We start from the raw sequence: 129,112 nt of genomic DNA, 5'->3' as shown, positions 1-129,112 counted from the left end.
TTTTCCTGCTGTCCCCGGTCAGCATGTCCCAAGTTTGCTGTCATGGGTATGGAACTCAGATTATGGAGAGAGACGTTTCCAGAGGTAACCTATAGGGAGAACGTTAAACTGAAGAATTTCAGCGGGGGATGCTGGCCCTGTGTTCAGAGCCCCAGCCCTGGGCCGGTGGAGTGTGGATCTCAGGGGAGGGGGTCTGGTGCTCCTCGTGTGACTCAGTGCTGGGGCTGGCCTGGTCACATCACCTTCCCAGCAGAGGCTCCTGCTCAGGTGACGCAGCGGCCCGCGCGGTGCTGACAGTGCCGCAGGAAGTGCACACACCTCATCCCGTTTAGTTTTATTTTTCTCACCAGCGCGGAGAAGCACATGCCTCCTAACCACGTTTCCCAGCAGAGCCCTCCCCGGGGGCTGACCGCATCCCGCTTTCTGTTGGGCACGAGAGCGCTCGGGCTACAGCGCACGTGGGCGAGCCTCGCAGACACGGCGAGCGGCACCCGGAAGGTCCCGGGCTCGGAGCCCTCGTGGCCTCCCCGGGCGGCCGGAGCCGCACCTGCTCGGGAACTCACGCTGCGCGCCCACGGCCTTCCACGGCAAATGCTGTCGCCACAGGTAATGGCGTGAGCGGGGCGGATCCGGCCCCAGCCGGCCGTCCTCAGGAAGTCGCGTTCGCGGCGGATCCCGCACGTAGCCGGCGGGACACGCGTGTGGCTTTGTAACGAGGGGTCTGGCCGCAGGCTGAGGTCGCGAGTGGAGGCGGTGTCCGTGTGCTGGGTCATGGGGAGCCACAGCTCTGCTTTGAACGGAGGCTTTGGTTTTCTGGTACGTGCATTCCGTTAAAAGCCGTCGTTCCGTAAGCGGGAAGTGTCCGTGAGGTCAGGCTGTGTGGCGTTAGGCTCCATGTGGACGCGCCACCCAGAGGAACCTGGACCGACCTGCCGGCTGCCGCTCCTCCTGCAAGCTCGGGTCCCGCAGAACTTTCTAAAGCGGCCCGGCGCCCTGAGACCATGAGGGAGCCGGGGAGGAAGCCCACGAGGCCTTCAGTCCCTGTGGTCCCTGGGTCGGACCTCGTGGTCACCCGAGGTTGGAGGCCAGTTCCTGCCACTGGCCTGGACGCCCTGTCCCTGCCATGTGGTGGTTCAGCAGCCCCACGGGAAGGTGGCAAGCAGCAGCCGGGCTAACGCGGGGCTCCTGCCCGAGCTGAACCAGGAAATCGCCCCGGTGACGTGGAGTGGCCGCCGAGCGCAACAGCAGTGTTTCTGGAAGAGGACCCGTCACGCACACCACCGTCTACCTATTCCAGGTCTGTCTGTAGCTCACGACCTGTCCTGGCTTCCTGTTTCTGCCAGACAGACCCTTCTGTCCCACATAAGCACCTAACTTTTTAACACAGGTTCTGGATTCCGTCACAGAAGCTGGGGTATGGTCACATCTCAGTAGGCAACGTGGCAGCCACTGTCCTGGGGTCTCTCCAGTGGCCGCGGGCTCGGCTGGGAGTGAACACCATGTCCTGGGGCCTAAAGGGCGCCCTTGTCACAGCTTTCCTGAAAGAACAGTGCAGAACTGTGAGTTCCTGGCAGAACACGTGCCCTTCCCGCTCCCCCCACTGTCGTAGACAAGGGAGGAGGCCTCAAGTGTCGTGGCCCACGTGCACCTCCTTTGGGTCTAGGAGGGCCTTCAAGGAAGGGGGCCCATGCGGGCTAAGTTTGCAGGACTCAGAAACGCTCAGCCTGTGTCGGCAGCAAGGAGAGAGCTCACGTCTGAAGGCCTGTGTTCCAGCCACAGGGTGTCTCCTCCGGTAAATCTCTGGCCTTGCAGCTGCCCTCCCGGCTGCATTAGCGACTCGGGAACTGGGGACACCTGTCCTATCTCCTCACTGCTGGGACAGCAGTCCCCCCACCAAGAGGGGGTGCAGCCAGCGGGCCCTCCCCTGCATCTGTTCCCCCCCCCCCCCCCCCCCGCCATGCTGACCCTCCCCAGGGATCTGCCTGGAGCCCAGAGGCTGCAGGTTACAGAAAGCAGAGTGACTGTGGGCCAAGAGCACACATGTGGGGTCCCAGCAGGACCCACCCCACCAGCCCCTGCCCACCCTGGGCCTGGCCACATACCCACGCCTTCCTCCAGCTGTGCATCATGCGGTCGTGCTCCCCAGCCACAGCCTTCCAGGCGGCCAGCTCTCTGGTCCACTGCTCCTGGTGGGTCGCCTCTGCAAGACAAGTGGGGTGCCGGCTGTCAGCCTTGCAGGCCTTTGAGGCACGGTGGGTGCGTGCAGGCCGCCGAGGCCATTCTGAGAGCCGGGGCTCTGGTTCGGTAGCGGGTGAGGCGCTCACTCCTCTGGCCTTGCCTCCTGGCTGTGGGGACTTGCGCGGTCAGCAGCCCCCCTCCTGCCCTTCCCCAGGCCACCGGCCCCAGGGTCACGCCGGCCCCGTCCGCGTCCTGCGTGAGTCCTGTCCAGGCAGGAAAGGGGCTCTCCCTCCACATTTTGGGGTGATGCAGGGACCTCCCCCGGGAGGCCGCGGGAGCTTGATCTGTGGGGCTGTGAGGGTGGCACAGGCCAGACAGCTGTGGTTGTCTGGAAACAGAAGCGCACCATGTCCCTGCTCTGCCCATGGTCCCTGTTGCTCGTTTCAGAAGTGAGTGCCAGGGACCTGAGCCCATGAGACGTAAAGCGGAACTTCCTCCTTGAGCAGCACTGGGCCGGGGCCTGGGCTCCAGAGGCACCTTCAGGGGCCTTTCACCCCAAGGGACCCTGCAGGGACTCCCATCCCGAGAGAGTCCCTGCGTTCCTAACACCCCTGCCCTGGCACCCCCGTCAGTAGACACGACAGGCTGGGTGGGCAGGCAGGCACGTCCCGAGATGTCCCGACCGTGCTCATGTCCTAGCCCGCCACCCGAGATCAAGGTCGGACACCGTCTGTGAACCGAGGGCCAGAGCCTGACTCAGCTCTGCGGACAGTGCTGCCCCCACGACTTCTGCGTGAGGTCTCGCGTTTACGTGAAGATTCGGTTTACCTGGCGCAGGCAGGCAGGACCCTTTCCAGAAAGGGGAGGAACAGGGATTCCCGCCGGGAGAGCTTTGTAATGACTTTTTTCTCTCCCCAGTCCTGTACTGGACGGACAGGGACCTTTTCAGGCGGGCCCTAAATGTAAACTCTCGCAAGCGGACGGAAGAGGAAACCCCCAAAACCTGGAATCTGAAAAGCAGGGGCACCCGTGGAAACTGAGCAGACCTGAGAAAGTGGGACCCCAGGCCAGCAACGGGGAGGCCAGACGCTCGGGTGGGGGGCCGGGCCCTTGGCACATGCGCTGCCTCACAGGCGGCCAACGGCTCGGAAAACGGGTCCAGAAAAAGCACAGGAAGTAGAGTGGAGCAGAGGAAACAAGTGTCCACACCTCCCCGAGGAAGAGCAGGCTTCCAGTGGCCCCCGGGTCGGCCAGGCGGGAAACCCCCAGCGGGCCTGGGCAGCCGTGTGCAAAGCATGCGGACGTGACGCGAGGCAGGCCTCTACGTGGCAGGGGAGGGGACTTGGGGACAGAGAAGGGAGACGCGGGCTCTCAGGACCGGCGTCCCAGACATGCCAAGGAGTAAAAGGGTGGCGGGAGGTGGGTGCGGAAGCGCCACCAGTGCCGGGGAGGCTGGCCGCGCACGGGCCACACGCTCCTCCCTCCTGCTGGCCGCTGTTGGAGCTGGGAGCGCGGCAGGGGCGGGGGCCGCTCACCGTGTCTCACGACGGTCACCCGCACTTTGGAGGTCTCGTTGCCCGCGGAGGACAGGACGGAGCAGCGGTACTCGGCGCTTTCTCGGATGGCGTCTCGCAGCCAGCTGAGCACGTGGGCCCTGCCGTCGGGCAGCGCGTGGGTCTGCGTGGGGACGCACATCTCCAGTTCTCGGCCGTTCTTCTCCCAGACAAAGCGGACGTCTGCGGGCCCTGGGGACACACAGACCATCTCTACCCGGTGGCCCCCGGACTCCCACCGAGGACCCACGGGAACCAGGGTGGGGGCAGGCGGTGTGGAGCCACCCACACCAGGGGCCTCTGTTGTCCCAGCTGGACCCACGGTGAAGGGCTGGGCAGCTTTCACGCCAGTCCTCGTGTCCCCGGAGGAGGCGTGTGCCCCCGTGACCCCGGGAGAAGAGGCGGGCCCTCACTGCCCTCCCCCGGGCTCCTTGCTCCTTCACCTCAGATGTTCTTTCAAACCAAAACTCGGTGCCGTGCAGCACACGCTGAGGCCGTCAGGGGGCACCTCCCCCATGGAGTGCCCGGTGACCGTGCCCTGGGCCAGGCGTCCATTCTGCACGGAGGGTCTGTGCCTGGGAACTCCACCTCCCGGCCCTGCTCCCATCTGTGACCAGAACCTCTACTTCCGTGGGGGCCGCCCCTGCCTCCCCAGAACCTAAGTTGGGGACAGGGCACTGAGAAGGGCCGAAGACCCCTCCGTCCCCACTGCCCCCTCTCTGCCTGTGCCAGGCGGCACGGCACCAGGCGGTGGGCTGTGAGCCGACCTAGACCAAAGCCAGCCCCTCCTGACCATGATCTGCCTGAGAGCCCCGTTTCTAAAATCAAGATTCTGGGGCACCTGGTAGCTCAGTTCACCATCAACTCAGTTTCAGCTCAGGTCACGATCCCACAGTTTGTGGGATCGAGCCCCACCTTGGGCTCTGTGCTGACAGTGTGGAATCTGCTTGGGATTCTCTCTGCTCCTCCCCTGCTCATGCACACACACACACACTCTCTCAATCTCTGTCTCAAAAAAAAAAAAAAAAAAAAAAAATATATATATATATATATAGTATGTAGTTGCCAACCACCCAGGGATGACCTGAACTGCAGTGTCGTGGAGGACGGTCAGCAGAGGAAGGACTAGGTCTGTATGTGGAGCAAGGAGGAATCCATGGGGCCAAGGGCTAAAACCCAGTACACGAAGCAATAGCACTGGGTGTGCAGGAGCACGTGTGCACGGGAGTGCACGTGCAGGGGAGTGTCGGGGGGGTTGTGTGTGTGTGTGTGTGAGTCCTTGTATGTATGGGTGTGCACGCGGGAGCGTGTGTGCACAGGAGCCCGTGTGCAGGGGAGTGGGGGAGCCTGTGTGCGGGAGCCTGGGAGCCTACTTGCGTGTATGGCTGTGCCTGCAGGAGCACGTGCATGTTACCGCGGGAGCCCGCCAAGAAGGCCTACGTGGCCGTCGTGCTGGTGGTGCTGCCTTCAGAGAATTTGAGGTGCTTAAACCACTTCCTGGAGCTTCCGGATGCCGTAGGACGCATCCTTTTACAGCCGATGTAAAACACGCTGTTGGAAAGAATGTGCCGCGGGCTCTAAGACAAATTCCAGAAGGCGTTCAAAAGGGGCTCCCGCAGCAGTGCACTGGCCCCCCTGGCCTCGTGGACAGGCCCCCGTGGACTGTGTCCTGGGCAGGATTTCTGGGTTTTTCTTCCATCTGCACCATTTGTTTTTCCCCAAGTGTTCTCCCCTCTACCCGTGAATAGTTCCATGTGTGTATCACACATGTGCACACACACCTGAGGGCGCTTACAGGTGCGTGCACAGACTTGCATACACACACGTGTCTGCGTGCACCTGCCCGTCAGTTGGCGCACACAGCCTCCTTCACTGCTGGGCGTACCGCCCGCCACCACGTTCCTGGACAGCCCCTCGGTGGGGTCAAGTTTAAAAGAGGGATTCTCGTGAGGCACTGTGATCGCGAACGTGACGTTTGCTGTGAATAGACACCGAAGTCGGTTCCAGAGAGGCCTGGACTCCCCCCTCATCCCCATTGTCCAATGGTGACCTTCACGGAGACCCGCCCAGGACTGGAGCTGGAGCCACCAGCATGGGTCACAAGAGCTTCTGGAAGGTTCTCCTGCATCCTTAGGACAAAGAGCTGGGGTGGCTTGAGCCAGGGCCGAATTATCACCCCAAGCCATATGGCCAGGACCCTTCAGGAGCAAAATCCCCAGATGACCCGAGGTGCCTTGGAGAATGGGCCGTAGGGGAAACACCACGTGCCCTTGTATCCCAAAACCCTGAACTCAGCATTGGTAAATACCCTTTCAGCGTGTGTTCAGCACAGTAAAGCACTAAAAATGTTTAAGAGTACTTACGTTGCACTTACTGTTTTCTTAAGCTATCCAGCTCCTGAACGCAGACGAGGGCAAGGAGGGAAAGCGACAGTTACAACCAGGCGGCAGAGCCCCTGGGCAGGGTGATCCTTCTGCCCCCCGGGTCTGCAGCCACGAGGGACGAGGGACATGGGGCCGCTGGCTCCACCCTGCCCCCAGCCCGCCCCACGCCAGCCGAGGGTGCTGCCAGCGCAGAGCTGACCCTGCTCCGTGACAGAACCAGAGCCCCTCGGGGCTGGGAGAGCCCCAAGTTGAGGGGGTGTGTGGGATGGGTGGAGCCCCTGTCCTTGGGCCACATCCCCGGTAGGGGCCCCAGAGGTGATCCTTCCTCCAGCTGTCCCCACGCATGTGGTCACCCAGGGGCCTCCTGCCAGCTACTTCCCACTGGAGGGGACCCTCTGCGGGCGCTGTCTTGCGGGCCGGGTCCACACCTGCACAGAAATCAGGATCCAAACGTGGGAGTGGGGGGCGAGGGGGGGCTTCCTGGGCCTCTGGCACTGCGGTTCTATCAGAGTCCCACCTTCTTCCTCAGAGTGCCCCATGCTTCGCTGTCACAAGGCTATCCACACCCTGGGGCCAGCTGAAGAGTGACCCCCAGAACATCCAGGTCCTGACCTTTGGAACTGCATGTGGCGAAAGGCGCTTTACAGACAAACCTGTGGGGGGCAGGGGTCAGCAGCCCAGGCGCCCAGCCTCTTAGGTGCCAGCTACGGTGGCCGTCCCACGCACGTCGTCAGGACGGAAGACACACAGCTTCTAGCAAAACCACGCCCTCCATGCTGAGGACGGGGACCCCGGCAAGGTCACAGATCTGCCTCGCCCACCCACGGACGGGCTTCCGACCCTTCTGGAAGATGACCGGCTCACGTCAACTACCCCCGGGCCCCAGCCGCGCCCCAAAACACTAGCACCCACGGCCACCGTGGGAGATCAGGGATTTGGGCCGGGCACCCTCTGCTACCCCTGCAGCCCCCAGGGCCTGAAAGGGCGCTCGTTTCTACCACCGTAGTTAAAACAAAAAGCCACCAAAACCCCGAACAGCCACGCGGCCCCTAAAGTACAGGGGATCGTCCTCAGCTTTAAGAGAGACACGCGTCTGACTTAGAAGCTCGGTCACGTCAGGGATGCAGCAGGGCCCGCGGGGCAGACACGACAGATTCCGCTTGCGTAAGAATCACGGGCTCCGTCCTCAGACGCGATTCACACCCGTGTCTCCGAGTGCCGCTAAGCCTGCTCGCCTGCAGTGCGGGTGACTTCTGTGCTTATCTGAACTAATTCCGCCACGAGGAACACGCATTCGTGACTTCTGGAACGCGAAACACGACCACAAGCCTGCCCGAGTCTCTGCGGCTCGAGACCCCCTCCTCCCCTTGCCCGTGTTTTGCCACCTCCCGACGCGCACGCACGGCTCCCCCGAGGGAGCGGGCGGCTGGGAGACCCGCTCCGGACCCCGGGTTGCTCCTCCCCACGCTCAGGCCGGGGCCCTAAGAACAGAGGAACAGAGGCGTGGCCACAAAGCACAGCCTGCAGCCCGCCGCGGCACGCGCACACGCACACGCACACACGCGCTCTGCTGGGACAGCCCAGAGAGGACCGGGGACACGGTGAGCAGAGAAGCCCGCTGAGTCACGGCTCCGAGGCCGTGCCCATCCCAACAGCCCACCTGGCGTTGCTCGGGCCGCAGCCCCTGCCACTGTGACACCAGTGACCCCCAGGCGGGAGGGAGACCGCTTGCAGACCACTTGGGGACCGCCTGGACGGTACCCTTGAGAGGGAGGTGCCTTCAGCCAGAGCGGCCTGAAACTTGGTCCCGAGTTCCGGCACCTTCCTTGACCCGAGGAAAGAGAGGGCCAGAGACACCGTCATTTTGGACACCACGTGCTTGGACTGTCGCTCGCACAACCAGCTAACGCTGGCCTGTGGGCTGGGTTTAGGGCAACAGGCGTCTGGATGTGCACGAGTCACCGGGGGACCCAATGCCAGTGAGCTTGGCGGGCCGGGCCTGGGCCGGGGGGCTGCACGGGGTCTGCCTCGGGCACAGGGGACCGAGCCTGGCGGATCGCTCTTGGCAACAGTGGTTTCCCAGCCTGGACGCCAGGTGCTCAGTGTAGGGCGGGCCCCCCGGGCTTTGCTGCAAGCAGAAAGAAGCGAGCGCTCGGGAGGCTGGGGTGGCCACTGCAGGGTCTCTAGCACCTGCCTCTGTCACCGCTGCCTAGCAGGCCTCACGAGGACGCACGGCCCTCCCTCTGGGCGGGACAGGACACATCTGGACCCCTGGGAATAGCCAGTCCTTCCCAGGCTGCCTCACAGCCTCGGGGAGCCTCATGGAACGGGAGGTCCAGGTGGGAGAGAAAGCAAGGAGCACGGAGGCGTGGAGGGAGGGGGCAGGGGCTGCGGTCCCTCCGCTCAGTCCACCCCGTCACTGCCCTCTCACCCCACGCTGCCCTCCTCTCTCGTCCCCTCGGGCTGTGAGCCGCCAACTGTGGGCCCCATCTTCGGGAAGTTGGGAGGAAGAAACGCCCCTCCGGCTCTCAGACTTCGGCAGCAGAAGGGCAGGGAGGGCGGTGTGGCTCCAGGTGACCCCCCCCACGGCCAGCGGTGCCCCCTGCCCTGGCTGCCTGGGAACCGTGCCCTTCTGCTCCCCGGCTGCTGCCAGCCCTGTAACCACGGCCCTGCACGGGGTCCCCGTGGTCCCCGCTCTGGCCCAGACACCGCTCTCAGCCCCTGAGTCACAAGGACGGCTCAGGAGTGCACACGCGCCCCCTAACGGGCACCTCCTAGAGAAGCCACGTTTCAAAGCGTTTGGCTCTGGGCCCCTCACCCGGTCGTGCGACCCCTGCTGTCCCAGCGACGGGGAGGCCCCCGAGTGTGCCCGTGGAGGACGGCGGCCCCTGCACAGAGGGCCTGGGAGGCCCCACGGGAAATCGCCCGGCCCAACAGCCCTGTGGGGGACCCAGCACAGGCTGGGCCCCGGCCCGGGGCTGGCGACCCGGGGCCACATGGACCCGCCCTGAAGGTCTGTCTCCACAGCGCCCCACCCAATGGGCAACTTCCCCTGCGCTCCCCCCGGCACGCGGGAGTTCGTGGGACCGGCTCATACCCGGAGCGGCTTCTCGCCACCGAAAGTCTCAAAAAGAAACAAGTTTGCTCTCTTTCCCTCAGTGGCCCTACTCGTCCCCTCGGGGCACCCACACACCGCCCGTTTTCTCCCTGCAGCTACTGACCAGCGGCACGGCCGCCGCACAGCGGAGACATCTCCGGGTCCCTCCCAGCCCACCACGCACTTCAGCATCGCCACGCAAGCCATGGGGACGCCCCTTCTGGAGGCTCCGGAGCGACGTTTGCAACCTCCAGATGGCACACAGGCGGACCCCCGAGTTGTCGGCAGACGCTCGAGGAGCCCTGCACACGGGCGACTGGCAAACCGAGGTCTCGGGGCCAAGCCCGGCCCACCGTGGGGCCCTGGGGCTGCGGAGGCCGACATCTGCGACAGACCGACCGACCGTGGGCTGCCGGGCCTGCGACGGTGAACATCTGGCTCCTCGTGGGAGAAGCCGCAGGAAGGGTGTTCTGTCAGGGGCCCTGCCCCCCACCCGCCGCCCCGACAGGCGCCCTGCTCACCTGTGGCCTGGCAGAAGAGGTGGAAGGTCCCCAGGGCGTGCACGTGCTGGGCCTGGTCGCTCAGGAAGGGCGGCAGCAAGGCGACCCGCAGGCTGCGGTCAGGCCCCGAGGCCGAGGCCGGCCAGGGGCTTCGGGGAGAGGAAGATGAGCCGGGGCCCCGACAGGACAGGGAGGAGGACCCCGGAGGAGGGAAGGGCAGAGACGAGGCTGCGAGACAGAGGACAGAAAAGAGAGAGGCCGCTGAGGCAGACGTCACGAGGCTCGGGGCCTGCACGCCAGAGAAGGGAGGGAGAGACAGGAAAAAAGAAAGGGGACCGAGGCCGCCCCGAGACCCGCCCGCCGGTCAGCACACCGTCCCCGCCGCAGCGAACCACGTGCCCGCGCCGAGGATTTAAGCTGCTCGTTTATTCGGTTACTTTTCAAATGTATACAATTCAAAGTAGAAAAATAAAAACAAAGGAAATCTTATAAAACATAAATGTGTACACCACAACGGTCGAGTCCTGTCATGCTTAAGACAACACTGTCCACGCAGGCACACAGATCCAGAGGTCACTGCTCCTCGCCACGGGAAAGAGAGCCTTCTCGGCGCACGGGAAGCAACAGGTGGAGATTGAACCGTCTCGCCCACTCGCACCGTCGAAGATAGCGCCGGGCCACGCAGGGCCGTGGGGTCACAAGCCGCCAGGCCTCGTGGGGACACAGGCCAGTCCGGCCACCGCGGTCCTGCTTGCCGGAAGGTGTGGACCGCTCGGTTCGGCTGAGCGGGTCGTCCGGGTGGGCGGTGGACGGGAGACAGAAGCCAAACGTGACTGCGGATGCCCGGTGAACGTCCGTCCGTCCATCTGCACGGGAGGTTTCAAGCCGTGGCCGTGGGCATCCGACGGCAAAACGGACGCTCCCTCCGCTCGGGGCCAGCCGGCTCCGCCGACCCGTGCTCAAGGCCCCGCCTGGTTCACGGGCCAGCCTTCCACTGTCTTCTGTTCTTTGAAAGAGTTAAAACGAGAGGGGGGAAGAAAAAAACCACAGAAAGAAAATCTCTCTGAAAAGGATGCTTCCCTCAAGGAATAAAATTAAAAAAAAAAACAAAAAAACGTGTGCTGAAGAGATGGTTTCGTCTATGTGTCTAAAAGGTAGAGAACGCATTTACCCAAAGTAAGTTTATCCCTGAGAATCGTAAGCAACGTAAGCTGTATCTTTCCCCTAACGTACAACAAAACCTGGAAGATGGACATCTTCGCAATATTGGAACGTCTGCTTCGGTGATTTAAAACAGAAACGACCTAACACGAGAAAAGCAAAACCATAAAAAATAATTTCCTGGGAAGCAAAGGTTCGTGCCAATCTGGACAACAGGCGATAAGTTACCAATCTGATAAACAAAAACGTCATTTCCAATCTGGAATTCAAGGATCTTTCAGTGGCTGCTCTGAGGAGGGGACGCTCCAGGCGCGAGCGAGCGTCCGCGGGCCGGGGGCCTCTCACGCCGCGGCCCGGCGGGGGACCGGGGTGCAATGCTCGCCGTTTTCCGAAAGGACGAAGACCAAATCACAAGCTCGACGCAAGAGACAAGACACAGGACAGGCGTGCTGACGCGGGCTCCCGGCGGTGACTCAGTCCCCGTCCGCGTCCGAGTCGGCGTACTTCAGCTCGCACTTGACGTCGAAGGGCCCGTCCCTGGCCGGGAGGTCGTCCAGCCTCTGTGAGTCCTCCCTGTCGGTGGGCACCCTGCTGGCCATGGTGTCCTGCTCCGTCTCGTAGCCCGTGTCCAGGGCCGGCCGCGGCTGCCCCCCGTTCTGCTGGGAGAAGCTGCCCGGCTCCACCAGCGTCTCCTTGGCGCTCTGCTCGAACTCGGAGAAGTCCGCCACGGGCTGCTTCTTCCCCAGCAGCACGGCGGAGCGGAACTTCAGGCACTGCCCGGGCAGGTAGCCCTTGTAGCAGTTGTAGGACACGAGGCAGAGGCACAGCAGGAAGAAGAGGAGGAAGAGGAACATGAACAGACGGTTGTCGCCGGACTGCAGATACATCGTCTTCTCCGAGTGCACCCGGGGGACCGTGTTGATGACGATCTTCGCTTCGCAGGACGTGCCCGTGGGCGCGGGGCTGGGCGGCGGGGCGACGGCCCCGGGCACGGGGACCCGCGCGGCGGAGGTCTGCGGGGGGGGGCCGCGGGCGGGCTCCGTCACCGCTCGGGCGGTGGTCCTCCCGCCTTCCGTCCGGGCGCCCGGCGAGGCGGGGGCCTCTGTGGCCCTCGGGGCCGTCTTCACCTCCAGCACGTGCTTGGCCAGCACCCGCAGGACCGTCCCGTTGCGGACCCGCTCCTCCGACAGGCACTGGTACACGCCGCTGTCCCCCTCCGACAGGTTGAAGATGAGCAGGTGCTTCCTGCCCACCAGGCTGTACTTGGGGCCGTCGGCGTCGAGCACGCCGTCCCGGAACTTCCACACCACCCGGGCCAGGTTGGACTTTTGGGAGCATTTGAGTTCCGCTGTGCCGCCGTGCTTGAAAAAATGCTGCCGGAAACTTTCTTTACTTTTATCTGGAACATCAAAATAAACGTGCACAGCATCAACAACGCGGCTCGCTACTCAGCTCCTTCTAAAAATAGGTCAACACGCACAAGAGGACACGAGAGTTCCACCCACTGGAGCCACATGGAATCTTCCAGAACAACTAAGGAGATAAAGACATGCGTGACAGAAAAGCAAAGATGAGCCCCGGATGGCGGCCCAGCAGGACAAGGAAGTCGGAGACAAGACAGTCGGAGACAGCCGAGCGGCAGGGACCCCGTCTGGCGTCCCGGTTCCCCGGGGGCCGAGCGGCAACCCGGGAGCCACGCACCACGTGCTTCTGCTCGTGGCTCCCGGCTCGCGGCCTCTCTGGGCGCGAGGGGCCCACCCCGTAGTTGCCCCAGCTGGCGACAGCTGTCGGGTCAGGGATGGGAACGCGAGAGCCCAGGGCACGGCTGCCTGGGAGGGGACGAAGGGGTGAGGACGCCCCTCCCGCCACGCCGCCCGCCCACCGTGGGACCCTCAGGGTCTGTTTAACCAGCCCCGAGCTCAGCAAAGAGAGGAGCATCTCAAGACCGGGTGTCCCAGGGCGGACGCCGAGTGCTTTTTGTGGAACAAACACACACACCCCATGACCTCAGACGCCCTTTTCCGCGATAAAACGGGATCACGGGGGGTCGGCCTCTGTATCCTCACGGATACCTGACCTCTGTTCGGAGCAGAGAAAGAGAACCCGGATGGACGCAACGCCACGACACCGAAGCACCATGAGATGGGTACGAGGACCGGCCGCCCCCCAAGGGAGCTCGGCGAGGACGGCCGACTTACCCGGGCAGGCGGACGCGTCTCCACTCATCTTCTGAATCAGAGTCCTGCAAGATAACCGGGCCCGGGTCAGGCACGCGCCCCCTCCCCCTGACGGGTGTGCGTGGTGCGGGTCCCCCGCCCTCGGTACCTGCTGGGGCCGTCCGTCTGGTGCGGGGGCAGGGCCACGCAGGCCGCGGCCGCCCGGCTCCAGGCGCAGTAGGGGTCGCGGGCGAGCACGCAGTCCTCACAGGTGCCGTGCTTCCCGCAGAAGGCCACGGGGGCCTGCACCACACCCGAGCTGGAGCCCGCATACACAAGCCTTCCGCCCTGCAGGTGTGAAACAGAAGGCACATGTGCGTGGGGGGGGGTGCAGCCGGCGTGCGCCTCTCAGGCCTGCGTGCCCACGCCGCCTGATCCAGGAACCTCCAGAACCGGAGCCTGGCGGGGTAGGGTCCGAGACAAACCCTCGCGGCAGCGTCACGGCCGCCCACGCGCTGACCGAGCACTCGGGGCCTCCGTCCGAGACCTTGCCCTCTTTGGGGCCGGGGGTCAGCCGCTCCGTGTGGAGGGCCCCCCTCCCCCCCCCCCCACAGGCCAGAGGCCGAAAGGCACGGCTCAGAGCCCCATTTCATGCCCACCCGACGGGAGCCACACAGAAGCCCGAGTCAGGGTCCGAATCCAGGAAAGGAGGGGCCACCGAGCGTGGGCGGAGCGCAGATTCCAGCACGTGTCCAGCTGTGCGGGGAGGAACACGGGCACGGGGAGACCCACAGCCGTGCTCCGGGCACACGGCCAGGCGGGGTCCCTCGAGCTCCCAGCACGTGCGAGACCCCCCACCCGGGGCGGCTGCTTTCCCGGGCTCGGTTGGGACGGGGGATCCCCCATGGGACGCCGCCTGCCGTGTAGCCCTGGCCGCGGGGGGGGGAGGGGGCGGGCAATTCCGGAACTTGCGTGCACGTCATCCTCTGCCCACGACACCTCACCCCGACGTCTGCACACACCTTGGCCATTCCCAAGCTCCACAGAACTTGGTGGTTTCGACCCAGACGACACGCAGCCCTTCCCCTGGAGGACAGGCTGTGAATTAACTTTCGAGTCCGGCTCCACTCTGAGGCCCTGGGGCCACCCGCCCCGTGACCCACTGTGCGCGAGTGCAGCCGAGAGGAAGGAAGTCCCTTCTGTAACAGACTCTCACGTGACAAGTGGCAGAGAGAGACAGCGGCCAGCAGGGACCCAGGTACGTGACACCACGTGCCTGCCAGGCTGTCAGGACCAAGGACGCCAGCCCAGAGCACAGTCTGGTTCACAGAGGTCAAGGGACCCGGGAGAGGACGCCGACTCTGCCGGGGAAGCCCCGCCCGACACTGACCTGTGTGCATGGCGTGGCCGTGGGGAGGGCGGGCTCCATATCCCTGCCCTACCCCCACCCCAGGGCTGGGCTCCTGTGATACACGGCCACCAAGTAACAGATGTGGAGGGGAGCGGACAGGAAAACGCCCTGAAAAGGGGTGGCCGTGACCACTGGTGGGCGCACAAGTCAGCAGACAGGACGGACTGATGGGGGCAGCCTTGCGGTCTCTCCACAAACAAGCATTAGACCCTCAGGGTCTGAACACACGTCCACAACTCAGCACACGCGGCCTGGCCCCCACGTGGTGGGTTCCGTGCTCTCCACGGGCACATCCCCACACGCTCAGCCCCATCTGAGCACGAGGAAACCGGGATCATTCCACAAAACTCCGTACAACTAAGCAGGCCACCAAGATGAGGACAGATGGGGAACCGGCCCAGACCAGCGGCGGCTGCTGGCCAGCCTCTACAGCGAAGGCCAGCGTCCTGGCCCAGAGGAACCTGCCGGCGGGCGTCTTTTCCACCCCGAACAGCCGCTTCCTGCCACTGCGGGGGCACACACGCCATCCCAAGCCTACCCAGGCCCGCCAGCCCGAAGAGAGGGCGGGGGCCGCGGCCCGCACACCTTCCCACTAGGGCCAGCCAGCTGAGGCCGCCCCGGTGCAGGGCTCCTGGGAGGACGGGCCAGTGGCTCCCCGCAGGGCCAGTGGGCGGACGGGTGAGCACAGGGCTGACCCAGATCCTCCTCAACCTCACCCGTCCCGCAGGACCGGCGCCCACACGCCCAGAAGCCCGCGTCCCCAGATGACACTGGCGAGCGGGGCTGTGGTCTCACCGAGTGTCTGCACCGGGGGCCCAGCCTCTGTTCTGTCCACACGTGACAATCTGGGGGCCCCAAGGGCACGCGCCCCAGCCCGGCCGAGCACCCGAGCAGCGGGGCCACGATCGGGAGGACTTCCTTGTTCCCACAGCAAAGCCGGGGAGCAGGGGCGGGGGAGGGCGGCCTAATGGGCCCGCGAGGCTCCGATGCCGCATCTCTGCCGGCTCAGAGCCCGCCTGGGCTCTGTGGTTTCCTTCCCTTCTGGCAGCGGAGACGGCCCTGTTGGGTGACCCCGGAAGTTTGAAAACCAGATCCAAGTTCTGACACTCACGATGGCGGGACCCACGGGTGGCTCCGACCGACAAGTCGACTTCTGCCTTTCTCTCTCTCCTGGCTACGGGCGCCCCCTCCTGCTGCCCGCTGCCCCCATCAGGAACCAGGCCGGGAGGCCGCCCTGAGGGGCTGCGGGCCGACCCCCTCCAGGTGTGAGGGAGGCTGGGGACTGTGCTGGGTCAGACAGGAGACTCTCGGCATCGGGGAAACGCCCTGCGAGGCGGGGCAGCTGGGCCTGGTGTCCAGAGCGAGGCTTTACAGGCGGGGTGCAGGTGACGGCCAGACTGCAGCTCAGGGAAAAAGGCTCGCAGCCGGGCTTCCCATTTCTGGCCCTGACCCTGGCTCTGCCAAGTCCCCAGAGCCCGTCGGCTCAGGGCTCATGGCGTGGGGACACCCACGAGGCCCTGTGGGTGCTCTACAGGAAGTGAGGTCGTCAGCCACAGTCAAAGGACAGGGCCAGGCCACCCTGGGTCTGCTGACCCCTAGATGCAGAGGAGGAGACTAAGGCAGGACTGGCCTGCCAGGCTCACGCAGCCACGAATCATGGGGCCCCGGCCTGCTCCACCCTGGCTGTAAATCAGGAGGCACGTGTCCCAAGGCCACGTGGGTAGATGGCAGGGGACGGCATCCAGAGCGGATCCAGGGCCCTGGTTGTTTCTATGCTACCCACCAACTAATAACATGTCTTATATAAATGGTTGGAAAACAATCAAAAGGATAATATTACATGACATTCAAAAATTACATGACCTCCTGAGCTCTGTTTCCATAAAAAAGACTTTGCTGGAAGGCAGCCAGGCCCACCCGTGTGCGGACGTCCCACGGCTGCCTGTGCACAACGGCAGGGACCTACAGCCCCCGAGCCCCAAACACTCACTCCCGGCATTTATGGCAAAGGTGCCGCCATCCCGACCCTGATGAGGGAGAAGGTGCCTCGTTGGGGGAGCAGGCTCACAGACGTAACCGTCGTCCCTTGGGGCGGGCTCTTCTGCGCCCACAGATGCACCTACAGACGGGCGTCAACCCCAGCAGCTCGGGACACTCGGTCAACTTGAGGCGACTGTTCCATCTCCCCAGTTAGCCTTCCCTCCGTCCCAAAGCCCAGGGTTCACGGGGCCCTCTGTAAGAACCCGGAGGTCAGCTCATCTGGACCACACAGATGATCGGCCTGCCCGGCCGGTGACCAGGGATGTGTGAGGCCGCCCTCCTGCCTGGCTGGTGACCAGGGACGCGTGAGGCCACCTGTCTGCCTGGTGACCAGGGACGTGGGAGGCCGCCCGCCTGTCCTCTCTACCTTCTCAGAATTCAGCAGCAGCGTCTGGACCGGCTCGAAGTCCTGGAAAAGCTGGGTCTCCTCGATGATGTGGGCGTCATTCTCGAGGTTGACAGCTTTGTGGAGGGCGCCCCGGTCTGCAAGGGCAAGGCTACAGGTCAGGGACGCGCCTGGACGGTCACGGCGGCCGACAGCCCCCGTTCTTCCTCTCGGCTCCTCCCCTCAATGAGACGCTGAGGAGCCGAAGCCGTCCGCACTTTGGACGTGGGAAGGAGAAGCCACTAGCGACGCGGACTGACAGTGTGAGCGGCACCGGTCACTCCGCTGTTCCCTGGAAAAGAAACGGACCTCCCACTGCTGACTCCCATGGAAGTCAGGGCCACGACATGGTGCCACCACATCACAGGAGAGGTTGCTCTCGGGCTCCAGCGGCCCTCCAGGGCGCCGTGCGGTGAAGGCCCCGGGGAGGGGAGGGCTCAGGGCACGCTGGAGCCCCCAGGAACGACCCCGGCGCCCTCCGGCCACTGCTGCTCCGGCCCCAACCCCCAACCCCCCCAACCCCCGCCTTCCAGAAACGCTTGCGTGAGAGTCCCAGGTGGGGACCTGTCTGGAGCCAGCAGGGACGTGGGACTTCTCTGCCACCTGCTCTCAACCGGCCCGCACGGGCGCCACTCCTGGCGCAACAGCCCCAACCCACCGGGCCTGTATCCCCACACGGGGGCCGGGACTCGGCCATTCAGTCAGCGCCCCAGCGGTCTGACGGTCAGACGGCGGAGGCCAGCCAGGGGTGGCGGCTTCTCGGAAACCCTGCCGGAGACCCCTCTGGGTGCCCGGGGAGACGCTGGCCTCGCGGCAAGAAGGAGCTGCATTTGCTGGGCGTCCTCAGAGGGGGCCGGACCCACCTGTGCCGATGAACATGACGTCGTAGATGGTCCCGTCCAGGGCCCGGGTCCTGTCCACCACGATCTGCGTGTAGTTCACGTTGCCTGTGACCAGCCTGGGCCTGTTGTCTGTTGGGGTCACGGAGCCGTCCATCAGGGGGTGGTCCTTGACGAACTGCAGGGTCTTGTCCGGCAGACCCAGGGAGCTGGAGAAGTTGGCCGCCCGCGCTTCGCGGTTGATGCACTGTGGGGGGCAGACCGGCCGTCAGTGCGCGTGCTCACGGACGCACAGCCCGCATGAGCCCCGCACGCAGGCCCCCCGCGGGGCGCAGACTGTGACAACGCCATGCGGAGCGCTGTTGCCAACGGGGAAAGTCAGCGGCGACCTTTCCCCAGGAATCCGAAGACGTGGCCCGAAAGCCGGTCGGGAAGGGCAGCCGTGCGTGTGTCCGCGAGATCTAATCCCGCTTCACGACACACGGCGAACTTGCTGGTGTCTATTTGGCAATGAGAAAACTGTATCAAGCTTCTGAAATCGAAAAATAACGGCTTATCACTTGATAGCTCTTCCTCGACATCTCTGCTAAAATCACTAAAAACGGTCCGGTTCCAAACAGCACAAAGGCCAAGCGCGTGAGGGGTTCTTTTCCTGTCCTGGCTCCCGAGTGCGGAAACCGAAATTCGTAATCACGTGACCACGATTTACTTCGTGACGCCCGTGGAGGGAACTGACGGCGGCTGGCAGGCGTGGACCCCCAGGGAGGAGCCCCAGGCCAGTCGCCCGGGCCACGGCCCCACCGCGGCCACACCCACGGCCCCACACACCAGCCACATGACGGGCAGATGCCGGTTTCCACACAAGAGTCGCTACTTTCGGGAAGACACAAACGTGACTCACGTTAACGGGTGGGGGGTACGGCCCACTGCCGAGAAACCGTGCTTTTGGGGGGGAAGCGGCACGTGAGACAGACCTATTTTTATCACAACGTTGATTCCACAAAACACCCGTGCCGGCCGGAAGAGCCTCCTGGCGCGGGCCCGGTCAGGGACAGCCGCGCCACGGCACGCGGTGAGGGGAACACGGGACGGGGAGCGGGCCCACCCTTCCCGCCCCGCCCCCACTCACCGCCCCGGGCCGCGGCGTGGGCACGGCCCCGTTGTAGCGCACCCACTTGGTGTGGGACTGTTCCACTGTGGCGCTCTGCATGTACTTCCCGCGGGAGAAGACCGCCTCGGCCGTGGACAGGTTGTAGGCGCACACGGCTGACAGCCCCACGTTGTTCCTGGGGACGAGGGGCCAGGGTGACCGTCCTGGGTGCGGGGGAGCGCAGACACGCAGCCCGCCCGCCCGCCCGCCGGGGCACCTACAGCTGTGGGGTGAAGACCCCGTAGAACACGGGCTCCTTCAGGTCCGGCGCCCTGAGGACAAAGACGGCCTGCAGCACGTTGAAGACGAGGTTGCTCTCCGGCCTGGAACAGATGAGCCTGGCCTTCAGGAAGGACGTCCACTTCTTCTGTAGGGTCCGCAGACCGCCCTGGTCCCCCTGCAACCCCAAAGACGTGCGTAGTGGGGGGAGGGCTGACTCCCCGTAGGCAGCTGGGAGTCAGTCACGTACGCGGCCCCGAGCGTCCCCGTCTCGGTGGACGGAGGCCACGGTGGGAAAAGAAGGGCCGTGGATGGCCACGTGGCCATGGCAGCCGGTCTGCGCCGGCTGGGGTCTCAGATTAAAACACAGAACCAAGAAAGGCCTGTGGGCGAATCACCCGGAGGCGGCCGGAGGGGCCGGCGGGCCGCGCACGGCGTCACAGCGGCAGAACCTCCGCCAGCCTCGCACCCTTCCTCCGTGCTCCCCACCCCTGCGAGCCAGCCTTGGAGCCAGGGCCACGGAGCGGGGGCTCCCGTCTGCTTCAGGCCAACACGTCGGGGGTCCCCCCCAGACACGTTCCTCGTCCCAGAGGAGACAGTCATTTCAAAGGGCCTCGGCCAGGTCCCCCCCAAGACAGGTTTTGTGGGCTGCCCCCGCACCCCCGGGACAATCACAGACACGCCTGACATGACCTGCTCTGGAGGGAGCCCCGAAACGCAGAGATCTGGATGCCAAAGACTCTGGAATCAGAGCATCCTCACTTGGGGGCAGTGAACGCACACCCCCCTCGCCGCCTTGATGCAGGAACGCCGAAATCCCAAATCTAGCAGAATTTAGCTCACGCGGTGAACACAAGCCAACTTCCTATATGGCCCTGGAGGTCCGAGGACGGTGTGTCCAGAGCAGGCCTGCTGAGGCTGGGCCTCTGGCCACACTCGGCACCGATGCTCCGGGGCCCGCAGGGAGACTCCCGGACTGCCCGGGGGCAGGCCGCGCACACCCCTCCGTGGCTCGGGAGAACGATGAGGTAGGTGAACGGACATCTCGGAGGAGGAGGCCTGGAGCCCGGGCCACGAGACCGGTCCTCCAGATGCGCGAAGCGCCCAGCCAGAACCAGAGGGAAATCGGGGAGTGGGCTCACCTTGCACACCCTCGCCACCCGGGGGATCATCAGCTTGAAGACAAACTCGTACTCCACGGCCACCTCGGTGAAAAAGAAGTACACCCTGTCGTCCCCGCTGTCCGTGCTGTCCGGGCTCTCTCGGATCACGTCCGCAAAGACGAAGTTTGGCTCTGCAGGCAAGAGGCACCCGGTTATCCCCCCGCCACAGCGCGGGGCCCGGGCACCTCCCGGCCAAGGCGCCAGCTAGTGCCTGCACCACGCCCCAGACAAACCCCAGGGCCCGGGGCGGGCACGGTGCCCATCGTCCTCCTCAGCATAAGGAGGTGCTGGAGACCGCGGTTGTAACACACACTGTCTGGGCCGGCCCCGAGAACCCAGGCTGGGCCTCCCGATGGCAGGCAGCCCGGGGACCCTGGGGACCCAGATCCCAGAGACCTGCCAGAACACAAGCATCTGCTGGTGCAAACAGCACGTGCCTCAAGCGGACAACCCCCGACCAGCAGACCCGCCCCGCAGTGAGGGGAAGCCAGGGGTCCTTCCTCCCCCAGACCACCCGCCTCCAGGAGGTCACGGCCCGCCGGCCAGCGCCAACTAGAGCCCCGTGAGCAGCTGCGTGAATCCACCACGCACACGTTATCCGAAGGTGAGCGAGCCGGTCAGCCTGGGTGCAGGGACCACCACCAGGCTCTCGTGTCACAAAGGACCACCGCCTCTGTGTTCAGGGACAGGAAGGCCCCAGTCCGGAGCCCTGGCGGCTCCAGAAGCACCCCATGTGGGGCCGTCCCAGCCCGGAGGTGTCTGCGGCCCCTCGCTGGGACTCAGTGACACAGACAGACAGACAGACCCAGGGGCATCTGCCTCTTACCGTTAAGCCACGGTATCGCGTACTCCGTCCTCAGAGGACTGTGGGACGAGTTTCGGGAGATGATGGGCTCGCTTCCCAGAAAGTTATAGGACGTCCCGGAATACAGCTCCCCATCTTAAGCGGCCCCGGAAGAAAGAGGAGAGGAGAGGAGGGGTGGTCGGCAGCCAGACACGAGCCCCCGGCCCAGGGAAGCGGGGAGGCCACGGATGCTGCGTCGCGAGCCTTCCGTCTCGGTCTCTCACGTGGACGACTGTGCGCTCCACGCGAGAGCTGCTTCACGAGCAGGTGGGGCGGGAACCCCAGGGGACCCGCACCCGGGAAGTAACACGTTCGGGTGTAAGAGGGGCCACGGCTGGGGCGCCTGGGTGGCGCAGTCGGTTAAGCGTCCGACTTCAGCCAGGTCACGATCTCGCGGTCCGTGAGTTCGAGCCCCGTGTCGGGCTCTGTGCTGACAGCTCAGAGCCTGGAGCCTGTTTCCGATTCTGTGTCTCCCTCTCTCTCTGCCCCTCCCCCGTTCATGCTCTGTCTCTCTCTGTCCCAAAAATAAATGAAAAACGTTGAAAAAAATTTTTTAAAAATAAATAAATAAAATAATAAAGAGGGGCCACGGGACGCGCACAGAGGACGGACACAAAATGACCCCTTCCCACACATGTGACCTCTGGCCATGGGGGGTGGCCGGTCACCCTTCTGCAGTGAATCCGAGCGCTCGCACAGGGGTCTGCGGAGAGGCCGCGTCTCTGCCGGGACAGGGAGCAGGGAACTGGGGGAGGCAGCCGAGCCCATGCTGACCTGGGGCGGGACTCACCGACCATAACGGACGTGTAGCTCTGTGCAGGGTCAAAGGGGCACCTGCCCTTGCCATCCTCGCTTCTCCCCAGAAGCTGAAAGGACGTTAAGTTCTACGAGCGAACGAGAAGAAAGGGCATCACGCGGTGTCTGAATTCCTAGTCTCCCAGCACCCTTCTGCTGTAAGGTGCTGGCGGCTCTAGGGCCCCAGAGCAGCCAGGGCAGACCGGAGGCGGGAGGCACCCAGGGAGCCATCGGAAGGCCATGCGCCAACTACGTCCAACAAGGACGGCACCCAAGGCAGTGGCAGACCAGACCCATGGGCAGAAGCAGCGGCGTCCCCACCTCCTGCCACCCCCTCCTGTACTAACAGAAAGCACGGGGGACGGCCTCAGTGTTGGGGACCCTCCTGGCCTGACCCGAGAGCTCAAAACCAGCCGAGGAAGGAGTGAGCAGCCCCAAAACGTGAGGAACGAGCAAGCTCTGTGCAGAGACACGGGGCCCCGAGCCCGGGGACAGGTGAGCGGCTGGGAACGTGCCCGCACAGTGCAGGGAGGCTGGAGGGTCAGAGAAGAAACCCACCGCTGGAGGCATAGCGGGAAGTCACGCGCCTGCTGCCAGAAACACAGGACGCGCCTGCGTGAATGAAGGTGGGCACCACCTCCCGCCTTCCAGTGCGGAGAAGCTGAGGAACACGGACAGCGGTGGGGAGTGGGCGCGGGCCCGTCGCCCGTCGGAGGGAGGGCTCACGGGCCGGGGGATCTTGGGCCCACCTCTCCAGGCAGACCCCCCTCTCAGGTCTCAAAGCACAAATTGGGGCATGAACGGATGGCCCGTCCAGGGGAGGTTTGGAGGCCGCCTGAATGAGGGGGACAGAGCGGAAACGAGAGGGTGTTGGCAATGACTGTAAATCTTCATGGGTGACGACAGGCTTGGCGTTGGTCAGGTAGGCACTTAGGGGTCGCGGGTCAGGGTGCCGCACGCCCACGTATGTCTCTTCCCACGCAATCTAGGTGCCAGATGCACAGGCGGGATCCACTTTCCTGTCAGCGTGAACGTCCTTATTGAAAATACGGGGCCGAACAACAGGCCCGGATTTAAAGGAAACATCTGACCCCCTTACAACTACGGGATTGGAGTCTCCATCCGTTTTCAGCTTCGGAGGGGCTAGACTCCAGCCAGCAAACCCTGTGACGTGTGGGCGTTTCTCACACGACCTGGCACGCTCTTCCCTTATGCAGAACCAGGCGACGTCTGTCCTGAGGACCCAGACTCAGAGCTCAGAGCACCGCACCCCACAGAGCCAGCGTCTGCGGGCTCAGACCGCCAGCCGGCCACGTGGGGGGGGGGGGGGGGTGCGCCCGCCCCGGGGGTCCGTGCGCAAACTCCGTCTGCCCGTACTTTGGGCTGTCGTTTATCTCTGACTCAAGGTTGGAGAGTCTTCTTTAAATTCTAGTTAATTCAGGGTTCCAGCAAACGAGGCTCTTGGTTGAGGCACGCTCTGTGTCCCAAGTCGGGGACGGTCACAAGACCACGTGCCTCACTCTGAATCCCCATGTGCATTTAAAACGCGTCTTCTCTTCTCCTGGTGGTTGTTACAAATGGCTCATCAGGTGCCCGAGTAAAAGGAATTTCTCCCAGCAAGACGCTGCCGTCCAACGTGCCCCGGGAGCGAGGGCCTTGGGAGGACGCCGTGGGGGCCCCTCTGCAGAGGCCCCAGTGCAGCAGCAGGTGGACCCGGCTCGGCAGGACCCGTGCAGGTCGGCGAGGGAGGTGCTCGCACAGTCGTGCGGTGCTGTTGCCCCCGGGAGGGGGTGCGCTCCGGGGCCGAGGTCGGCGGCTCCGTGTCCACGGCAGACCCACGCGGTGAGGCCCCAGGAGCGGACAGCAGCCGGGCCGGGCCGTCCCAGCGGGCACAGACGGGCGGCTTCCGCACACACGCCCATTCCCTCCGGCTCCGGAGGCTGCAGGCTGAGGTCAGGGATCCGGATGGCCGGTGCCCGGCGAGGGCCCCCTCCTCTCTGTCCTCATGTGGTGGAGAGGGGGCTCTGGCGGCTTTTCCCAGAAGGCTGTCAACCCTGCGGGATCAGGGCCTCGCCTCTGTGACCGCATGTAACCGTGACAGTTCCTCAGAGGCCCCACCTCCAAATGCCAACACATGGCGGGATTCGGGCTACAACGTGTGGATGTGGGGGACACGTTCGGGCCGTAACACAGGTGAACCGAGAACACGTAGTCTGGGGGCAGAGTCCTGACTCCCCCCTTTGACCAGGACGCAGGCCGCGGCAGGGCTCCCCGCAGAGCACAAAACGTGGCAAAGAGGACACAGGAGGCCGGACCGTGGCACCCTAGGGCTTCTCTGTGTCGCCAGCACACTTCCCAGCGGGACCCCCACTGCCAGCTCCGCTGGCCCCATGGGTCCCGCCCTGGTGAGCGGCCACACCCTCACGCCCACTGTTGTGCAGAGCGGGGAGCCCCCGACGCCGCCTGGGCCCCACCAGCTGCAGTACCGACCCCGGACGAGGTGGCGGGGGGGGGGGGGGGGGGGGGGCAGGGGGCGGGGCACAGCCTCACCAGGTGGTCACAGGCTGGCTGGAAGGCGTTGGTCCCGCACACGTACAGGGCACCGGGGCCAAGCGGCTGCAGCACGCGGATGTAGTTGAGACATTCGGTCTGCGGGAGAGAAACGCGCCGTGAGCCGTCATCCGGCCCCCGGGGACGCCCGCCCTCCGCCACCCACCCGCACGGCAGGGGGCCAGCCAGCACGTGCCTGACGCGGGCTCCTCCCGGCCGCCCCTCACCTGCCACCTCGGACACCCCCGTCTCCTCGTGCTGGCTCGACCCTGCCTGGGCGGCGGGCACAGCCTCGGAGCCCCAGTCCCCCCGACAGACCTGCGTCTGCCCGCTGGACCCAGCACTCTGCTCTCTGCGGCGTCCCCCCCCGCCGGCCACCAGGGGCCACGGGGATTTCACCTCAGCCGCCGATCGACAGTCAGCAAAGACACACGGACTCAAGTCTTCCCGGACACCCGCCACCGAAAATCCGCATTTTCTCGCACCCAACACACAGCCCGTGCCTCACACGTGCGGCCAGAGCCGCAGAGGGGAAAGTAGGCGGGACCCGCCAGCCTTCCTCGCCCCCAGGAGACCCCACCCTGCCGGCCCCAGTGCAGGGGACAGGCGGGGAGGGAGGGGCCGAGCCGGCTCCGCGTGAGAAAGGGCCCGCAGGAAAACCAGACGTCACTGAGGAACACACTCTCCAGGGCTGGCGTGGACCGGGAGGCATGCGCTCTCGCCTGAAATGATCTCTGCTCGGCGAGGCTTCGTGCGTTTCTTTTCGCTAGGACGGTTTTCAACTGGCTGGCAAGAATTCGTCCTGCCCACAGGAGCCGGGAGGGGCCCGCGTCCCCGTGCGGCCTCTGCTCTGGGCCGGGTGAGCCCTTGTCTGACAGCTCTCAGACCCTCCCTGCAGCCCCAGTCATTACATCACAAAGCCTGCATTCTCCCCGTTTCCTAAGGCAACTTTGGATCTACTGACTTCAGTACAAGTGTCTGATGTTCTGCTAAAAAAAACTTGAGCAAAAACTTTCTCTTTTTTCATTTTTGCTTATTCTGCAATTAGCCAACTGTTGAAATTTACCTTAACTCAGCTATCCTGCCCCCACTGCCACGGAAGATGGGCTCTGATGCTCGGAGACTCTGACATGGGCCCAGTGCCGGTTGGGGGCGGGGGGGCCCAGAGCCCTGGGGGAGGCAGACGCTCGGCCTGGCATCTCCCGGGGGAAGGAGCAGATTCTCAAGGGGTGGCTGCTGCCCAAACTCCAGAAATCCCACGGCGCCCCTTCGGGCTTCTGGCATGCAGCGGGGGTCTGAACCCTGCCCTTTACACCGCCGGCCAGCAGGCACCAGAAGAAGGTACCAGAAGGTACCAAGTTTTAGGGCCACTTGAATGCATCCAACGAAGCCAAACTTTAAAAACATTTCTCAGATGCCCGCCACATTTGGCACCCGCTCAGAGCGACCCTGCCTCATCGCTTGGGCACAGGGCGCCTGGCGGGATGGGGTGCGACCACGTCACCAGGCTGCTGGGGTTCCGAGACCGGAAATTACCTGTCTCGATTTCCCCTTTTCTGCACATTTTGCCTTTTTATCTTCTGAGACCTTCCAATATGCCTGTGGGGAGAGAGGAGAATCCGTTTCAGCACACGCTCCCGTTCAAGGGAGAAGGGGATGCGGCGTAAAAATGCACAGTTTACAAAGACCGCACAAGTGAGGCTTTGTAAAGCGAGGCTGGGCCGGCAGACGCCGGGGTCCGGAGCCATCACAGCCCCCTGGCCACCCAGCATCCCGTCAGTCGCCGCAAAGCAGCAGGAAAGCTCCAAGGGCTGACAGTCGGGTTTTCAGTCCGTCACAGCGAGCTAAGCCACAGGTGTTTTCACACAGCAGCGCGGGCTCCTTCACCCCAAAGCAAACGGAGGGCGGGAAGAAAAGGACACGGGTTGCGTTTCCTTTGGCCGTCGGTGGACGGCAGGACCGGCTTCCCTCAGCTCCGCAACCGTGGCCGTGAGGGGGTGACCGCCCGCTCCCCCCCTCCCCCCTTCCCAGCACCTGAGCCAGGGGACGCGTCATGGGGGGCCGGCACGTGCCCCAGCCCCTTGCCCTCCAGAGGACGGCGGCTCCCCCACGCCTGCCTCACTGTCCCCAAGCTGTCCCACCTCCCCGTGTGACAGTCCCATGGCCGGTGCCCAGACGAAGCCAGTTGCCGGGTGCTCAGAGGTCAGGATGTGCCCGGAGCTGCCTGCTGGCAGAGTGGCGAGTCCCCTTGTACGCGGTCCCGCGCTAACTCGCCTCCCGCATCCACAGTGCGGGACGTCTTAGCAGAAGTCCTACCACGGGCGACTTCCTTCGGAGGCTGATGCGCAAACCGTTTCACTGCTGCCTACGTGAAGTGCACGAGGACCCGGGATGCGCACGCTGACGGGCCCGGTCACGTTCCTAGGGTTTCACCCAGGCTTCCCTTTGGAAGCTGGCCCTAGGCCCCCAGGGGACAAGGACACATCAGCAGAGCAGTGAGGCTCTGAGGGCACCCACGGGGTCGGCACTCCCCTCATCTTCAAAGGCTGATGACCACAAAACCCCGTCCGTGAGTCAGGCAGAAATAAGCATGCGGTCGGGGGGCCGAGACAAAACACAGAGGTCTGGGGCAGAATCAAGATTCTCGATTCCAGAGAGAAGCAGCCCACCCCAGCCACTGGGGTTGCGGCTAAGCAGCCAGCGGTGGGGGAGAGGCCGCCCGCCGGGGAAGGGACGGTCTGAGCATCCGGGGCAGCTCCGGCTGCCCGTGGATCCAGGCCCTCCAAACGCGGCCCCAAGGTCATTCTCCAAAACCAAATATCCCAACACCACTCTCTCCCTCTGGAGGGAAGAAACTCGTTAAAAACTGGCAAATAACGGCCAAGATTCTAAGGGCTGATCCAGCCACTTCCAAGGAGCTGGCCCCGCGGGACGTGAGGAGCAGATAGGTGTGCCTTCCCCCACCCCCCCACCCCCCCCCAAGACCGACAGCTTCCTGCTCCCAACACAGAAGGGAACGTTGAGCCGGAAAATCCCGCTCTGCGATCCTCGAGGCACCCGTGGCCCTGCCCTGCACAGGCCCAGAGCTGGGGCGAGGACCCCGCCTCGGAGGAGGGGCCGGCCTGTCACTGAGGGCGCAGAGCGGTGGCTTTCCCAGGAAGGGGCCAGCACAGCGGCCGGATGTCAAGATGTGACGGGCAGAGCGGACGGCCTCGCGGACGGCCCCGCGTCAACGGCATTCAAGCATCCTTAGGAGAGTCTCTGGTACCCGAACATCAGCCATTTGATGACACTTTTGGACGTGACCATGGTGGTTCGGTTACGTGGACAAAAAGAGTCCTTTCCTTTAGGAGACACCTGGGGAAGCCCTACGGATGAAGAGTGCGCCTGGGACCAGCCTCAAAGCCTCCAGAGGGAGCAGAGCACGAGGACAGGGGCGGAAGAGAGCGACCTGGCTGCAGGACCCGAGAGGGGACAGGCCTCACGGTCACCGCTTCCTCTGCCCTCCGGGTGGCCGAGATTTGCCGTCATGAGAAGTGCAAAACTCCAAGAGGAGAAGGGGGGCCCCGGGTGAGTGGCCGGCCCAGGGAGGGCAGAGGCCGCCCGGCTCACCTGGGACACGCGGCCCAGACACAGGCCGGAAGCAAGCTTCCGGGTGACCGGCCCGTGGGCGTGCGGGACCGGTGAGGGGCCGCAGCCCGGAAGGGGCCTGACGCCCCCGGAGAAGCGCAGTGAGCGGCCCCGGGGGGCAGAGCGGGGCGCCCTCGCCTCACCTCGTGCTGCTTCTCAGAGACGTTGAGTGCATTCAGGGCGAACACGGCCTCCCGGGCCCCCACGTACAGGGTGCTCTTGTCCTCGCTCAGCAGCAAGACGGAGTAGTTGAAGATACCCGGCTCGTGGAACTTCTCCAGCCGCACCTCTGGGGGGAAGGGAGGACATGAGCCCGGGTGCCTCCCGAGTCCCCGTCTTGCTTCCACGCACACTCACGTCGCCAGGGCCGTGGCAGATTCGCTGCCCCAGAGCTCAGGCGCCTGTGCCACAGCAGACCTGCTAGGACGGTCACCCAGAGCGCGGGACCCCACGAGGCCCCAGAGCCACTGCGCTCGACCGGCACTGTGGCCCGACGTCCCTTGAGCTCCCTCAAGCCCTGCACTCGGTGTGGTCTCCCGGCAGCATGGCCGCCTAGTGCATGACCTCCAAGCACGTGACCTCCCAGGAACGTGATCATCAAGCGTGTGACCGCCCAGGAGACCGCGGCCCATCCTCACGCCTCAGGCTGCCGACCGCCGTGTCTCCCAGACTCTCGTCTACGTGTGTTTAACCGTAACGCGCAACAGGCGTATAAAGAATAAAGCTAGTTAAGCTTTTCTTGTTCAGAAAAATCATGATTTACCTCAAAACCTTTAAAAAACACTCTGTTTCAGTAAATCTGTCCCTCAACCCAAGCATTTTTCAGGCATAACCACCACAAACCTGCCAAGGAGAGAAACAAGTGAGATTTCTCACTTATCAGCTAACCGCATCCGTAACCCCGAATACGAGAGACTCAACAGTCAGCTCCTCAGGAGGAGGATAAACGCACGGGCGTTATTTCTGAAGGAGCGCTTTCTCCGCTTTGTCCGTCCGGCATCAGCGTATCTTTTTACCTTTCGTTACGTAGATTTTTAAAAGTTTATTTATTTTGAGAGTGAGAGAGTGCGCACGTGCAGGGGAGGTGAGAAAGGAGAGAGACGGAATCCCAAGCAGGCTGCACGCCATCAGCGTGCAGCGCGACGTGGGGCTTGAACTCGCGAACCGTGAGCTGAGCCACAATCAAGAGTCCGGCGCTTAACCGACTGAGCCCCCCAGGCGCCCCTGGGTGCGCCTTGAACCTGGGTTTCCATGTGTCACTGGGGCTCACGCTCTCTGCTCTCCTGACCTCCCCGTGCTGGGCACGGATGCACGTGGACGAAGGCCCTCCCGGCACGCGCTGCCTGGGGTCGTGCGCGAGACCACTCAGCACCCCCTGCGAGCAGCCAGGGGTCTCAAGACACAGCCCCCCGGAGGGGAAATACATCAGAAACGAACCGTGGGCAAATGAAAGCAACCGGCCGGAAGCTCAGCCACACAGGTTAAATGTCCTAAAAACAGGCCATTCAGTGTGGTTGTGCTCGGCCGTCAGGCGCGAGGGAGAGACGCGTCCTCTCCAGGGGCCCGATTTAGAAGCCCGGCCAGCAGGCCCTGAGCAAGCCCCCACGTGCTCCCCGTGACCCAGGCACTTCCCCCCACACGGCCGTGCATCCACCTACTGAAGGGCGCCCACCTGTCAACCCCAAGAGCAGGGGGGCCCTTACCTCTGTGCTCCCAGGTGATCCTGGGGGCGGGAGCAAACGCCACCACCACCCCGAGCGCCGTGGCCAGGGTGGCCAGCAGCCCGACGGGGACACACATCCTCACGGGTGGGCGCAGCAGAGGGGGCTCTGGCAGCAAACGCTCGTGGGCGGGGGGGGGGGGCCACGGTGGGCGTCACGGCAGACGCTGCTCAGAGCCTAGGAGCTGTGACCCACAGCACAGCCCAGAGACGCTGGGCGGGACGCACCCCGAGGACCCGCATCTCCCGGGCGCCGGGCAAGGTCACCACCTCGAGCGTTGAAGGCCAGCCGGTTCTTACACGGTGTGCTTCTTTCCGGCCTCACGGAGAAACTCTGGAAGCAAGTGAGAAGAAAGGTTACGGCTCAGGAGGCGAGTGCTAACACCAGCTTTCCATTCCTCGACCTGCCCCCTGCTCTGTCTGCGCAGGAGCGGGGGTGGTGGGGATGCCACGGGGCTCCCGGGGGCAGCCCCGCGCTGACCACACTGACACCGCGTCCCCCAGTCACCTGGGGCGCGGCCGGGGCTCCAGGAGGTCAGAGCTTCCCGCCCCTCGGGCCTGCAGAGCGTGGGAGGGACAGACGCGGGGACCCAGACCAGGCCACTGCCCGCCTGGCCGCCCAGCTTCCTCCCTGCGCGCGGCCAGCTGGTAACATGACGGAAAGCTGTGGAACCAGGGAACGCTCTCCCTCTAAGACCCTGGCTTCCCAGCTCCCGTGAACCTCGTCGAGGTCAGCCAGGGCAAAAGACGAGAGAGCCGCAAGGAGGCTGAACCCTGGGCGTGTTTGCACACACACACCACACACACATGCACGCGCACATGTGACCTTGCCGTGCAGGACGGCTCACCTCCTTCTCCTCCTTCCGCCCGCAGGTCTCCCAGGCCAACGGAGCCCTGGGCCCCTCTCTGGAGCCCTCCCCTCAGCCCCCTGATGGCACCACCCCTCAGGGACATACAAGGGGCAGCCCACACCTCCGCACCCCCACGACAGTCCTCTCCTGCTCAGCCTCCCCGGGGCCCCTGCAACCTGCTGTACCGGCCCTTGCTGCTCCCTGACACTTCAGGCCGAACCAAACCTCCCAAGAAAGTCTTGGGAGAAGTTTTCACTTTCTCTTCTTCACCTAGGCAAGCCACTGCCTCCAGGAAGCCCTCCGGGGCTCCGCCCTCATCCTGCCCCTGGAATCCTTGTCTGAGCCTTAAAGCCCAGCACGGCTTGTCCTCAGCATCACTCTGGACTTAACGAGGGTCTTCTCAATTTTAACTTCGTCTGTTTCTCACTCACGTGCATGGGGTGCTGCGACAGCCCCACCCCACTTGGTAAGGGAAGGACTGACGGCGGGGAGGGGAGGGCTCCTGTCCTGAGCTCCTGCCCCCTGGGGGGACTCTGCGAGAGGGCTGACACGGGGGGGGGGGGGGGGGGGGGGGGGGGGGGGGGAACCGCTCCGTACCTCCTGTTCTCAGCCTGAGGCCACCATCAGCCCCTGAAGGCGAGGAGCCCGTTCTCTGCGGGGACGGGCGCCTCCTGGGCGGGGGCCGGGGGGGCATTACTTTGGGGGGTCTTGGGTCCTGCGGTCTCTGTCCCGGCTCACAGGTCCACGCGGTGGGGCAAAAGCAGCGCCAGCCGCTGCGTGAATGGGGGAGGGTGGCTGTGTGCCAGTAAAACGACTTACAGGGACGGGCGCCGGTCTGAAAGCCAAGCCCCGCGGCGCCGGGGATCCGCAGCACGGCGGGGCCGCCTCTGAGCGCAACCCAAGATGCGCCAGGAAGCCCACGCGGGGAGGGAAGGAGGCCGTGGCCCACGGAGCCGGCTCCCCGTGGCTCGGCACGCGCTCACTGGGGGCGGGGACCACGCCCTCCTGCCCTCGGGAGGGGAACGAGGCGGCTCCGGAAGCCCAGGCCAGGCGGGGGGGGGGACGCGACCGTGCCGTGTCCCCGACGTGACCCGCTCGTTACGCAATCTCGGTGTCCGGTGAGCGCGCAACACCCCTGCAGAAATCCCGCAAGGCCCGGGGGAGCAGCGGTCTGTGCGGATGATGCCGGCGGCTCAGGAGCTCCGGGCGCCCCCTGGCTCCCCGCCCCCAGGGCCACCCCTATCACCGATGCAATCTAAGCCACACCCACCCCCAGCCGGACCTCTGCGCGGCTGCCCAGGCCTTCGCCCGCTTCCGTCCTTGCCGCGTGCTGCAGACAACCACCTGCTTGTCCCAGCACCCGCGTCCCTTTGCTCTTACAAACAGAACCCTGACTGTACCCGGGATGACAATGTGGCCAGCCAGCCTCATCTCCCAGCTTCCCCTGGGGCATTCTGGCCAAAGACACGTGAACAGCTATTAGGTAGGAGTTCCAGGAAGGCTCTTGAAGAAGGCTGAGTCAGCTAGTGTTTGCGTTTTTGCCTTTCGTTTTTTCCTCTGTTTGGTGCCTGGAGCTCAGATGTGATGGCTGGAGCTCTGGCAGCCACCTTGTGAACATGAAGATAAGGGTCTCATTCTAAAACCGGCCGAGTGGAAATCCACTGGGGACCTCACAACATACTGGAGACCTCACACCTGCTTTCTTCTGCCTACCTCACTTGTTAGTAAGCAAATAATCTCTAAGTTACTGCTTTGCAGGTTTTTGTTACCAGCAGTCCGATTAATTCCAAACGTCCTTCTAGTACGTTTATGAAACAGCAGCGACGGCCACAGTAAGGTTTTTAATGTAAATCAGAGCATGTCACTTTCCCACACAAAACGTCTCTCTCTCTCTCTCTCTCTCGGATTCAACCTGAGTGGGGAGCTATGGTTCACCTCCCTTACAGCTTCTGCGTCTCACGTTCCCTCCACCTTTCTGTCCAGGCCACAGCTGGGCACACTGAACGGGCCCATCTGCAACCTGTCAGCACCATTCACAACATTCCCAAATGCGTCTGCTCCAGAGCTCATGCGTGTAAGGCCCACGGCACAGTCTCGTTTACCCGAGAAGACGTTCTCCCCGTGTGGCTGATCGGTCCCCGGCAGTGGCTCCCAGAGCCTCCGTAACTCTGAGCTCCTGCTCGGGTGAGGGTTTCCGGGAATGGTCCACACCAGGGTGGTGGGGAGACCGGGGGACACCAGGGTGGTGGTGAGACCGGGGGCTGCAGGGCAGGCAGGAGGGGAGGAGGGATAAGTGCTGGGGTTGGAGGATCCTTGCTGACCCAGGGAGGCTGTGTGTGTGTGAGGACGGGGTGTGAGGGAACTCTGCGTACTTTCTGCTCGGTTTCGTTGGGGCTCTAAAAGTGCTCAGAAAAACAGAGTTCATTAAAAGCCAAAACACACACCAGCAGGGGCGCTTCCTGATCACAAGAGGTGTGCGTGTGAGGTTTTGGGCAAACGTGTCCACAGCCCGCAACTCGAGGTCCGGGGGCACGTTTCATTACTCCCCTCCCTCCCTCTGTTGGCAGAAACGTTGGCAAGGGCCCAACGACACAGTGACTTCCCACTCAGGTCCCCGAGAGAAGTCACTGGCCTGGGACATCCCAGGACGCACACCGCTGCCAGGCTAAGAACCCAGACGCAGGGGAGGGCAGAATCCCTGTGCAACACGGCACCCACACTCAGAGCTTCATCTCAGTCTCCTCTCAAGCCCACTAAGGTGGCATCTAAGGGACAGAAACCGTAAGGGCAAACATGGGGACAGCATGTCAGCCCATGAAAATCCAACAGAGCTTGGGAACTGGAAAGAGGACACGGGGACATCGTCAGCGGTGTGCCGGCAGTTGGGGACAAGGGGCAGGGGTGCGGAGCCGGCTTCGCAGCACGTGCCCATCTCTGGGGCGTAAATGGCGCCTCTGTGCTCCCAGTACAAAGTCACCGCACACAGAGACAGGACGGATGCGCGGTGGCCACCAGCACACGGCCCTCCCGCCACACGGACACGGGAGGCTTGTGGCTTCAAGAACATGGCACTGATGGGTAATGGCACAGGCGACAGGAACGTGCACTGGGGAACGGCAAGTTCTTTATTTTCAATACCGTGCACCAAAGTCTGTGTGGTGCGGTTCTGATAAGGTCTGCGCCCACCGCCAGTGCTCGCATACCACGGCTGGTATTTAAGGGACTCTGTGGACAAAGGAGAGCCGTGGCCAGACCCCGTGACAGGAGACCACCAAGAATCTGAGCAAATGAAAGTGAACTTAGAACTTAAAATTTTGGTTAAAGACACAAAATGTCCAGTTGAACGTCAGGAAGATAAAATTCAGTTTTCCTAAAAGGTGCACAATGTGACCCAGATAAAAACTGGGGAAGAAAAGAGAAGGGAGCTGGATCCTGGAGTCCGGAGGCCCACGCCTAGCTCGCGGATGTTCCAGAGGGAAGCAGAGACACAGGGATTAGCCGACAAAGAAGAAGAGACTGTCCAGAACAGGGCACGCTGCTCACGCGGGCTGCTCACGCTGGTCAGTGTGAGGAGAGGAAGCATTTTTCTTAACTGCCCTGTAACTTGGACCCACCCAGATACTGCCACCCAGGGGCCCGGCGGCCGCTTGCTCCCGGCCACCCCCGGCCACCCCGCCGACGCGCTGGAGGGCGTGAGTGAGCGAGCTCCCGGTGCTGCAGCGCCAGCGAGCTTCCCGATGGCCTCAGCCGGACGCTGCCTCTCCTTCCAGAATGGGCTTAAAAAATCCACACCAACAGCTGAAGGTAAGAGGGCCCCCGCCACCCGGATGCCCTCCCTGGGGGCGCGGGGGCTGCACGGTCTGCTTTATGACATCGGAAGGGCGCGACGTTTTCCTTCTCAGCAAGCGCGCGTTGTTCGGCGGGACTCAAGCACCATTAAGCAGGGCGCGCACCACGCGCACCCGGACACAACGCCACCCGGAGGCGGTAAGAATCACAGCCTAGGCATCAGGACGGAAACACCTGGATGAAGTGCCATCGTGGTGGCCTTCCTGGGCGCTTCTGAGAAGCAGAGGCGTCTTGCTGGGAGCCGGGTATCAGGGCTGCGATTTCCCGTCCCCCGTGGGGATGAGTGACACTGAGGCAGGAGCCCATCAGCGGGACGGAGTTCCGCGACGTCGCTCCCATTACCTACACGTCACTGTGCTGGTTCACGAGGAGCGCACGACCCCTTCTAATGTCAGGAGAATGGAACTGAGAGCCTCACTCAGGCCGTCCGCACGCCTGTCCCACTCCCGACTGACCCTGAAACAAGTCAGGGGCCCACAGCAGAGAAAACCGCGGACCAGCAAGTGTGAGGGCTGGTTCCCGCAAGTGTGCACGCGTCTGCACGTGTGTGCACACACGTGCAATGTGGGTGTGTGCGTGCACGGATCTATGTGTATGACGCACGTTTGTGCGTGCACACGCATGTGTGAGCCACACACCTGTGTGCAGTGCACCCGCGCACACCCGCACGTGTATGTGCACCTGTGTGCGTTCACGTATACACATACCCACGTGTGTGCATATGTTCGTGTGCACGTGTACGTACATGTGTGTGTGTACACGCACACGAGGTGTGCGTGCACTCCACCACACCATAAAAATTCTGATCTGGGGTTCCCAGATGTGATCGGCGACCACGAGCTGGGGACCCGTGAGACAGACACCAGGGGACCAACCGTCTCTGGCAACAGGGGTGGGTCACAAAGGGGACACCGCTCCTCCCCCATGGAGGGCGGGGCTATCATCAGCAGCAGGGGTGAAGCAACTCTGAACGCGCACTGACTAGCCCGAACTCCCGGGGGTCTGTGAAGGGGCTTCCGGGTGACCGCTGTGGATAGTGTCTCAGGACCCTGTTTCGGGTCCGCCCAGGCAGGGCCGGCAAAGTCACTCTCCCTGAAAAACCCGCAGCTCAGACAGCACAGGACACGCACCTGCCCACACCTTCCCTTCCCAGCTGGGATCAGCCTTCTCACCTGCCCCCACGCTGACCCCCAACCCTGTGACCCCGGGCCCTTCTCCACCCCCTTGCCTACCCCCAGGCTGACCCCCTCCGTCCCAGTTCCCATCCCCACCCCCAGGCTGGCCCACAGCCCCCGTGTCTGCCCCCGGGCTGACCCCCCCCATCTCTACCCCCAGGCTGACCCCCGTATCTTCACCCCCAGGCTGACCCTCCCCACCCCATCCCTTCCCCCAGGCTGGCCCACACCCCCGTGTCTGCCCTTGCCCCCAGACTGACCTCCCACTCCACAGCTGCCCCCCCACACTCGCCGTGCTTTTCCCTGAATGATGTCCCAACCCCACCCCTCCTCACCTGCCCCCAGGCTGGCTCCTCCCCCGCCCCCCAGCAACCTTGCCCCACCCCGGGCTGTGGGGCCAATGTTACCACCTTGCAAAACTGGCCCTGTCCCTTCAAGACTCAGGGCGGGTCGCAGAAGCTCTTCAGTGCCGTGCAGAACAGTTCACCGTTTCCCCAGAACTTACAACAAGCCCTGTGACGATGACCCAGCCCCACCGCGAGGCGTGTGCTCAGCCCTGGAGCCGGGTCCCGCTGGCCCCACCTGGCGGGACGGCCGGACGCCTGCTCACCCTCTACCGCCTCGCAGAGACAAGCCACGGGCGTCCCGACACGCCTCGACCCTCGTTCCCTCGCCGGACCCGGCCACGCGTGCGCCAGGCACGGGCCTCCGGGAGCAGACGGACGGCAGTGGGGCCGTGGACTTACCAACCGGCCCACCCGTCGGAGGGCCAGCAGGTGCAGAGATGGGCGGGGGGCCTGCAGAGGGGCGGCGGGGACTGCCCTGGCAAAGAGGCCACGCCACCTGCACGACATCACCAGACCCTCCGCACGCGGCCGTAGACAACACGTCTCCTCCTGGGAGGTGTGTGGCGCCTGCAGACGTCCCCGGCCCCGGCTCAGCTCTGGGGACAATAAACCGCTCTCCTCCACTGGCCTGACTTTTCCCGGCGGCTCCTTCCGGGGCGGCCACTGGACATACCAGGCCGGACGCTGGCTCGTGGGGGACAGTGGGGCCGCCCTGGGAAATGGCTGGCCCGCCCCATGGAGTATGTGCCTCCCGGCCGTCTCAACGGGGCTGCCGGTGCCACGGGTCTCAGCTCCAGACGTCACCCCCAGACGGGCTTCCAGAGTGCCAGAGGACAGCACTGACACCGGCAGGTCATTTACAGTGCCACGGACACGGGTGGAGGCGTGAGAGGCAGTTAGGGAAAACACTGGAACAGCACTGCCTTAACTGGAACCTACTCGTGTCCTTCTTTCCCCAGCTTACAAAACCGTCCCACCTCCGAATGAGCCCCAGCATGCTTAACTCCCTAATATGGAAACGTAAATGAAAATAAAATACCCACAGGGGCGCGTGGGGGCTCAGTCGGTTAAGTGTCCGACTTCGGCTCAGGTCTGTGGGTTCGAGCCCCATGTCAGGCTCTGTGCTGACAGCTTGGAGCCTGGAGTCTGCTTTGGATTCTGTGTGTGTGTCTCTCTCTCTGCCTCTCTGTCCTTCCCATGCTCGTGCTCTGTCTCTGTCTCTCAAAATTAAAGTTAAAAAAATTAAAAATAAAATAAAATACCCACAGACTGCAACGAGGCGGAGAGAAATTTAAAAGATGGCTGGGGGCTAGCAGGTGCTGGTGAGGGCAGGGTGGGGGTTACCAAGGGCGAGCCTCAGTTTCCTGCCCACAGAGCGCACTCCTACCTCCCAGGGACTCGGGCAGCCCTGGGACGCAGCGAGGGCACAGGAGCCTAGCAGAGCAGCGCCCCAGCCCGACAGGGCAGGTGTAAGTAAAAACACCTATGTGGGGGCACCTGGGTGACTCGGTCGGTTGAGCATCCGACTTAGGCTCAGGTCATGATCTCACAGTTCATGAGTTCGAGCCCTGCGTCGGGCCCTATGCTGACAGCTTGGAGCCTGGAGCCTGCGTCAGATTCTGTCTCTCTCTCTCTCTCTCTCTCTCTCTCTCTGCTCCTCCTCTGCTCACGCTTGCTCTGCCTCTCTCAAAAATGAATGAACATTAAAAACAATAAAAAAAAAAACCACGTGTGTGTATGACCAGGCAATAAACACACAAAGTGCTGAGTACTCCTAGAGGTAAAGCTGTGTTCACCAAAACTGCCCCAGCAAACCGGTGAAGCGGGTCCTTGTGACAGTGCCGCGGGGCAGACCCAGGCCAGAGCGACACAGCCTTGCCAGGCTGGCCACCAAACAGAAGTCACGTAAAAGGAGGAAGGGAGATAGGGGCTTTCCTTCTGTTTTTATTTTTTTTTTAATTTTTTTTTCAACGTTTTTTATTTATTTTTGGGACAGAGAGAGACAGAGCATGAACGGGGGAGGGGCAGAGAGAGAGGGAGACACAGAATCGGAAACAGGCTCCAGGCTCCAAGCCTTCAGCCCAGAGCCTGACGCGGGGCTCGAACTCACGGACCGCGAGATCGTGACCTGGCTGAAGTCGGACGCTTAACCGACTGCGCCACCCAGGCGCCCCCCTTCTGTTTTTAAACCAAGCTGGTTTTTCTCTTTCCCCTAAAACTGGAAACACATGGTTGAAATGAAGATTAATCACAAAATAGTCGCCAGCGAGGGACGCGTGGCATACAGAACCTTCCTTTCTCCTTGGACCTCACCGACAACCCACCTGCACCCCCGGAAGAGAAAATGGAGCTTTTCAGTGCCTCCAGGGGCTGGTGGCCCGGAGAGAGCCAAAAAAGAAACACAGGGCAGGCGGGGGTCAGGGTGGGATGTGGCAAGACGGGCCGTACCCCGATCTTTGCCCCCGAGAGCGCACACGGAACTGGGACCCACCTTCTGCTGGATCCCACCGAAGCTTCTACGAGGTGTCAGCTTTGCTAGGCTGGGATACAGGTGTAGAAACCAAGCGATTTTACCTGTATCTTGTGCCTCTGGAAACGTCCCTCAATCCTTTCTAGGACGGAGTCTTCAGAAATCTTGGCTCAGAAAATGATGGGAAAGGAGAAAATTGAAACACTTCAATTCCCTGTGCACCTGAGCCCAGCATCACCTCTGGAGAGGAACTGGAAAGAAACTCTTGCAATTCTTTTTAACCTCTAGGCAGCTGGCTCTGACCCAGGATGGGCGTGGCATTCCTGCACTTGTGCAAACGGGAAGGGGGTAAGTGTGCGACCGCTCGCCCATAAAGGAAGTGCAAGCTGGCCGGTCCCCAACCACTGACCTGCAGAATAAGGCAACTGAGTATGACCCACAGTCATGGTTAACCATTAGCCAAAAAAGTATCAGCTATTAACTTCAGAAATGTATCTAGAACTCCCCCTCCCCGAAACCCAGCAGTCGGGGTGGAGCCCTCAGGATGGGGAGCCGGAGTCCAGGAACATGAGAAACTGTCAAAGAGAATCAGAAGGGCAGCCCAGCAAGTCACGGCACAGGATGCGCCAAGGTGTAGAGGAAATCCATGCAGGAACCCCTCTATGACTGCAAGACCCAGCACGGTTTGTAAACCTCACAGTCAGATGCTAACATCTTCTTGTGGTTGGAATAGCTTAGGTTTTCTTGTGCTTGAAGAGCTGGTACAGCCGTTTTTCTGGAGACAGCCTGTGAAGTGGGAGGCGTTCCCTGGAAGCGGCCAATGCCCCATCCCTCCCACGCGCCCCCCCCCCCCCCGAGTGGGACCAGTCCCGCCCACGGCACAGAGACATGCCTGTACCTGGCTCCCACGTGCCCACCTATAACGCATAACGTCCAGGGTCACCTGGGGCCCCTCGCTGCTGACACGTCTTGTGAACCCCGAGCAAATGACACCCCAGGGTGCTGACTTCTGTTTGCACAGGCAGGCGGGGCACAGTGGCCACCTGGACACGCCCCAAAACACTCACGGGGACAAAGAAAGCAGATCACACGTAAGCTGGAAGTTTAGATAAACAAGATGAATGCCAAGAATTTTAAAACTGAAAAACTTCTCCGTGCTAGAAATTCAATAAGCCTGTGTCCTTTCAATAAATACAAGCCCAGGGGGGGCATTCTGAAATTCACCCTAATTTCACGGCGTCGAACAACCACGGCAGGTTTGGGCACCTGTGTGTATGTCCGTGTTCTTAAATGTCCTCTCACACGCTCGAGGACACAGCATCACCACTTCTACCCTCCGCCAAGGAGCTTCGACGCTGCGGTTCCTGCGTAAAAATAGACGCTTCCGGCCCAGTCAACGGCCAGGCCTGGGCCCCAGTTCTCCTCACCACGCCTGTTCTTTATTTCTTGACAGAAGGACCCACAAGCTATAATTAGGCACCGCCACCCTGAGGAATGCAAGAGACGGTCCCCACGCAAGCACACATCGAATCGTATTCACTATGCATCTCCTTCGACTACGCATAACGTCTCGGGAGGCACATAAAAAGAATTCAACAGGGGCGCCTGGGTGGCGCAGTCGGTTAAGCGTCCGACTTCAGCCAGGTCACGATCTCGCGGTCCGTGAGTTCGAGCCCCACGTCGGGCTCTGGGCTGATGGCTCGGAGCCTGGAGCCTGTTTCCGATTCTGTGTCTCCCTCTCTCTCTGCCCCTCCCCCGTTCATGCTCTGTCTCTCTCTGTCCCAAAAATAAATAAAAAATGTTGAAAAAAAAAAATTAAAAAAAAAAAAAAAAGAATTCAACAGGCCTTTTTTTGCAAGATAAAGGAAGGAAATTAATCAGAAGTCGCAGAAGTGTTTCCCTCTCACTAGGGAGAAACTTGGCCTTTTCTGCCCCCCAACACCCCCTCCCAATGGTGCAGGTGGGTGTGGGAGCCCCATCGCCCAAGCCCTGGTGGCCGCTGTCCAACGAGCGCTCTGACCACAGTACGGAGCAGAGGCGAAGCGGGGTGTTGCATGCATGTGGCCTGTGTTCTGCAAATGTGACTTCGCCTTCCGAAAGTCCCTTATCCTTCCCCTTACTGTGGGTTTGCCCATTAAAGCCAGAGGCTACTCCCCGCTTCTGAGAAGGGCAGCTTGAGACAGGCTGGCTGTACGTGCCGCGTCCACACGCACTGGGCAACACATGCCAAGGACTCCTGAGCCAGCAGCCTTCCCCCCGGGCATTCAGGTGGCTACACCCCACGCATGTGAGAGGCCAAGGAGGAGACTACTGAATAGGAAAGCTCTGGAAACGGAGTATGCACACGTGTACTGTGTGTGCCTGAACTACTTGGGTATAAATCATCTCATCCGCAGGAGGCGATACTATGCGGCTGCTAAGAAGAATAGAGTGGCTAAGGGCACCCTGGTGCGTCGCCGTTGGAGACGTTTATGGAGCTGGAGAGTACGATGCTGAGTGAAGTAAGCCAGAGAGAGGCAGATGCTACATTTCACTTACAAGTGGTACCTGAGCACCAGACCAGAAACAAGAAACCAGACTCTTAACACAGAGGACAAATCGGTGGGCCTCAGAGAGAAGGTGGGTGGGTGGCACCGGTGATGGGGATGAAGAGGTCCAAACTTCCGGTTGTAACAGAAGTGGGTCTCGGGGCTGAAAAGCATGGCCTACGGAATATCTCCAGTAACACTGTAACAACGCTGTATGGTGAGCAGATGGGGACACTCGTCATGGTGAGCACGTGTTGAATCACGACGCCATACGCTATTAAAATGTGGTTCCCTTTTTGAAGTTTACTAAGTGGATTTCATCAAAACCCAAGTTTTCAAGAACGGCAGACCGACCTTACATTCCTTCTGGTGGATCTGACATTTGTTGGGACCTCCTGCTCCTAAGGGACTCTGACACGGAGGAAAGCGATGCCGTGTCCGTGGGTGCAGGTGAATCCCAGCTCAGGGCGCAGGGGTGGGAGAGGTGTTCCCTGCGGGCTGGCCGGAGGGGAGTGCAGGGCCTCGGAGTGAACTGGGCCTTGCTCTCTGGGGTTTCCTGTGTGGCAGCATCCTGTGGGCATCCAGAGCATCCTTTGATGGCTGTTCGATGTTCCATAATTAAACAGGATAATTGTTCGATATTCACATCTTTGCCAATTTCCCACTTAAAATTCATTTTTTTTAAGTTGGCTCTGAGCCCAACATGGGGCTCAAACTCACGACCCTGAGGTCAAGAGTTGCATGCTCTACTGACTGAGACACCCAGGCACCCCTTAAAACTCATTTTTAGGGGCACCTAGGTGGCTTAGTCGGTTAAGCGTCCAACTTCGGCTCAAGTCATGATCTCATGGTTCCTGGGTTCGAGCCCCGCGTCGGGCTATGTGCTGGCAGCTCAGAGCCTGGAGCCTGCTTTGGGTTCTGTGTCTCCCTCTCTCTGCCCCTCCCCAACTAGCACTCTGTCTGTCTCTGTCTCTCTGAAACTAAAATAAAAATGATAAAAAATAAACCCTCCTTTTAAAAGTGATTTTAACCACCAGCAAAACTCGACCCAGAAGCTCTTCCACCCGAAATGCAGAGCCTAACTCCAGAGGTCCAGGTGCCACAGGGGGGAAGCCGCAGGATGGTCCTAAGGCTGTGTCCCTTAATAGTGGGGGCAGCAAACAGGCTCAGAGCACACACCCATCTCCCTGACAGGCCTGCTTCCATCTATGGGAAACATCGCGCATAATCCCTAGAACTTACTTTCACTCCACTCTGCTAAGCTTTTCCCTGAGTTGAGCTGTTTTCGAAAAGGCATATGTTCTCTGCTATAAAATAGAGCTGACATCTATTTTATACTTCTTTCAAGCCAATCAGATGTCTCATCCCATTGGTGATTATTCTCCCCGAACAGGAGAGGCAGTGGGGGGAGATTCAGGCTTCTGGCCAGCCTGCCCGTCCAGGCTCAGGGATGCCACCTCCCAGCTGTGGGGACTAGAACAGGTCACTGACCCTCCAGTCCCCGAGCAACTCCCGTAGCTCCTCCACCACCCCAGCTACTCCCTCCATCAGCCCCTCCGCCACCCCCAGCTGCTCCCCCAGCCCCCCCACAGGCATTTATGGCTGTAAGACAGAAGGTTGCCTGCATTACCCGTATCCAACGCCCTGAAGTGCACACATGTCTGACCATAAACGCTGGACCTCTGAAGGAACCCTCAGTCTGGGCCCCAGTCAGCAACAGAAGGCCACAGCCCTGCCACACCACCGCAGGGGTACCAGCCGTGTGTCCCCTGCTGCCCCCAGTTCCTCAGAGCCCTGAGGGGACAGGTTTTAGGTCCCCTTGTCCAGGAGGAGAAACAGACTCACAAAGGCAGGTATGAGTCTCGAGCCTCCGACAGAGCTGGGACTGCCTCCCTCCCTCCCACATCCTGCAATCGTCCGCAGGCTTGGTCAGCAGGTCCCCAGGCTCTGGAACTGCCCGTCGCCCCGGGGACAGGGTGGACCAGGCTCAGCAGGCAGGGATGGAAGCCACACTCGACGGAAGCACATTCTGGCTCCACGTCTCCAGGAGCTCAGGGCGGAGATGACGGGTCTCCCAACCCCATAGCGGGTCCTCCAGAAATGGTGGCTCCTTCTCTTTGCCACTTGCCAGGGAGGGAAGGTGTCGCAGAATCTGCCCGAAACCGTCCGTGATCCGGGGCTGGCTCAGGACTGCACCCTGGGCCACCCGGGGCAGCGTCCGGTCCGCGAGGTGCTCAAGCCCCCACGGGGTGTCCACACGGGGAGTGCGCACAGTTTCTCCGGGGGACCAGGCTGCTCCTGCCCCTCGTGTGGGCCTCAGTCCAGCTGCAGAACCACCAAGACGTCTCTCTTCCCAACCACAGCGGGAGGGATGGGCCCTGGAGCCCAGACGAGCCCAGGTCCGGCCAGGGATTTCTTTTTTAGGTCTAGAAAACCACAAAGTGCCACTCTCTTCGCCTTCATGTTTAACGACCTCTCAAAAATACACGGCTGGGCTATGGAGCCAGGCCAGCTGGACCGCAGGCCGCCATCCGGCTCACGTCGACAGAGGCTGAGCCCGGACGAGGCCCTGTCCGTGCACCCGGCCGCCCTCCGGGACGCGGACTCCGCTCTCCGCTTGGGAAAACCCGTCAGGGACCGCACACGCGCCGGCAAACGCACCAGGAAGGCCCCGGGGCCGCCCTCCAGGCAGGACACGAGGAACATCACCACGCCATCGCGTGGGGCCGCCACGCCGAACTCCCCGCGCTATTTTGGGCACACGCTCCACACACAAACATTTTGCTCCGACCCACCATCTTATGCACCCCTCAAAGGGACCCCCGGAAATGCCAGCCGGGTCCCTGGACGCAGCTGACCGAGCGCCCTGCAGCAAAGCTCGTGACCGCCTCTTCCGACCCATATTCAAACCACACCCACCCACACCCCCAGCGACGGCGGGTCACGCGGCCACTGTGGGCAGGTGGACTGGCACACGGAACGAGACGAGGCAACTGCCACTCCCCCAGCCTGAGGAGAAGGACGCAAATACTGTGGGCGCCTGGGATGGTCCCGGCCTCTCCACGGCCGCTCAGACGCCCACCATCCAGCCACCCGCGTACGGTCTACACCCAGAATCTCCATCATACTTCTATTTTCCGAGCAACCAGCAGACGCACACCCCAGCGTAAGCATGACCACGGAGTGACCTTTGAGGGGAGCGCTAGGAGCCCCCATGCTGGGCCTGCTTCACTCCTCCCATCGACCCTCCCTTGTGGTTCTTCTCAGCTTCCGGATGTTTCCAGGCCCAGCTTCAGTGTCAGTGATAGGAGAGGACCACATCAAATGATGCAGGGGGGGCCGGAAAACCCTGCTCTCGGGCAGTTGAGAAATACTGGAAACATCGAGTGCCCGTGTCCCTCCAGATGGCAGGAAGGTGCCTGCGAGGGACCTCTGCTGAAGGTCAAGTGAAGCCCAGACCCCAGATTCCAGGAATCCACTCTGCGGCCTCCACACAGGAAGGAGGTCTGTCTACCCCTCATATCCCGGGTCAGGCTCGCTGGACCCCGGTCCCATCCCCCATCACGTGCCCTGGAGCCTGGCCCCACAGTCCTTCCCACGGCATGGACCCCCACGGCAGGCGGGGTGTCCCCTTTCTGAGCCCCGTGTCACCTCCCAGGTGCTTCAGAACGCACGAGACAGGGAAATGTAGCCACAGCTGTGTCACCGTCATGCATCAGCTCCAGGTGGGACAACCCCAGCTGAGGGGTGACCTGGCCCTCATGGTCTCTCATCGACCCACCGACCCATGGAGGCGCCTTCCCCTCCCCCCCCCCCCCCCCCCGGGACCAGTGCGAGGGAGCAGGCAGGAGCCAGCAGCACGGAGGCATGATCCACGGGAACCAAAATCAACGGAAAAATCTAGAAGAGCCTCTAGAACATTCTCACACCAGGATAAATGGGGCTGCCCCCCCCACCCACTACGGCCCCGCCGGGGCATCCCTGGAGGACAGTCTTGGCCCCGACAGGTGGCCTCCTGCTTGTGGTGGCCCCTTAGCAGGGCCACGCAGGCTGGGCACCCTCATCCAGGGATAGGGACTCGGGGACACAACAGAGGAGACCCCAAACGTGGGTCCAGAACAGCACCAGCCCGAGGAGAGGCCTCTGTTTCCCATCTTTTGGGCCCCTTGTTGGTGAGACACGTGGGCTGGTGAGGGCTGAGGAAATGTGACCTCCCATGCTGCTCTCCTGCTTTCTGCCAGGGACTCAGGAAGTGGTGGGTGTGTGTGTGTGCGCGTGCACATCTACGGGCCTGGCGACTGGGGGGGGGGCCTCGGCCTGAGGCCCCATTTCCTGCAGAACTGGACCTGGAGCCTAGCTAGCTGGCCGTGCCGCCCACGGGGCCCCCGACTCCCGGCCCTGGGCACCCTCTCTGAGAGCGTGGTACATATTTCCCAGCACACATGCGGACCGGCCAGGGGCTGGCCCCGGGGACACGCGGGGCCGTGAGCGCTGCGGCTCGGGCCTCACGGGTCCCTGATGGCCACCGCCCGGGAAGAGCTCTGCCGGGGAGCCTGCGTCCAGCCCGCCGTCCTCACACCAGGTACAGCGTGGAGGGCATGGGGGCCTGGCCCGTGGGACCAGGTCAGCCTGTGCAGGGCCCCTTGGGGGAGGGCTGCGGCCCTGTGGACTTGGGGACGCCTGGGGGCTGACCACAGACTAACGCGGCCGTGTCCCCCTTGGTGAATGGCCCCTCCCTGGCTGTAGCACCCGCTGCCAGGCCTCACCCGGGCACTTCTCCCTTCCCGCGACCACATACACACGGACGCGGTCAAGACACAAAGGCGCCACCACTGCTCCCCGGGAGTCCCTCTGGGCTCACGCTCAGTGCCTCCCAGTCACGTCCCTGCGAGGACACCTGCGCAGCCGCGTGCCGGACACAGCAAGGGACGTGGCCCAGGCCTGCAACTGCCCACCGAAGGCCGAGTGCAGGCAGGGCCGCCCCAGGGGAGCCGCTGGGCAGCAGACAGGGAGGCGGACCTCGGCCGGGCACCAGGCACGGCTCCCAACAGGGCTCAAACGCGAGCAGGTGCAGGAGAACCCCGAGCCTCGCTCCAGATTGGGGGGGGGGGGGCGGAAACTGAGACACAGCCCCCGGCCCCCCACCCAGCCCTCCACCTGTACAGGGACCCCGCAGCGCGTCCAGCCCTACCTCCAGGCACGGGGTGCTGGGCACCCCTGGAGAGAGAACCAGACCCCAGCCGGGCTGGCCCTGGGGCGACGGGGAAAAGCAGACGGCTCTTCTGGTCTTTGGGCCTGGTCAGCAGCCTGCGGCTTCCCCAGGGGCTGTCGTGGCCCCGCCCCACCTGCCTCCGGGTCCCTCAAGGACCCTCTAGTCCCGGAAGCTCTGGGCCCGGAAGCTGATGCGCTGTGTGTGGGGGAGGGGCGGGGAGAGGCTTGCAGAGCACACAGCACATCCACCCACCAGGCCCCTGACCACCAGGTCCCTGACCACCAGGCCCCTGACCACCAGGCCCCTGACCACCAGGCCCCTGACCACCAGGCCCCTGACCACCAGGCCCCTGACCACCAGGCCCCGGCGGGGAGGCAGCCCCTGTCCTCGCCTCCCCACACCCCTGCTCCCCGAGCTTCCGCAGGCGGCAGCCGCCCCCCACCCTCCCGGTGCCTTTACCCTCAGCCTGTGAGATGCCAAGGAGACACAGCTGGGGGCCGGACCTCCCCATCTTCCCAGCACGAGCCTCCTCGGGTGGGAAAAAGAGCTGGTCAGGTCACCGAACCACATCAGGGACGTGCTGGCTGCTTCTGGGGGCTCTTCCATCCACGCGATGAACCAGGGACCACTGTCCTCATCACCATCCCTGTTTCATAAGAAAACCAAGCCCTGGACACTTCCGGAGGTCATGCCAGCAGCCAGCAGTGGATTCAGAGCCTGAAACCTGGTGTTTTTCCCCAGACTGTCCCCAGCACCACCTTAGGACTCCCCAGGACCGGAGAGCAAACGCCCCTCCTATGCAGGAGAACTTGACCTGAGTTAGGAAACACACCTGTGGCCTAAATGGGCACTTTTAAATCTGGTTTCTCACCAACATCTTAAATGTGCTTCAAATTAGGGGCACAGCAGGTGCGTCATAAAAGACTGTCTGAGGGGGCGCCTGGGTGGCTCAGTCAGTTAAGTGCCTGACTTCAGCTCAGGTCATGATCTCAGGGTTCTTGAGTTCGAGCCCCGCGTCGGGCTCTGGGCTGACGGCTCAGAACCTGGAGCCTGCTTCGGATGCTGTGTCTCCCTCTCTCTCTGCCCCTCCCCCGCTCATGCTGTTTCTCAAAAATAAAGATTAAAAAAATGACAAATAAATAAATAAAGGACCGCCTGAGCGCAGCCGGCGCACCGGCCCCCCCCCCCTCCCCGGGAGTCTGGGAAGCGTGCCTTTCCAAATAAACACCAGGCACCGCACGACCAAATAACTGACCCCAACAGATGACCGCACAGGGAATGAAGGGCAACAAGTCTCGTGCTCAGAACGAGGTCCCCAGGTGTGTGTTCAATGTCAAGCTCTCTCAAGATAGGGACGTACGCTCAGATGACAATAAACCCTCATTAAAACAAACGCTGTATCAGCACCTCCAAGGCTGCCGCTTCTCCCTGATGGCCTGGTGGTGGTGGCCGGGGGGGTGGGGGGGGGCAGGGGGCGGCTGAGAGGGTGGCCCTGAGGGAGGTGGGCATGCCTTGCTGCCCAGGAAAGGCCCCAGGCTTGGGATGGCAATCCCAGCCACAGAGAGGGCACTCATCACAAAATTTCAGAGCCGGACGGATTTTTCCACAATAATCTGTCACCTTACAGACAAATGTGAAGCACGTGCCCGAGCTTGCCCGACCCCCCTGTCCACCCCTCCCCCAATCCAGTCCCTGGGGCCACATCTCCTCTACCCTGAAAAGCCAGAGAGGAGAGGCACGCTGGGCGGCCCCTCACATACACACCTGCATGGACCCTGTGTCAGTGAACTGGGGCCCCTCAATCTTTTTTTTTTTTTTTAATATTTATGTTTGAGAGAGAGACAGAGACAGAGCGTGAGCAAGGGAGGGGCAGAGAGGGGGGGGGGGAGAGAGAGAGACAGACAGGATCTGAAGCAGGTTCCAGGCTCCGAGCCGTCAGCACAGAGCCCGAAGCGGGGCTCGAACCCACAAACCTGGAGTTTGTGACCTGAGCCGAAGTCAGACGCTTAACCGACTGAGCCACCCAGGTGCCCCAAGGGCCCCTCAATCTTGAGTGGGAAACAAGTTACTGCCTGTCCGGGGGTGCCTGCCGCCAGGCTGCAAAACCCACCCGGTGAGGGCAGAGCAGCGGCCAGGCTCTCCTGAGGACTCTGACAAGCGCCGGAGGCCTGTGTCCTCGGCCTCAGCAGTTCAGAAGGACGCCAGCCGGGAACGCTGACGTCCACGCGGCCTCATCAGCGAAGACTTATCGTCTAAATGCGCAGCCGTCAGGACCCGGCTAAGTAACATCACAGCACGCTATGCAGGCGACACAAACCATCCGGTCAACGCTTACGGACGAGGACGGATGGACACAATGTATTATTAAATGCACGGAGGACAGGATACAACGGCACCGAACGTCCGCTTACTCACGTCAAAAGCAGTCGGGGAGGCTCACGCCCTGCGCGGCCCGGGCTGGCCCCCGCCCCAAGCACCCAGCACCCACGCACGCAGACTCCGCGATCCCGCCGGGGTGGCGCTACCTGCTTTTCAGGTGAGCCCGCCGCGGCCAGGTGCACCTGATGTCCGGGCCCGGCGCCAGGCCGTGACCACCTGTCACGGGGATGGGTGGGGGATGGGTGCCAGCTGCAAGCAGCACCTAGTTCTGGGCCAGCAACCTCAGGGGCATTTCTAAATACCTTCTTCGGACTCTGTCTCCTGATTTCTCTTATATTCGAAAATGCACTTTTCAGTGTTTCTCCTCCAGAACAACCATGCTGTTTGCAAACATCTGCATCGTCCCCAGATTCTGTCTCTCAGCCTCTCAGGCTACCCTGCAGTGAATGGGGAGGTGGCCTGAGCTCCCAGGAGCGCATTCCCGCCACATTCAGGGACACCTGTGTCCCCGTGGCCCCCTCTGCCAGGAGGGGCCATTCACGGCTTCATCTCTCCGTGGTCAAAGCCTCCTCCTCCTCCACGTCCGTGTGCCCTGCCCCGCCCGCCGAGGGCTGGCCACCCATTTACCCGCCAAGAGGGATGAACAGGAGCCAGGGCATCAGGGCCTGGCCGCCCAGGTTCGAGCCGTGTGACCCGGGCCACCTACGTGCTCTGGCCCTCAGGTTCTGAGCTGTAAGACAGAGCTGGCCTCACGCGTGCGCGGGCTTTTATAAGACCCCTCACTCGGCACAGAGGACAGAACTGCTGCTGTCCGTGATGATGTGATTCAGACCTAGCACAAAACGGGGTCTGCTGAGCCTCTGGGGAGAGGGTCCCATCGCAGCAGAGTCGCAAAATGACCACCTGCCAGGTTTCAGGTTGAGCTCTTTGTACACCTCCCTGCCCCCCCCGCCCCCTCCCCAGGAAAGAGCTCAGAACGGGAGAGCTTGCCCTCAGTGCCAAGGAAAGCCACCTCGTCATCACGCTTCTGTGTGCTCCTGTCTCCGCCTCTGACCCTCAGGTCCAGTCCTAAGGGATGTCACCGGGCAGAGCAGCACCTGCTCACTCAGGGGCCCTGACAACCGGAGCTGCTGGCATGAATACTGACCCGGGCAGGGACCTGACATTCACACTCTAAGGCAGAAAGAGGAAGAAGACCCGGGGGTGGGGTGGGGCGGGTGGTTGGGGTCACACAGGAAGCCAAGTGGAGGCCGAGGCCAGGAGGGAGGTCCCCGTGGGTGCACCCTGCACAGGCCCCGGGGCCTGGAAAGTGAGGCCTGCGGGAGCAGAGCCGGCTGCTTCGGACACTGCACTCCCCAGAAGGCACATTCCTGAGACGTCTAGTAACGGGCATGAGCCGGCCGGCTCCCCGGGACGTGGCAGTCTCTTGGGGGATATAAAGCAAAGGGCCCTCCCCACTCTCAGGCGTGGCTGCCACGGGATCTCGGAATTGGTCAGTGGTTGGACCGTGAGCCTCGGAAGAGAGAAAGTGTCACCAGCACCCACACAGCCAGCGGGCTGGCACAGAGCCATCCCCAACAGCCAGGCACAGGGCTGCCCCAGGCTGGCCAGGCACAGCTCCTGCCCTGCCTTGGTTTCTCCATCCCTCCACCCACATCTGCCGAGGCCCACGCCGGCCTACCCACCTGAGGCAGGCCTGACCCCCCCCCCCAACACTTGCAGTCGGGGGAGGGAGCCCTGAATGGCCGTCACGGGAGGACCCGGGTACACACCGCACACTGGCCTTTGCAAACAAGACAGAATCAGGGGTCAGGCCGGCAGACTGTGGTCAGAGCAGACCGGGTGGCTTCTCCGTGATGCTCTGGGCCGCTGCTTCGCACACCCGGAGGAGAGCCAGGAGGGGACCCTAAGGGGGACCTGGGGGCCCAGATCTGAGGGGGTGCTGTTAACAGGGGGCACAATCACAGCCGCCTCAGTGAGAGCCCAAAACACTAAGGCACACGCGGTGGGGGCCTTTCCTAATGACAGCACCGCGAGCAAACAAAACGCCAGCCGGGCTGACCGCGTACCCTGTGACAGGTGAGCCCGGCCGTGTAGACAGAAATACACGCCCGGACCACAGCAGGTGCAGCCCCGAGACCGCGGCCGTCAGTGCTTCCTCCCCGCAGCTCCTGCCCCCATTCGGGGTTCGGCGCCCCAAGTCGAGACAGATGGGAGAGCCCGCCAGAAGAAGCGGACGGACACAGGGGCTCAGACGGGTGCTGGCACTCCCACGTTCCGGGAGGCAGAAACACAAGGTGAGGGCGTCCGCATACGTTGAATTCAAGGGGCTTGAGAAACCGCCCTCGCGAGAAAGACACCCTGGCCCCTTGTCCTCTGAAGCGGGAAATGCACTCCCCGTGTGAAGGACCCCCCCCTCCAGGAGGGGGAAGGCACCCGCGTCGCCAGAGACCGGGAACGGGGCCAAGAAGGGTGCAGAGCGGGACGGCGCTCCCGGAGCCCAAACCCCCCGTTTCTTTGTCCAGGCGGCCCGAAAACTGCCTGCTTCGGTCACTTCTTAGCGTCTCAGATCTTTGGGGCTCCCCTGTTCACGAAATTCCACTTGCTTTTCTCCTGTTGACACGTCTTCTGCCGATTCTAGATCGCTGGAGCATCATGCTCCCTCCCGCAGGGAACGGGCACCCCGTCAGCCGCGTCAGAGGTGCCTCCCGTGCCCTCCAAGGTGACCGGGCTCCACAGCCTGCACCAGGCACCCAGGGCCCAGCACTCAGCCCTTGACCTCTCCGTGACTTGTCTCAAGGGGACACAGGAGTGGCAGGAAGGTCACACGGCTCCCTGCACGTGGAGTGAGGGGAAGGGTCCAGCAGGGTCTGCTCCCTTCTAGAACCTTCTGCCCCCGGTGACTCTGCCCTTCCGCCAGGGCCAACTCCGTGAGTGGAGAACGCACACAGCACTGCCCTCAGGGGTCAGGGCTGACACCTGTCGCCAGCCGTTTGAGTTTCCGGGCTGGCAGACCCTGGCCGGGAGACACAGTAAGACTTCTGAAAAATCGCTCGGGCTGCCCGCCTGGTCAGTCACAGTCAGCCTCGTCCACCTGGTTCCTGCCCCGTGGCTGCCCCCTCCCACCACCCCACCACCCCCAGGGACGCCCAGTGGAAGGCGGGTCAGGGTCTCCGCCCCCGTGTAGGCCGGACTCCAGGAAGTGAGGCCGTCAGGAGGGTGCTGGCTGCTTTCTGGAACAAGAACCCCTCTTCCCACCAAGATTCCCGGCCACACACTCCAGGCTGAGGTCCAGAAGAGCCCTGAGGTGAGGTCGGCCACTATATGTGTGCTTGGTGTGCATGTGCGTGGTGGCCGTGTGGGAGGTGTGTGGGGTGTGTGTGTGGCATGGCTCTGTGCCTCTGTGTGTGCGTGTTCTGGAACCGGGCGGGAGCTGACAAGCAAGGGGAGTCCAGGGTCAGAGCTGGGGGACAGCTGAGCCGTGGTTCTCCACGGGTCTGGGAGAGGCAGCTGACCTGGGCTTCCCCTGAAGGCCCCCCTGGGGACATCAACAGTGACTGGCGGGGAGTGTCACGTTTCTCGCTCCTATATGATGCCACCTCCCCCAAACTCGAGGTTCAGATCGTACCCTACGCGTGGCACTTCCCCCCAGACCCGAGTTCGGGGACAGTGGGGGTCCCGCGTCCTGCGATCGGGCCCGCGGGAGGGGGTCGGGGGCCAGGTGCTGGAGAAAGGCTCCAACCATCGGGCTTTCAGGACGTTCCAGAAGAAGCCAGAAGCAGCCGTAAAGGAAATAAATCCGCCGGCCTTGCTGACACAGAGCTAGTCCTCAGCCGCAAGGTTGGCAGCCGCACGTGTCCCCCGCAAACACGGAGCTGGAAAACAGGCACCCCAAGTTGTGAACCGTGGCCGAGGAAGGAGGGGGTCCGACATCTGGGGTCCGACGGGGGCTGTGTGTGGAACTGAAAGTTCAGGATGAGCTGACGGACGTACAAGCCAGCCGGCCTCACGGGCGAGGACACACGGGGACCCGTGACGGGGCACAATCCGACCAGGGCAGTGTGGCAGCAGCGGGGCACCCAGGGTCGGCCGCGGGCTCTTGCATCTGGAACCCGCAGCCGCCCTCACGCGCACCGGGGGCTGCTGGCTGCGTCTGCCCGGATCGGCCGCTGCCCGTGTGGCCCCGGGGAAGCGCTCTCCCAGGCCCCGCTCACACCTCCTCTGCGTGTGCACCCGGGGCCTGCCCGTCCAACAGACCCTGACGGCACGACACCCCGTGCACAGCGCTGGCCGGGTCCCTGGGGCAGGAAGGGGTCTGGCCGGCCTGGCCCAGCGACGGCCCGCCCTCCCGCCCCATCCCTCTCAGAGAAGCTGAGCCCCACACACGTCCCAAGACACACGCCGTCCCCTCCCGGGGTACAGTCCTCCACCGGCGGGACGTCGGCTCCTCCCGAGCTGCTGCCGCTGCTCTACGCACCAGCTGCGCCCACGCCTACAGGGAGTGGCTCAGAGCTCCGTCCCAGACCAGCAGCAGGAGCGAGCGGGGTCCTGGGGGCACACGCACGTGGTCGCCCCCCACGGCCCCCGTCTGCACAAGCCCTCCAGGTGATCCTGAGACACGCTATGGTCCGAGCACCACCACGTCTTCTCCACTGCGTGGCCATGTTCGTGGCTGTGTCCCTGTAAATGGACGCAAAGCTTCTCTGAGCGCAAGACCGCACCCCGAGGGGCCTCGTTGGTTTCCTACGGCTGAAAATCACCACCAACTCAGTGGCTTCACACGACATAAATCTGTTACACAGCAGTTCCGAGCTAACAAGCCTGACGTGGGGCTTGCTGGGCCAGCACCCACGAATCGGCTGGGTCCTTCTGGAGGCTCCGGGGGGGAATCCATTCCCTTGCCTTTCCAGCTTCCTGAGGCCACCACCTTCCTGGGCTCATCTCGTCCCTTCCTCTGTCTTCAGGAGCCAGTGAAGAGGGTCAGAACAGGCCACGCCCAGGCAGGCCACTTTGGCAGAAGGATTATTTTCAGCTGAAGGCAACTGAGAAAATAGTGTCCTGCATAAAAGCCGGACACAGATTTCCCTTCGGAAAAGTGTCCCTGAGAAGGCACCAAGATGACTCTGCAGACCGGACCTTACGAAACATCCCTTACTTACCCGTTTCCTAGTCACCTGCCCACAATTTACGGCCCCTAGGAGCCCAAACCGCCTTCCCTTTATCTCGTCCCTTACCAATTTATTGCCCTTGGTTACAATGCTACACAAACCCCAAGTCTAACTGCTTCCTTGGGTTTTTACTTCTTTTCTGAAAAGCTCCTGTGCATGTGACGGTATTGAAACGTAGGTGCCTTTTTTCCTGTTAATCTGTCATTTGTCAGTTTAATTCACAGGCCCCACTGATCGGATCTAAGAGAGTAGAGGAAAAGCTTTTCTCTCCCTTCACCAGCAGCACCCCCTCTCCTCTATGCCCTCCTGACTCTCTCTCATTTAGGAACCTTGTGATTACATTTAAGCCCCGCCCAGAGAATCCAGGATAATCTCCCCATCTCAAGAGCCTGAACTTAATCACACCTGTGAAGTCCCTCCACTGGTAACATACAGTTGACCCTTCAACAACACGGGTTTGAATCGCACCGTCCACCTACACGTGCATTTTTTTTTCAATAGATACAGTCTCCTCCTGTAAATGTCTTTTCTCTTCCTTACCATTTCCTTAATGACGGTTTCTTTTCTCCAGCTTCCTTTACTCTAGGAACACAGCACAGGATACAATACAAGCAACATGCAAAATAAGTGTTAATTGGCTGTTGATGGTATCAGTCAGGTTTCTGGTCAACACTCAGTATATTAGTAGTTAAGCCTTTGCAGAGACGAAAGTTATACACAGATTTCTAACCGTGCAGGGGTCGGTGCCCCCAACCCCCACGTCGTTCAAGGGTGAACTGTAGTCACAGGTTCCAGGGATTTGGACATGGATGTCCACAGGAGCCAGTCTTCTGCCTCCTGCAGGCCCCTACAGACCCCTCCTGCTCTTTGGTAATGTGGCCCCGTATGGGCACACCTCCTGGGTTCTGTTTCTAGAAAACAAATTACTTTTTTTGGTGGGCTTCTGATTTCTTGATGCTGAGAAGTAATCAACACGTGATTTTTCATTCTGGGAAGTCCAAACATAACCGGTCTGCCTTCTGAGAGCTCTGAGCCCCCGGGGGCTCCCTGCAGGACGGTGGGGAGGGGTTCCCGCACTGCGCAGGAGGTGCCAACACAGATGGGCACGCTGGGAAATCAGGAGAAGGGCAACCTTCAGGTAGGGTTTGTTAGCTTTAAGAACTGCTGGTAGAATAAAGATGTAAGAGACTCTTCACACGAAATGCAAAACAACCAGGAAACCGACACATTCCGAGGCGATCTTGGCCAGAGCGGTCATTCAAATGCAAATTTTACCCCAATTCTAGAAGGCTAACAAGCACCCTGTGGAGAGCCCCTCCAGCCTGAATTCCAAGCTCAGAACAAGCCCCAGCAGCTCCCAGACCCCGGGCTCTCCCCGCACAGCATCTTTCCAGGAGGCCCCTAAACACCAGCGGCCTCTTCAAGCAGGCGCAGTGGGTTTCCTGGTGCTTCTGGCCCTGTCCCACAGCCCCGCCCCCCCCGGACTGCACCTGCTCCAGGTCTCCAGGCCAGACTGGACAGGGCGCCTGGCGTGCACGTGGCTGTGCCCACCACGACCCAGCCCAGACCCTGCACGGCAGCCTCACCGCTCCCCTGCACAGAGCTGCCAGGGTCGGCAGCCTGGCCTACACATCCCACCCACACCGGCCCTCCCCAGCGCCGTCCCCGGACAGCCAGGCCTGGTGTCCCCTGCCCCCGGCCATTCCCTCGGCGCCCACGGCCTTCACCAGCTTCCTTGAAGAGTATGCACGAGATGCGTCCAAGGGGACCTGAATCAGCCCCCCAGGCGGGGACCCAGGACAACGCCCAGGCCAGCAGAGCGCCCGCCCAGAATCACGCCTGCTGGCCAGCGGGACAGACAGACGGACTTCTCACGGACAGGCTCCTCCGGTCCTTGGGAAGGGTGGCTGGCCATTCGAGGCCTCGAAGGATGCCGGCCTCCTTACTCAGCTGTCTCCTCCTCCTCCCCTGAGCCAAGACATCCGGGAAAACGACAGCCCGTCGTCCGTCCGTACGCAGGTCTGATGACACACACAGGTGCACCAGGGACCAAGCTGCCCTGTGCACAGTCCCCAGCCAGCCAGGCGGGGCTGGCCGCTAGCACCCCTGTTCCTCGGGGGGTCAAACACCACCACACGCGGCAAACACTCAGCAAGATCGAGCTTGGATTTTCACACATTCTCGTACCCAGGGCTTTGAGCAACCTCTGGGTTTTCTAGTGGAACGTGACAAGTCATGTCCTCTGTAAAACAGGAAAGAAGGAAACACACTGGACGTCTGGCCGCCCGCCAAACCCCTGCCGCCCGCCCGGCCAGCCTCACCTCTCCCGGGGCTGCGCTCCTGCACTGGCCATGGGAGGATGGGGCTCAGGACCCTGCCGGCCCAGCCCTCGCTGCCTCCGGGGACCTCTGCTGCAGGGGCGTGGGTCCTGACGCAGGGGAGGGGGAGTCTCGGGGACAAGCCTGGGCGGGGCCGCTGGGACCAGCCTCCGGGACCACAAGGCGCTCTTCAGCAGCGGGACAAGGCGGTGCGGTGAGCCTCCCTCGTGGAACAGGGAGCCGTGGAACACGCTTGCCCCATTCTCGTCCCTATCAATGGCGGGCTGTGCACGATGTGGGCTCGATTGTTCTTGTGTGTGGGCCCATTCAGGGCCCAGGCTGAGGAAGGAGAAGGGGTGTGCTCCCCCAGGAGAAAGGCCACTTAGAGCCACGTGAGGACACTCAGTAAGTGCCCGAGGGTCCTGCAGGCCAGGCCACCGCGGTTACCGAGGGCTTGGGGCTCCGGGACTAGGACAGGCGAGCTTGCAGGCCCTGAGGGGCCCTGAGGGGCCCTGAGGGAGCCCCTCGGCCCCTCCGAGCATCCGGCCTTGGAAACGGGGCGGGTCGGGGCGCCTGGGCTTGCAGTCAGGGCAGATGAGGCAGGGACGTAGGCAGAGCACCTGCGCATCGCAGGCCACGGCACAGCTGGGCAGAGCGCGACTCACCCGGGGAACCAAACTAAGTGCTGGCGAGGGACCGGCGCCGCCTCCTGGCCCCTGAGGGTGCACCTCACCCACAGCACTGGCGTCCGTGTGACCCTGCAGGCCTGGAGACAGACACCCGGAGGGGACGGTGGCACCCACCCTGGTCTCGAACAAGCCCAAGGACACGGGCAGTGGGCGGGCAGGCTCCCACAGAAGCCGCGGGCGACCCCACCCTCCACAAGAGGAGGACGCGGGCCTGGGACACAGCGGTGCTCGGTGACATTGGACACTGACCTACGTGTGCCCCCTACAGCCTGTGCTGACTCCCGTCACAGCGGTCACCAGGACGGAGGTCTGGCTGACGCATCCAGCGCTGAAGGAAGCAGAAATGTGACCTGGACGGGCACAGGTGACCGTCACAACACGCCGCGTGCTCGAGCCTTGGTTATGAGCAAGAAAGGGATTGGCCACGTCTGCGCGATGGACAGACGCTGTGCTACAGGTGCAGGGTGCAGCCTGGCAGGACAGACACTTGCTGGGTCCCCACCTCCGGGTCTAAGATCCCCGCACCCAGCACACGAAGATGAGGTCCCTCCCTGCCGGGAAGCGGATGGCCCTTGCCCCTTCTAACTGGGCGCCTAGGAACCCACGAGGCAGCCGGGGCAGGAGACGCAGTAAGATGGTGATGAGAAGGAGGCAGGCCCTGCACAGAACAGGCCACCTGATTCCAGGCCCCTGTCCCCGGGGCCTCTCCCTCCTCCACCGCCCTCCCAGAGCCTCGGTGACCACACCTGCAGCACCAGGAAAAGAAGGAGGAGGAGGAGGAGGAGGGGGAGGGAGACGGGGAGGGGGAGGAGAAGAAGGAAAGGCAGGTGGCCACAGCAGGTGCAGCTCACACGGGCTCCCGTGGGTTTGGGGCAACTTTCAGGGCCTCCCCGGTCTCATGACGGCACGCGTGGGAAGTCCAAGAAGGCGCACGCCACGGCGGGGCCCGGGGAGCCGGGGGCGCTGAGCAGGTCTGGAAACCAGACGCAAGGAAACCAGACGCAAACCCCCGCATCGCAGGCTGACAGTGGCCCCAGGGACACCTGCGTTAAGAACATGCTTTATCCTGTCATTTGTGACAGACCAAGAATGTTTCTGGCCTCAAAGCTATTTTGAGACAACGAACTCCAGAATTATGTTCTTTGACTGCAATTGCATACAATTTACCTATCTTGAGACGTTTATGAAGTCTGCAGTATGCGTTGCAATTTGAGGATGTTTTCACAGACTTACAGTCCTGCGCTGGCTAATTACAGAACAGGATGTTTTGAACTGGATCCCATTTCCATCGAAAAAGTGCACTCGACTCCAGGCTAGCTCAGCAGGCACATCTCAGGACGACTGCAGGCCCCGGAGTTCACCCGGAATCAGTAAGAAGCAAGAGAACTGTCTACTATTAATTTTTTTTAATGTTTATTTATTTTTTGAGAGACAGAGCACGAATGGAGGAGGGGCAGGGAGAGAGGGAGACGCAGAATCCAAAGCAGGCTCCAGGCTCCGAGCTGTCAGCACACAGCCCGACGCGGAGCTCGAACCCACCACCCGCGAGATCATGACCTGAGCCAAAGTTGGACGCTCAACCGACTGAGCCACCTGGGCGCCCCATGAGTGTCTACTGTTTAAAAGCCTATTTACAGGCCAGGTACTGTACTGACTTTCCTTTACAAAAAAAGTAGCAAAGAACTCACTGCACAAATTTTCGCCAAATGAAAACAGACTTGTGTTCAGGCTCACCACCTCTCAGTACCAATTTTAAACATTAATTCAACCTACTTGGCCCATCAACACACCATATATAATTCTGCCGATGTTACCTGGTCTTAGTCACGGCCCCAAAGCACATCCTGCCTCAGCGTCCCCAAGAACAGTTCAGACAGACAATGGACCATCACCCTCTCTCTGAACCTGACCTTCGCTGGCCCACCCAGGACACAGGCTTCTCTCCCGGAGACCCCTCCCCTGCACAAAGCCCATGCAGCGCCACTGCTGTTCTCGGCCACGTGGACCCCCCTCCCCCTCGTCCCTGCCCTCTGCCGGGCACCCTCCACACATCAGCCACGCAAGCCATGCTCCACACCCTTCAAACACAGCCCAGGCCCTTCCGAGTAACATGCCCCTGACCCCCCAGGAAATCCAAGGCCTCGATGGAGAGGCCATCGCGGGGGATGTTCCAGGGGGTCTGTGTGGTGGGTGGGCCATCGTCCAGTCACGTGCCAGAACGTGAGTTCCCAGGCACAGAACCCAGAGGCCCTGAGGTGAGAGAGCCCAGCACAGCAGGGCCGGGGACCACGTGGCCGGGGTACTGATCTCAAGGGGGACCCTGGGCTCTGGGCACAGCCTGGACAGGTCTCTGGCTGGAGAAGGGGGTAAGGGGAACCCAGAGGAGAGAGGAAACGGTACCAACCCCTCAGGCCTGGGGGCTCCTCCTCAGGGCCGTAGGGTCCCGAATGCCGGCTCCCGAGGCACCCCCTGTGTTCACGGCTGCTTCCTGATCACTGATCGCAGCCCTTCTCATCTCAGACTCCAGTCTCACGATTCCTGCTCCTGGCTTTCCCTCCTGGGCCTGCACAAAACCCTCCTTGGCTCCTCGTCCTCCCCTCTTCCTCACAGAACGTCCTCCCCATCGTCTCCTCCTCCCAGAGAGCCTACTCCTCGTCCTCCCCTCCTCCCCAGAGTTCCTCCTCTCCGTCCTCCCCCCCAGAGAACGTCCTCCCCATCCTCTCCTCCTCCCAGAGAGCCTACTCCTCGTCCTCCCCTCCTCCTTAGAGGGCCTCCTCCCTGTCCTCTCGTCCTCCCCTTCTGCCCAGAGGGTCTGCTCTCCACCCTCCCTTCCTGACTACGGGGTCCTGCTCTCCGTCCTCCCCAGAGGGCCTGCTCCCTGTGCTCTCCTCCCTGGGAGGCCTGCTCCCCATCCTCCCCTCCTGCCCATGGGGTCCGCCCCCCATCCTCCTCTCCTGCCCACGGGGCCTGCTCCCCATCTTTCTCCCTAGGGAGGCTCCCAGTTCACCTTCCACTGACCACAATCTGCTCCTGTGGAGACTCTATATCACACGGGTATTTGGGAAAGAAATAAGCCTGCCTGGCATGTGTACCCTGGTCCCCACCCACCCGTGCCTGCCACCTGTGGAGCAGGCTGGGCCACCAGCAGCCACCAAAGGAGGGCCTGCGGGGGCGGAGCAGGACTGGACAGCCCTGGCCTGCGGCAGCCGTACCCACCCACCCCACGCCTGCTCAGGCCGGTGTCTTCCTGTGGACCTGCCAGCCTTCAGCCCTGTGGGTGCAGGGCATGATGCTCAAGGCACCCCTGCCCCTGTGCTGTGGGTGGGGCCGGGGTCACGGGCGGGTAAGTGCCGGCCTTGACCTCACCGGGCTCCCAGCAGGGGTGGGGCCATCCCGGCTCGGGCAGTACAGCAGGGCACAGAGGGCATCTGGGGAAGCAAGGAACCGTTGTTCACAGGGTCTGAGTCAGTGGCTGGGTATGAGTTTGCGAGGGGAGCCAAAGTCACACACGTGGTACCTGTGTACAACACGGTACATCTGCACACACAACGTGCACGCACACGCCCCACCGTGCACATCAGCCCTCCACTATGCACACACACCCCCATGGTGCACACGCAGTCCCCCCCCACCCCCCCCCGCACACGCACCCCCATGCACATGCGCACTCCTCCACCGTGCACGCACGCACCCCCACCATGCATGCACGCTCCCGCACACGCACCCCCACCGTGCACGCACGCTCCCGCACACGCACCCCCACCGTGCACGCACGCTCCCGCACACGCACCCTCATGCGCATGCGCACTCCTCCACCGTGCACGTGCACTCCCCCGCCTCACACCATGCACGCACGCTCCCTCACACGCACCCCCACCATGCACGCACGCACCCCCACCGTGCACGCACGCTCCCGCACACGCACCCTCATGGTGCACACGCACTCCCCCCCACACCCCCCACCATGCACCCGCACACGCACCCTCACGTGCATGCGCACTCCTCAACCGTGCATGCGCACTACCCCCCTCACACCATGCACGCACGCTCCGGCACACGCACCCCCACCGTGCACGCACGCTCCCGCACACGCACCCCCACCGTGCACGCGCACTCCCCCCCCCACACCCGCACCATCCACACGCACACCTCACCGTGCACAAAGTAAGAACACCCACACCCAGAGGCAACCCACAGCACGGCGCATCCTGACACAGTGGCGGAGCCAGTGGGAGTCTCTCCCCCAGGATAACCCTGCTGCCTGTCTGATGCCTCGTCCCTCCATCACCTGTGCGCACAGAGGGGTAATCGCACACGACGCGACAGTTTCCGTGTCCCTTTCGGCCTGGCTCTCCCTCCCATCGCCACCACACCGTCCCCCCTTGCCGCCCCTGGCCGCACTATCGCACGTCTACCCGGACCGCCCTCCGCCCAGAGGCCACGAGAAACGCGTCAACGTGCACGCGCACTCATGCGACGCCCCCTCGTGTCACGGAGCGCAGGGAAGGGGGTTCCTTCACCAGCACGGAAACACACGGTACGGCTGCTACCCGTCAGGTGCTGGCGCACGGGGCGGGGGCGGGGGGGGGGGGGGATGGACAGTCCCCAGAGGGGCCCCGCTGACGGGGGGAGTGACGCAGAGCAGAGCGGAAGCTCGATGGAGGAAGCACAATTATCAATTCGTGCCGGGACACTGGAAGCTCATAAACGTGGACTCCCCTCCCTCGAAAACCTCATTCCACGTCGTACAGAAGCACCCTAGATGCGCTCGAGGGCTGGACCCAAGTACACAAGACGATACGGTGCGAGCCAGGCAATCAAGGGACAGCCGTGTGATCTGCCTCCCAGACGCGGGGGCCAGAAGTCGTAGAAGACACACAGACACAGTCAAGCGTAAAAGGACTTGATCCTGATGATAAAGGACACACCGACAACAGCGAGCAGCGAACAGCAGGGCAGGGAACAAGCGTGTTCGAGGCGGCAAGGGATCACCAGTCCCTGTAACAAACAGCCCTACAAATGGGCGACACAGACACAGCCCGGGAGGAACAAGAACGCAGAGACCCTACCTCACCAGGACGCAGGGACACACGCGTCACGTAGCAAAGCCGCGGCCGCGTCCCCTGCACACTGACAGTCGGACAGACCCCGCACGCCCACTGCTGAGAACGCAGGCCGGGCTCAGGGCAGGCGCACGTCCTCACGGGGAAAAGACCAGACGTTAGATACGCTGGCAAACCTCTCTGGCAAGATCTACAAAACAAAGAGACACACGCCCTGACCCAGCGGTCCCGCTGCCTGAAATCCACGCACTGAATAACAGCCTGTGCGTGTGGCCAGGGTATTTAGGGGAGCACTGTTTACACTGGCTGTGTATGCTGGCTGCTTTTCCTGTGGCAGCTCGAACAGAGGACCGCAAACTGGGTGGCTCAGAACAACAGAAATCTATTCTCTTGTTGTTCTGGAGGCCACGAGCCTGAAATCGGTTTCACCGGGCTGAGATGATGGTGTCAGCAGGGCCGCGGCCCCTCCACAGGCTCCGGGACGGGACCCTCCCTTGCCCCTGCCAGCTTCTGGTGGCTGCCCGCATCCCTTAATCTGTGGCCACTGGGTTAGTCGGGGTCCCCAGAGGAAAAGCATCGGCAGGACGTGTACACGTAAAGAGATTTAGTATAATAAATCAGATCACGCAGTCACGCAGGCTGATCGGCCCTGAGATGTGCAGTCGGCAAGCTGGAGACCAGGAGGATAGATGGTGTGAGTCTCAGCTCCAGTCCAGCCCTGAACGCGGGACAGAACCACGACCCAGCCCAAAGCAGCCTAGCAGAGAGGGCGTTCTCCCTTACTCTGCCTCTCTGCTCCATCCAGGCCCTCACCTGATTGGACAAGGCCCACCCCCACTGAGGAGGAGTCTGCTTTCCTGGGCCCTCTGATTCGACCGCTAATCTCATCCAGAAACACCCTCACAGTCATGCCCAGAAGGCTGCCAGACCAAGTACGTGGGCACCGGCGGCCCGTCAAGCTGCCACCTAAAACCAGCCTTTGTGCCCAAACCACTCTAATCTCAGCTCCTGTGTTCACGTCACCTTCTCTCGTGTTTCAGCCTCCTTGCCCGCCCCTGCCACCTCCTCCCAGAAGGCCACCGTGATGGCATTTCAGGCCCACCCGGCAACCGAGGGTCACCTCCCCACAACATCCATAACTGAATCACGTCGGCATAGAGCCTGTTTCTAGACAAGGTGGCACTCAAGTTCCAGGGCCTGGGACGTGACTTCTTTGGGGGCCACTCTTCACCGTGCTACAAGGGACCACAACACCGGTCCCGGAGCCTGGGCGGGTGGCTCCAAGTGGGACCCGGTCCAAGTTCACGAGGGAGCCCGGGCCGGTCAGTAATCATCCCCTCCCCCAAATACGGCCGAGACCACAAGACACACGAACTCTCCTCTGTGATGAACACAACCTGGCCCCTCCTGGTTTACAGTGAGGCAGCAGGCAGATGTGCCTGCAGAAACGAGGGCCCCGCTTGACCCAGAGGTGGGGCCGTCCATGCCCCTGGGTGGTGACTTGCCCTTCCCCGGGGGGGGGGGGGGGGACAGGCATGAGGAGGGGTAGGGTAGGAGGTCTGCACTGGAGGAGGGAGGTGCCTCCTTCCTAAAGCCACTCCTGTCCCCAACCACACAGGCTGCACAGACTCCGAAAACCAGGCCAGGGCTCCCCATGGGTGGCCTCTGCCTCTCCCACACTCCCAGCCCTGCTTCCAGATGCCTTGGCGGCCAGCACCCCGCAGAGCTCAGTGGGTGCCCTTTGGGACCTCTGCCGCTCCCCCCGCCCCCACCCGGCGCACAGCCACCTGCTGAGACCCCTGGGAACCCTGCCACGCCCCACCTTCGTACCTTCGTGCACCTGACCCGTCTCTCCAGTTGTGGTGGGGGCTCCCCGGGGGCTGGCCCGTCCCGCGTCCCGCGTCCCGCGTCCCGCGTCCCGCGTCCCGCACAGCCAACCTCAGCTGATGGACGAACGAATGAGGCCTTTCCCCAGGCAGGCTGCCCACCCTCCGGGAGACTGGCCCTCTGCCCCGGCTGGTCCGCCGACACCTCCTGGGGGAGTGGGGGGCTGGCCTCCACTCTCTAGTCGGCCGGCCAGACCTAAGGGCATCCGTGACCCCCACCCACCCCAGGCTCCACCTTTCAGCCAGAGGCAATCGGGCCATCGTCCCAGCCCGGCTGCTGCACCCTCGCCTGTGTCTCCATCCTCTTTCCAGACCACCTCACGGCCTCCTACGCATGCACCCTGCACCCCAGGTGCTCCATTCTCCCTGGAAGCCTGCGGGTCTTTCCAAACTCTTGGCTCCACGCCTCCCATCTCAGGGACCCCAGCACCAAGAAGCCCCCAGGCTCCCCACGTCCTCTGAACACAGGAGGCGCACTGCTGCCTCAGGGCCTTTGCAGCTGCTGTCCCCTCTGCCTGGAGCGCTCCTCCCCAACCCAAGCATGGTGCTGTCTTCCCTTCCTCAGCCGCCCTTCTCAATGAGGCTCTTCCTCTCCGCACCCCTCCCCACTGGATTTCCCTCCCTCCCGTGCACCCCGGACCATCTCGCTGCACTGCACGGGACTGCAGTGCAGACAGGGGGTCTGCAGGGGTCTGTCCTCCCCCCGGGGGGGGGGGGCGTGGGCATGCCATCGGGACACAGGACACTGGGAGTGGGGCCCCCCTGGGGGCCGCACTCTGCCCACGCCCAGTACACGTGCCGGCAGCACACAGCAGGGCAGATGTGACGCCCCGAGGCCGGGGCACGTGGATGAGAACGTGTTGGACGCACCAGCTAGTCATTTAATGAAAGGCTCGTTTCACTGGTTCTGCCCGTGTGCATGACAGCATTGCCACATGCCCACGCTTTCAGAGGAAAACGGGCCTTTGTGGGATATAAATAGCCCAGCCAGATGTGGGAACGCCCACGGGCCTCTTCCCGGGACTCCCGCGGGCCCACAGCGGCCCCCACGGTGGCCCCCGTCAGCAGGACCCCGGGAAGCCCATGCAGCCGCACATCTGGGGGCAGGACAGGGTTAAACGGCGGTCCCTCTGTCACCGCCCCGTGGGCTCGGCTCACCAACAGCTGCGTGCAGGATACAGCTGGCGGGTGGCGTCGGGCCACCGCTCCGCACGTTTCTGCGTCCACGAAAAACAGGGATACGGAGGCTTGGAGAACAGGGAGCCTGGGGGGCCTTTCGGGGCCCAAGCGCGCTCGCCAAGCAGAGTGCTGGGTCCCCCGCGCCGGAGAAACACAAACGAGCGCCGAACCCACTTGTCTGATAAGGGCCGGCCATCTGTCTGTAAATGTCCACGGAAATGGGGAAACGGTGGCACTTAACGCGGGTCTAGCGGTTTTCTCAAAGCCTGAGTGTCTGTTTCTAGTCAGGGCCTCCCAGCCCCCCGGGCCGGGCCTGGCGGATGCAGGAACCGAAAGAAACAGGGTCCCCCCTGCTGGATCCGTGCTGCCGACCGAGACGTCCGGTGAGCCACATTCAAGCCAAGTGTGCGGTTTCAGATGTTTCCAGAAATCACGTTGAAAGAGTAAAAACAAACAGCTGAAGTTAGTTCTTACAGTATCTTTCACTCGGCCCAAAGCAAATCCGAAGACAATCACAAGCAACTCACAGCCACGAACAGGGTACAGAACAGCCCCTCCTGAGCCCAGGTCTTCTCAGCCTGCGGCACATGTCCACACCCGCGGCTCTGACCAGCCACACGTGGACCGCCCGTGCCCGGGGGGTGTCGAGGGCACGGGTCTGAAGCACGAGTGAGTGACCCCGACCATCCGAGCCTCGAAGCCAGCCTCGCGGACGGCCCGGTCCCTGCTGTCACGGGGAGGACACCCCAGCCAGCGGTCAGCGACTCACAGAGGCCTCCTGGGTTCAGGCCACGTCCCCCGGACCCTCACCACGGATGGGCCGCAGCGGGAACGGAAGAGCACATCCGCTCTGCGTCCGCGCAAGGAACTCACGAACCGCTCCAAACTGGAAAAGCTGATCCCTTAAATGAGCTGATTTTCCACCTCGACACACATTCTAGAATATGCTTTTAAATCTTCGTAAGCATTTCCTTTTAATTTGCCTTTTGCAAGCAGACTACGTACAGTGTGAAAGGTAACAACGGTGGGGGTTTCCTGACACGGAAGGGGAGCTCCCTGGGCCCCCGGAGGCAGGGAAGGCCTGGCCAGGATCCCTGGGACCGCAGAACGCTCTCTCCCCGAACGTGGTGCAGTCCACATGACAGGCTTTCTGAGGAGGACGTGGTGGGTGACTTAAATATCCCACAGATGGAAAACTTCTGGGGCTCCCGCTCAGGGCAGACACATGTGCACGAGCCTCTAACCCAGGGCTCCCCGCTGTCAGTGGGAAGCATTTTCTAGAAGGAACATGGCCAACGACCGTCCGGGACCTTCCAGAGGCCTGTGTTAGCTATGGATGAGGATGGGACACGGTCAGGTGTTCACAGTGAAACTCCCTTCCCAGCAGACCCTCGACAGCTTAAACTAACAACGTCCCCAAAGAATTAAATATATAAGGGGACATAAAGACCACAGTGCCACCAAATTGTGGGTGTGTGTCCTTCGGGCCGCCGTACCTCGTCCACTAGCCAAGGGGACAACGGGGACGCCCGCCAGCCTCCACGAGATGTGCCCACACAAGAAAGCTGTCAAAACAAACCTGGGAAAGCTGCCCCGCCCCCATCTGCCTCCTCCCGTGGGGAGCGGCCTGTGCACAGAAACCATTTGTCCTCAGCCTCTCTGACCCGGGAGTCCCGCTGCCCCTGGGGCTGACGTGTGTTTCTGCAGCAGCCGTGGGTTAGCGGGTTGGATTTAAGAGAGGGTGGGGTGAGTTTCAGCAACCCGCCTCTCCCAGCAGCTGGCCGGACTCGGTTTGGTCTAGACAAGCCTAGAAACGGCTCGGCCACGCTGAGTTGCAAATCCCGGAAACTCAGCTTCTCGCCGGTGTAGACGCCGGGACGCGTGGGGAACTCTGCTCCATGACTCCGACAGGGTGCCTTCCTAACTCCCAGAGGGAGGGTCACGAGCCCTGTGGTACTTGTGTCTCCCACAAAGCTGGGAAGCGGACACCCACGGTCTCCCCTTAAGCTAGCATGAGCAGTCACGCGGCCTGGAGATGCCTTTCTCTGGGGCACACCTGCATAACGTCAGCCCTGTTTTCCCTACAAAACAGGTTTTTACAAGATGACAGAATGTGTGAAAAGTGAAGGAATGGGGCGCCTGGGTGGCTCAGCTGGTTGAGCGTCCGACACTTGCTTTCGGCTTAGGTTATGATCTCATAGTTCGTGGGTTCGAGCCCTGCATCGGGCTCTGAACTGACAGCACGGAGCCTGCTTGGGATTCTCGCTCCCTCTCTCTCTTGGCTCCTCCCCCGCTCATTCTCTCTCTCTCTCTCTCTCTCTCTCTCTCAAAATAAATAAACTTTTTTTCTTTAAAACCTGAAGAAACCAACATGTCCTAAGATCCCGGGCTTTGGCTAACGGCGACGCGGGTCATTCAGGGCCGCAGACTAACACCGCCCTCCACGGCCGCCTACGATGCAGCCACAGCCCGCGCTGAGCGGAGGATGTACCTGAAGCTCACGCCAGCCGTCTGTCCTCTGAACAAGCCGGCCCGACTCACAGACAGGCTCCGTCTCCCGGAACGCTGAATCTACTCCGTGGGGTTCCCCGGGGGCTTTCTCTTCCTGCTCCAAGTCGGCACCCCCCGCCCAGAGCTGCCGGTTTTGCAGAGCTGGGACAGGCCCGTCCCCACGTCCCCACACGGCTGCAGGAGCGGGAAAAGCCAGGGTCGCGGATGACAGAGTTCAAAACCTGCCGGTCCTGCTAGGGCGAGGGCCCACGAGTCAGAGTCAGACTAATCGTGACTCGGGCCATTTACAGGTTCAGCCCTCACCAACTGGAGGCTTTAAATAAAATCACGCTTCATGTTGAGTCTGCCGGGAGCAGGGGGTGCAGGCGGCCCGCAGCCTTCTGGGGACAGGCCAGGCCACGTCCCGGCCACCACCACGGGGGCCAAGACCGTTCTGCGGCGAGGTTCTGCCCTGCTCGGCGGCCGCGTGTGGCTACAGCGCACGCCCGTGGGCTCCGAACGCTATGGGATTTCTTTCTTTTTTTCAGATATATTTCTGTTCTTGGCACTGAGCCCTCTCCACAGCTGTGAACCTCTCACACACTGTACGCCACTGGTCACAGGAAGATGAACCAGTGTGCACTCGCCTGGGGGGGCAGAGCCCCAGCCAGGACGGTGACTCAGTTTCGCCCAGGCGACAAGATGGGGAAAGCCCACGTGGGAAGCTCACCAACCCCCTCCCCCCCACCATGACCAGATTCTCAGCCATGAGAAATCTGGAGGGCACTGAGGCTCAGCCAAGGGCAGGACGGTTGTTAAAAGGTCGTTGTAAAAAAAATGACATGTGAAGAATGTTATTTGACTCATTATTCATGAGGAACCAACGAGGTGTTACTTCTCTTCGAAGGAGAAGTGGAGAACTGGGTGGGGGAGGGCAGGGGGGGGTGACTGCCTAATGGGGTCGGGGCTCCCCTGGGGTGACAAGTGTCCCGGAACCAGACCCAGGTGGAGGTCGCCCCACGCTGGGAATGTCCTGGATGCCCCTGGGTTGTTCACGGCAGCGTGGTCCATTTTATGTTATGTGAATCTCAGCTCCATAAAACATTACGTGGAGTAAAGGAATATACTGGAATGATCTCCGACAGGCCCAGAATGGCTTTTCCCACGGGACGGAGTCAACTGTGTGGCCAGAGGACAGAATTCATCTGCATCCTGCCAAGGAGGGCTGTCCTTGTGGCTATTGATTTCTTGCATCGCACCAAACTGTGCAAACACTCACCCCAGAGGCTCCCCCAGAAAGCTGCTCATTCCCGAGTCTCAGGTCGGGGGGTGGGGAGGGGCGGGGCTTTGAGACCTGGGAGGAAAGGGGTCTCCAGCCAGGCGATGGTGCAGGGGGAGATGGGGAGGGGTGGGGTCGAGAAGGACTCCTGTGTTTCTGCAGGGGAGTCGGGGTGGGGAGCCGGGAACCAGTCCCTCCCCCCGCCTTGAGCTGCCTGGGACCGGACACATAAAAGGCTAAATGGCATGAACAAAAGACAAGATCCCTCTTTCTCACACAAACACGGTGACAGCTCAATGCCTTCTCTTCCCGCCAATCTGTGACTCTCCGCCGGTTACATCTCTAAGAGCCCTGGACAGCAGAGGGAGGGCTTCCCCTTCTGTGAGACCACTGCCAGGGAAGCCACATGCGTTCGCCCGGGTCCCCACACCCCTAAGACCTCGCCAGCGTGCGTGCATCTGCCCAGACACGCTGACGGCTACGGACCGCATGACAACGGTGAGCACGCTCCAGCGGGGCACACGCTCACCCCGGAGGCCGTCTGGGGAAGAGAGAGGTCACTCCTGTCCAGAACACACACAGGGTCTGGCCGGGACGGCGGGGGCTTCCTCTGTGTGGGGCCACGCTCAGGAACGTCCGTGTCGGGGCCCGAGCTGGTCGGTGCGTGCGGGCACCCCTCCAGGACACAGCCAGACGGCACCCCTCACCGTGCTGTGTGTGCTCATCCATACCCGGAACGGGGCCCCCACGGCGGGTGCGTGCCCGACGGCCGATGCGTTCCCACGAGTTCCGTCCTCCTGGGATACTGAGGGGGGCGGCTGCCTTCTGGGGTGTGTCGGAGGGCGCTGACAAATGTGAATCCGACGTCAACGACTGGAACTTTCCTCAAGATGGGGCTCTGTCTCCACGGCCCCCAGCCCTCTCGTTACTATGGAACCACGAGGTTCTAAAGGCACAAGCTCCAGAAAGCTCGGCTTTACGGTGGGCTCCCTTCCTCTTTAACAAGCAATCACAACACAAGACTAAAATGTCGCCGACCTGCTGGAAAGAAGGTGAATTATTAATCCCCAGAGTTAACCGCACGTGGCGTGGGCCCTCCTCTCCTGGAGGGACCGCCACCCACGGCCCTTGCCTGCTTCCCTCCTGGTGGCCACGCATGGACGCGGACACGGAGCCCCTTCCTGGGAGCGTGTGCCCCTCACGCACTTCCACACCCTCTCGGTCCTCCTGCCCGTCTCCTGAGACCTCAGACCCCCATGGACACCCCTCGAGGCAGCACGCCGGCGTCCAGTGCCTACAATTCAGCCCCGAAGACATGGGGGCTGTGGGCACCAAAGGAATGCCCCCTCTCCCCGACGCTCTCGGCCAAGGAGCCGATGTTAATTTCCCTCCTTTCTGCACTTCGTACGGGAAACGTGCTACCTTAGAATAAGGCCGGAAATCACACCCAGAAGGGTGGTAAGTCGTATCAGCTGCTGCAGGGACAAGGTCGCAGGGGGCGCCCCGCACCCCGCACGGCCCTCCTGGCGCCCCGCCTGGAACGTCCCCGCCCCAGACGCCACGCACGCAGCCTACAGCAGACGGGCGGCGGGAGGATGCTCCTGCCACGGGACAGTGAGGCCAACGGCGGCCCAAACCCAGCAACCAGGGTGGTCGCCCGGCCGCGAAATCACGTAGGAAACCGCACACGCACGCAGGACAGCGCTTCGGCGTGCCCGGAGCAGTCTTGCCGCACGCGCAAAACACGTTCCCTCGACTGCTTATAAATCCCTCTCCTACTCTAAAGCCCCGAGACACAGACTGTTTAATTAAATGAAGCAAAATTAATCTTGCCCTGTGAATCGCTCCCCAGCTCTGACCTTTTCCCTCATATAGGAAGATGCTGCAAAGGTCTGTGTCCTCCAGAACTCACGTGTCAGATCCTGCCCCCCAATGTGATGGCGTCAGGAGGCGGGCCTTTGGGAGGTGACTGGGTCGTGAGGGTGGAGCCCCAGCAGAGGGACCAGTACCCTCTAGAAGAGACCCTGGGAGCCCCAGGTCCCCGCCCCCATGTGACGATGCAGCGTGAATGAAGCTTGTGACCTGACACCTGGAAGCAGGCCCTGGCCCAGCCGGGCCAGCACCCTGGTCTCGGGCCTCCAGCCTCCAGAACCATGAGAAACAAGTCTGTGTTGTTCAGAGGCCGCCGGCCTGCAGGGCTTGGTTACAGCAGCGCGAGCGGACTGAGACAGCAGCCCCAACCCACAGCCCGTCAGCCTAGAAACGTCTACTCTAGGGTTCACGAGGCATCCCATAAGGGAGGACATGCTGTGGACACCCTGGTTCCTGGCCCTGCCGGGTGAGCCAGCACCACCAGCAAGCTCTGCGTGAACCCGGAGAGAAAGCCCCATGTGGACTCGCTTTGCCAGGGTTTCAAGAGCAACCCAGCTTGTGAGCCTTGATTGGAAACGGACGAAACAGGAACTGATGAGCACTGTAGCCGCCGCGCCCGGAAGGGTCCCCTTGAGCATCATGAACCAGGCGCAGAGCGTCCCCCGTCCTTTGGGGAGACTCTCCCCGGGAGCAGCCTGATGCTTCTGGAAACACACGAGGACGTGCAGGTCACTGGGGGGCGCGTATGCACTTTCTGCCCCTGGGCACCAAATGCTGCCCCAGCAGCTTAACAGCCTTCCTGTTCCTCCTGCCGCCCCTCACTTGCTACTCCCGGGGGACATCTCGAGGGCCCAGGGAACCGCGCTGAGGGAGACGGGGCAATGCCCCCGGCTGCGATGACGCCTCGTTCCAGAGGCTGCATTTCAAACACAAGATCGAATACGCTCCCATTCCCAGTATCTGGAGAAAGAGGTGTTATCACTGCGGACTCCAGAGACACACGAACAGTTGAGGAAATGCAGGCAGCTCTGTGCACACACGGCCCACACCGTGGAGGGGATACCCCGATTTCTCAGTAACCGCAGACCGCCAGAACTCACCCGCGAGGAAACAGACAGCCTGCCCGGTACCGTAAGCGCCAAAGCATCTGAATTCACGGTGAGGAACCTTCTGGAAAAGCCATCCCCAGACCCGGATGGCTTTACCGGCAAATTCCACCAAACATTTAAGGAGTAACAGCCATTTCACACAATCTCTTCCAGAAAACAGAAGAGGAAGAAAAGGTTTCCAACCTACATGAGGCCAGGATTACTCTGATAACAAAACCAGACGAACACTGCGCGGAAAGACTGCCGACCTGTATCCCTCACACACAGATGCAAAAATCCTCAAGAAAATATCCATAAACAGAATCCGACGTGTATGTAAAGGTACGCCACAACCAAATAGAGTTTATCCCTGGACGCGAGGCTGGTTCCATATGCAAAATCAGTAAATGTAATACAGCTTGCTGGGAGTCCACGTACGAAAAACCACCTGAGTGTATCGACTGATGTAGAAAAAGCCCCAGAAATAATTCGGTGTTCACTCACGATAAAATCAGCGAGCGAGGCACAGAAAGGCGGGGACCCCACACCCTGATAAAGGGCGTCTACGAAGAAACCCACAGCCAACAAGGACCGCAGTGGGGAGACTGAACGCTCTCCCCTGAGACAGGGACAACCGGATGTCCCCTCTCCCTGCTCCTGTCTGACTCTGCAGCAGAGGCCTGGCCAGGGAAGGGGGCAAGAAAAATATATAAAATACATACAAGTTAGCAAAGATGAAATAAAGAGACAGAAGGATTGCCTCTTTTATTTTTTTCCTCTTTTGTTTTCTGGAAAAGATTGTATGAAATGGCTGTTACTCCTTAAATGTTTGGTACAATTTGCCGGTAAACCCATCCGGGTCTGGGGATGGCTTTTTCAGAAGGTTCCTCACCGTGAATTCAGATGCTTTGGCGCTTCTGGTACCGGGCAGGCTGTCTGCTTCCTCGCGGGTGAGTTCTGGCCGTCTGCGGTTACTGAGAAATCGGGGTATCCCCTCCACGGTGTGGGCTGTGTGTGCACAGAGCTGTCTGTGGCATCTCCTTATTATCTCATGTTGGAAGCCTAAGGAATCTCTAAAAAGGAGCTCTCTGAATTAACAAGAAAGTTTAGCAAAGTCACAGGACACAAGGTCCCCAACGTGAAATGAGCCCTTAAACTGCTAAACTGAACTTAACCTCAATTAGAACGCTATGCTCTGTAAAAGATCCGGTTACAAAAATTAAAAGACAAACTACAGAGAAAGTACCTGCAAGTCATGTATCTGATAAAGAACTTGTATTCGGAACACGTGACAAACTCTCAGAACTCGACAGGAAGAAAACAAACGATCCAGTTAAAACATGAGCGAAAGACCCCAGACAGACACTGGGTCGGCGTGGATGTACAAATGGCAAATGAGCACGTGGGAAGATGGCCAACGTCATCAGCCATGGGGACATGCCAATGAAAGCCACAATGAGACACACCGTCCACACGTGGGGATGGCCGAAAAGGCAGTAAGTAGCCACACCAAGTGCAGGTGAGGATGTGGCGCTACTGAATGGTTGCTGGGTCTGCAGACTGAACAACTATGCCGTCGTGCCGTAAGACGCTGCAACCACTCCAGGAGACATTCTGGTGCTTTCTGATAGAGTAACACACGCGCTTACCCTATGATCTAGCAATGCTACTCCTGGGCATTCATCCCAAGGAAACGAAGCTGTGCCTTCAGAGAACCCACAAGTGTTCAAGCACGCGATGGAATGCTATAGTGAAACAGATGCGCTGTCCCTCACGCAGCACGATGCTGAGTGGAAGGGGCCAGCGCGGAAGGCAACCCACCACGCGGCTCCACGTATTAGCTGTTCCTGAAAGGTTAACTCAGGGACCGAGAAGATCAGGTATAGTGGGTAGTTATGGGTGAACACAAAGGGAGAGAATAGGATAGGTTGGGGAGGGGGGTATGGAACTGTTCTGTGTCCAACCATGGTGGTGGTCACACAGATCTATACAAGCTCTAACGCTCATAATAGAACTGTACCCCTCGGGGTGCCTGGGGGGCTCAGCTGGTTAAGCCTCCGACTTCGGCTCAGGTCACGATCTCGCGGTCGGTGGGTTCGAGCCCCGCGTCGGGCTCTGTGCTGACAGCTCGGAGCCTGGGGCCTGTTTCAGATTCTGTCTCCCCCTCTCTGTCCCTCCCCTGCTTGCTCTCTAGCTCTCTCAAAATAAATACAAATTTAAAATAAGAATTAAAAAAAACACCCAACAGGGGCACCTGGGTGGCTCAGTCGGTTAAGCGGCCGACTTCGGCTCAGGTCATGATCTCGCCGTCCGTGAGTTCGAGCCCCGCGTCGGGCTCTGTGCTGCCAGCTCAGAGCCTGGAGCCTGTTTCAGATTCTGTGTCTCCCTCTCTCTCTGACCCTCCCCTGTTCATGCTCTGTCTCTCTCTGTCTCAAAAATAAATAAATGTTAAAAAAAATTTTTTTTTTTTAAATTTAAAAACAACACACATGTCTTAGTTACAAACGCGTTACTGCTGAAAACTGTTAACCGTCATCCGAGCTTTTGGCGAGTCGCAGGCACGGACCACAGATCACCGTGACACATATCGTGATACGGAAAGGGCGGGAGATACCGTGGGACGCAGGCTTGCCACAGACCTTCAGTCTGTAAAAAACACGGTATCGGCAAAGCACACGAAAATAAAGTGCAGTAAAAGGAGGTGTGCCTGTGTGCACGTGGGATTGTGATGTTTCCAGAAACGCTTTCGTTTCTTAGCCTGACACAGAAGGACGAATACTTTGTAATTCCATCTGTTCGAGGTCCCCTGAGGGTCAAGCTCACAGAGACAGAGACACAGTGGGCGCCAGGGGCTGGGGAAGGGCTGGGGACTTATTATGTAATGTGGACAGAGTTTCAGGAAGATGAGAAAGTTCTGGGGACAGATGGTGGCGGTGGTTTCACAACAATGTGAACATCCTTAATGTCACCAAACTGTACCCTTGAAAATGGCTAGAGGGGCGCCTGGGTGACTCAGTCCGCTAAGTGTCCGACTTTGGCTCTGGCCATGATCTCACGGTTCTTGAGTTTGAGCCTCGTAGTGGGCTTTCTGCCTTCAGCCCAGAGCTTCAGAAACTCTCTCCCCGTCTCTCGTTCCCCGCCATCTCTCTCTCTCTCCCTCTCAATAAATAACTAAAACTAAAAATAATGGCTACAATGGCAGGTTTACAAAACTGTAGTTGCATAAAAATAAAACAATACAGCGAGTCGTAAAAGCAAGCAGGAAAAGACTCGAACGGCAGCTCTCGCTGGAGACGCATCGCTGTTCTGTCCAGCTGGCAGGCTCCCTTACGCATGGGACGGGGTCTGTTCACACGGTCACCAGGACCAAAGCAGAGACCGGTGGTCACTCTGTCCAGTCCTCTGGATTTTCAAAGACTCACTCTTTGCTCCCTACAGGAGGCAACCAAAACCTAAGTAAAACACATCCGAGGTCTGACGAACCGGCCTGCACTTTCAGCCACGACTGGGCCGACCAGAACACGGAAACTCATGGAGACAGACACACACGGCCACAGAGACTCCGGGCAAATCAGTCCGTGACAGATGGTCGGACCCTCTGCGTCCTCTCCTCCTGGGGCTCTCCCCAGGGGAGGGGGCAGAGAAAGCAGGCGGGTGGTGCCCCCACCGCAGCAGGTCTGGACCCCCAGCAGCCACACCATGTGGTGTGGCCCACACTCCAGATTTGGAAAACCTGCAGCCACTTTGTAGACCCACGGGCGCCAGCCTCTGGGCGTGAGCCCTCCTGTCGCCCCACTGGCTGCCGAGCAACTTAGCCCCAAAGATGGGCAAATGCAAACTGCAGCATACGGACCCCTGGTACCAAGAACCAGCGACAGATAAACACAGTATGACTCATTCATCCAGCCTTCTGCAGGAATCAACCTCCCCTTAAACTCTGCGTTGGTGCCCGAGTCAAGAAATCGCGTCCTTTTAATCCAAATAAGAACATCACAAACATTGTGCTGGACACACAAATATAAACCGATCCGAACGTCTCCAAGTTCTTCATTTCCAGGAATACCCGTACACAGAGAGGGCCCAGCAAATAATCTCTGTAAACTGCATCTGGTTCCCTCCTTTCCGGGGGCGAGGCCGCTCTCCCCGAAGCCTCCCCGCAGAACCCCAGCTTCGGAGCACGTGGACCAGCTCACCCACCGTCAGCCCCTCCAGGTTTTACCTTGCCCAGAACATCCTGGCCGAGGCTGGGCAGAAAGCATGGGAACCAGCAGGCACGTGTCCGCACAGACGTGTGTCCCTCAAAGAGGAGCAAGACTCAGGAAGCATTTTCACTTAATTTGCCCCGTTCCTCCTGCTGAACCTTTCCCGGTGAAATGTGGGGGCTGATGTCAGGTCTCAGGTCTGTCCCGGGTGTGCCCCCAGGGGTGCCGGCTGTGGAGCCCCGGATGCCCCACCAGACCACCCTGGAAAACTCCAGAAGGCACTCCTGAGAGGAGTAGCCAGGGCGTTAGACCCTGGGGGCAGGCCTGGAGCTGCCGTCTCGCTCAGGCACCTGCTGTCACCATCGGCCCCTGTCCCCCGGAGCCGGCACATTCTAATCAGCCCCCCGCAGCGGGCAGGGGCAGGTTCAGGTGCCCATGGGGCGGCCTACCAGCCCTGCAGAAGGACCAGGGTCCGTGCCCGTGGACCCCAGAGCAGCCACAAACATGTACACCCAGGCCGCCGGGAAACAGGGAGAGCAGAGGCTTCATGGGACGCATCTGAGGCCGGGGCACGTGGCGCCCACATGGTGACCTCGCAGACCCAGGAGTGAGGGGGGCCTGTGGACCTGGGTGTCGGGGGATCCTCCTCTCTGAGCCTCAGCCCATGGGGGAGCCGAGACACACGCCGAGCGCTGGGCCCAGAGAACTGATGCTCGTTCCTGCCACCCGACCCCGGGGTCGCGGCCCCGACACCTGTGCCCGCCGCATTGCCTGCCCCACTGAGCCCCTCCAGGCTCCGGGACCGGCCTCCTCCCTCTGCCATCCACTCTCTCACTTGCTCCCCTCCAACACCACACCTGATGGAAGAGAGAGAGAAATCACCTCCCTTATCGTTTTGGGGGGACCCGGAGCACCGCTCCCTGCTTTCCTCCACTTCTCCGCCAGGCGGGGTCAGTTCCAAACCCACAAAAATGGCCAGCCGTGCCCGCCCCAGGACACCACACTGTTTGTCTTCTGTTTGACCCTGATTATTTATCGTCAAATTAGCAGGCTGGTCAAGAGGCTGATAAGAGGGGGCCAGGAGGACAGGAGGACAGGAGGACAGGAGGCCAGCCTCCGAAGCTCACGAGGGGAGGGGACAGAAGGGCAAGACCTCAACCCAAACAAAGGTTTTTCACAGAAAAAGAAAATACCAGAAGGCACAGCACCAAGGCCTCCAGCTAGTACACACCCCGCCCGTGCCCAAGCAGAGAGCGAGGCGTGTTCTCGAGGATTGCCCGTGTCCACATGGGGAGTGAGGCCTTCGGTTAGTACACACCTCCCCGTGTCCATGTGGGGAGTGCGGCGCATTCTGGAGGGAGGCGGACAGGAATCATCCCCAGAGGCTCACGGGGAGGCCCTCAGCGCCAGCCCGAATAAGCTCAGGCCCAGGGAGGCCCCGGGTCAGTGAGCGCAGGCTCGGCCTGCTCCCAACACCCACAGACAAGAAATGTCACCTTCTTCCACGCCGGGGCTGGCTGCTCCCCTGGCATCTGGGGATGAGCCCCGGGTTGCACCCACTCAGGTAGGTCATCCCCGGTGAGCACCCCAAGCAAGCTCACTCACCGTACCTGTGGCCTGCCACGGGGTTGAGTCACCTGGGGATACTGATTGGCACAGTGGCTAATTTTATGTGTCAGTCTGGCTGGACCATGGTGCCCGATACTTGGTCAAGCAATTCCAAGGGCTTCTGGGAAGGGATGTTTTGATTGGAGTTAACATTTAAATCAGGAGGCTTTGAGTAAAGCAGATCACCCTCAAGAATGTGAGTGGGTCTTATCCAATCAGTTGAAGGTCTTAGCAGAAAAAAGAGTCCCTCCCCCCTCCCCCTACACACACACACACACACACACACACACACACACACACACACACACGAGGAGAGGGATTCTGCCTCCAGGCATCCAGGGTCTCCACCTGCTGGCCTGCCCGGCAGATTTCAGACTTGCCAGCCTCCCCGATCATGTAAGCCGCTCCCTAAAAACACATTTCTCTCTGCTTCTTTCTTTCTACACACACACACACACACACACACAAACACACACACACACACACACACACACACACACACACACACAGAGTCAGTTCCTTTTCTCTAAAGAATGCTGACTGACTGATATAATGGGACACAGCCTTCCAGATGCCACCCAGCCTGAGCCACCCCACTCCCAAGCAGAACCTCACCCCTGTGAGCACCCGGCGCCCCATGAACGGTTCCAGGAACAGCCGCGTGTGTGAACCACAGGGGACTCACAACCCAGCGTGTGGGCGCACGGCTGTCCCCCAGAAAGACATGCTGCATCCCGTACAATGTCGAGATCAAGTCTCTACCACTCCGGACAAGCGAGAGGCACTAGGCAAGTGGGCAATGAGTTTTATCATGGGGCTAAAATATAATTGAGATGGATGAAAACAAGTTCCACGAGCCTCCTAACAGGCAGACACCCCTCAACCTGTGAAGGCCTCTTCCAAGGCAGTCAAGATGTGCTGTGCACTAATTTCCAGGAGCACACACGTGCCCGCACACACATATGCCCACACGTATGCACACACACACGCACATAGCCAATGACAAACACCAACTCCTTTCTCTGGGCCCCACCATCCACGGGGCCCAGCCCGCACAGCCAAGGCTGACCGAAGCCTGCCGGAGAGCACTGGACATGAAGGGCTCTGTACCCTCGGGACACCCCACCCCGATGGGCCACAGGGAGCAGGCAATGGCCCTGCTGGTCTCCAATCTGGACTCGTCTGCGTCTGTTAAACAACTTCCAGGTGAACTGCCTTCAAACAGGCTTTGCTTCTGGGGTGCCTGGGTGGTTCAGTCGGTCAAGCGTCTGACTTCCGCTCAGGTCATGATCTCCCAGTCTGTGGGTTCGAACCCCATATCAGGCTCTGTGCTGACAGCTCAGAGCCTGGAGCCTCCTTCAGATTCGGTGTCTCCCTCTCTCTCTGCCCCTCCCCCCCCACTTGAGTTTTTCCCCTCTCTCCCTCTCTCAAAAATAAATAAACATTAAAAAAAAAAAACAGGCTTTGCTTGCTTTCCCAGAAGACTCTTTCCTATAAGAACACTCACCAAGGTACACGAAGAAAAGTGGTCAAGGATGTGGCAGACTGGGAAACTCCCAAATCTCCACCACGGGGGAGGGACGCCAAGCACAGGGCCCTCACGGCGCCACACACGGCTTCCCGGCAGGTCTCCGAGCACGCTTGTCTACACCACAGCGCCGCGCCCTCCAGGGTGTGACCACACCTTCAGGAAACTGCCATGTTGTATGAACGCACGTGTACACACACACACATGTGTGTGACAGGGAAGACACACGTGTGTGACAGGCCAGAACTCTGAAACGCAGCTGTCAACGGCACATACCCTGGGCCCGAGGAGGCGTGTTCTTGCTTCGTTTTCCAGATAAGAAAAATGTCATTAAAATAAAGGAAAAGTTAGTCAGCATATCTGACTTCCTGTTCACACCAAAAATTCAACAAGTGTTTCTGCAGAAACGCCACTTAACAGAAAAGGCCCCACCGGCAGAGATAAAAACTCGCATCAGAAGACAAGAGGCCCTTTCCTGTTTCCCCTCTGAGTCAATGAAAAAACGACTGACACGGCAGCGACTTTCCACGGCGCTCTCGCTCATAGAGCCCCCCCGCCCCCCGCCGGGTGCAGAAGGCAGCCGCGGTTTCCATTTTCCTGCTGATAAAGCCCCGCAGAAATACATCCTGGAGAAAGTGAAGGGCGGCCAGCCCGGGGCCACCAGCCCCACGACCGTCTCCCTGGCCTTCTGGTGGGCGACGGAAGGTCGCCAAGAACACCCATCCAGAGCCCGTGGACGCGGGTCTTTGCACGGGAAATTAGGTCAAGATCAGGGAGTTACGATGAGAGCATCCTGGGTCATCGGGGTGGTCACCGAATGTACTGACAAGTGTCCTGATGGGAGACACACAGGGGACAGACACAGGGGAGGTGGCCGGCTGAGGACGGAGACACAGGCTGTGGGCCACGCAAAGGGACGTCTGGAGCCTCTGGAAGCTGGAAGAGGCAGGGAGGACCCTCCCCTAGGTCCCCAGAGGCAGCGTGGCCCTGCCCCCACCTTGATTTGGATTTCTGGCCTCAGAACTGGGGGGGGGGGTATCCATTTCTGTCCTCTAAGTGGCCACGTTGGTCACGCCTTGCTACAGCGGCCCAGGGACCACGCGTGTGCGCACGTGATTCCGAGAGGCGTGGGCACAGTTCCCTCTCTGCCGGTTCACCAGAGCCGGGGAGCGTGCGGGATGAACCCACAGCATCGCGTTCCCGGCACCTGTCAGGGCCACGCTCCACTCCTCCCGGGGCACCCGCACCACCCGGCCGCCGCCCTCTCCCAGGAGCCCGTGCCTCCGCCACTCCGCGGCACGACCGAGGACCCCCGACCCTGAAACCCGCGTGGGCTCACGGCTCCGTGGGCCACAGCAGGGACATCCGTCCGGGCTCCCACGTCTGAGGCCCCGGCTGGGAGATCCGCCCGCCGAGGGCTGCGGTCCGTGCCGGCTGGTCCCCTCGTGCGCCAGGCAGGCCCCGGCAGGGAGGGCACGGAGGCCAGGACCGCCTGCCACGCTGTCCCCCACGGCGTGGCCTTCACGGCACGGCAGCCACAGGGCCGCGGGCCCCTCGTGTGGCATCTCAGTGCTCCAGGCTCTGAGCGCGCACGAGGCCACAGACCCGCAGGGAGGACAGAGACCGCGGGCCCGCACCGGCAGCGACGGCGGAGGTACAACCGCAGCTCTCGTCCCCATGCAGCGCCCTGCGGCTTCTGCGCGAGTCCCCACTCACACCCGCCGGCCACACTGTAACGGCCACCCTGCGGGCGCGGAAACGGGGACGCCCACAAGCAACGGGACAGAGCCAGGGGGCAGGGCGACACGCGGGGGTGTGCGTTGCAGAGGCCACACGGAGCAAAGCCCAGGGGCGTTCTGGGCACCGCACCGCAGGGCTCGGTTTGGAGCCAAGCCAGGCTGTGTGCATGTTACCGTAAAGCGTGCAAACCTCTCCCCACGGAGGGAGGTGGAGAGAGAGGGAAGCAGGGCAGTCGGATGGTTCTGCGGCTGCCCCTCTCTGTTGGTGTGACCTTCCCTTGCATTTCAAGTCAAGCCAGGAAGCGGGGACAGGCCGCCACCAAGCTGGGCAGGGGATGCGCCACAAGGCGGCGTGGGTGGCCGTGGGCAGGGGTGGCTGGAGGGCGGGGGCCCCTGCTGGGGGAACGAGCTGTCCTGCTGTCCGTGGGCTGCTGCTGCTTCTTGCTGCCCCAGGGCAGGATGGCCAGGAGGAGGTCACTCTGAGGGCGAAGACGACGACCCAGGCCGCGGCCACGTTTCCCTCCCAAGACCCATCCCCCTTCGTCTCCGAGCACACAGGCGTCTGCACCTTCCAGGGGCCAAGACCATTTACCAGCGTCGCCCCAGCTCCTGTCTCCGGGGAGCCCCCGCCACGCAAAGTCCGTCAGCTTCCGGCAAAGCCCCTTCCAGAGGCAGCTCTGGACGAACGAGCCAGGCCGCTGCCCCTCGTGCTGGCCCGGGGTCCGGGGAGCCCGACAGCTGCTGTGTTTGGAAAACAGCTTCCTGTCTGGTTTAGCATCTGCAACCTATAGTAAGTGCTAGCAAAGGCCTGCAAACAGCCGTGGCCCGAACATCTCCGCAGGAGCCTCCCGCTCACCCGGGACAAGGCGCACGGGGTGCCGGCGGCTTCCTCTCTGGCCGAGAGGAGGGACAGCATTAGCTCTGGGGACGAGGGGACGAGGGGACGAGGGCGGAGCTGGCTACTCCTTCCGCACAAAGAGGTGTGCTCGTCGGACATGGAGCTCTTTTCTGCTCCCGGCAGGCCCGCGCCTGGCTCGGGGCTTATCACGGGGCCCGTGCAGGGGACGGGGACCTGCCTCTCCCCAGAGGCCACTCTCCAGGACCTCAGCACTCAGAAGCTGTTTTAAAAATCACATTCCCACCACCTCCTGGGGTTGCTGTGGAGACCAAGCCCGTCCCCGTGTGGTCTTGTCCACAGAGCCAGGGGACCGTGGGCCCCACACAGGAGGCCCGAGGGAACCGGAAGCAGTCGCGGGACCCCACATTTGAAACCCAAGCCTCTCCCTTGGGTCTCAGCTCTGCCTGCTCAGCTCCGGGACCCGGCCGGGACCCGGTTCCCCAGCCCTGTGGCTCCCGAGCGTGCAGCTCCACGGTGGCCGGTGGTCCCAACCCACGCCTGGCCACGGACACAGGCAGACCAACGATAACGAGAAACACGTAGATTACATCATGCCCGCGTGTTAACCGTCCACACGGCCGCACCCCGAGTCGGACACCAGGGGGGCGTCTTCAATCCGGGGGGTGGGCAGAAGCAGCTTCTAAAGAAGATGCGACCGAGCAAACATCAGAGGTATTGTCTGCAGTGAAGGGTGAGTGCTCTGCCGAGGAAAACTTTGGTTCTGGTGGTGGATGTACACACGTGTGTGTTGTGTGCATCCGTGTTGTGTGCGCACGCGTGTGCGTGTCAGGTGTGCACATGTGCACATGTACTGTGTGCATGGGTGTGTTGTGCGTGCACACCTGTGCACTGGTCACAGTGTAAAATGCACGTCTTACCCGTGAGTCACCGTCAGGGTCTCAATGCAGCCAGGCTTCCTGACTGCCGTGAAGTTTCAATGCTCTTTTTTTTTTTTTTAACTTTTTTTTTTTTGCATGTTTAGTTTTGAGAGAGAGACAGAGACAGAGTGTGAGTGGGGGAGGGGCAGACAGAGAGGGAGACACAGACTCCGAAGCAGGCTCCAGGCTCCGAGCCGTCAGCACAGAGCCCGACGCGGGGCTCAAACTCACGGACCGCGAGATCGTGACCTGAGCCGAAGCTGGACACTCAACCGACTGAGCCATCCAGGTGCCCCTTAATGTTCTAACAGAAAATGTTTTTGAAAATACTACAGATACTGCAACGTCTCCAAAGCTCGTTTTCAAACATGACACCGAGTGCCACATGCCTCCCACTTCCAAGTTTGCCAAGAAGAGATCTTTCACGGTCACCGCACGCTCCCGCTCGGGAGCCGGCCCTCACCCACAGGCCGATGTGGCCGCTCGGCTTCCCACAGTATGTTCGCCACTTAAGAGTTTGACAAACAGTAAAACACCCACCTGCTCTTTCAGCGAGGCAGGTATGACGAGCCTATGAGAATCGTGCTGGGCTCTCGGGACTGACACGTGTGTGTGTGTGTGTGTGTGTGTGTGTGTGTGTGTGTAACACGCTCAAGAGAAATGGGAGACAGGTGACACACACCAAGGGCAACACAGGAGGACGTCGAGACCCATCTTGCGGCCACGGCTCCACGGAATGACAACGGTGCAAGGCCCCTTCTTGGCAAACTTGGAAACGGGAGGCGCGTGGAACTCAGTGTCATGTTGAAAACCAGGCTTTAGAGAGGTTGAGGCGCATTTATGATATTTTCAAAAGCACAGGCCATTACTTCCAGGGTGAACCACAGACCCTCATGCATCTACGGCCCTGGGAACGGGCGGTCGTACCGTGTGACGTGTTTGCTGATCTCCCATCCGTGGCCACGTTCTACACTGTGATTTCTGGAGACTCGCTGGTTTCACTGTAACTGCTCATCTCTGACCCTCCCTCGGTGGCTTCTGCTTTTACAAACACTGGCAAATGCCCTCTCCAATAAATGCCTGTCTATACCCTCTCCAATAAATGCCTCAGACGCTGTGTCCAGAAAGCACACGTCCCTGCAGGCTTCAAGTCCCAGTCCCTGGGCCCGCATCGGGGGTTCGCCACCTCCTGGCTGAGTGACCCCGTGAAAACTTTCTCCTTCTCTCTGTTCTCCAGGGCCTCACCTATAAAAAACGGGAGTCCTGTGGCCAGGATTCCACGAGATGGGGACAGAATGCATCCGGCACATCACTCACGATGTGGTTCTCACGGAAACAGCCATAACGCCTCCCGTAACGGCCTCCCGTGCCCATCCCCGCCTTTCCAATGCATCAGTCGGGGCGCGAGATGCACCCCTCCACTTGGGTCTGATGGCACCAATCCCTGCTCTGACGCCTGCAACCTAACTGTATGAGTCCACCTACGTGATGTTCCGGAAAAGTCTACGGGGACAGGAAATGGATCTGCAGGGGGTCAGGGGCGGGGGGAGAAAGATCTGACTCCAGAGGGCACGAGGAAGTCTGCGGAAGGAGATTTTCCACATCCTGATTCGGTGGTGGTTACATGACTGTGCATCAGAACTCACACGACAGGATGCGGCAAGGGGTGAATTCTGCTCCAGGCAAATTACACGTCAGGAAATCTGACTTAAAAACACAAACCAGCACCCAGCAGCACAGGCCTCAGCACCCACTCCTGTGCCCTCCAGGGTCTGGCACGTCCTGAACACACTCCTCACCCGAGGCCCCAGCCCAACACCCCCCTCCCCCGCCCCCCAAGGCCACTTCTGCTGGCGCTCTCCAGACAGAACCTGTGTGCAGAGAGAGGGCCCCGTGTCCTGCTCGGCTCTCTCAGCTCTGCCTTCTCCCGCTCTGGGACACCTGCTGGACCACCGGGAACTATAGACGAATCCCTCCTCCTTGCACCTCGAAGGTCCTCAACTCCGGCCGCGTGTCAGAATGACCCGAGCAGCTGGGCAAAACCACTGGCCCGTGCCCTCCCTCCCATCGGGACTCGGATGTGACCGGGTGGGTGCGGGGCCCGGCACCGGAAGTCTCCAGGCTCAAACCGGACAGGGAGCCTCATGCAGATTCTACAGACATTCGAAGTATAATAAAGGAATATTGTGGGCAACTCGACTCCAACAAGTTTGACAGCTTGCAGGAAATGGACAGACTCCTTGAAACACACGAATCACCAGGACTCACCTACAGAAAATGTCATCAGCCCTAGGTCAGGAAACCAAATTCATACCTGAAAAGAGAACCCCAGGTGGCTTCGCTAGTAAATTCTATCAAACATTGAAGGAAGACACAACACTGCCCCATGCAAGCTCTTTGTTAAAAAAATAAATAGGGGCATCTGGGTGGCTCAGTCAGTTAAGCGTCCGACTTCGGCTCAGGTCATGATCTCGTGGTCCGTGAGTTCGAGCCTCGCATCAGGCTCTGTGCTGACAGATCGAGCCTGGAGCCTGCTTCCGATTCTGTGTCTCCCTCTCTCTCTCTCTCCGCTCCTCCCCTGCTCATGCTCTCTCTTTCTCTCTCAAAAATGGATAAACATTAAAATAAATAAATAAATAATAAAGGGGCACCTGCGTGGCTCAGTCGGTTAAGCATCCGACTTCGGCTCAGGTTGCAATCTCGCAGTTCGTGAGTTCGAGTGCCGTGTCAGGCTCTGTGCTGACAGCTTGGAGCCTGGAACCTGCTTCGGATTCTGTCTTCCTCTCTGTCCCTCCCCCGCTCTCTGTCCCTCTCTCTCAGAATAAATAAATAAACTTAAATGAATAAATGAAGAAGGAATTCTTCCTAAATCATTGTGTAGGTTCAACATTACCCTAATACTGAAACCAGACAGGTATTACAAAAAAAGAACACGATACTGATACCTCATGAGTATAGTTAAAAACGTTCTTAATAAAATTGTAGCAAACTGAATCCAGCAATATATAAAAAAGATAATACATCATGACCATCTGGAGTTTGTAACAGGAAGGCATGGTTGTTTAACATGCAAAAATTAATCAACATAATTCACCATAATTATGGAAAAAAAAAAGAAAACCCACACAGTCATCTCCAAGATACAGAAAAAGCATATGACAAAATTCAACATCCATTTACGATAGAAACTCAGCAAATGAGAAACCTTCTTCACCCTCATAAAAGGCGTCTACATAAAATCTTCACCTAACATCATATTTCACGAAAAAGGCGTTAAGTTCTTTCTTCCCATGATTGGGAACTGGGAACAACATCCACTTCCGTCACTGCTGCGAAACACTGTACTGAAAACCCCAAACAACAGAATAAAAAGAGAAAAACAAAAAGCATTCCAACTGGAAAGAAAGAGGCAAAACGGTGCCTCTTCGTAACCGTCAGGATTATCTACGTGCATAATCTTAAGGGGCTCCGTGAAAAGCTACTCAAGTAAACTTAGAAAGGTCACAGGACAAACAATATAAAAATATCAACTATATTTCCATACACTCGCAAGAAACTGGAAAATAAAACCTTAAGAAATCCATTTGTAATAGCATTGAACATGGACTACTTACGAACAAATCTGATAAAACACGTATAAAACCCACACCCGGGCCACGGCAGGTCACTAGAGACACAAGGGGAGGTGCGTGCAGACAGAAGGGTGGCCACGCCTGCCGGCTGGGAGACTCGGTCCTGTTAAGATGTCAATCTCCTCCAACTCGCTCTAAGGAGTTCAGGCAATCACCTAAAAATCCAAGCACGCGTTTTTACAGAAGTTGACAAGCTGATTTTAAATTCACATGGAAATGCAAAGGGTCTAGAAGAAGACAAAACCATCCTGGAAACAAAGCCCAGTTGGGAGACTACCCAACTTCAGGACTTTTTATAAGGCAGCAATCATAAAGACACAGCGGCTGGGGGCTGATGAGGAATAACCCATAATGGGCCAGAATCAAGGCCAGAAACAAAACGACTCGGATAAACTCAGTCACCTCCCAACATGCCAAGAGAGCACCACGAGAAGGGCCGTTTCTTCCAAAAAGCTGGAGCAGCCGGTTATCCAACGTGGAAAGCAGCGAACCCCAATCCTCAGCACTTTCCAATTAAACACTAACTCACAATGGATGAGACCCAACGCAGGAGATAAAACCATAATGTTTTCAGAAGAAAACCCAGGAGAAAATCTTCCTGACCACGCCTTTGGCAAAGATTTCGTAAACAGGACACAAATTACTACAAACAATAGATAAAATTGGATTTAATCAGAACTGAAAACATCTGCCCTTCGAAAGAGTTCATGAATAAAAAAAAAAAAGTGAGGTGCCTGGGGGGCTCAGTCGGTTAAGCATCCGACTTCGGCTCAGGTCACAATCTCACGGTCCGTGGGTTCAAGCCACACATCGGGCTCTATGCTGACAGCTCAGAGCCTGGAGCTTTGCTTCGGATTCTGTGTCTCCCTCTCTCATTGCCCCTCTCCTGCTCATGCTCTGTTTCTCTCAAAAATAAATAAACATTTTAAAAAACTTAAAAAAAAAAGGCAAGCTAAAGACAGGGAAAATATCTGCAATACAAATAAAGGACCGAAATCCAGAGTATGTAAACAACTCTCAGAATATAAGAACACAACCCCACTCAAAAGTGGGCAGGAGTTTTGCGCATGTACTTAAAAGAATATTCACGGCTAGCTAGTAAACGAGGAAAAGCTGTTCCACCAAAATCTCAAGCATACAGCACACAACACACCAGAAGAGCGAAGAATAAGATGGTGACAGCCAGTGTCGGCAGGGCTGGGAAACCGTCCCTTGGCACGTCAGCACGGGGATGTGAAATGACACGTCTGCCTGTTCCTCAGACGGTTAAACAGACGCTGCACCCGTTCGGAGCTGCCCAGGAGGAAGAAAGCACACGTCAGCACCAAGACGTGCACACGCACACACGCATTGCCTATCGGTTTTTGCTGCAGAGTACACGCAGTGTTAACATTTACCACTTTATGTTTTTAATTATTTGTTTTAATGTGTATTTATTTTTGAGAGAAAGAGAGACGGAGCGTGAGCGGGGGAGGGGCAGAGAGAGAGGGAGACACGGAATCCGAAGCAGGCTCCAGGCTCCGAGCCGTCAGCACAGAGCCCGACGCGAGGCTCGAACTCACGAACGGTGAGATCACGACCTGAGCCGAAGTCAGACGCTCAACCGACGGAGCCCCCCAGGCGCCCCGACATTCACCATTTCAAAGTGTACAATTCAGTGACACTGAGTACCTTCACAGCGCCCTGCAAGCATCACCACTGTCTTCACCCCAGAAGGAACCGCACACGCCTTATACAGTTTCCCCGTCCCGCCCCCCCGAGCCACAGGCAACTGCTGCTGTTCTGTCTCCGGGGACCTGCCCGCTCCAGACATCCCAGGGTCATCCTACATTTCACTCCTCGAGGAATCGCCACACTGCTTTCCAAAGTAGCTGCGCCATTTCCCGTTCCCACCAGCAAGCCCCGGGGGTTGTAAGGTCTCCACACGCTCCCCAACCCTCGTTATTTTCCTCTCTGGATAAAAGCCCTTCTGGTGGGTGGGGGGTGGGATCTCATCGCGGTTTTGCTTTGCACTTCCCTAGTGGTGGATGACGGTGAACACCCTTCCACGCGCTTCCCGTCATTTCTGGATCTTCTCTGGAGACACGTGTGCTCCTGTTTCACGGGCTGCTTCTCCTTGTGCGTCGGCTGCAGCCCAGGGCACTTTTACTCACCATAACCCCAGACAGGAAGCCATCCAAACATCCAGCAACAGTTGGACAAATCAACAAACCCCGGGACACCCTACAATCCCACAGAACCCGGCAACAAACTGACGTGAAGGTCTCCCGTGCACAACACGTACGAATCTCCCAGACACCGTGCTGAGCGAAGGCAGCTACACACAGAACGTGTAACACGTGCCCCCGTCTTGAGACTCTTAAAGAAACAAATCTCATGGGTCACCATCTAAACTCTGCGGACGAGTGACTGCCTGGGTTGAGTGCAAAGGGAAAGAGGGAACGTGGGGAGTGCTCACGGGCCGAACGGTCTCGGTCGCCCCCACGCGACCCTGTGGCTGGGCACTCATGTGAGTGGCTGCGTGGGCGTGGCAGGTCTGATGGCGGGGGGGGGGGGGGGGAAGCGAGGACAGCGACCCAGGGCCTGTGTCACCATCGTGGCACAGGTGCTTAGCTGTGCCCAGCTCTCACTCTCTCACCCGCGCACTGAAAACGAGCACCGGTTCCCATATGGAAACCACGCCTCACTAAAGCTGGGAAGGAGACGCTGGCCTGGGGGGCGTGCACCTGTCTCGGCCGCCCGTCCGCCCCAGCACTCGCCCGGGGACAGGCCCTGCCTCAGCGCGGCGGCTTTTCCACCACGAGACCAGTCCGAGCCCCTGGGCCGCCTGGGAAACACAGAGTTGCGGACTGGCGGTCCGGGGTGCACCTGATGTGCTCCGGGGACACGCCCTCAGACACCTGTTCTCACCCAGCTCAGGTGACCTGGGATTAAGTCGCCGGCGGCTGGGCCCACCCGTACGAATGCCAGGTTACACCCGGAAGGATGTTCACAGTCTGCCTGCGGCCACACAGCCACCCTGAGACCTGAACCCTCTCCCTTGTCCTGACCCGCACAGCTGGAGGGCAGCCCACGCTGCCCGAGAGCCTGGGAGGCGGCCTTCCAGGGAACCCGTGCGCACCTGCCCTGCTCACAGATGAGGCGTCACCAGCCCCCACGGCAGCCTCTGGCACCCCGGGCCCAAACAGAGGCACGCTGCACACCTCGGGCCACACCACGGACTTGCAGGGGCCCAGCTGCCCTGGCAGGGAGACTCCCGGGGCCCCGGCCACCTCCTTGGCCCCCCGGAGGGCCCCATCCACACTGCCTTCATGGCCATCCCTCCCTCCGGGACAGAGGCCTGAATGTCACCCTGGCCACCCCCCTCTCGCCCCCCATTATCAGGCCCCACAAGACCAGCTGGCAGACAGGGCCAGGTCCCCTCCTGCCTCGTGAACCCCCCACCCCCAGACAGCCATCCGTCAGGTCACCCGTGACCCCCAGGTTGCTACCGTCCGTCCTGAGTCCCCGCGCCCGGGGCCGCTCGAGCTAGACAGCCTCCCTCCCGCCTCGCCCTCCACCCCATGAGGTCCATGAGTCTCCTGCCCACGTATCTCTGCCCCCGCGCTCACTCACGGTCCATGCCTGTGCCCTGGCCGCCCGCCCAGCAGGCTCGTCACCTCCACCTGCAGGGCACGCACTCACAGCGCCACCCGTGGGGCCTGCTGCCCCCACCCCCGAGCCCCACAACTGCTCCCCTCCGGTCGCCTGAACCTAGAATCTCGGGGTCACCCGGACCTGGACCCCGACCCCTCCATTGTTCCAAGCGCCCTTCAGCACCGATCCCTTCCTTCCCTTGTTGGCTTCCCCCACCCCCCACCTGACCACAAGCTCCAAGTGGCAGGAGCCCTGTGTCTCGCTCTCTCCCTGCAATTAATTGGTGCTCAATAAACATCTGCTGGGGGACACGCTCCATAAGTGGACGGATGTGCGAGCGGACCGTCCGATCCAAAGGACAGAAGGGGTCAGGCCTCGTCCAGAGCGACAGGGGCAGCTCCCAGCCCCACAGACACCACCTTGGGCGCAGAGCGGCACCCCCCACCCCCGCTGCCGTGCACCCCCTCGGCCCCAGAGAACACTGGCAAATAAACAGCACTCTGGAACACGCGGTGGGAACATGGCGGGGGGGTGGGGGCAGCACCGGCCTTACAGATGGCAGGCCCCGGGACCAGCGGCCTTCTGTGCACAATCAAAACACACACCCGTCAGAGCCAAACGCCGCCCCAATTGCCAGATCAAAGCAAACTCTGTTCTGGCTGTTAAAGCCACTGGAATTTCTCTACTAGGAAAATAGGGAAAAGAAAACAACTTTAGAATGCCAGGCAATTTGTACGTTTTACTTTGCAGGCTTTCCATTCTTTATGCTTTTTTGTTAGCATAGACGGAAGTTATTTAACATGCCCCCTACTAAATGAAAAGAAAAAAAAACAAGCCACCACCAAAAACGAGTGGAACTGTCCACAGTGGCCGGGCATCCACCAGCCGTGGACACCTGCTGGTAAAGGCTCTTGACTCTCTTTGATTTTGTTTCTGGGCCACGGAGGAGAACAATCTTCTCCACCTGAACCAGGACTGGGACTGGCCTGAGCCGAGGTCCTCCTTCCCCCGGGCCCAGGGCCCGGCACCCGGCACCCAGGACCCAGGCCCTAGTACTCAGTACCCAGAACCCACGACCCAGGACCCAGCCAGCACTCAGCACCCAGGACCGCACAGACTAACCTCTGCTGAGCTCTGGCATTGCCGGGTGGTCTGCTGGTGTTTAAGATTCAGGGTTTGGGTCTTGTCTCCCCTATTGCCGAGGGCAAGGCATTGATGTCTGTCTTTTCATGGCCCACCCAGCACACATTCAGGGGCTGCTGACCACTGAGGAGTGTCTCACGTAAGCCACACCACCTATTACGTTGTGTAGGAACGTGGATTGCAACAAATCACATCCCATTTTTAAAAAATTTAGATTTAGAAATTGAGAACATTTACAAGAGGCTATATTATACTACCTAATGGAGACGCCCTTCTTAAAAATTAACTCCTAAACTGCAAAAATAATTCCTTTATAGGAGAAATGAACCGCACAGAAGCATATAGAAGGGAAGAGTGCAGGCCCCCCTTCCTTCTCCGGCCCTTCCCTCGTCCTTCCCCCAAAACACACACACACTTCCTCCTCCGACACACACATGTGCACATGCACACGCAAGCACACACATATGCACGATGTACTCATGCACCCACACATGCGCACACGACACGCACAAGTCCACACACTCACACACACCCTGCCCCCACCCCTGGCCCCAGGGCCTGGAGCACTGCTGTCCGTAGCACTCACTCCGTAATTATCTGTTCCACAAACGCTGTGTCCTCTTCCAGATAATTCTCGGCAGGTATGCACTCGAAACCCGGCTCCTTCTATACGTTCTATGCTAAGAAGCAGTGTTTTTACTTCACATGTGGGCACTTCTTTTGAAGTAAACCCCTGAGCTATTTCACGAAGGGAAGGACCCTTTGGCGTCTCTCTGGGAGGGGACTTGTAGTTCTTAGATTACCATTAACTTTTTATCACTGAGAATTCTGAAAATAAACGGAAGTGGACACAACAGAACGGCAAACCGTAAGGCACCCTCCCCAGACCCAACAACCATCCACCCACAGACAAGGGGGCCCCTCGACGCCCACTCACTCCCCCCGCCATGCTAATGGAAGCCAACCCCAAGCACCCTCTCTTCCCCCCCCCCCCCACCCCCCGCCCCACGCACACTCCTGAGCCCAGTGCTAACAGGTGAAGGTCATCTCAGCATAAAACCACAGCACTGTTATTAAGGAACATGATCATTCTTTAAAGCTCATTCACTCAAAAAACACCAACTGTCTCATAAACACCGTAACTCTTGAAAGGAACGATTCTTGAGTCAAATGCTGGTCTGACCGCCCGCAATCCCAGGGAGCTGCTTAGAAGTAACCGGGCAGAGGCAGTCTGTGCCTTCGTGGGCAGCATCTGAGACTTTTCCACCAGATCCGGGACCCCAGCCCGGTGGAGGCGTACCCAGGCACCCAGGACAGCCCCGGGCCGCTGCAATGCCCAGGGGCTGTGACAGGGCAGCGGGGAGCCGGCCCGGTCACAGCACCGCCAGCAAAATCATCCGTGCGCTCAGGGAGGGCTGGGCAAGCTGGAAAGTGAGCCATCAAAGACCTGGGATGGACCAATTTGCTCAGCCCCAAATCACCTTAATCGTGGGGCCGACAAACACCACCCCAGCTCCAGGCAGGGTCCGCTCACACACCCTTTCGAATCAGCAGGTATTTCCTCCTAGTAAATCCTGGCTTCCCCGAGTCAGCCCCTGAAAGCCAGCGGCCTGGAAATGGCCGTGAGCTGTGCCCAGTCTCAGGTGCCAAGGAGCCTGCCTGACCGGCCCTGCTCTCGGGCGACGCCCCGAGATGTCCCCAGACGGCCACGGCCCGGTGGTGCCGGAGAACTGTGGCAGCTGTACCCGCCCAGCCCAGGGCAGACCCAAGACGGGACCTCCCTCAGGGGCCCCATCATTTCTGCTCGGTCATTTTCCTTCTTACCTTCCATTCTCCCTTCCGCCACAGTGACAGGTCCAGAGAGAAATCACTGCCCCACCCCGCCACCCTCAGGACTGCAAAGCCTGCCTTTCTCCCAGCGCCGGCCCTTGACCATCAGCCGACAGCAAATTAACCTGCACGTTTTGCGTGGCCAGCCTCCCCGCGCAGCCACCCTGCACGCCTGGCCAGTGAACGGCCCACCGCGGCTGCTCCCCGAGGAGCCTGGGGGCGCAGGGGCGCTAGGAGCCGCCGCCTCCTACCTGACCTCCGGGAGTTCTTTCAACCAGGCAAAGTCTTAGCATGAAGAGGAAAGTCACTGTAAATTATGAACCATCAGGAAGTGAATTCACTGCCACGACAGCAGGGGCCTACCCCAGCTGGCAGTGGGGATGCCTGGGGACGGGGTCCCAGCTGCCAACCCGGGAGCTCTGCCCCAGACTCACCACACAGGACACAGCGTCTAGGGAAGGCCCTGCAGCCACCCCGCAGCCCTGCCCGTCCCTCCCCCATGACCAGAAACGGGGCCCAGCGGGAGGGGCCGGAGGCCTGGGCCCGTCCACACTGGGTGTGGGAGAGGTGGACTCTCTCCAGAAGCACAGAGGGCTCTCGATCTTTGCAATGCATTATTGATTTTGCTGTGTGCTCCGGCACCAGAGACGGCCATTAGCGTGCACTCCCAAGACCGGCCTAGACAGCCCTGCCTGGTGTGGGGAGGGCCGTCGAGATGCAATCTGCCTCAGATAACCCTCACGGTGGGGATCACAAGAGAACGATGTCATTAAGGTCATCTCCCCGCCCCCCAGGAGCCACTGGACAGCTGTGCGGTGTGGTGCTGCACCCCACACCCCAGCCCGAGCGAGCACGCCGCCTGCCAGGGCCCTGAGCAGGGAACTGGGCTCCATGGTGCTGTCTCAAAGGCAGACGAATAGATGACAAAGGCCATAAGGGGGGCTAGGCACCCCCACCGGCGCCCAGCTCATGGTCCTTCCACACCGTGCAAGGGAGGGACCCAGCAGAGCTACCTCTCAGCGTCGCTGATTAGTTTCATCCCCTCATTCGATTCATCTGCAGGTGCAGACAAACTTCAGTCTGAAGTGAAGGTCAGGGTCCCAGGCGGCCAGCCCCTGCCCACAGAAACAGCCCCGTGTGTCCCCCCACCGACCCCTCATTCCTGGGGTTTTATCCCTGGGAACACATGGTGCCGAAGACACTCGGAGCGGGCCGGCTTTATTCTTCTTTATTTTTGCAGACGATGTGCATAGACACCAACCGTTCAAGTGACAATCGGGGCATTATCTCCACCAGAATCCTGGCCCCGGCGCTGGCTGAGGCAGCCTGTTTCTGGGACACAGTCAACGTTCCCAAATAACGGTGCCCAGGCAGCCAGCAGGCTGGCCCCAGGCCTGGGGCAGATAGGAGGTGACAGGCCACGATGTCACTTCACCCCCTGCAAAGGAAACTTCCTCTCGGTGACGCCTGGTGGATCTGAATAGACTCAGAACAGGAGGGCCAGCTGCTTGGCCACACGCCCCAGGTCCGGCCTGGCCTGCAGGGGCCTGGCCACCCACTGGCCTGGACATGCTCAAGGTAAGGGGAGGTTTTTAAAACAAAAGCAGAGCAGCTCTGGATGGCACAGGGCTGGAAAGCAGGGCCTGGCCCTTGACAACAGGCCTTGTTTCCAGGGCACTGCCCACCTACAGACTCACATGCACCTCCCCCCCCAACACACACACACACACACACACACACACACACACACACTAAATCCAGCAGATGAACAGAACGACCACCACCCAAGTCTCCTGTCCATGCGTGCATTGGCAAAACCCCAGTGGATTCAGCTCCCTGCAGCTCACCAGGCGGCTGCAACAGGTGCAGCCCCAGCTAAGGCTGGGGAGTCTCCTTGGCTGTTCTAGAATCACACTGCCAAAACCCTGAAGGAAGGCAAGGCCTGCAGCACTCACACCGCCAGGGCCCTGACCTGCCCCACCTGTCTGAGTGCGCGCCTCCGGTCGGCTCACGGGGGGACGCGGCCCCCGGACCGAAATAGAAGCCCGCGGAGGCCGGGCCAGGCCGAAGTGGCCGGAGCCGGCGGGGGCCCGGCGGCCAGGGGAGCGGCGGGCCTGGTCCGCGCGCCGCCCCCGCTGCCAGCCCGGGTCGGCTGCGCGCCCTGCGCCCCCCGGGGCCACCTGCGCGCCAGGCCCGGAGGGTGCCGGGGAGGTGAGGGGCCCTGAAGGTCCTGGGAGGGGTCCGGGGGTCCCGGGGTCCCGGGCTGGGACTCTGGGAAGGTCCGAGGAGGGAGACTCCGGGAGGGTCCGGGGGTCCGGGAAGGAGTCAGGGGGCTCCGGAGCGGGGACTCCGGGAGGGTCTGGCGAGGTGGGGGGGGGGGGGGGGCTCCGTGGGGGCCACCGGGGACCCGCAGTCTCCGGGAGGGCCCGTCGCCCCCGCGCACCTGCCGGGCCCGCGCGCTCCCGCCGCCCGCCGGCCCTTACCTGGCGTGGCGCGTCCCGGCGGAGCCCGGCCCGGCGAGCGCGGACGCAGGAATGGCGGCGGCGGCGGCGGCGGCGGTGGCGGCGGCGGGGCGGGGGCTGCCGGCGGCTCGGGCCGGGCTCGGAGGGGCAGCGAGGCCGGCGACTCCGGGATGCTGCGGCGCGCGAGGGCGCGGAGGCCGGCGCGGGAGGGAGGGCGCGGGGCCGCGCGCAGGCCCCTCCCCCGCTCCCCGCCCCCCCTTCCCGCCGCCGCCTCCTCCCCGCCCGACTCCCGTCCGACTCCTCCTCCCCCACGTCTCGTTCCCTCCCCTCTGCCCTCCCCTTTCTTCACCTTCCTCCACTCCTCCTCTCCCTCCTCCCACCTCTCCTCTTCCCTCCCTCCTCCTCCTTCCCCCGCGGGGCCCCGGAGGCCGGCCCGGCCCCGGCCCCGGCCCGGGCCGGGCCTCTGCAGGGTGCAGCACCGGTTCTGACCCAGTGCCCGGTTACCCTCCACCTCCCCGCCTGTTAATGGACCAGTTTGCCCCTTCTGGGAGCCTGGCCCGACCCCACCCTTTCCAGGCCCCCCAGACCCCCGAGGTTTCCTGCACCCCCGGGGGCCCTCTTGTGGCTCTGCTGGGAACCTGGCGTGCACAGATGTGTGGACAAGCCGTGTGGGCCCCCAGGCGGGTGTGGTTGTTCCTTTGCTTCTTAGTAAATCTACGGGCAAGAAAGTTCCAAACAGGTCCCCCCGCATTTCCCCAGGGTGAAGTGGGCAGTCACCTTCTCCAATCTAGGTTTTCCCACAGCCCTTCTGTGCCCCGTGCCCCGTTTGCCAAGCGTCCACTGTCCTGTGCACCGATTGGCAAAGAGTTCCCCAGTGTGGCCCCTGGTGACACGTTTGTACTAATGCAGGGGTGTGGTTCCCTGGGCACCCTCAGAAGGCTGCTCCCTTCTGCCCTGGAGGGAGACGTGACCTTGGGAAGGTGGCTGGCGGGGTCAGCAGGACTGCCGAGGGACGCTTTCCAGAGAGAGGAACGCCGTTCCCCGTGAAACAGCGGGGATTTCGCCACCCGTAGGAGTCGGGCTCCCTCCCCGGGCTTGGCCGGAGCTGCCTGGGCTGCAGCACCCTCCGAGGGAACCAGAGCCGGCTCTCCAGGGAACCACCTGCTGCAGAGAGCCAGAGTGACAGTTACAAAATGAACCCTTTCCTGAACCATTAGCAACAGCCCAAGAGCCTCAGTCCCCTTCATGGGCCTCTTGCCTTTCCCTGCGGGGGCCCCAGGAGCCTGGCCTTAGGACCAGTGGACCCATGAGGGCCAGCAAAGGCTAAGACGGTGAGGCCAGTGCTGAGGGTGCAGGCGGGGGTGGGTGGGACCTCGCCCCCCTCCCTCTGGAGTGGTGGCGGGGGTCATGTCCTGGAATCTGATAGGCTCCAGCTCTTTCCTTCCATGTTTCTAAGGTGACCTTGGGAGCCCTGTCCCGCCTTCCCCAAGGTGAGGATAGGGTGGCCATCCCCGAGGTTGGCCGGGCATTGCCGAGAGAACGGCCCTGCGTGATCCACGTTCTGTGCTGGTGACAGTACGGGGAAGTGGGGAGACGTCCTTTCCAAGCTCCTTCTGGCTGGAGGGGGCGTGAATCTAGGTCCCCTTCCCATCGGGGTTAAAGCTCGGCAGGAAGGGATTCGGGTGGGCCTGTCTTGACAGCATCCCAGGGGCTGAGCAGGGCCCACTCAGAGGTGGGGGCGATGCTCCCCTGTATCCCTGACTCATTGGACACGTCTGGAACATGATGCCCTTGCTTGGTGCCCAAGGACAGCCACCAGCAGGCCGCGGGAGGGGAGTCGCCACATCAGGAGCCTTCAGCCTGAAAAATGGATGTGTGAGCACGAGAGGGCGGAATCCAAATATTTGCGAAACTGTCCGGGAAGAAGGATTACCCTGTGGGGTTATGAAGGGCAGGAGGAGGACGAGGAGGACAGATGGATGGAAATTAGATTAGAGCGTAGATTTCCGCTCACTGTGAGGGCTTGCTGGCCGATCCGCCCGCCAGAGGGGCGGCCGTCTAGACGGGACCTGGGGCCACCACCGCCTGAGCCTGCCGGATGGGCCTGCATTGGGGTGACCTCCGGAGCCTGTCCCAGCCGCTGGACCCGTGCCACGCTCTCGTTAGCGCCCTGACCTGGAGCGGGTGCGTCCGGGTCAGCACCGCATGTGGTGACCCTCCGCGGCCTGTGTCCTCATTTGTGTGAGGGGACAGGGGAGGATTCAGCGTGAGCACCGTCACTCCCCACCACCCGGCCCCCAGAGGGCCTCCGGTCCCAGCGGCCCCGCCTGGGGCACGTGGAGTGATGCACTTTGGCTTTTTGTTCTTGCCACCAGGTTACACTTTTTTTTTTAATTTCAGAGAGAGAGCATGAGTGGTGGAGAGGGGCAGAGAGAGAGAGAGAGAGAAAGAGAGAGAGAGAGAGAATCCCAAGCAGGCTCCATGCTCGGTGAGAAGCCCAATGCGGGGCTCGATACCACGAACCGTGAGATCATGACCTGAGCCGGAATCAAGAATCAGACGCTGAACCCACTGAGCCCCCCAGGCGCCCCCCGTTATGGGACATCTTAAACCTGTGCGTGAGAGTAGCCAAATGAGCCCTGTGCACAGGGTGGTGACCCTGTGTCCCCTCTGACCCACCTCTGCCCCCCCCCAGTGCTAATCGGAAGCGAATCACTGACAGCTTCTCCATTCCCCACCAATGTGTTTGGAGCTTCTCCAGAATGTAGGGCTTGGACGTGTAGGTCTCGGGAGTGTGGAGCATCTGTGCATTTCTCCGGCACCGTCTCCATGGAGGGGGGGGGCGGGCACCATCTCTGAGGGGGGAGCACCATTCCATGGGGGGGCATCATCTCCATGGGGGGAGGGAGCACCGTCTCCGAGGGGGGAAGCACCGTCTACGTGGGGGGAGCACCGTCTACGTGGGGGAAGCACCGTCTATGTGGAGGGGGAGCACCGTCTACGTGGGGGGAACACCGTCTACGTGGGGGGGAGCACTGTCTACGTGGGGGGGAGCGCCTTCTCCACGGGGGGGGGGGCATCACCTCCATGGGGGGAAGGAGCACTGTCTCCGAGGAGGGAAGCACCGTTTACGTGGGGGGAAGCACCGTCTACATGGGGGAGCACTATCTACGTGGGGGGGCACCGTCTCTGTGGGGGGACCATGTCGACAGCATAGATGATGTGACATCCTCTATGAAGGGAGGTCCCGCGCGGCTGCTCAAGTATCACGGGCTCTGCTGGGCTTCCACCCTGGCCGGTGTGGACATGAGGGGATCCACCCTCCCCTCCACCTCCGTGCCTCCAGGCACAGCAGAACGCGGATGCAGTCGTCTCCGAGCAGGTTGAAGCCGGCCACGCGCGGAATGTTTGAGGGAGGGAGGAGGGGTTCTGGAAGGGCTGGTGCGCTGCGGCCCACCTGTGCCTGCAGGTGTATCCCCCGCCCGGGGCCGTGAGCCAGGGCTTACGCGTGGGCCCTGCGGAGACGGACCCTCGGTGCAGGTAAGTGCTGACTGCAGACGCCATGATGGCCACCCCACCCCTCCCTGCCCATCCCCCCCGCCCATCAGGCCCACCTCCCCGGTGCCCCCACATCAGGCAAAGGTTCCTCCGGGGTCTCCACCGGTCACCTCACTGTCAGAGCACCGTCTACGCTCTGCGTCTGCGGAAGAGGACCACACCGGGTTCTTTTCTAGAAGGCTGCGTTCAGGCAGCCGCATAAAATGAAAGCCTTGCTGAGCCCTCGCCGTTGTTTCGGGCGCCCCCGGTGTTTTAGCTGTCAGACCACCGAGCGCCAGCTTCCTCTGGTGAAGGAGTATAATCCAGCCTTCGCGCAAGCACACTTTTCACTCCGTTGTCATGCGCACACGGCGTAAGCCTTCCAGGGAGCAGGGCTCGCAGAATTGCCCAGCACTTCTCCAGCTGGATCCGAGAGAGTGGGAATCGGGGACAGTTGAACAGGCCACTGGCGTGCTGCCCTAGCTGACCGGTCGCCTCACCAGAGCCGCTGTCCTCGGTTGACCTGCACCAGCCGTGCCTTCCTGAACCCCCAGAGCCGCCTGCTGAGCCAGCAACAGGGCTGTGACGCTTCCCTGTGTCCCTCCCTCCTGCCAAGGCCCGCCCGCTGTTACTTAGCGCCAAGACTCAGCCCCAGCATCGTGTCCCCAGCCCGATCCCACCGCGGCCCGGGCGGGGCAGCGCACCCCTCACAGCCACGTCATCACCCCTCTCCATCACGGCCTGCGCCAGGGGCCGCAACCACCGAGTCCTGGTGTGTTCTTTGTCGTCTGGTCTTTTTTTAAGCTTCTAGAGCCTAGTGACCTCTGTGGACCTCTTTTCAGAATAATGGTCTTAAATGTATAAGATAAAACGCAGGATTGGAAAGCAAACCTATTATACTGAAATCCGGTTATCAGCATGTGTTAAACGGTGACAGACTTGCTCCTTTGTTTACAGGTTGAGTAACACACTCTAGCAGCGATCGGGTGTGATAACCTGTAATTTTGCAGTGGGGATGAGCTCCTCGGTGTTTTGAGATGTGACGTGAAGATACCTGTGACTCCTGCCAGGGGCAGGCCACACGTCCTGCTGACGTGGCTGGGTTCTGTCACTGCATCGACACTTGAAGGAAATGCTTAATTTTAGTTAGGGTTAGTAGGGGGTAAAAATGTAGCTCTCTTCCTCCATCTATTACATCTGTGTAGACCTTCCAAAGTCTCTCCAGGTTAAGAACTGCTATTTTAGGGGTGCCTGGGTGGCTCAGTCGGTTGAGCATCAGACTCTTGATTTCAGTTCAGGTCATGACCCCAGAGTCTTGAGCTCGAGCCCCGAGTCGGGCTCCGTGCTGAGTGTGGAGCCTGCTTGGGATTCTCTCTCTCTCTCTCTCTGCCTTCTCCCTGGCTCATGCTCTGGCTCTCTCAAAATAGATAAATAAACATTTAAAAAAAAAAAAAGTGGGGCGCCTGGGTGGCTCAGTCGATTAAGCGTCCGACTTCGGCTCAGGTCACGATCTCGCGGTCCGTGAGTTCGAGCCCCGCGTCGGGCTCTGTGCTGACAGCTCAGAGCCCGGAGCCTGTTTCCGATTCTGTGTCTCCCTCTCTCTGACCCTCCCCTGTTCATGCTCTGTCTCTCTCTGTCTCAAAAGTAAATAAATGTTAAAAAAAAAAAAAAGAAAAGGAATGACCATTTCAAAGGGTATCTTTATATACCCACCTAGCACAGTGCTTACACAAAATCACTCCCAAACGTGTTTATGTTATTATTAGTGAAGGAGATGTGACTCCAGGTCGCAAGAGACAGAAGTTCAGCTCACAGTCATGGATCACTTACGTCTAAAGGTGCTGCAGGTACAGCTACATCGGGGGGCTGAGACTCCCCCCTCTGTGAGGCTTCCTCCTCCCCTCTCTCTGATCGCCTCTGGTTCTGCTGGGGTGTTGGTTTCCCTCTCCCGCCGCAATCCACAATAATGACAAAGACTCTCATCACCATACCGAGAGTCTCATGGGAGGGCTAGGGTTGGGTCTCAGGCCGAACTTATAACCCTGAACAGGATGGGGAGCCACGACCGGTCAGACCTGGGCCACCTGCCGGTGCCCGGGCAGGGTGTGTCCATCATCTCACAGAACCTCGGGGCTGGGTGGGAGCGGCACCCTGGTGAACGGATGGTGCTGAGCAGACAGAAAGAGCACGGGTCCCGCAGTGTTAGAGCCAGAGGCCTAACGTGCAAGCACAGTGCACCCTCTGGGGGCACGGTTTACTGCCGTAATAGACCTGAAGAGTATACAGGGGCTTAACGAAGGTGGACGTCTCTCTACTTCTTTATATGTGTATATATATACATTTTTCTAAACACTTATTCATTTTTGAAAGGCAGAGAGAGAGAGAGACAGAGTGCGAATGGGGAAGGGGCAGAGAGAGAGGGAGACACAGAAACAGAAGCAGGCTCCAGGCTCTGAGCCGTCAGCACAGAGCCCGATGTGGGGCTGGAACCCACCAACCGTGAGATCATGACCTGAGCTGAAGTCGGACGTTTAACCGACTGAGCGACCCAGGCGCCCCCGCCCCTCTTTACTTCTAACATAACATTGCCAGGGTGGACAGGCCGACCGTGGGCAGCGTGGGCACCTGTGGGGGGACGGGCAGGCTCACCGATTCAGTGGGACAGGAAGTGGCACGCATCAGCTCTGTCACATACCAGCGACCAGAACTTAGTCATGGGGCTGCTTGCAGCTGAAAGGGAAGCTGGGACGTGCAGTCGCGAGCTGAGTGACCGCGAGCCCGGCTACAAGGACACTGCCTTAAGGAAGGGGAAATAGATCCGAGGGCACAATTAGGAACTGTCCCCCGCACATTAGCGTAATTAGTGCTGTAACAAACATACGTTGAAACTGCTCGCCCACGAGAATTCTAGAGCTGACAATACCGCGTGCTGGCGAGGCTGTGAAGCAGCTGGTGGGGGCGCGAAACGGCCGCCCGCTTTGGAAATCGCTTCGGCAGCGCCCTTCGAGGCAGACGGGCACGTGCTCTCTAACCCGGCAGTCCCTCTTCTGGGTGTTTCCCCCGCAAAACTGAGGGCACACGTTCACCACGGGGCGTGTGCGAGAATGCTCGTAGCGGCTTTATCGTAGCCTCAGATTAAGAACCATCCAAGTGGACGACAGCAGAAAGGCGTCCACACGGTGGAGCACCGCTCAGCAGCGGAAAAGGAAGCGTCCACGCCAGGAAACGGAGGAACCTCTGAGACGCGGTTCTGCGTGTGAGGAGTCCCACCCAAAAGTTCAGTCTGCACGCCCATCACGTCTAGTTAGAGGCCCGACCCCGACTGGAGCGCTCCCGGTGGGCAGCCGGCGCTGTGCCTGACATTCCGGGGCTGGGTTTCCCCGCGACCCCGCACACAGGCAGGCGTGCTGGCCTCGTTGTCGGGTGATTGTCCAGATGGGGGGCGGGTGGCCTGCATTTATTCTGTGTCGTTTGTGCCCTTTTGAGGCAGGATCTGGACCCCGGTGTTCAGACCTCCTGCTGGTGCCTCTCTGCACACAGACACGTCGGAGGGTTTGTGCAAACGTGGACGATGATGGGACCACGTGCTAGTAAAGTCCCCTGCCCAGGGACTGCAGGCCGCCTCGCAACCTCGCACCCGCCTCGGCCACCAGTGGGTCAGCGGACCCCGGGGACAGGAAACTCAGTGACCCAGACTCCCCTCTGGTTCAGCAGGGCTTGGACAGCACGAGGAACCGGGTTCTCCCAAGAGAAAACCGAAGGCCTCTGCACCACTGCTATGACCTCGCACTGAGACACAGCCTTTGCCTCGCACCGCCGAGCTCACTTCGTACCCGTCCCAGGGGTCTCTGCACCTGCCGTTTTCCTTCCCTTCAAGATGCTCAGTCATATTGGTGGAGGCGCCGACTGTCCGCTGAGAACGCTGTGTGGCTCGTTTCCCCGGCACAGAGGAGAAGGAGAGGAAGAAGCAGCCTCGAATGGAAACGCCACATGCCCGCAAACGACCCCAGCCTACCTGTTACGATCCTGTTCCGAAGGAGGGTTTTACGAAGAAGCCTGGCTGATGGAGCGTGCTGTACGGACTCTGGGATTGCCTGCAGAAGTAAGCGACTTGCGAGTCAGGCCACTGTCGTAGGGGGGTGGACAATGGCCCAGCCCCCTCCGTGGCCCCGGGCCTGGCTCCCTTGGGGATAGGACACCTCTGCAGGGGTCAGCTCTCTGTGCTTCCTTGCAAACGCTTGACTGGCATTTTACTCAAACAGAGCCAGAGTCATTTTTTTTTTTTAAGTTCATTCATTTTGAGAGAGAGAGAGAGAGAGAGAGCATGCATGAGCAGGGGAGGGGCAGAGAGAGAGGGAGAGGGAGAAGCCCAAGCAGGCTCTGCGCTGTCAGTGTGGAGCCCGATGCGGGGCTCAAACCCATGACCCTGGGATCGTGACCTGAGCCAAAATCACGAGTCAGACACTCAACCGACTGAGCCACCCGGGGGCCCCGGCCAAAGTCATTTTGAAAGAGTATGTTCGCGAAGATTGAGTTTAAAGCAGAATTAAGGTGCGGTTCTCTACTGTGGAGGCAAAACACAAGCGAGAGTAAAGGAGACATCTGCAAGGAGATGCTGGGGAAAGCCTCGGTTTCGACAGGAATCGCCCTGTGTCCCGCGTGGAACCCATCTGCGCACGCGTCACCGTTCTCACCCACGCGTCAGACGTGAGCAGACCCAGAGAGGCCAGCCCTCCTCCCCGCGCTTCCCGGGATGAGCAATCTGAGACGCCTGGTGCGTTTCCTCCAGCCCACGCTGCCCCGCAGACGAGGTGTCAGTGTGCCCCTGCCCTCCACTGGGCTGGCCTCAATTTCTCTCCCTCCGTCTATTGTTCGTTTGAACAGCGAGACGGTCTGATTTGAACTTCGCCCTGCAATTCACCCATTAGTGAGCCACACGGCTCTGCTCCATGCCTTCTGGATTCAGGGCAAACCACGCGCACGGGGGAAAGAACGGTTCAACCCGACACCCTGAGGTACCGTGAGAAGCGCCTCTCACCCTGCCTGCCAGCCCATGCTCCGGGGGAGCCCCTTTTCCATGCCGGGGACTGCCCGACAGAAGGTGCCGTCTGTGTTCCCTGGGGCGTCAGCCTCAGACAGGAGCTGACCGCATCCTGGGACGAGACGCGACCTCACACCCAGCGGCTCACGTCTCTGGTCCCCCCTACATTTTAGAACATATGTGTGTGTCATTGTCCAACCCTGGGCCCAACGGGTGCTTTCTCCCCCCACGGCAGCTTCGCCGGATGAGGTGACAGACCAGAGCTGCCCTCTGATATGCTCACCTTCCCTTGACCCCATCCACCTGCCACAGGGTCGCTTTTGGATCTTGAAGTGTCTGCAAAACAGAACGTGTCTTGAAGTGTCTATAAAAACACAACGTGGAAAAAAACACGTGTGGGATCACTCGTTCGCAGCCACCACACCTGCAGAAAGGGGGAGGGCCAGAACCACCCAGGGAAGGGGGGAAGGAAGTGGCGACCCTGGGCCACCGACCTGGGCTGCGAAGGGGTGTCCCCCTGCCAGGGCGGCAGGGCTCCTGACCCTCCCCCACACCCCCTGGGGTCGCCCCGTAGCTGTTCTGTGCTTGCTTCTTTGTTCTCCTGGACTTGAGCGCACGCCTCCACCCAGTGGAGATTTTCTGTCCCGTCAATTTGAGACCGCACCTGACCTGTGACCCCGAGTCGTCCTGGAGACCTGCTGCCCCCCGTCATGCTCCTGGCAGGGCCACCCTGGACAGACTGCCCCTGTCCGGGGTTGTTTCCCCTGTTGGCTGGAGCCCATCTTGCCCCTTCCTAGCTGGCTCCTAGCTTGCTCCTTCCTAGCTGGTTTGGACGGAGCGCCCCACCCCCAGGGTGTGCCCAGGGCAGAATCCTCGGTGGACACACTCAAGGGGTGACCACCTGCTCTGACAGTGCAGTTACGGTCATCTGGTTCCTGCTGGAACTGCTTGGGGTCCTCTATCTGTCCCCAGTTCCGTGAGGTCCTGTCCCGTGACACGTCAGGGGTGGGTGGCTCCCGCCATGCGTTTCTCTCTAGGCAGACCTTCTGGATCGCTCCTTTCCTGATTTCCTCCCCCCGGGCCCATCGTTCTGTGGCTGCTGTTGCTCAGATGCTGGTCCCCGGGAGACAATGCTCTGCTTTTGCGGCCGCCTCTCCATCTGCTGCCCGACCTTTCGTGCACTCCTGTTTCCTCCAGCTCTCTGCCACCTTGTCATTCTGAGATCCGAGTCTCAATTTCCAAGAGTCCCTTCTTGCTTTCGAAGTTGCCCTTTTCTTGTGTCTGGTTTTAATGTCACAGACACACTCCATCTCTTTCCTCCGAGGGTTTTCATTTTCCTCGTTGGGGAGGTTTTTAAATTCCACGTGACTTTCTTTATCTCCTCCAAGTTCCTTCCCTAGCGGGCTGATTTGTTTCTCTCTTTCAGCCCTAAGCAGCCCCTCACGGCGACCCTGCGCTCACCCGAGGCATCAGGCGTGAGCCCTGACATCCTGACTGGTCACGGACCAGGACCCACAGTGCTGCACTCAGGCAGAAGCCAGCCACTCCTCGGGCCCAACTCTGTGTCTTTCCTCCGCGGCTGTGATTTGTCCAGGGACGGCAGTGGGGTCAGCCCGCCGCCCGCAGCCTGGGCAGGAAGCCCCGCCCCCCACAGCGGACTGTCACCTCCACGCCCCGTTTTCCGTGTCTCTGAGTGCACGTGGGCAGTCCCACCGCTTCCTACATTTGACCCAGCCCCCAGCCACGGGCCTCCCCCGTCTCCGTGCTCAGGGACCTGCCATCCCCAACACTTTCCTCGACTCTGTGGCCAAACCACGTGACTCTGGCCCTCCGCTCGCCCGGCCTGCACGTTGGTGACTCGTATCCAGCTGTTTCCAGCTCCCAAAATGCCGTTGATGTTTCAACTGCCGTCAGCTCTTCTCTCACACCCTGACTGCCCCTTTCTTCCGCGGGAGAACCTCCAAACCGACAGAGAAGCCGCAGGAGCTGGACAACGATCTCAGGAACAGCCATCGGGAATTCCTCGTCCGCACTCGCCACCAGGCCTGCTGGGTCGCGCCTCCCTGCAGCCGCGTCTCCGGCCGCCAGCCCGTCCGGTTTTCAAACACGTGTTTCGAACTAAGGATGCTGCGCTGCTCCCCAGCACCTGACGCTTCCAGTTCAGCTTGTGTCCCGTCGTGGTCTCGTTACGTCTCCCGCGTCTGAGGAAGCCGGTCGGGACGCACGTTCTCCTCCGTCTCTCCAGTTCTCAGGGTTCCTCCAGGCTCCAGCAGCTCCTCTCTGGGGGCGGGGGGTTGGGGGTCTTCCCTGCTGCCCAGTGAGCCTTGGTCGTCTGTCGTCTGTCAGCAGAAGACGAGGGTAACACGTGTCGGCGGCTGGCGTGGCCTCCTTTGTCCTCCGGCATGTGGGTCAGCCTTCCCAGTGGGGAGGTTCCTGGGGCCCCGTGCAGGCGGGCTGGGGGTGTGCAAGCGGGGCGGCGGGGAGGGAGGCGGCTGGACTCCACCAGACCGCGGGGTGGGCGGCAAAATGCAGTCCCCACGGCCAGGCCCCCCACACTGCGCGGGTGAGCGTGGACCACACCGCTCGGGGGGCAGAGTGAGGCACGGAGAGCGCGAGGCTCCGAGGGGAGGAGGACGCCCCTCGCCACAGCTCATCTGTCCTCCCTGGTCTCGCTTCCCCGGCCGGATGCTCCCTCGGCTTATCCGTCCCCGGGTGGGGAGGGCAGGTCGTGGGCCAGCCCACCCCGGGCTTGCAGCTTGCCGCACACCCCCTTCACATGCACCTGCCGGGCTCCAAGACCGTGACTGTCCTCGCGCTCTCCCAGAAGAGGCAAAACCACAGTGCCCGCCTGCCGCCCCCGGGGTCCTGTGCTCCTGACGCAGCCCCGCCGCCCCCTCCCCGCCCCCCCACGCGCCCACCGATGTGACCACCTAGAGAGTTTGAACTCACTTTTACAGGGATGCCTCTATTTAGTCTCCCGGTTCCCACGTGTTCGTTTCTGGACACGGTATTGATGGTGTCATGCCTGCTGTGTTAAGTGAATGTACCTCCCGCTACTTAATGAGTCAGGGTACTTGCCTGCCCAGTGAAACCGGGGCTTCGCTCAAATAGTGGCGGCCCTCATCACACTCTGCAGACCTGGGTCTTGGCTCCAAGCTCCTGCGAGTCCGGACAAGCACTGCCTGTCCCTGTCACGCCCCGCCCTGGGCACCAGGGAGCTCCACTCCTCCTCTGTGTTCCCTCCGGATTCCGGAGCCACGAGCACCCATGCCAAGGGTTTTCCTGAGCGCCTGAGGAGTTCAGGTGGCCTGTGCATTTGCACACCTGCATGTGAAAGACTGATGACAGCTGAAAACACCGTTTCCACGGAGTGCACGCAGGGTCCACACGCCAGAGTAAACTCCGTGTCCAAAGATTTAAATGTCACCACTAAGTGTTTACAACATACAAACGGTATTGAAAGAGGACACAGCCAATACCTGTGTGCAGGACAAAGGCTGCCAGCACAGCCACGGCTGCCCCAGGAGCCCCTGCCTCCCTGCCCCCTATCCTCCCCCAGGTAACTCAGGTGAGGCCCGTCTCCTGTGCTGCTGTGTGGTCAGGGCTGAGGGTCTGTGCGCCCCCTGGGGCTCTTGCATTCTTGGGGAGGTTTTGAACTGTATAAAAACAGCTCGGGGGTGCTCTGGGGACTTCAGTGGGACCTGGGTGTGAAAGGTGGCAAGGCAGACGTCATTCCCGTCCTCCTTCACGGGGTTCAAGCCTCCTGTGAGCCTCGGGGAACCTCACTGTCTGCAGACGGCCTCTTTTGGCTGCACGCGGCCTCTCTAATTACTGTTCACCACCTCCCATTTCTCCACGTCACGCCAAAATCAGATGGTGATTTTTTCCCCATCTGTTGTCACAATCTGTTCAAACTGTCACATTCCGAGAGCTCTCGGGAAACTGTAGAGCCCAAAAAGGGAGACGAATGTGCCCTCGCCAGACTTCCTACGGACAGGGTTCTGGTCCACAGTACTGTACTGGGGCTCTTGGTTATACACTGTTGAGCTCAGAAGGCTTGATGTTTTCTCTGATGCCCATTGTGAGTGACTAGAAGTAACTATCAAGGCCCAGGCAAGACTAAATCCTGAACCTCAAAATATTCTCCCCTCTAGTAAATAATATTTAGTGCAGACGCTTCTCAGCCCCAGCCTCTCTTTTTCAACAAAAACTGTTTTTTAGCAGATAGAGAAAAAAATTAAAGTACACAAGTGCCTTAGTTTTCGAGCACAATTCGTCCCGGAAACATGCTTGTAATCCAAAGCACTCATCCATCAAGGCAAATTTCAAGAATCATTGCCTCAGTTGGGATCGCGTGATGTTCAGAGTCACGAACGACTCGTATCGCAAGACGTCGCTCGTTTATCGAGTCGAAATTTATTAGAAATGTTTGCTTGCCTTGAGGAACACTCGCGGAACAAGTTCCTCTCAGTCCGAGGTCTCACTGTGATGGAGACTTAGACAATTCGCGCTTTCACAACCCAAAAATCTTCATATAAAAATGACTACAATACGATAAAACAAAATAATAAAGAAAATACAAAATACAAAGAAAAATAAGCAAATTAACCTGGATTTCCCTTCGAAAACCTTCATGGCTGGTGTGAAGGGAGACAAGGGAGGAGGGTTACCGTGCCGAACGACTTTCACTATCACTAACGAAATCACTACTATCTGTTGGCTCAATGGAGTTTTTCTCTGCGTGGGGGCCGTTGTATACGCTCGCACGCTCGCACGAATGTTGACTACATTACAGCATTAATAAGCTCTTGTCATATCCTGTATTTAATGTAACTGGCAATAAGGCAGCAGAGGAAAGGGTCTCTATCTGCAGGCAGCCTGACCTAGAATGAAGCAAAGCATTCCTAAGCTCACTCTTGTATGGAAAAGCAAAGGACTGTCCATAAGTGCTCTGAAGTGACAAAAAATACACCACTGCCAGTTGGGGGCACCTTCTGAAAAATCACCAATTTCTGCCAAACACTATAGCCTGAGACCAAGCATCCAAGCATGGGAGACAATCACAATCCTGGAGAGAGAGGGGGAGAGAGAGAGAGAGGGAGGGAGGGAGAGAGAGAGGAACCATTGGTTCAGTTGTGATCCGGTGACATTCAGCATCACGTACTACTTGTATTTCAAGGGATCAATCGTTTATCAAGTTAAAATATATCGGAAACGTTTGCTCCCTCGGAAAGCTCACAGAACAAGTTACTTGCGATCCAAGGGTTTACCGCACTGGCTTACACCACACAACTGAATCTCTGCAGGTGCAAACTGGAAACATTTCAGGAGAGATGGGGGATTGCGGGCTGCCTGGGGTTGAGCTGCTCCTGTGTGTAGAGGCATGGAAAGCAGTCTGCAGAGCCGCCAAGTGGATGTGCTGATGGTCCGGGTGTCCCCGGCCCCAGGACAGTGGAGCCCAGCTGAGCGGGGCCGGCCCAGCAGAGCCCCGGTGACTGTTGTCATGGACGGGGCTGCGGGTCTATTCACTGCACAGGTTGTTCAGGAGCAAATCTGGTTCAGACGGGGGCAGCCCTCCTTCTAAATGTGTTTTCCAGGGACACATACGACGGGCTTCCTCATGGCTCCGGGACCTGCTCCAGCCCCCACAGCGGTCCCCGTGGCCCCGCCCCGACTAGCCCTGCAGGTGACGAGGGTCCCCGGATGCCACCACCTGCAGTGTTGCTCCCTGTACAAAGGTCACCTTGTAGTGGCATGCTGGTTCCACTTTGGGGGCAAAAGACAGACCCATCCTCGGTCCGTAAAACACACACTTTCTGGGCGAACTTGCTCGGACGGTTTGCACGTTTAATCTCGTTGGGTCATTACCAACTCTTGTGCCCCTGTAACTGAGAGCGTGCCACTGGCCTGAGCTGGAACTGCGTCCCCTCTCTTCCTGCCCCCACCCCCTTTCTATGCCCAAAGGCCGTGCTGTCCCTGAGATCAGTGGGGGGGGGGGGGGGGGTGGTGACCCTTGAGACCAAGGGTCCTGCTGCCCTTAGGGTTTGCTGCTCTCCTGCTGCTCAGGACTCGCTCCTTCCGGTTTCCTGAGGCGAGATGCCCTCATCGGGGATGCTCCTCTTCCTCCTCCCTCCCTCCGTGCCGAGGGGGGCCCAGCACGTTGACTGCAGCCTGTGGGGGCTCTTCTGCCAGGGCCAGGGAGCAGCCCTCGGCCTCTCTGGGGGTCCCGGATTCGAGGTGGCAGGTTTAGGGCAGCCGGGAAGGCCTCCTCCACCCTGCGGAGCACATGTCCTCGGGGCTCGGGCTCTGATGCAAACAGCGCCAGCGATTCTGAGTGTATCTGTGCCGGGATCTTACCCCCTCTCGGTGGCTCTGAGGAGGGTCTGGGACAACGGATGCTCGGGGGGCACTAGGGGAGGGACGGGCTGGACCCCTCTCCCTTTTGCATCTGAGGCTTCTCTCCTCTCCCACGAGCCCGTGCAGACGAGGAAAACGTGTGTGCTCTGCAGACGACTTCATCTCTACCGTGAATTCATCCCAGTGCCTTCTCGGGATCACGTAACCTACAAGGGTCCTAGAAAGGTCCTTTCGGGAGTGGAAGAGAGACCAGAGCGAGGAAACGAAGAAGAGCCCGGAGAGAAAAGACCACAGAAGACCGCCAGGCTGCCGCGGGGCTGGGGAGGATGCCTCAGCAGGACCCGCCCCCCAGGAGCCCTGGAATTGGGAAGCACAGCTGTGGGCGGCCAGCCTTGCTCAGGAATTACGTCCCAGGAGGTCCTACTGAAGTGCACGCTTGTTCTCTGGGGCCGAGTTTTGAGACTTTTCCAGCCAGTCTCGTGTACACGCGAGCATCTGTGCGTCCCGGCGTCCGAGACAGCCCAGGTAGACCAGTAGACCGTTTCTGGCACCTGTCAGGGGGGCCCGTGCCCTGCCCCGGGGCCTCCCCGTGGAGCTGTCGCCTTCCGGGGCATTTATAGCTCCCTGCTCAGCGTCCTGGCTTGCACATTTTGAGATACTCAGAAACATTTCCCATTTACCTGGAGGCTCGGGATGTTTCCACGTCTTTGCTCCTACAAGGACAGCTGCTCTACGTTTTCTTACCTGAGTCTTTGGCAGGGGTGGGGGGGGGCACATATTTTCATTTGTCCTGGTTAACAGGCCAGGTGAGCCCTTCCCTCCAGGGGAAGCTGCCAGCTGTTTGCCCGGTGACCGGACCACTTACACTCACATCCGCACTCGGCTTCCGCTGCTGGGTCCTGGCCAGTGCACCTGCTGTTGGCTTGCCCCACGTCCATCCGTGCTGGGGCTGACGTCCGGGGAGAGGCCCCTGGCATTTCCCAACTGTATATGGTGACGGAAATTTTCACAGTTGCAGTGGGAGAAAATGTACCAGCCTGGCAGACCCTGCTGACAGGTGGATCCGAGTCTCGGACCTATCTGCACAGGGTTCTGACCCAGATTAGCTGGAAGTTGATGTGCTGGCTGATCCCCATTTTGGGGAGCTCCCGGAGAAGCTGTCCTCGCAGCTGGCCCTGCCTGCATCCACCTGGCCTCATCTTACCCTCCGGAGAGGGTCTGCCAGGCCATCGATGCCTCAGCAGGATTCTGGTCGGGGGAGACTGGGCACGAACTCCTTGGATCACTTTGTTTCAAAGACAAAGTGCGGGATGCGGGATTCAAATGAGAGGCTACCGTTGGCTTCACTGCTCATGTTTCCACATTCTTCCTTCTCTAATCCAAACAGAGTCGAGATTTGACCTTATTTACGAGCTCTGAACATAGGCCCTGCCTAACATAAGAAGCCATATCTGGGACCCTCCCCACCCAACCCTACACTCATGGAAGAACCATTCTTTTCCTACTCACTGGCTCCTCACTTCTTCACCTACCAGAAGAACCCAATTCTGCATTTATGTAGCTGGCAAAGAGCCCTTTAGCTCAGAGAAGAGAAGGTTCCCACATCCCTTTAGTGTAAGTTAGTCACAGCAATAATGCCCCTTACTTTTGCCACCGATTGTTCCAGGGGTGAAAGGGACCCAGCGAGGTAAAAAAAAAAAAAAATCACCTGGGGACTCCATCAACTTTCCCCCTGCCCCTTCCTTCCAGTGTGGGATGTTGGTGTCATGCCTGGAACTCTGGTAGCTATTTTGTAACTAGGAGGCAGCCAGCATGACGGTTAAAAGTCCTCGTGCTGGGAATCGAAACACAAGGTCAGGACGTGTCCGGCTGTGGGGCGTCGTTCATCTCCGGCCTCACTCTGCTTCTTCTGCGACACCACTAAATGCCATTGCTGTAAGAGCCCCTCTGAGATGGGCTTTCTCGTATTTGCAGCCCAAACCTCTTGTTTGGAAATGGCTTTACAAAACATTAGCCTGAGTACGTGTTGCTTCACACAGACGTATTCATTCCTGTCCAACCAGGTAGAATTGCTGCGTTTTCCATCCCTCGTCCTGTAAACATCGTTTGTCAGCAGACAGGGCAGGAGCAGGGGACCTGGGGGTGTCACCTCCAGATGCAGGAGGACCTCGGGAAGCTGTCTGTGGGCCCTGTGGATTGCAGAATCCACCTGCAGGTGGGGGAGGGTGTAACCAGACAGCTGTGTGCTGGGGCGGGGGTGGGGGGGCAGGGTTTTGGGACGGCCAACCTCTTCCTGGATCCCCCACAGCTCCCCAGGCGGGCTCTGTGGCCCGTGGGACTCCTGAGGCTCCATCGATGAGGCCCTGTGACTGTGCCTGCTTCCTTTGGGACATCTGATCGGGTAGTTGTCCATGTGACAAGCTGGATTCTGCGGGCACCAGCAGAGGGACCATAAGGAGAGATAGAGACAGAGACAGACTGAGAGAGACACACAGGTGGCCGCCCCTGCTGACCGGGGACATGGTGTTGTGCCCCGGGGGGCTGCTGGGGCCACCGCGCCGAGAATCATCTCGGGCTGTTGGGGGTCCCGATGCTAGTGGAGCAAAGAGAGCTGATCCATCACGTGGCCCTCCCCCCTCAGCCCACCCTCTAGGCATCTGGAAGCTGCTCTGGGGAGGACAGGGCTGGTGAGAGAGCCACAGGGACGTATGCCATTGAGGGCAGCTGAGCTGGAACCCCCGAACTGAGCTTTCCCGGGGTCACCCACCACAGCATCCAAACCACCGAAATGCCCAGATAGAAGCAACTGGCATGATCTGTTTTGCACGATTCTGTATGTGGCGAGGGGGTCCCCGCTGATTTCCCCCGGACCCTGGCAGGCCTGAGTGGGGTGTCAGGGGCCCCGCACATGTCAGGAACTCCCCACAAGGGGTCTCCAGTTCCAAGCTTCCCCACACAGCAGGGGTCTCGGGGGGGGGTCCCCTGGGCCCCCTCCCATCCGAGGAGCCAGTGCGGGGACCAGCACAGGTGACGCACCTGCTGAGGCGGAATCTGCGGCCCATCCGGTCCACATCTGGTCCAGTGCAGGTGGATCTCCAGGAGGGCCGGGATGGGGTGCCCGCTCCCTCCCGTCACCCCCAGCTCAGCAAACAGAGGCTCACGGGTGACTCCAGTCCTAGGAGGTGACGGCCCTGCCTTTGCATTGACCCACATCTCCCTGGCTATCTGGAGTCCCTGCAGGGCAGCAACGGCACCGCCTGTTCGGGACACCTTAGGCAAGGAAGTGAGCGCGAGAGACATACTCTCGTGGGCCTGACGTTTGGACTTGGCACCCGTGCCCCTAAAATCCCCACACAGGCTGCTTGGTTCATTTCACTTTGAAAGCTTAAAATATTTTAGCGAGAACCGCGTCTGCTGACAGTGTTTGCACAATGACGTGAGGCACACGGACCAGCGACGTGATGGCTGGAGCTCAGCTCTGGACCCGCCTTTTCCCCACTCGGTGACCGTCTGCGTGGGGTCACGGCACCCGAGGTCATGCACACTCAGTCCAGGGCCGTCGGCACGTCGCCAAGTCGGGCGCCAGGTCTCCACGCTTCCTCCCGGGTCCCTGCCACGTGCGCCTTCCCAGCCGCCATGAACGTTGGCGGGCAGCAGGCCATCAGACACGTCCGTGTGTCTCAGGGGGACCCGCTCCAGACCCTGAAGCTGCAGACGGTTGATCGTCAGTAATGATCCACGCCACAGCCCCTGAGGGTCCGTGGGCGTTTCCTCTGACCACACGCACGGTTGCGATCACGCGTGCGTCAGGTCTGATGGCGCCGAGCACGTAAGGGGACGCGGCCTCTTCCACGTGTCTGCTTGTCTCATGGACACCAGGAGAAGGGAGGACGGGAGGGGGCAGGGACACCACGAGGGCAGAGCAGCGCCCACCTGGAGGCCCCACAGCCCCCACTGCCACGGGGAGGAACCATCTTGTCACCCGTGCAGACCGCTCCTCCGGGGAGGACGTTACGGGACAAGTCACAAGTTCACTCACGGGCTCTTCGCTGAGATAAACCTCCAACAACGTAGAGCCTGAATCCAGAAGGATCCCCAGGGAAACCCTCCGGCTCCAGTCGTGTTTGCGGCCTCTCAGGGTGTCAGGGGCTCGCCGCACCTGCTGCAGGCCTGGGCACCTCTTCTTCCTCCCTGGGAGGTGGTGCCCGGGGTCCTTCCCTGCAGGTGCACTGGCTGTCCCTGCCAGAGCTTGGCCTCACATCTCTTCCCTCCGACTGCAGCACCCTGTAACCGGGCAAGGGGGTCCCAGAGGAAGATGGGGGACGGAGGCCCCTGGGTAGGACCCTGCTATCACAGTGGTAACACGGGGCTGGTGAGGACGTCCCAGCTGAGCCTGGGCTCCTGGGGAGATCCTGCGGTCCAGGGCAGTGGAACACGACCGCCCATCTGAGCAGGCACAGGATGGCTTGTCACGATGCTGACGACACAGGTGGCCACTTGTAATTTGAATTCTGACCCGGAAGTTTTGCTTGGCACACAAGCCCTCTGTGAGTGTTCATGTCATCGACACGGCCACCTGCCATGGGTATGCACACACCTGGAAGGCAGTTAGCGAAGCAGGTGTCCCCCATCACCCCCGAGGCTGCCCCACCCCCCCAGGGCACTGGGTCAGGCGGGGTGGGTCACCTTCATGTGGGGGACACGGTACTCCATGCCCAGCAGCCCAGGATGGTGATGCTGGATCCTAAGGTAGCCAGCCACAGCGGGGCCCCTGATCTGCACACGAGCATTGGGGGCCAGACCCCAGATGTCCCACCAGCACCCGCAGGTGAGGAGAGCCGAGCGTCCTGCTTGGGGAAGGAGACCCCAGGGCTTCAAAGATGCCTCCAAGGAGAGGTGAGGTCAAAGTCCGTGGAGAATCGGTCATCCAGGGTAAGGTGGCTTCGGTTAGGACTGGGTGACAGGCAGGGATCCGGGGAACAGCAAGCCAAACAATCTCAGGATCTTAGTGTCCAAACTGTCTGGATGTTTTCCACTGAAGAGTCGATGGGTCTTCTGGCAAGTTCTTGCCATGAATGATGAAGCTGTTTGCCTAGATCAGAGTCTCCCAGAATAGGATGATAAGGAAGCAAAGCCCCCTACGTAGATGCTAATCTCTCCCTGTGTGTGTGGTTCTCCCAGGACGTACATAAACATATGTTTGCATCATAACTCTGCACAAGTTTGCACAATTTACGACGGGTCATACGGACAACACCAGAGACAACGGTGGAGACCGAAAACATCGCCTTCCTCACGACACACTCCTCATCTCTAGGGCTCCGTTTCACCCAGATGTCCATCTCCGGCAAGGCCTCAGTCTCCTGGGCCCCCAGCACTCACCCCTGGGTCAGGACAGTGTCTCTTCCTGTTCCAGGCGCCCTCGTGATGGCTCAGCCCCACCCCCTCCTCCAGGCTGTGGTCACACGGAGCAAGTCAGTGACGCTCGGGCCCACGGGGGCAGCTCCTGAGGTTCCTGGGTGTTCCCGACGGGGCGTGGGCTGCACACCATTGCTCACACTGCGGGAAGCACGAGCTTGGAATGAGCACGATGGGTGTGTAGGGTGTGTGTGTGTGTGTGTGTGTGTGTGTGTGTGTGTAGAACTCTCGGTACGCCTCACAATGGACACTGAGCTTTGACACATTGTTGACGGTTGTTCCAATGATAACGGGCACATTTCTGTTCCTGGGGAGCTGTGCTGGTGTCACGGCCGAGCCCGTGTCATGCTCAGGGCAGTCTCGGGGGCGTGAGGAACTCCTGCCCGGGCTACAGGCCGTGAGCCCCCAGGGACACCCATGCCCACCCGCCTAGGGAGCCCCAAATGGCCAACAGGCTGTCCCTCAGCATGGCAGGCAGGAGGTGGTGACAGTGGCCACCAGGACATCATCAGGTGTTTGACTTCAAAGAACCACAGGAGATGCAGGGTCTGAGGAGGTCTGAGGTCCAAGGGAGGGGAGAGAATCTGGGGAGAAGGCCAGCTCAGTGTCATCTCCACACCGTAGGGACACTGCAGCCCCGTTACTCAGAGGCATTTCTGAGCCCCCAGCTGCCTCATGCCTGCAGGCTGTGCGGGGTCTGGGAGGACGCAGACCCTTCGGGGGGACTGTCTGCCTGCCCTCTACGTCGGGGAGCTGAGGCCACAACGCGGGGCTCGGTCTCGTCCAGAGGATGTCTCTGCCCCCCGTGCTCACTGGCCGTGATGAGTGGCTGTCGGCAGTCGGGTCCCAAACTGGGACAAAGCCGTAGAAGAGGCCCCACTTTGCGGGCGGCAGACAAGCCTCTGCGGGGCGGTGAGCGATCAACCGATGTCCCTCTCGCTTCCTCTCTTCAGAGCCAAAGAAAGGGCCGGGTCCTTGGGCTGTGAGTGCAAGCCGTTTGCGGCCAGGACGGGAAGGAGCGTGTGCCGGCTCAGGCTCCCCGCGGCCGGTCCGCTGGCCACGTCCTCTTTATCACAGCGCCACCGTGCCGGGGACAAACGTGCGGTCCCCGCCCTTCCGGTTGCACACGCTTGTGCTTTTAGGCCCTAAAGTCGTTCGAAATCTGCATTTTGCCCCGGGGAACTAGAACGTGCAGCGGGTCGCGTCTCCGAGGCAACTGACTCCCACGTGCGGAAAGCGCCCACACGGACGCCTGGTTTCCCCTCTGAGCCTCGTTCTACAGTCATTGGTATTGTCATTAGAGGGGTGGGACCCTTTGGAACAAGAGGGGCTTCTCTTGTTAAATTTGGCCAGCAGTGAGCACGGAGACGCCCAGGGGGCCATGAGCCTGAGCTGCGGGCCCCTAGCGGCAGTGACGGTCCCTGCAGCAGCCGCAAGCCCCCGGGAGGCAAGACCCCTGAGAGACAGTTGTAATCGTGGGGCTGCTTCCCATGTCCCTGGCGATATGAGGGCATTTTGCCATGTGGTTCCAGGGCCCTGCAAGTCCCTCTGTCCCCTGCAGTCTGGTGTGCACTCAGGCTGTCCCAGTACATGCTGGGCTGGCCGCTGGAAGCGTCCCCGCGAGCCTCTGCCTGCAGTCGACGTTCGCTTCCCGTCAGTCTTTGGGACGACGTCCTGGCCCTGCGTTGAGGGGTCACCACTGTGAATGATTCCCATGGCTCTGGATGACGGGCTCACCGACTGCCCTGTCAACTGCCTGCCCCGCATGGGGACACGGTGCTGGGGAGGGTCAAGTGCCCCAGTGGGAGAAGGAGCCCAAGGCAATCTGACAGGCACACCCGGGACACTCAGACACCGTGAAGGGAGCAGCAGTGTGGACCCCAGCTCTGTGGAAACGTGCCCGTTAGCACCGTGAGGCTCTTGCGTGGGTCTGGGTGTTTTGGAGCCTCGAACATGACTCCGGCAACTGCCTACCGTGGAGCCGGGGGCACAGCGTGTGAGCACACAGCCGGCGCTGCCCAGGAATCCGGGGAACAGGGAGTCTGGATTTTGCAGCGCACTTTTTTGTGTTCATGTGACCTCCACGCTGATGCATCAGCACCGAGCTTCCGCTGAACGTTCAGAGAGTTTGCAGCCTCAGCCTTGCCTCAGAGCTCAACAGCCTGTTCCACGTGGACACCGAGTGTCCCGGCCCACGGGGATCTCCTGGTCCTCGTGGTCAGCAGCCTGGCAAGGGGTTGGACAGCCCCTCCTCCTGCCGCTTGGTCAGCGGGCCGTGTCCACGCATTTCTCTCCAATCCACCCCTGAACCTATTTACCCATTTCTGAGGTCAGGAAGCCGCCGTTTCTCCCCGGACAGCCATGGTGACGTTCCCGCGGGTCCGCTTGCTGCTCACGTTGGCGCCAGAGACAAGCGACAGGTGACGTGCAGGTCAGATCGTGTCATCTGCCCGCTCTGAGCTCCGGACCGTCCGCTGTTGCTCGGAAACCAGCGCATCATGCGCGCTCCTTAAATCTTACTTAAAATCGAAACCTCAGCTCCTTGGTCCCACTAGCCACACCTCGAGGGCTTGCAACTTGACGTGGCTGATGGCTACCGTGCTGGATGTCATCAATGTGGACCACTCCCTTCTGCCGGACAGCACCAGCCTCTCCAAGCCACCCTCCGCCAGTGCTCCTCACACCCACAACCGTCATTCCTCCTTAGCACTCTAATCCTTAGTGCTCAGGATCCCTTCACACCCCAGGGCCTTTGCACATGTTCTGCCCTATCTAGCTAATCCCTCACCTCCCTTTAGAGCTTAGTTTTGGTGTCACTGCCTCTGAGGTTCCCCTGCCTTCCCCACAGGACCAGAACGTGGCTCTCTGCGCTTCTCCAAACCACTTATCACTATTTTAACATAGATCATAAGTCAGACCTCTCACCACCTGGTGTCTCACCCTCCCACAGGAATGGGAGCTCCTAGATGACCCCCAGAACCAGTGGAGTGCCTGGCACGTAGGAGATGAAGAAATATTGGTTAAATCACCGAACAAGTTAGCCTGATTCCAGCGTGCATATTAGAGGGGGGTTAATGTCTGGCAAAGGGGACGTCACAAGCCATGTGGCCCAGCTCTTCCCAATGAAATGTGCTGTTGATCCCAGAGGCCACGGTCAGAGGCATTCAGTAACAGGAGGTGCATTCAGTGGGTTGTGCGTCCTCATGTGTCGGGGGTCCACACTGCAGTGTGTCCAGGGGAAGGAGTGGGATGATGGCATTGTTTCAGCGTGGACACTGCCTCACACACACACGATGGTAAGCGTGTGATGGCTTCTAGGCCCCAAGTAAAACTGAAACCATGAGGCTTCTAGAAGAAAAGGTGTAGACAGAGACCTCTCAAGACACACAAAGCAAAACCACAGAAGAAAATATTGGTGAATCAGCCTCCATCAGAATGCAAAGCCACCGCTCGTCAGGGGACATCAGTAAAGAAAGAACAGGTAAGTCACCTATGGGGAGAAAACATTTGGGAAACACAGTGGATTCCTGGGACCCACAGTAGCTGTGTTCTATCAGGTCACTCGAACGCTGAGTTCACACACGTGGCCTCGTTTCACGTGTGTTTCTGTTTAAGGACGCCTAATTTAATGACTGTTGACAATTCGTGAATGTTGAGCTCAGGGCCCACGACACTCATGCCCACAGGAAGCTTATGTGAGAAACACACGTATCTGCACGAGACCCATCACAGCGTTCTGGAGCTTAGGGACACAGGACAGCACTGCAAGCACAGTCCTTGAGTTTCCGAGTGTCACCGAGAAAAAGCACAAAATCTCACACACACACACACACACACACACAGGCAATAAACAGACCATGAAAGGGGCACAAGCAGTATGAACTGCGTGTCAAGGGACTGATTTTCCCTGCTTTGTGCATGTTCACAAGTGACTGGGGTAAGACCCGAGGGATTAATTTGGGGTTAGATTTGTTAAAGTGAGCAAGTGAACTCTCAGATGTGGAATCCACACACAGTGAGGATCCTTCGTATCTGACAAAGGACAGTGTTCAAGAATACGTTAAGAACGCCTGCCTACATGTCACAGCTCAGTGGGGGGGCTCCGAGGTGGGGGGGTTCCAAGGCAGGGGGGGTGCTCCCTGAGCCCCGGGCAGGACATCTGCTGTGTCATTCGCCATCCCCCCTGGATCCCACGGTCCCTCGGTGTCTGCTGACTTGAGAGGCTGTCTGGTGTCCTGCCTGGCTCGGAAAGTCAGACAGATTCCGGGACGTCTGTCTGAGAATGAAATCGTTTCTCTGGTCCCTTCCGACCTTGAGTCCAGGACGTGGGCATCTGTCCGCAACTGGGTTTTGTTTGTAAATGTGTCAAAGGAGGGAACTGGCTTCCCAAGGTGTGTTGACCCCCTCGGCACACAGCAGGGACGTTTGCGCGGACCCTGTGCACTCCTCACCTTTCTCCAGGCTCCCCCTGCAGGCTCCCGACGGCTGGAACCAGTGCCTCTCCTGGGAGAGATGCCCAGGTCCAGAGACTGGAGACAGACTCAGGGCTCTGTTGTCAAGTGCGCGCACTTGTCAATTTGCCCCCTCTCGGGGCTCCTGAAGAGCAACTCGGCACACCGTGGGCCTCTTCCCTTGGCTGTTTTTCTCCTCATCTGCCCTTGTGTGTCGCTTGTTCTGAGCTGTCGCGCCACGGGAGTCAGGACGCATGGTGTGGCCATCTGCCGGGGGCTGGGGACCGCGTCCCAGTGCTCACCAGCCCGTCTGGCACGGGGGTACCTGGGGGTCTGTGGTGCAGGGATGGCTGCCCGAGGCCAGCTGGCCCACTCGCCAAGTTTCCCCTAAACCCTTAGCATCGCCGCGTCCCTCTTCTCACACACTGAGCCAGCCTCAGGTCCCTAGGAGTGAGTTGAGACAGCTTCCCCACCCCAACCCACCCCCCGCCTGGATGGGAAGGCACTTGCGTTCCCCGCGCCATTTCAGGGGGGTCACACTGTCCCCGAGTGGACATTTCTCATCTGGAAGCCAAAGCAGCCACTCCTGAGACCCCTCAACACCATGGGGTGCCTGGAACCTTCACACTGTGGGGAGCAGTAGGACGTTCTGTGTAGGAGGCTGGGGGCAGGGGTTCTGCAGCCAGGGGCAGGAGGGGGCAGGAGGGGTCCTGGGGGGGCACAGGCAGGGGTCTGCTGGGACAGGGCCTGCCCTGGGGGGGCACGTGTCTGCTGGGGCTGGGCAGCCGCGCTGTCAGGGTACCACCCTGGACTCACGAGCTCCGGCTCAACTCCGCCTCCATGACGCGCCCTTCCATTTCTCCTGCTGTAAAACGTCCTCTGTTTCAGAATCATCATTATGACCGTGAGTTTAAGCGCTGCCTGTAAAATTCCCTGGCAAGTTGGGAAATGCCGTGAAGCCAGGCCAGAGTTTCCGGGTCCTTCTCTGTGTGAGGAGTGGGGCTTGAGAGCATCCAAGACAGTCCGTGACTCGGTTCCCCTGCGGTTATTGAAACCCTCCTTGCCCCTGCAGGACTAAGGGGGTGCACAGTGACATCAGCAGGTCCCCGACCTGTGCAGGGTCAGAACGCCCAGCGCCGGCTGCCACCCTCCTGCCACAGGACAACCCACCCACCCCACGGCTCTGCTCGCCACGGCGGCTGCAGCCACAGCCCTCCTCAGGGCTGAGGGTGCGGACTGGGGGCCCTGGCCCTGGACTGCTCCCCCCTCAGTCCCACGTGCCAATCCATCCATCCTTCCGGGACCACGTCCTCTGGAAAGTGGCCCCCAGACATCTCTGCGTCCTCACGCGGGGCCGGTTCCCTTTGAATGGTGCCCGCCCTACAGATCGCCTATTTCCCTGGTCGTGTTTTGTGTTATTTTGATTAGCAATAACTGAGTGCGTCTCACATTCCAAACTTTGAACACTTACCCTCCCGTGTCTGCCACTCAGGCATTAGGTTCTGCATCTTACAGCCAGGGAAACCGAGGCCTGGAGGGGCCAGGAGTTTGCCCTGTCCTCAGCCTCCTTAGTCAAGACTCATACCTAAGTCAGGGTGGGAAGGGGAGAGAAGGAAACGAGAGGGGCAACCCTACAAGTGGGGTGGGGGCTCCGGGGCCACGCTCAGCCCCCAGAGGGTGCCCGTAGACACATCCCGAGGAGCAAGAATCTAGACAGTGAAGCAAAAACAACATTACGAATTTGAAGACGTCCTAAGTAAGTGCAGGGATCTACCCCACTCACGGATTGACGTTTTGGGTAAAGATGTCCGTTCTCAACACACTGTGAAGTCAGCGTGGTTCCAACACCACCTCACCACCTGCGTGTGGCACTTGCTGGGCTGGTTCTAGAATTGAGGAAGGAGAGCGGCAGGGCCTGCGGGCGGGAGAACCTGTTTGACAGGACCTCGGGATTTGTGAGAAGGGCTCAGGAACTAACACCTTGAGATATGAGCTTGGGGCTTGGAAGAGACAGAAGGGTTAAGTGAGGCCACACTTTGTCCCCGGGCAGGGGGTCACAGAGCGCTGGGTGGGGGGGGCAGCAAGTGGCGGGATCAAGCCCCAGCCATGGTCCATGCTTCACGTGCCTCCAGGGGGCAGGTGTCCACCTGCAAAGGGGCCGACTTCTTGCAAAGGAGCTTCTAGGGGTCGTGGGCCTACCTTCAAGGCCTCGGGTCGGCAAGGACTTCTCGAACCACACAGAAGCAGCAGCAAGCACCAGAGAAGATGCTGAGAAATCTTCCCTGTGTTGAAATGAAGCCTTCTGGTCCTCAGGACAGACCACTGAGAAAGCACCAACGGGCGACTGGAGTTTGCAGCTGGGAGGTGACAAGTCATCGCCACGTGCACCTGAGCAGCCGGTGGGGTAACCAGGAGCCAGGGACGCGCAGGGGGCACCGCGCTGGCCGCCTGCAGCTTCCGGAACTGGAGGTGTTGACACAGGGGCTCGGTTTACACTAAGCGGTGAAGCCACAGTTCCTGAGTGTTCTCAACTTTTCTGGATGCGTATCTTATTCCCCAACAGGAAGATGTGAAAATACATACACAGTTGACCCCTGAGCAACCCCAGGGGTTGGGGAAACGCCCCCGCCCCCCGTAGTGTGGTCAAAAATCCAAGTATAACTTTTGACTTCCCCGGAGTTCAACTACCAATGGCTGACTGTTGACCAGAAGCCTTACTGATTTAACATAAACAGTCGATTAACACATAGTTTGTACATGTATGTCCTGTGCTCTTATAATAAAGGAAGCTAGAGGAAAGAAAATGGTATTAAGGAAATCAGAGTAAGTACACTTACAGTACTGTCCTGTAATTATCAAAACAACAACTGTGTAAAAGTGGACCCATGCAATTTAAACCCGTCTTTTTCAAGGGTCAGCTGTATGATACTTTAAAAAATCCTGCAACCGTGGATGAAGTGGTTTATTGTTTTTAAATAGATGGTAATGATAAGTGAGCTGTCTTTTTATTTATTTTTTAAATGTTTACCTTTCAGACAGAGAGATAGCGCATGAGCAGGGGAGGGGCAGAGAGAGAGGGAGACACAGAATCTGAAACAGGCTCCAGGCTCTGAGCTGTCAGCAAAGAGCCCGACGCGGGGCTTGAACCCACAAACCGTGAGATCGTGACCTGAGCCGAAGTCGGACGCTCAACTGACTGAGCCACCCAGGTGCCCCAAGAGCTGTATTTTTAAGAGCAGAGAAGCTTCTTCACCGTCTATAACACTTGCCTACAGGATGCTCTGGAAAGAGCGGGGCTGCCCGCTGTGTGATCCGGGGACCCGGGCTTCCAGCTCAGGGCTACGCAGGGGGAGGACCCACCGTTCAACACCTCTTGCCCCACTTATGCCGTCTGACTGGTGTTCACAGGACTTTGCAGAAACAAAGAGCAGCTTCCCAAGTGACACATGCCTGCTCTTGACTGATCCGCCTCGCTCTCTGCGAGCCTGCTGTGAGGGAGACACCTACGCGTCCTGGAGAGACAGCTCTCGGCAAGAAACAGCAACCAAGGGACAGGCATCGGGCAGGGCGCTCTGTGCCTGACCCTTCCAGTCAGGTGGAACATAGTCTGTGGACGGGAGATCAAAGGGAACAGAAAGTTCCATCCCTCGCTGGAGAGACAGCGTTTTGTTAAAGGACAGTGTGGCGGAGCCCAGGCGAGGCACTCCAGCAGATGCCGAGAGCTGACTGTGAGCTGGGGGTGGCCAGGGTGCCTGCGTCTCTGCGTGGACACCAGCCTCCCAGGACCTGTTCCGAGCAGCCCGAGGGCCTGGCAGGCAGCTCCAAAGCTGGGGTCAAGGTCCCAGAACAACATGCTCGATGGAGCACCCCCTGAATGATTAACAGGGAGGAACGTCTTGCTCAGGCCCCAGTGTCCAAAAGGACGTGGCATTAAGACTCAGGATACTTTGGTGATATTTCTGTCATCTCCAGAGCCCAAAGAAGCAAGTTCAAGGGTCAAAGTCTAAATGTACTTGGTTCCGAATTCAAATTGTTTTTAGGCATTGGGCAAGGCGTGAGAAATAAATACTTAACATTTCTTCATCTTCTAAGGGACATACACTCCATGAGAGTTAGCACTGCCCGAGACAAGAATGCATTAGGTGGGGAAGGCCCCTGGTGCCCTGCTAGGGAAGGATTTGAAAATACAGGACCTCTCAGACCATAACTTGAAATCGATGTCCCTCACGCTAATGTAAAGTATAAAAAAGAAACAGGTGCAAACATTTTTTTCAATGTTTATTTTTGAGAGAGAGAGAGAGAGAGAGAGAGAGAGAGAGAGAGAGAGACAGAGTGTGAGCACGGGCGGGGCAGACAGAGGAGACACAGAATCCAAAGCAGCTCCAGGCTCTGAGCTGTCAGTACAGAGCCCGAAGCGGGGCTTGGACTCACAAACCATGAGGTCACGGCCTGAGCTGAAGTTGGACGCTTAAACGACTGAACCCCCCAGGAGCCCCGGGTGCAAACGTTTTTCATAGGTAAGTGCCAATGAGCACACAGAGCGCCTCCAGCCCTCACCCACACAGGGGCGTAGCAGGGCACAGAGGCTTTGGAAAACAACTTGGCAGTTCCTGTGAAAAGCTAAACATAAACTTGCCATATGACCCAGGAATTTTACTGCCGGGAACTCACTACAGAGATATAAAAAAATCCGTCCACGTGGAGACCTGTACGTGACTATTCCCAGCATCGCTATTCACAACAGCCAAAAGGCGGAAACAACCCAAATGCCCAACAAACCGATGAGGAGGTAAATTTGGCTTATCCAAAAACTGGAATACTACTCCACATTTAAAAGGAACAGACCGGGGCGCCTGGGTGGCTCAGTCGGTTAAGGGGCCGACTTCGGCTCAGGTCATGATCTCGCCATCTGTGAGTTCGAGCCCCGCGTCGGGCTCTGTGCTGACAGCTCAGAGCCTGGAGCCTGTTTCAGATTCTGTGTCTCCCTCTCTCTCTGACCCTCCCCCGTTCATGCTCTGTCTCTGTCTCAAAAATAAATAAACATTAAAAAAAAAAAAAGTTAAAAAAAAATAAAAGGAACAGACCACTACAACGCAGATAAACCTGAAAAATGGTAATGCAACGTGGGAGAGGCCAGGACCACAGGGCTGGGTACAGCATGACTGCACGGCCACAGAACGCCCAGAAAAGACAGATTCACAGACACAGAGAGCAGATCAGGGGTTGCCTGGAGGTGTGGGTATCAGCAAGGACAGGCAGCAGGTGGACACAGGGCATGTCTGGTGGGGGGAGGAATGTTCTGAACCTACAGTGTGGTGAGAATTACATAAATCCACAAACTTACTAAAATGTGTTGAACAGTATGCTTGGCACGGGTGAACTGTGTGGTGTGTGCGTTATGCTGGTCTTCCGGGAAAAAAAAAAATGGTAAAGAAAGGAACGAAAAGTGGATCATTTGACAAATGATGTGAGGGTGTCGGCCACGTAGTCAGGCAAAGGAGATCCGTCTGAGTTCTGTCTTGTGCTGTGCACACCAAAATAAACCTAGTTGTATATTAGCCGCACCACAAAACGATTAGACGGACAAGCAGTTAATAGATCACCGATTTCGGTGCGGGGAAAGGCTGTCTGAGGACAAGAGCGGTGGGAAAGTCCACGCAGGGAAAGCAAGGCTGATTTGGCTTAGTCTGCCCCATGCACTCAGAACACAGCCAATCCGGGGAGAAGACAGAGGGCAAGCCCCAAACAGAATTTTGCTCTGAAGGTGGCGGGGGGCTCGCTTCTCCAAAGCTTAAGGATAGGAACCGATGAGTAAAACGCTAGCGGGCCCAGAGTCTCCTGCACACACACAGGTCACTTGGGGCTCAGCCAACGCCACGTGCAGGGCTGTGGGAACGAGACCCGAGGCTGTTGGCCACGGGGTCCGTGCTCTCCCGGAGACCCTCGCCCTGGGAATCAGCACTCTGTCCCACCAACCTGCAGGGGAGAAGCAGCAAGTCGCTGAGGGCGGGGTTTGCAGCCACTAAGGGTGTCTTCACTCAAGCGTGAGTCTGTGGTGCTCCGTCCAGAACGAGAGGGAGGAGAGCCGCCCAGCGCAGGGCATGCCCAGGGTGCCCGCTTTGGGCAGAGAAGCAAGACGGGGTGTGTGGCCGCGAGGAGGCCAGGCCCCAAGAACCAACCAAGGCTGGCAGAAGTCCAGATGCCCTCACGGACATGCAAGGAAACCACGTGGACCCGGTCCTGAACCGGCCCTCAGTCTCCCTCTCCTGCCACGTGGGGCCGTGTCGAGGTCTCGGGGATGCTGGGGCACACACGGATGTCCTGCCCAGCACCCACCCCGGCCCCTGGCTGAGGATGGAAGCCGTCTGCCCGCGACACAGGCCGCTCCAGTGGGGACCGTGTCACTCCGCAGGGCACCGTCACAGCAAGGACGGTGGTCACCGAATCACGGCCCTCAGACCCGCTGTGTCCTCTTCTGTCCTGGGTCTCCCCTTCCACCAGTCTGCCCAGCAGCACCTCTCCAAGGACACAGGGTTTAAAACAGACACCACACACACGTATGCACGCGCCATGCACGTATGCACACACACCATCCTACGCACCAGGAGCCACACACACATCCATGCACACACCCCTCCCCGCACACTCACGCACAAAACAGCTATACACCCTTTGCACACAGCGAAACACTGACTTTCCACAGTGCCCGGTGCCTCTTGCGAGGTGCTGGGGACACATAGGGCTCGGCGTGCTCTGAACAGGCTGAGGGAGGTGGAGAGGGACCAAACCCTGAGGGGGTCTGAGTGCTGGCCCTTCCTGGCGGAGCGCCACCACTCCCCAAAGCTGGGGAGGAAGCCGCTGTGGTGTGTGCTCCATCCTGTACTTTATGGATGTCAGGAAACATGTCATGAGGGCTAACAGAGAACCAAAGGCTTGGGAGAAATCTCCAGGTGACCACAGCGGACCCCTTAACATCCGAGAGGCTAAGTGCATGAAAAGGGCCGTCCCCTACCTTTTGCGCTTTACCTAACATCTAGTTTACTTACCTAAAGTCATCATCAACCCCCCACGGAGCAACGGTTCTCAAACTCCAGCATGCACTGAAACCCCCAAGGCTCGCTGAAACACACCGGCGGGGGGTTCCGGGTCAGCAAGTCTGGGGCAGAACCTGAGAGTTTGTATTTCTAACGGTTCCCGGGTGATGCTGACGCTGCTGGTCCGGAGACCAGACTTTGAGAACCACCTCTCTCAATACGCACCACTCTCCAGCTGGTGCATCAAAGATCAGGTGTCCCTAAAATTTGAAACGCTGATTGCAAACTCAAACGCTTCTGAACACTTCATTAAAATCACAAATGGCTGTATCATTAGCTCTTGAGTGTTTTACATAAACACCCGGTGAAGCCCTTCCACACGCAATCACGGTGATCACAAACATAAGCAGCGCACGATGGGTAAATATTTACCTAAGTGGCAATTCATGCCTCTCCATCGGCTTTTTCATGACCTTCTATTCCAGGTCTGATTTCTACGTCGATAATTTCTGTTCTCATTTCCCCCCCGGGGCGCAGTTTTCCACCCCTTCCCGAGCGAGGGGGCGCAACCTCGGAGCCTGAGGCCAGAGAGGCTGCGGGTGGCGCCCAGGCTCCCAGGGGGAGCTGTGCAGGCGTTGGGCATGTGTCGCCTGGGAGGCGCCCTGAGCCATTCCCCTGCAGGAGCGCCCACCCTGTGCGATTACACGTGATGCGCTGCAGCAGAAACCGCCCAAACTACCAACCCAAACAACTGGACTGGTGTCGACTTCCGTCACCTAACCTTTGCTCCCGTGTCTCCTGGTTCCGAGCACCTTAAAGCAGCCCACGGAGCGCTGGAGCTGGCTCGTCCTGACAACACAGCAGACAGAGCGCTGGAGCCGGCTCGTGCTCGTGCCGCCCGCGGAGCCAATGGCGTGCCGGGCCGGCTCGTGCTGCCGGGGGAGCCAATGGCGTGCCGCAGCCGGCTCGTGCTGCCGGGGGAGCCAATGGCGTGCCGCAGCCGGCTCGTGCTGCCGGGGGAGCCAATGGAGTGCCGCAGCCGGCTCGTGCTGCCGGGGGAGCCAATGGCGTGACGGAGCCGGCTCGTGCTGCCCGCGGAGCCAATGGCGTGCCGGGGCCGGCTCGTGCTGACCTCAGAGCCAATGGCGTGCCGCAGCCGGCTCGTGCTGCCGGGGGAGCCAATGGCGTGACGGAGCCGGCTCGTGCTGTCGGGGGAGCCAATGGCGTGCCGGGCCGGCTCGTGCTGCCCGCGGAGCCAATGGCGTGCCGGGGCCGGCTCGTGCTGACCTCAGAGCCAATGGCGTGCCGCAGCCGGCTCGTGCTGCCGGGGGAGCCAATGGCGTGCCGCAGCCGGCTCGTGCTGCCGGGGGAGCCAATGGCGTGCCGCAGCCGGCTCGTGCTGCCGGGGGAGCCAATGGCGTGCCGGGGCCGGCTCGTGCTGACCTCAGAGCCAATGGCGTGCCGCAGCCGGCTCGTGCTGCCGGGGGAGCCAATGGCGTGCTGGGCCGGCTTGTGCTGACCGCGGAGCCAATGGCGTGCCGGGGCCGGCTCGTGGTGGAATTATCAGGAAAGTCACGAGTCGGCTGTTAAACACGGCTGTCATGAAAAAACAGATGATATAAACTTAGAATTAAATCATATGAAAACCAAGGTAATAAACACTCAAACTCATGTCTTCGCAATTGTTTTACTATTATCCATGCTCCTGGGGATGTTCGCCTCCGTTGGATTAGTGGAATAGAAAGAATATAACGATGGGCTATTTGCGTCTCTGCCCCCCTCGGCCCCAGTGACGTCATGAAGGCAGTTTGGGGTGGGCCACGGAGGGAGCATTTACACCACAGGAATCTGGGCGTCAGGGCTCCCGCCCAGGCAGTTATCGGAGCTTTACCGCCACAGCACTGATCCTCCGGTCACAGAACAACGTGACAACAGGTCTTCTTTAAAACTCCACGTTTTAGGCTCTTGGCAAATATAGGCAAGTATCGCACCTTTTTTGGCCAATGCTGGGTCTGGGGGGACCAGTGTGATTCCCTGAGACGCTTCTTCCTCATCAACTGGAGGAGACCTGGTACTCCCTCCCACTCCAGCCCGAGCTGC

The 129,112-nt window shown here is 60.3% G+C and overlaps 1 protein-coding gene across 5 annotated transcripts; it reads right to left on the bottom strand.

The window, feature by feature from the left end:
• Positions 1 to 11,209: 11,209 nt before the first annotated feature.
• On the bottom strand, positions 11,210 to 95,438 carry SEMA4D (semaphorin 4D). Of its 5 annotated transcripts, none has more exons than XM_058695879.1 (15): positions 95,196 to 95,438; positions 29,759 to 30,109; positions 28,199 to 28,344; positions 25,962 to 26,024; positions 24,426 to 24,524; positions 21,871 to 21,964; positions 21,063 to 21,176; positions 20,216 to 20,367; positions 19,076 to 19,251; positions 18,834 to 18,990; positions 17,729 to 17,951; positions 16,848 to 16,963; positions 13,199 to 13,377; positions 13,072 to 13,115; positions 11,210 to 12,272 (listed from the first exon to the last, which is right to left on the bottom strand). In XM_058695879.1, the coding sequence occupies exons 2-15, from the start codon at positions 29,853 to 29,855 to the stop codon at positions 11,347 to 11,349; spliced, it is 2,586 nt and encodes an 861-aa protein (XP_058551862.1). In that variant the 5' UTR covers positions 29,856 to 30,109; positions 95,196 to 95,438; the 3' UTR covers positions 11,210 to 11,346. The 5 variants fall into 5 exon arrangements, with proteins under 5 accessions (XP_058551862.1, XP_058551863.1, XP_058551860.1 ...); XM_058695880.1 differs by lacking the exon at positions 95,196 to 95,438 and adding an exon at positions 78,936 to 79,176; XM_058695877.1 differs by lacking the exon at positions 95,196 to 95,438 and adding an exon at positions 46,187 to 46,347.
• Between the last annotated feature and the right edge of the window lie 33,674 nt (positions 95,439 to 129,112).

Source organism: Neofelis nebulosa, chromosome 12, assembly GCF_028018385.1.
Source record: "Neofelis nebulosa isolate mNeoNeb1 chromosome 12, mNeoNeb1.pri, whole genome shotgun sequence".
Taxonomy (NCBI): Eukaryota; Metazoa; Chordata; class Mammalia; order Carnivora; family Felidae; genus Neofelis; species Neofelis nebulosa.
The sequence above is the reverse complement of the archived record's forward strand: the minus strand, read 5'-3'. Positions and strand labels throughout refer to the sequence as shown.

Coding starts and splice junctions, on each gene's coding strand:
- SEMA4D (XM_058695879.1), bottom strand. CDS start 29,855: ATGTGTGTCCCCGTCGGGCTGCTGGCCACCCTGGCCACGGCGCTCGGG. Junction 28,345..29,758: donor GATCACCTGGGAGCACAGAG/GTAAGGGCCCCC, acceptor CCTTCCCCCCAG/AGGTGCGGCTGGAGAAGTTC. Junction 13,116..13,198: donor CAGACGGACGGCCCCAGCAG/GTACCGAGGGCG, acceptor GTTATCTTGCAG/GACTCTGATTCAGAAGATGA.